General features: G+C 39.2%; 1 pseudogene; it reads left to right on the plus strand.

The window, feature by feature from the left end:
• The first annotated feature begins 50103 nt into the window (after positions 1 to 50103).
• LOC147451638 (uncharacterized) lies at positions 50104 to 120172 on the plus strand (annotated as a pseudogene).
• The last annotated feature ends 7157 nt before the right edge of the window (positions 120173 to 127329 follow it).

Here is a 127329-nt window from a genome sequence, read left to right on the forward strand (position 1 = left end):
ATTTTTTCACTTCATTTTAAGATTATTTTCACTATTGCCCTTTGAGAGAGAGCTTTTGCCACCTAGAGCGAACGGAACTTCCAACAGCTTCTACGACGTGCACGACCACCCGACAGGCTCCAGACATGAGAGGTAGGCTCACCATCTTGAGCGTTTCGTGCATGTTTGTTGTTTTGTCGCGAAAACTAGCGTAGGGTTCACACAGAAAGCAAGCGGTAGAGACCTACAGGTAGAAGTGACCACCTAACGGCTAACCCAAAAGAAATGAGACTTCATCGACAGTTTACCCTAGTATAGGAGACAACTTTTGGATGACCAAAGGAAGTACAAAACAATCGGAAAAAACCCTAATTCCTAGAGCCCCACAAGAGGCCACCAAATGGGAAATCGGCGGAAAGGCGCCCAAATGCTACCAAAACTCATGGGTAGGAGCATCTTGACATGCTCGACAAGTCTATATAGCCCACATGACCATACGGTGACCCGAAGCGGCACTAAACTTCAGAAACGACATCAGACACACAAAGCGTCAAATAGCTCTCGCGGCCAAACCTCATGTCCGTTTGCCACCAAACTTCACGAGCGGCTTTCCTAGACCATCAACAACCAATTCCTATGGTGGGAGACCACCACAAGTCATCGATGACATAAAAACGCAACCACGGGTGCTTCCAAAGCAACCAATTGCCAAACGGAGCTTCGGTGAAGCCAAAGTCGACAAAAACCATATGGCAAGGATCCCCAAGGGATCAGGAAGCTATGGAGACCAACATCAAGAAATTTCATCGCCGAAAAGCACTCCAAAAGTCAGAAAATGGCTCGGAGGCTCTGAAGTCCACAGAGGGAGTTTTCTTCTACCAATTTGACTTTTTTGTTGAAATAATGCTTAAAAGGGACTCAGGGGGGCTTAGGACAGGTGCCAGTAACTCTTCCAATATAATTTTCATCAGGAGACATCCTACGCGTAGGATGTCTCAAGGCCATTTCTGGGCACCAACCCCACCATCTATCATCACACATAACTTCTGAATAGCTTGTACAAGCTCTCCACCAAGTCTCATCACATTTGGGCAAAAATTGACCTCATGTGCACCAAAAACGCAAAGTCGGGGCATAGATGCAATAATTGGCCATAGACCTACCAAAACTTGTCCAAATCACATGAACCTTGCACAATATATTCATGAGCACATTGCCAAGCTATCTGTGTGGTCACATGCAAAAATTTATGAAATAGACATCCTACGCGTAGGATGTCTAAATGATATTTTTGGCCCACGGATGGTGTTTTTCAATTCCAGATCTTTTTATATCACCTTCAAGAGCTCATATATCAAGTTTCAAGCCATTCCCATCTCTTTTGTCCCCCAACACCTCCAAGATGTACTTTTTGAGCCTAAAATCACTACACATGGTCTTACCAACACCAATTCTTGTCCGAATCAAAATCCAAGAGTAGGGCCATGTTCCACATGCCAAGAGCTACCCACAAAACAAATCTCAAGGTGCTAACAAATCTTGTTAGGTGAGTTCTCGCTGTGCCGACGTCCGTCGCAGCGTATCCGGCAACATTGGGGCCCTGCTTAAGAGGGTCCCTTGCTTCCCAAGCTAGCCCCTAGCTTCACAAGGCACCCCCTTTTACTATTTTCACATGTAGAGGTGTCCTAACCTCACTGGCTTGCCAAGAAAGGCCAAAAGTACCCATTCCCTAAGCCTTGCATGCCAACTTTGGGTGCTACACCTCATGTAGCCCCATGTTTAGAGTCATTCTTTCCAAAACAGATAGGTCCATGGCTATGGGTCATCTAAGGGCTTCATGGACATCCATACACATGCACATGCATACACATACATACCTTAGAATCACGAATCAAATCTATTAGCTTTAGAATAAGGACTAATTAACTAGGGTGAGCTTAGCTTATCAAAAATCAATTTTAAAAATTTCTTTTTAAAGATGAGCATGGGGATGACAAGCTAAAACATCAGATGCACACACATGCTATGTTTAGTAGTTTTTTGAGTAGACAATTATTTTTATGGAAATTCAGGGTGGGGTAGATTTACATAACACAATCGCATCTAGATAGATACAAGCACCTCAAAACTTAAAATTTTCATTTTTGAAAAGCCCACATATAGCAATAGCTCATCAGAGGTGAATAATTTGCGAAAACTATAAACTTTTTTTTTAATGAACGAAATGGCTTGATAATTTTATTTTGCATGGAGACTTTCTCTGCTAGGGTGGTGGAGACCTTACAGGTGTACCCCATTTTGATAGCATAAACCATGGTTTATCTCTTTACCTATTTCTACTATTAAAGATAGTTGTTGAAGAGAAAATAATTCGTTCATTTTAATATATTTATGAGTTGGTGAAAGATAGCATTTAGTTACAGTAGTTTTGATATCTTCCAAATATTGATAAGACCCCAAAACACCCAGATCCCTGCAATGTTGCTTCCACCAGATCTTTGCATCTCTGATGAGATGGAACATTGCAAGTATTGTTTGATTTTTGGGTTGAGTCTCTACCGCTTCAAAATAATCTTCCATTGCTTCAGTCCAAACCTTGGCATCACGTTCTTTATTAACCCCTTTGCCCTTGAAGTTGGGAGGTTGGGCTTGTTTAAGAAGAGGCTCTTTCTCATGAACGATAGTGTACAAGGTAGTAGATGGTACCTACATAATAATGTATTTATCAGTGGTCTAATTTAAGACCCACTACAATATTAAATAATTGAACTTCAACAGCTCAAGACAACAACTTCAGACACAATTAAATACACTTAATTGAAGGTGTCACAAATTTATTTATCCAAGATATATACAAAAGCTAGCCTTTCTAAGAATCTAGACAAGCATCTCTTTGTTTTATCATGATATATATAAGGGTTAGCTTTGCTAAAAGCAAGATAATTCTTAGAGCCAAATTCCTACGGTCATAGCGGTACGACCAATAGGTGTTTGTAGTGAAGTTTTTACAATCCACTATTTCATTTGAGTACTATCTCTTGTAAACATCATTGAGAGGGTCATACAATACAAGGCTCTCATTTTTGGGGGGAAATGTCAAGGACAAAAATGGGTTTGATCCTATTACTAGAGACCTTAACCATATGAATAAATAACCATTCATTTAAAGTCATCTTGATGCCATCTTCAGAGATAACAACGTAGTCATCCCTAGTAGTAGGAAGGAAGTAGTAAAACTGGATAACTCATAGCTCTCCTCTCCATTGAAGCTTCTTTAAATCAAACAAAAGACATCCCAGCTTCTTTACATTGATGTGGAAGATGCCACCTTCACAATCCCATGCAAGATCCCACCCCCTTTGGATTCTTGTTGATGGAGGAGAGAAAGCCTTTATCATAATCTTCATATGTTGCAGCAAAAAATAAAATTTGAAGAGTGGCAAGCCTGCACGTACATTATTTCAAAGGTCTTGAGCTTAAGATATTCAGTGCCGGCATCTTCCTGGAACATTGATGCTAGTACGTTCTCCAACTTAAGCTTCAAATTTTTATTTTTATTTTCTTTCAAATTTTCAATAAATATCAATTTTTTTGTTTCTTAACCTAAGCTCTCATACCTCGTGTGAGGTCCCTGCCCCCTCACCATATCCGCTTGGCAGCTAGAGGGTATTTGATAGGTCATTACGCCCTAATCATTACGCCCTAATCATATTCGCTTGGCAACTAGAGGGTATTGATAGGTCATTACGCCCTAATCATTAAACAAAAACATAGTCAAGATAGTATCAATTCCAATGGGCAGGCTCTCGTCACAAGGTTACTTGAGTCTGAGCCATTAGATAGGTTTTCTAGTCCTGTCTCACAGGGGAAGCATGTACTTGCACGAATATTTAAACATTCCTACATCTCATCTTCCAAAAGAGATAAATTCAAATCCCTTTTTTCCCATAGCTTTCAGAGACTCTTGACGCAATGAGGTTCTAATTTTTCTTTTTCTAGACGAATAGAGAGCAAAGATTTTCTTGACTAATCGAGACCACCCAGCCATTGACATGGCAACCTGAGCCAGTCCCCACTTTTGAACCCCACACTCACACTTTAATTTCCTAATTACTGCACATGGTTGTTCATAACACAAAGTTCTTTTATTAGAGTTCCTGTCATAATTTCATTTAAAAAACCCTTTAAATAGTAAAAATCGGCACCAAGACAATATTTTCTAGGAAAAACTCGACATGAAACACTACTTCATAATTATTCCAATATTTAAAAATTGTAGAAACTTATTCTGACAGATGTTCACTCCTCCCGTTGTCATTGACTGCCCATACAACCAATAAGTGCTACACCTCTTGCACTAACCTCTTGGGTGAGTCATGTTATATGTCCATAGAAATGAACTAAGGTGCCTTATAGAAATGGGTCAGCATCATACATAGAAATGCTTAGTTTGTGTGTAGAAATGTGAGCTACCTCCCTGTGATCAAAGGGTAGTTCATACTAAATCAATACTAGAATAAAATGAAGTAAGATAAGAGAGTCCTTCTTAAGAAAACATTGTTTCCTACTTCAGATAGTATATCATCAAACAATCTCTTCCTAATAATTCATTCTTAAGAAAATAATAAGTGCAAATGATGTTGTAGAAGGCGAGGACAGTCCCACCAGGCGGGAACTACTCCTTAGAAGGCCGACCAGTGGGAACAGTTACACTGGCAGTAATTACAGCAGTTACTATAGTAACTCTATAGGCCTATAAATAGGAGCCGCTACATTGTATCCGGGCTTCTTTTGGGATTCTTTTTGGGCTTTTTGTACTTTTGGCTTCATTAAATTTTGTCTTTCACCTCTGTAACCATTACTCCTGTTATCAATCCTCACACTTCATCTGAGCTTAAGCTTGTTGTACATTGTACTGCTTATCTTTGTATTATTGATTTGAATCTATAAATACCCTTCCCAGTCTTCTAGTTTGTGTCTTCCATTTTAGTACATTATTTCAATTCAGTTCTCTGTCTGAGTCCAGTACTTAATTCCATTCCTCACTAATTGAACTGCCTCGATAATCAGTAGCTATGAACTCTAACACTAGAATAGCTCTTGAAGAGACCAACTCTCATTCCATTTTGGCAATCATGCTGGATAGAGCTGGTTGCTCTCTTAGACCAGGGAGCTCTGTCTCCCATATAAAAATTTTCACTACAAACATGCCGCCCAGAGTCATCTGTGGTCGAAAATCTTCAACCCGGTTGAGCACTGATTGCACACGAGTGGCTCCTATTCCAGAAGTGTCAAAAAGGGAGTCTAATACTAAGAGGGACCCTGAGAGTGAGACCAAGGCTCAAGAGGAATAGAGTAATGCCAAAGAGACCAAAGACTCTCATCATTCTAGTCACTCAAGGAGGAGGAGGACTGAGCGTGAGTAACGCAAAACCAGGACTCAAGGTTCTCGGTCCACACACAAGAGAGCTGAGGCCAAGGGTAGCGAAGGCAGTCATCATAGTACAAGCAGGAAGGCCAAGGTAGAGACTGATATTAAAACAGAAATGGAAGGTCAATGGGATACTGACACTGATTATTTCAGGAAGTCATCGAGATGTAGTCAGGCTACTAGGCAGAAGAACCAAAGATGACACAGACAAGCATGATTACAATGCTTCTTTAAAGATCTCTTTTCCAGTTTTCAAAGGAAAAAAGAAGACAATCCCGATGTCCACATTCAAGCCTTTTAGCAATATGCTGAATTAAAGAACATGGATGAAGATGAATGGGGAGAGAATTTTCCTCAAACATTGAAGGATGCAGCAAGGAAATGGTATTACCACTATCTAGCTTTCCATCTTAGGTCTTACAATAAATTGATCAAGGTTTTCAGGCTTGAGTACTCAAAAAATAGAGGAAATGAAGAATTTCTCTATGAGCTAGACAAGATTAAGCAAGAAAATTGTCTGTAAGAAGCTATGTGGAAAAGATCAAAGAGTTGACTAGGTAGCTGCAAGAACCGCCTCCAAAAAAAAGACTGCGTGCATGGTTTCTGAATGGATTTTGTAGCAAGAAGCTGAGAGAGCAAAAGGTACATACACCCACGAAGAGGTTTAATGACTTGGTGCAGAGAGCTCTAAAACTCAAGCAGCAAGCCAAGAAGGAGCAAATCCATAAAAAGCGAAGGTCTAGTAGTAGCAGCTCTCCTACGGAGAATTCCAACTCCAGTGAGACTTCCAGTAGTTCTGATAGTATTTCAGACAAAAAGAGCAAGGACAAAGCTAAGAAAGGGTCTTGGTCCCAAAAAATCGACAGAATGGCCACGCAAATTGCTGAAATCAGTCAGACTAGACTACCAGTCAGGAAGATGGAAACTTGGTGCTCCAAATGCAAATTTAGAGATCATGTTTCCAACAAATGCCCACAGTGCACGTACTGCAAACTTGTGTATGGCCATCTGAGGAATAACTGTGGCATTCGAATCCATCATTTCAAGAAAGGTAAGGATTCGTCTCTTATTGCATTTACAAATGCCAAATCAGCTAAGGTAGAGAGGACCAATGGACCTAAAGAGGAAAATTCAGGTACCAATGGGACTCGTACTGGCCACGACAGATACCAAGGGGTAATGGTCGTGGCCGAGGTTGTGGAAATTTCTATAAATGCAGTCTTAATTGCTATAATTGTGGAAAATATGGGCACTTTGCAGCTCAGTGTCCAGAGGGATCCAGTACTAAGGCTACTGTGGCAAAAGCGCCAAAATCAGTTCTAGTACACGGGCATTCATTCGCAGTAAAGGGGTGATTATTGAAGAACTTCTAGAAGATCCTATGAAACCAGTCATTTTGAAAACCAATAAATGGACTCAGCAAAGAGAAGTCTGGAAGGCTAAGGGCAAGGAGAAGGTAGTTGATAAATAGCCGCGATCAGCAAGAACTAGCAATTAAGCTCACAGAGGATCTAGCTAGGAAGCTACCAAAACAGCCAGAGAGTTCTAATGCTCGTGTTATTCAAAAGATACCATCCCAATCTTTTGAGAAAACGTAGCCAAATTAGTCAGGATCTGGAATCTTTGAGACCATGCTTGTTGCAATGCAAGGACTGGATGATCTATTGTAGGTCAAATCAAATTTGACTACAAACATTGAGCTGGGAAAATCACGGTGTCTTTCTCAGTGTCAGTCAAGGCTTAGTACAGACACCACGACAGAGGATTGGCAATGTGAAGATAGTCCTGATTCCTTGAGTTCTGATGATAATCTTGACCAGGTTAGAGAAGAGATCCATATCAAAATCTGTGAACGAATTCAAAAATAGACGATTGAACTAGAGGATATCAGGAAGACTTTTCTTGAAGCAGCAAATTTTATCAAGCAGCAGAGAAAAGCTGAAGCTGATGCCAGAGTAGTTGATTTGTCAGCTGTTAGAGATGATGAGGTGCTAGTAATCTAGGTGGATTACAAGGTCAGGAAACAATAAAGACCATATTAGGTATTTTGGTAAAAATATCACATTATGGGAATCTCCAAATCGACCGAATTCATGTAATTTGGGAATTTTCCACTTAAAGTGGGAAAAATTGAGGTGTGTGGCTAGTAAATAAAGTGAAAATCTCATAGGATTGTGGTGTTGATAAACACCAAAAGTCAAGAGGATGTACAACACATGGATTTGAATAATAACTATAAATTACATAAAACAAAGGAAGATACAAAAAAGATTTTGTTTACAAATTGACTAGTATAGTCACAATAGAAGCTCCACATAATTCTACTCCACATTTGATACCATATCTGAACTTTGATCCAAGTGTGGCTGATGTGCACGAGTGAGGCCTTCTTTGGCTTTTAGAGCATGTCTTTCTGGAATCTTTATTCTAGAAAATGGTCCTTCTTTGTTGGGTCTCCAGGACCAAACAATTGCATCTATAGTTTCCCACACTTGTGGTTCCTTATAGTTGACAGCCCAATAACCCTTCCAACAATTACTGTAAGCTTGAGTATCTGTCATCCCACTTTTTCTCGCGAAAGGTTCCCAATATTGAATCAAGAGTTTTCTGTAGTTTGGTGATGTAGGCTCATTATCAATGTCAGATAAAGCCATTGCAAGCCACACTGGATAGATTTCTGTGTCACTCGAAACAAGCATAAGAAAGTCACCTTGGTGCACATCAGACATAGGGTCAAACTCTTCCCTTGGCCTATCTCGTTGAGGCACACAAAAATGATCGTTCAACTCTTCAAGGCCTAGGAATCTTTCTGCTCCTTGTTGCAAATTCATTGTAGTGCTTTGTAGGTGAGAATATTCTTGAATTTTTGGCCAAAACATTTCATACAAGACTCCCTCTGATATGATTGCTTTTCCAATCTCTTCAATTACCTTACTCCAATAATCTATCACGGGTCTATAATATCGCGGAATACTTGAACCATTCCCTAAATTTTTCCAAAATTTTATATAGTTCTTTAGCCCCAAAATGACTTCTTCGTGGGCCTTGACATACTCCGCCATTTGTACTAGAGGTGGATCTCCATGTGGTAACATTGGCTTGCCTTCTGTGTCTGTTTTCCAAAGGCGAATACTTCCACTCCAACTTGATACACCTACATGTGCCTTATATTGCATCATTGGTGTCTCATCCTGCATAAAGAACCTGAACTGAAGCGGTTTGGAATGTCCAACAAGTATGTCTTGTCCATCACAAAGATAGCCATCACAATATTGCTTGAAATCGGGGATCTTTGTGAGAAAAAATGGAGCTGGAGATGAAGATGAGCTGTTTCGTAATGTATCCATCAAATGTGGCAAAGTATAGGTTTGTGTAACTCTCAACTTCTCTGAAAACCTACTAAACATGGCGTCTATGTCCTCATGTGTATGCCCAACCATTAAAAATCCCAGCTGGATGGTTTTGAAAACACCCCTTGCAACAAGCATTGACAAATAGGCATATAAGTATCGATTTTTGTTTTCCCCTGCACAATTATCCAATTGTAGCAACAAGTTCTCTGGCAATCTGCGAAATGTTGACCCCAATTCCTCTTCTGCAATTTCTGACTACTGCACAATGGGCTCTTTTCCATCACTCAAGTTATGGTAGTCCAAAGCATCCCTTGAGTTCAAAGCATGTAGTAGTGAAATATTGCTCCTTGGAAGTCCATTTGTTACTAGATCACCAAGAGGATGCTTATCTATCCTCTCGAGGTTATGTAAACAATTAGCAATTGAGCCAATTGTAAGATTTGGATCAGCTGGCCACAAACCATTCAAGACAAAGTGTCCGTAATGACCTTCTCCATGTCCATGAGTGATCATGCCAATCAATGCCACCTGCAGATTATATCCTGAATCCACACCCTTGGGAACAATGCGTAATCTAGGAATGGAAGTCTTCTTTTGATCCATCTTATCATGGATTATGCATACATATTTTTGTGGTTGAGTTTCTGAATACGTGCGCCATGCATAATATAGGCTTCTGCAACTCTTTTGTTGTGCCATGTGAACTTCTCTCTCCCTCAAGAGAAGAGCTCTCTCTTCAAGAGAAGGTTTAGCTTCTAACCTTGCCTTGATTGAGCTACAAATATTGCACTTAGAGAACTCACTCGTCTTTGTTAAAGTGACATGTGGGTACTCTTTGTTCCAAATTCTACCAAAAGAAGATTGGGATAGCTTCTTCTCATAGCCCATTTGGTCAAGTGTCGTGTTGATTTCACATAAAATATCCACTTGTTTGTATGTTGATGGAATCACCAATTGAGTCTCTCTTGAGCCATCTAGCAGTGTTCTACTTCTATGTGGCATCTTCTCAGAGTTGTTTTCCACAAACTCATTTAGTAGTGCTCTTGCTAAACTAGTATGTTGAAGTCCCCTTCTCAATGTACATGTGTTCCCATGTACATATTGGCGCACACCATTTTCAAAGTTCTCCTTGTATCGATAAAATGATGTCTTTGGTATTCCATGTAGCTCATACCATGCTCTACAACAAACAATAGAGCCATTTGGCCTGAATTGGTATCGTGACTTCTCATCTTTCTGATAACATATAGAAAGAACATCATAAACATAATTAGTGCGTGCTTTTTGAGACTCTCCCCAAAATTGTTGTCGTAACCTTGTCACCATATCACGATCTGCAAATTGGCAGCATTTTTGTGCACAACAATCAATGCATGATACCCTTTGAATTGATTTGTTTGAAAGGTAAAAAGTCGAAGCTGGTGCTGCTTTTGATTTTTGAGTCCTGTTCATGAAAGTGTATCGTCTCTTCCTTGACAACTGGACAACATTACTCCCATCAAGTTTTTTTCCAACATTGCCATCGTTGGATACATCCTCATATATAGCATGCATGCCATCAACAGGAACAAAGCGTTGTAATGGGCTCCCATTCAACATTGTTGTCTGCTTGATGGGCCACTTTAGCAAAGTGATGCTACCCACTTCAACCACATCATCAATGCTTGCATTTTCTCTTTCAATACCCACACCCACACAATCAGGACCAAGTTCCTGAAAGTTGACATAATCATGTGGAAATACATATAAGATGGTGCCTTCATTCATGGTTTGCATCATTGTGTCATCTTTTAAAAGGACCCTCTGATTTCTCCAAGACTCTCGAATCATTGCTTCAAATTCTGGGCTTGTCATAGGTATTGCATCTGTAACTAGAGGATCAGAATGATCATGTTCTTCATCACCATTGTAGCTTTCGTGTGGATCAATTAAGTTCCCATTTAATACAAAAGATTGCAAAAGAAGCTTTGACCATCGAACAACACTCCATAATGAGCCTTGGAGAGATGAAGTATCCATTGTAGGAAAAGGTAGGACCACATCCTTCAAGCATTCCTCCACTAGTATGGAGACATTTCCCAGCCCTATCTTTGTACCACCACAAGTGGAATCTGGATCTGTTCTACACACACAACCAATTCCAACGATTTCATTGTCAAGTATCATATGTACTTTCTCCCCAGATTCGAAGTCCATCCTGTAAGTAAAAAGATTACATTGTTAAATCCATAGTTATAGAAAAATACTCTTCAAACAAAAAATCATGCTACAACATGAAAAAGGTTTGCATAGGTTGGACAAGTGGTGAACCTTGAGACCAAATCCTCCTTGCTATATTAATGGAAGCAAGGTTGGACAAGTGGTGGACCTTGAAACCAAAGCCTCTTTGCTATATGAGAGCATAGGTTGGACAAGTGGTGGACCTAGTTGTAATACCCACTGCCACCTATCAACTACTATAGGACTATGCTTTCCAATGTCCAAGTATCCCTTGAGTCTTTCAAGGTTGAACACGTGGTGGACCTTGAAAAAAAAATCCCCTTTCTATATCAGAGCATAGCTTGGACAAGTGGTGGACCTAGTTATAATGCCCAATATCCAAGGTGAAATACCTTAGGACTTTGCTACCTTGCTTGCCAATGTTTACGTAGCCCCTCATTTCTTTAATGGAAGTAAGGTTGGACAAGTGGTGGACCTTGAAACCAAAGCCTCTTTGCTATATTAGAGCATAGGTTGGACCTAGTTTTAATACCCACTGCCACCTATCAACTACTATAGGACTATGCTTTCCAATGTCCAAGTATCCCTTGAGTCTTTCAAGGTTGAACACGTGGTGGACCTTGAAATGAAAATCCCCTTTCTATATTAGAAAGGTTGAACACATGGTGGACCTTGAAACGAAAATCCCCTTTCTTTATCAGAGCATAGCTTGGACAAGTGGTGGACCTAGTTATAATGCCCAATATCCAAGGTGAAACACCTTAGGACCTTGCCACCTTGCTTGCCAATGTTTACGTAGCCCCTCATTTCTTTAATGGAAGCAAGGTTGGACAAGTGGTGGACCTTGAAAGCAAAGCCTCTTTGCTATATGAGAGCATAGGTTGGACCTAGTTGTAATACCCACTGCCACCTATCAACTACTATAGGACTATGCTTTCCAATGTCCAAGTATCCCTTGAGTCTTGCAAGGTTGAACACGTGGTGGACCTTGAAACCAAAATCCCCTTTCTATATCAGAGCATAGCTTGGACAAGTGGTGGACCTAGTTATAATGCCCCTCCTTTCTTTAATGGAAGAAAGGTTGGAAAAGTGGTGAATCTTGAAACCCAAACCCTTTGGCTATATATAGAAGATATCTTGGACAAGTGGTGGGCTTAGTTGTAGTATCCAATGTCCAAGGTCCAAGGTGAACTATGTAAAGACCTTACTTCCAAAAACAAAGTCGTACAAGTGGTTCTCCTTGAAACCAAAACCTCCTTAGTGTATTAGAACATAGCTTGGAGAAGTGGTGGACTTAGTTGTAATGGTGAATGTCCAAAGCAAACTATTATAGGACCTTGCTTCCCAAATCAAGTTTGGACAAGTGGTGGATCTTGAAACCAAAACCCCCTTACTCTATTAGAGCATAGCTTAGATTAGTGGAGGACCTAGCTACCATGGAAAATGTTCAATCTGAACTATTGCAGGACCTTGCTATTAAATGTCTAAGTAGAGCTAGCTTCTTTAATGGAATCAAGGTTGGGAAAGTGGTGCATCTTGAAACCAAAAGCCCTTTATTGTATTAGAGCATAGCTTGGACAAGTGAGGGACCTAGTTTTAATGTGTAATGTCCAAAGAAAAGTATTACAAGACCTTGCTTTCCAATATTTGAATTGGTCAAGTGGTTAAAACTAAGTATAAAACTTTGACCATTTTCTTCTCGAATTGCCAAAAAGCTAGTTTTAAACACCCCTAAATGAAAATGGTTTAGGGTGGCCTTAAACAATGTTTTTTCAAAGACTTGAACAAAAGGGTTGCCGAAGAGTAATGACAATTTATTGTGGCTTGAAGTGCCTGAGTATGTGAAAACAAGCCTAGGTTTTCCACGAGGCAAAAGGTGACATAATAAGAACATTGGAAACTTAGGATTGACCATGTGGCCTAAACTTTGGCAAGTGAAGTGGTGGCCAAGTTTTGTGGCACAGTGTGCACTTGGTCCTATATGTGTTGACCAATTGGCTAAATCTAGGACCATAAGGCCAAACCTTTGGCACCTTAAATATAGTATGGGACATAGTCTAGAACTGCTATAGTAAATTAGTAGTATAGCTAATATGTTAATATTTGTATTATATTTAAGTATATGCTAATATAATTTATGTTCAAAATTTCACTAATGAAGAATGTTCCCATTTAGCACTCCAGATGCGGGGTCTTAGGGCAATACCACAATGGGGTGACAAGGCAGCGCTTCCACGTGAGGTTTGGGGGTAGCGCTCTTGATGGGGATGTGGAATATAGCGCTCTCGATGGCGGGGCTTGGGAGGTTGATTTTGGGATATTGTTCTGGGCGGGGTCCTGGGGCATATTTTCAACCATGATTTCTTTAATTTTGGCCGTGTGAATTGGTTAATTTTTTATATTGCTTTTGTTTTTTTTAATCCTATGATAAAACATGGACTTGTAGCATACGTGGCATTCTAATAAACCCTATCAAGATTAGGCACACAGAGAGCACACTAGAAACGTACACAGAGAAAGCAGGCGAGCAGCAAACACACAGAAAGCGCACACGGATCGCACACAGTTGGAGTATACGCGCGCGTAGAGGAGCAAGCTCGGCATCGTACACAACACATAGGTGGAGTGCACAGGATTGAAAGTTCGCGCACAAGATTGAAAGTTCGCGCACAAGATAAAGAAACAGCATCGTACACAACGCTTTCCAGAAGGGCAGGATCGGGCAGTCTTCTAAGGAGACATTGCACACCTCACGAATAGAGAAAAAACAGGTATTTCTCTCTCTCTCACTCTCTGTCTTTCTCCATATAGAGAAGATGGTTCTCTGTAACTCTTCTTGCACACACACTCTCTCGTCAAAAGACAGAGATACATAGTTTAAAAGTATCCCCGCACACATACACATATTCCCACACATCGTCTTCCTCTCTTCCACATACATAACCACAGTGAAATCTGTTATCTTGCTGTCTCTCTCTTGAAAATACATGCACATATTCCCACACATCGTCTTCCTCACTTCCACATACATAACCACAATGAAATCTGTTATCTTGTTGTCTCTCTCTTGAAAATACGTGCACATATTCCCATACATCGTCTTCCTCTCTTCCACATACATAAACACAGTGAAATCTGTTATCTTTCTCTCTCCTCTCTCTAAAAAACAGGTATTTATCTCTCTCTCTCTCTCTCTCTCTCTATCTATCTATCTCTATATCTTGCTATCTCTCTCTTGAAAATACATGCTCATGTGTGTGTGCGTCTGTGTTATCTATGTGTATGTATGTATATTTGTGTTATTTCATTGTAATACTCATACATAATGCAGATACACAATTACACTTAATTACGATATGCACACATAGTATATATACATACATAAATATCACAAATAACTAACACAGTGTAATACTAGTAAAATTGAATGGAAGACTTACTTGCGTGATCTGTTAAAGTCGATTCTTGTAGCGAGTTCTGGATGTATGCTGAGCTGATTTTCCTCTAATCCATTTGTAGATATGATTGTAACTTCTGTTTCTCAAAAATAGTAGTGTTGTTTAGTGATACACCTAATGGACATAAATGGTTTAAACTAGGACATGTAGACCAAAAATACGTGTATTTCTTTGGATGAATATATACACTTTTTGGTGACCCTTACCACAAGTGGTGGACCTTGAGACCAGTGGACTATAAGGACCTCCAAACAATACCTTGTACACTCAATCCTTCTTGGTATCTAGGTTGGACAAGTGGTGGACCTTGTTCAAATTCTCTAACCACTCTCTCTAACATGGTGACATAATTTAGGTGTGATAAATTCATATCTCAGTTTAGGCTTGTTAATTTGAATTTGTTTGAATTTATGTACAATATAATGATTTGAGGTTTGCATATTTGAATTTAGGTGGTATAATGATATCTTTTTGTGGTAAACTTGAAGTTAAAATCAATTTCGCGTGGAATATTTTAAATTTAAGTAGTAAAATTTAAATTTTTATAAAAAAGTTTGAATTTTAAAATTTGGGCGGGATATTTTAAAATTTAGGCGGGATATTTAAGATTTGGGAAGGATATTTTAAATTTAGGCGGGAAGGTTTTGAATTTATAGCGAGATCTCCCTTACATAAGAGAGTATAGGTTGGACAAGTGGTGGACCTTCAAGCTAGAGCATCCATGCTACTGGACATGATAGGTAGGGAATCTAGTTGAATATTGTATGTATAATATATATGTAATAGATCTTAGCTTGGACAAGTGGTGGACCTTGGAACCAAACCCCCATGTAAAACCTATCATGGTCACTCCAAGTAGTAAGAAAGAATAACCTTTAAGATGTAGCCTTATAGGTTGGACAAGTGGTGGACCTTAACACCCACATATTCTTAATAAAAGTGGTGAATCTTGAGACCAAACCACTCAGGCTACTAGCAATAATAGCTTGGACAAGTGGTGGACCTTGAATGTAAACCCCTCATCTACGAAATATCGTGGGTTTAATGTATTTTCGATGGAGCCTAGCATCTTGGAGACATGGTGCAGCTTGCTTCTCCTCATGTTTCAATGGAGCCTACTTGGACAAATGGTGGAGCATCCTTCTCTCCATGTTTCAATGGACCCTAGCTTGGACAAGTGGTGGACCTTTGCTTCTCTCTATGTTTCAATAGAGTTAGCTTGGACAAGTGGTGGACCTTGGAACCAAACCCCCATGTAAAACCTATCATGGTCACTCCAAGTGGTAAGAAAGAATAACCTTTAAGATGTAGCCTTATAGGTTGGACAAGTGGTGGACCTTAACACCCACATATTCTTAATAAAAGTGGTGAATCTTGAGACCAAACCACTCAGGCTACTAGCAATAATAGCTTGGACAAGTGGTGGACCTTGAATGTAAACCCCTCATCTACGAAATATCGTGGGTTTAATGTATTTCGATGGAGCCTAGCATCTTGGAGACATGGTGCAGCTTGCTTCTCGTCATGTTTCAATGGAGCCTATCTTGGACAAATGGTGGAGCATCCTTCTCTCCATGTTTCAATGGACCCTAGCTTGGACAAGTGGTGGACCTTTGTTTCTCTCTATGTTTCAATAGAGTTAGCTTGGACAAGTGGTGGACCTTGGAACCAAACCCCCATGTAAAACCTATCATGGTCACTCCAAGTGGTAAGAAAGAATAACCTTTAAGATGTAGCCTTATAGGTTGGACAAGTGGTGGACCTTAACACCCATATTCTTAATAAACATAGAGTGGAAAAGTGGTGAATCTTGAGACCAAACCACTCAGGCTACTAGCAATAATAGCTTGGACAAGTGGTGGACCTTGAATGTAAACCCCTCATCTACGAAATATCGTGGGTTTAATGTTTTTCGATGGAGCCTAGCATCTTGGAGACATGGTGCAGCTTGCTTCTCGTCATGTTTCAATGGAGCCTATCTTGGACAAATGGTGGAGCATCCTTCTCTCCATGTTTCAATGGACCCTAGCTTAGACAAGTGGTGGACCTTTGTTCTCTCTATGTTTCAATAGAGTTAGCTTGGACAAGTGGTGGACCTTGGAACCAAACCCCCATGTAAAACCTATCATGGTCACTCCAAGTGGTAAGAAAGAATAACCTTTAAGATGTAGCCTTATAGGTTGGACAAGTGGTGGACCTTAACACCCACATATTCTTAATAAAAGTGGTGAATCTTGAGACCAAACCACTCAGGCTACTAGCAATAATAGCTTGGACAAGTGGTGGACCTTGAATGTAAACCCCTCATCTACGAAATATCGTGGGTTTAATGTATTTCGATGGAGCCTAGCATCTTGGAGACATGGTGCAGCTTGCTTCTCGTCATGTTTCAATGGAGCCTATCTTGGACAAATGGTGGAGCATCCTTCTCTCCATGTTTCAATGGACCCTAGCTTGGACAAGTGGTGGACCTTTGCTTCTCTCTATGTTTCAATAGAGTTAGCTTGGACAAGTGGTGGACCTTGGAACCAAACCCCCATGTAAAACCTATCATGGTCACTCCAAGTGGTAAGAAAGAATAACCTTTAAGATGTAGCCTTATAGGTTGGACAAGTGGTGGACCTTAACACCCATATTCTTAATAAACATAGAGTGGTGGTGAATCTTGAGACCAAACCACTCAGGCTACTAGCAATAATAGCTTGGACAAGTGGTGGACCTTGAATGTAAACCCCTCATCTACGAAATATCGTGGGTTTAATGTTTTTCGATGGAGCCTAGCATCTTGGAGACATGGTGCAGCTTGCTTCTCCTCATGTTTCAATGGAGCCTATCTTGGACAAATGGTGGAGCATCCTTCTCTCCATGTTTCAATGGACCCTAGCTTGGACAAGTGGTGGACCTTTGCTTCTCTCTATGTTTCAATAGAGTTAGCTTGGACAAGTGGTGGACCTTGGAACCAAACCCCCATGTAAAACCTATCATGGTCACTCCAAGTGGTAAGAAAGAATAACCTTTAAGATGTAGCCTTATAGGTTGGACAAGTGGTGGACCTTAACACCCACATATTCTTAATAAAAGTGGTGAATCTTGAGACCAAACCACTCAGGCTACTAGCAATAATAGCTTGGACAAGTGGTGGACCTTGAATGTAAACCCCTCATCTACGACATATCGTGGGTTTAATGTTTTTCGATGGAGCCTAGCATCTTGGAGACATGGTGCACCTTGCTTCTCCTCATGTTTCAATGGAGCCTACCTTGGACAAATGGTGGAGCATCCTTCTCTCCATGTTTCAATGGACCCTAGCTTAGACAAGGGTGGACCTTTGCTTCTCTCTATGTTTCAATAGAGTTAGCTTGGACAAGTGGTGGACCTTGGAACCAAACCCCCATGTAAAACCTATCATGGTCACTCCAAGTAGTAAGAAAGAATAACCTTTAAGATGTAGCCTTATAGGTTGGACAAGTGGTGGACCTTAACACCCACATATTCTTAATAAAAGTGGTGAATCTTGAGACCAAACCACTCAGGCTACTAGCAATAATAGCTTGGACAAGTGGTGGACCTTGAATGTAAACCCCTCATCTACGAAATATCGTGGGTTTAATGTATTTCGATGGAGCCTAGCATCTTGGAGACATGGTGCAGCTTGCTTCTCGTCATGTTTCAATGGAGCCTATCTTGGACAAATGGTGGAGCATCCTTCTCTCCATGTTTCAATGGACCCTAGCTTGGACAAGTGGTGGACCTTTGTTTCTCTCTATGTTTCAATAGAGTTAGCTTGGACAAGTGGTGGACCTTGGAACCAAACCCCCATGTAAAACCTATCATGGTCACTCCAAGTGGTAATAAAGAATAACCTTTAAGATGTAGCCTTATAGGTTGGACAAGTGGTGGACCTTAACACGCGCATATTCTTAATATAATGACATAGTGGAAAAGTGGTGAATCTTGAGACCAAACCACTCAGGCTACTAGCAATAATAGCTTGGACAAGTGGTGGACCTTGAATGTAAACCCCTCATCTACGAAATATCGTGGGTTTAATGTTTTTCGATGGAGCCTAGCATCTTGGAGACATGGTGCACCTTGCTTCTCCTCATGTTTCAATGGAGCCTACCTTGGACAAATGGTGGAGCATCCTTCTCTCCATGTTTCAATGGACCCTAGCTTGGACAAGTGGTGGACCTTTGCTTCTCTCTATGTTTCAATAGAGTTAGCTTGGACAAGTGGTGGACCTTGGAACCAAACCCCCATGTAAAACCTATCATGGTCACTCCAAGTAGTAAGAAAGAATAACCTTTAAGATGTAGCCTTATAGGTTGGACAAGTGGTGGACCTTAACACCCACATATTCTTAATAAAAGTGGTGAATCTTGAGACCAAACCACTCAGGCTACTAGCAATAATAGCTTGGACAAGTGGTGGACCTTGAATGTAAACCCCTCATCTACGAAATATCGTGGGTTTAATGTATTTCGATGGAGCCTAGCATCTTGGAGACATGGTGCAGCTTGCTTCTCGTCATGTTTCAATGGAGCCTATCTTGGACAAATGGTGGAGCATCCTTCTCTCCATGTTTCAATGGACCCTAGCTTGGACAAGTGGTGGACCTTTGTTTCTCTCTATGTTTCAATAGAGTTAGCTTGGACAAGTGGTGGACCTTGGAACCAAACCCCCATGTAAAACCTATCATGGTCACTCCAAGTGGTAAGAAAGAATAACCTTTAAGATGTAGCCTTATAGGTTGGACAAGTGGTGGACCTTAACACCCATATTCTTAATATAATGACATAGAGTGGAAAAGTGGTGAATCTTGAGACCAAACCACTCAGGCTACTAGCAATAATAGCTTGGACAAGTGTGGACCTTGAATGTAAACCCCTCATCTACGACATATCGTGGGTTTAATGTTTTCGATGGAGCCTAGCATCTTGGAGACATGGTGCACCTTGCTTCTCCTCATGTTTCAATGGAGCCTACCTTGGACAAATGGTGGAGCATCCTTCTCTCCATGTTTCAATGGACCCTAGCTTAGACAAGGGGTGGACCTTTGCTTCTCTCTATGTTTCAATAGAGTTAGCTTGGACAAGTGGTGGACCTTGGAACCAAACCCCCATGTAAAACCTATCATGGTCACTCCAAGTGGTAAGAAAGAATAACCTTTAAGATGTAGCCTTATAGGTTGGACAAGTGGTGGACCTTAACACCCACATATTCTTAATAAAAGTGGTGAATCTTGAGACCAAACCACTCAGGCTACTAGCAATAATAGCTTGGACAAGTGGTGGACCTTGAATGTAAACCCCTCATCTACGAAATATCGTGGGTTTAATGTTTTTCGATGGAGCCTAGCATCTTGGAGACATGGTGCACTTGCTTCTCCTCATGTTTCAATGGAGCCTACTTGGACAAATGGTGGAGCATCCTTCTCTCCATGTTTCAATGGACCCTAGCTTGGACAAGTGGTGGACCTTTGTTCTCTCTATGTTTCAATAGAGTTAGCTTGGACAAGTGGTGGACCTTGGAACCAAACCCCCATGTAAAACCTATCATGGTCACTCCAAGTAGTAAGAAAGAATAACCTTTAAGATGTAGCCTTATAGGTTGGACAAGTGGTGGACCTTAACACCCACATATTCTAATAAAAGTGGTGAATCTTGAGACCAAACCACTCAGGCTACTAGCAATAATAGCTTGGACAAGTGGTGGACCTTGAATGTAAACCCCTCATCTACGAAATATCGTGGGTTTAATGTATTTCGATGGAGCCTAGCATCTTGGAGACATGGTGCACTTGCTTCTCGTCATGTTTCAATGGAGCCTATCTTGGACAAATGGTGGAGCATCCTTCTCTCCATGTTTCAATGGACCCTAGCTTGGACAAGTGGTGGACCTTTGTTTCTCTCTATGTTTCAATAGAGTTAGCTTGGACAAGTGGTGGACCTTGGAACCAAACCCCCATGTAAAACCTATCATGGTCACTCCAAGTGGTAAGAAAGAATAACCTTTAAGATGTAGCCTTATAGGTTGGACAAGTGGTGGACCTTAACACGCGCATATTCTTAATATAATGACATAGAGTGGAAAAGTGGTGAATCTTGAGACCAAACCACTCAGGCTACTAGCAATAATAGCTTGGACAAGTGGTGGACCTTGAATGTAAACCCCTCATCTACGAATATCGTGGTTTAATGTTTTTCGATGGAGCCTAGCATCTTGGAGACATGGTGCACCTTGCTTCTCCTCATGTTTCAATGGAGCCTACCTTGGACAAATGGTGGAGCATCCTTCTCTCCATGTTTCAATGGACCCTAGCTTAGACAAGGGTGGACCTTTGCTTCTCTCTATGTTTCAATAGAGTTAGCTTGGACAAGTGGTGGACCTTGGAACCAAACCCCCATGTAAAACCTATCATGGTCACTCCAAGTAGTAAGAAAGAATAACCTTTAAGATGTAGCCTTATAGGTTGGACAAGTGGTGGACCTTAACACCCACATATTCTTAATAAAAGTGGTGAATCTTGAGACCAAACCACTCAGGCTACTAGCAATAATAGCTTGGACAAGTGGTGGACCTTGAATGTAAACCCCTCATCTACGAAATATCGTGGGTTTAATGTATTTCGATGGAGCCTAGCATCTTGGAGACATGGTGCAGCTTGCTTCTCGTCATGTTTCAATGGAGCCTATCTTGGACAAATGGTGGAGCATCCTTCTCTCCATGTTTCAATGGACCCTAGCTTGGACAAGTGGTGGACCTTTGTTTCTCTCTATGTTTCAATAGAGTTAGCTTGGACAAGTGGTGGACCTTGGAACCAAACCCCCATGTAAAACCTATCATGGTCACTCCAAGTGGTAATAAAGAATAACCTTTAAGATGTAGCCTTATAGGTTGGACAAGTGGTGGACCTTAACACCCATATTCTTAATATAATGACATAGAGTGGAAAAGTGGTGAATCTTGAGACCAAACCACTCAGGCTACTAGCAATAATAGCTTGGACAAGTGGTGGACCTTGAATGTAAACCCCTCATCTACGACATATCGTGGGTTTAATGTTTTCGATGGAGCCTAGCATCTTGGAGACATGGTGCACCTTGCTTCTCGTCATGTTTCAATGGAGCCTACCTTGGACAAATGGTGGAGCATCCTTCTCTCCATGTTTCAATGGACCCTAGCTTAGACAAGGGGTGGACCTTTGCTTCTCTCTATGTTTCAATAGAGTTAGCTTGGACAAGTGGTGGACCTTGGAACCAAACCCCCATGTAAAACCTATCATGGTCACTCCAAGTAGTAAGAAAGAATAACCTTTAAGATGTAGCCTTATAGGTTGGACAAGTGGTGGACCTTAACACCCATATTCTTAATAAAAGTGGTGAATCTTGAGACCAAACCACTCAGGCTACTAGCAATAATAGCTTGGACAAGTGGTGGACCTTGAATGTAAACCCCTCATCTACGAAATATCGTGGGTTTAATGTTTTCGATGGAGCCTAGCATCTTGGAGACATGGTGCAGCTTGCTTCTCGTCATGTTTCAATGGAGCCTATCTTGGACAAATGGTGGAGCATCCTTCTCTCCATGTTTCAATGGACCCTAGCTTGGACAAGTGGTGGACCTTTGTTTCTCTCTATGTTTCAATAGAGTTAGCTTGGACAAGTGGTGGACCTTGGAACCAAACCCCCATGTAAAACCTATCATGGTCACTCCAAGTGGTAATAAAGAATAACCTTTAAGATGTAGCCTTATAGGTTGGACAAGTGGTGGACCTTAACACACGCACAATATTCTTAATAAAAGTGGTGAATCTTGAGACCAAACCACTCAGGCTACTAGCAATAATAGCTTGGACAAGTGGTGGACCTTGAATGTAAACCCCTCATCTACGAATATCGTGGGTTTAATGTATTTTCGATGGAGCCTAGCATCTTGGAGACATGGTGCACCTTGCTTCTCCTCATGTTTCAATGGAGCCTACCTTGGACAAATGGTGGAGCATCCTTCTCTCCATGTTTCAATGGACCCTAGCTTAGACAAGGGGTGGACCTTTGCTTCTCTCTATGTTTCAATAGAGTTAGCTTGGACAAGTGGTGGACCTTGGAACCAAACCCCCATGTAAAACCTATCATGGTCACTCCAAGTAGTAAGAAAGAATAACCTTTAAGATGTAGCCTTATAGGTTGGACAAGTGGTGGACCTTAACACCCACATATTCTTAATAAAAGTGGTGAATCTTGAGACCAAACCACTCAGGCTACTAGCAATAATAGCTTGGACAAGTGGTGGACCTTGAATGTAAACCCCTCATCTACGAAATATCGTGGGTTTAATGTATTTCGATGGAGCCTAGCATCTTGGAGACATGGTGCAGCTTGCTTCTCGTCATGTTTCAATGGAGCCTATCTTGGACAAATGGTGGAGCATCCTTCTCTCCATGTTTCAATGGACCCTAGCTTGGACAAGTGGTGGACCTTTGTTTCTCTCTATGTTTCAATAGAGTTAGCTTGGACAAGTGGTGGACCTTGGAACCAAACCCCCATGTAAAACCTATCATGGTCACTCCAAGTGGTAATAAAGAATAACCTTTAAGATGTAGCCTTATAGGTTGGACAAGTGGTGGACCTTAACACGCGCATATTCTTAATAAATGACATAGAGTGGAAAAGTGAATCTTGAGACCAAACCACTCAGGCTACTAGCAATAATAGCTTGGACAAGTGTGGACCTTGAATGTAAACCCCTCATCTACGACATATCGTGGGTTTAATGTTTTTCGATGGAGCCTAGCATCTTGGAGACATGGTGCACCTTGCTTCTCCTCATGTTTCAATGGAGCCTACCTTGGACAAATGGTGGAGCATCCTTCTCTCCATGTTTCAATGGACCCTAGCTTAGACAAGGGGTGGACCTTTGCTTCTCTCTATGTTTCAATAGAGTTAGCTTGGACAAGTGGTGGACCTTGGAACCAAACCCCCATGTAAAACCTATCATGGTCACTCCAAGTAGTAAGAAAGAATAACCTTTAAGATGTAGCCTTATAGGTTGGACAAGTGGTGGACCTTAACACCCACATATTCTTAATAAAAGTGGTGAATCTTGAGACCAAACCACTCAGGCTACTAGCAATAATAGCTTGGACAAGTGGTGGACCTTGAATGTAAACCCCTCATCTACGAAATATCGTGGGTTTAATGTATTTCGATGGAGCCTAGCATCTTGGAGACATGGTGCAGCTTGCTTCTCGTCATGTTTCAATGGAGCCTATCTTGGACAAATGGTGGAGCATCCTTCTCTCCATGTTTCAATGGACCCTAGCTTGGACAAGTGGTGGACCTTTGTTTCTCTCTATGTTTCAATAGAGTTAGCTTGGACAAGTGGTGGACCTTGGAACCAAACCCCCATGTAAAACCTATCATGGTCACTCCAAGTGGTAATAAAGAATAACCTTTAAGATGTAGCCTTATAGGTTGGACAAGTGGTGGACCTTAACACGCGCATATTCTTAATATAATGACATAGAGTGGAAAAGTGGTGAATCTTGAGACCAAACCACTCAGGCTACTACCAATAATAGCTTGGACAAGTGTTGGACCTTGAATGTAAACCCCTCATCTACGACATATCGTGGGTTTAATGTTTTTCGATGGAGCCTAGCATCTTGGAGACATGGTGCACCTTGATTCTCCTCATGTTTCAATGGAGCCTACCTTGGACAAATGGTGGAGCATCCTTCTCTCCATGTTTCAATGGACCCTAGCTTAGACAAGGGGTGGACCTTTGCTTCTCTCTATGTTTCAATAGAGTTAGCTTGGACAAGTGGTGGACCTTGGAACCAAACCCCCATGTAAAACCTATCATGGTCACTCCAAGTAGTAAGAAAGAATAACCTTTAAGATGTAGCCTTATAGGTTGGACAAGTGGTGGACCTTAACACCCACATATTCTTAATAAAAGTGGTGAATCTTGAGACCAAACCACTCAGGCTACTAGCAATAATAGCTAGGGATAACCATTAAGATATAGTCTTTCAAGGGGTGAGAAAGAATAACCATTAAGATATAGTCTTATAGGTTGGACAAGTGGTGGACCTTAACACCCAAATATTCTTAATATAATGATAGAGAGTGGAAAAGTGGTGAATCTTGAGAGCAAACCACTCATGCTACTAGCGATAATAGGTTGGACAAATTGTTGATCTTGAATGTAAACTCCCCATGTACAAAATAACGTGGGTTTAAGGTATTTCGATGGAGGCTAGCATCTTGGAGATATGGTGCAGCTTGCTTCTCTTCATGTTTCAATGGAGTCTATCTTGGACAAATGGTGGAGCATCCTTCTCTCCATGTTTCAATAGACCCTAGCTTAGACAAGTGGTGGACCTTTGCTTCTCTCTATGTTTCAATAGAGTTAGCTTGGACAAGTGGTGGACCTTGGAACCAAACCCCCATGTAAAACCTTTCATGGTCACTCCAAGTGGTCAGAAAGAATAACCATTAAGATATAGTCTTATAGGTTGGACAAGTGGTGGACCTTAATACCCAAATATTCTTAATATAATGACACAGAGTGAAAAAGTGGTGAATCTTGAGACCAAACCCCTCATGCTACTAGCGTTAATAGGTTGGACAACTGGTGGACCTTGAATGTAAACCTTCCATGTTTCAATAGAGTTAGCTTCGACAAATGGTGGAGCATCCTTCTCTCCATGTTTCAATGGAGCCTAGCTTGGACAAGTGGTGGACCTTTTGCTTCTCTCTATGAGAAGAATAAAGTTAGCTTGGATAAGTGGTGGACCTTGGAACCAAACCCCTATGTAAAACATATCATGGACATTTCAAGTGGTGAGAAAGAATACCCTTTAAGATATACCCTTATAGGTTGGACAAGTGGTCGACCTTAACACCTAGATCTTCTTTATATAATGACATAGAGTGGAAAAGTGGTGAATCTTGAGACCAAACCACTCATGCTACTAGGGATAATAGCTTGGAAAAGTGACTGACCTTGACGTTAAACCCCACATGTAAACAATATCGTGGGTTTAAGGTATTTCAATGGATCCTAGAATCTTGGAGACATGGTGCAACTTGCTTCTTTTCATGTTTCAATGAAGCCTATCTTCCACCAATGGGGGATCATCCTTCTCTAAATGTCTCAGTGGAGCCTAGCTTGGACAAGTGGTGGACCTTTGCTTCTCTCTATGTTTCCATAGAGTTAGCTTGGACAAGTGGTGGACCTTGAAACCAAACCCCCATGTAAAACATATCATGGTCATTCCAAGTGGTGAGAAATAATACCCTTTAAGATCTAGCCTTATAGGTTGGACAAGTGGTCGACCTTAAAACCTAGATCTTCATAATATAACGACATAGAGTGGAAAAGTGGTAAATCTTGAGACCAAACCACTCATGCTACTAGGGATAATAGCTTGGAAAAGTGACTGACCTTGACGTTAAACCCCACATGTAAACAATATCGTGGGTTTAAGGTATTTCAATGGATCCTAGAATCTTGGAGACATGGTGCAGATTGCTTCCCTTCATGTTTCAATGGAGCCTATCTTGGACAAATGGTGGAGCATCCTTCTCTCCATGTTTCAATGGAGCCTAGCTTGGACAAGTGGTGGACCTTTGCTTCTCTCTATGTTTCAATAGAGTTAGCTTGGACAAGTGGTGGGCCTTGGAACCAAACTCCCATGTAAAACCTATCTTGGTAACTCCAAGTGGTGAGAAAGAATAAAGTTTAAGATATAGCCTTATAGGTTGGACAAGTGGTGGACCTTAGCACCCAGATATTCTTAATAGAATGACATAGAGTGGAAAAATGGTGAATCTTGAGACCAAACCACTCATGCTACTAGAGATAATAGGTTGGACAAGTGGTGGACCTTGAATGTAAACCCCCCATGTACAAAATATCATGGGTTTGAGGTATTTCAATGGAGCCTAGCATCTTGGAGACATGGTGTAGCTTGCTTCTCTTCATGTTTCAATGGAGCGTATCTTGGACAAATGGTGGAGCATCCTTCTCTCCATGTTTCAATGGACCCTAGCTTGGACAAGTGGTGGACCTTTGATTCTCTCTATGTTTCAATAGAGTTAGCTTGGACAAGTGGTGGACCTTGAAACAAAACCCCCATGTAAAACCTATGCTGGTCACTCCAAGTGGTGAGAAAGAATAACCCTTAAGATATAGCCTTATAGGTTGGACAAGTGGTGGACCTTAACACCCAAATATTCTTAATATAATGACATAGAGTGAAAAAGTGGTGAATCTTGAGACCAAACCACTCATGCTACTAGCGTTAATAGGTTGGACAAGTGGTGGACCTTGAATGTAAACCCCCCATGTTTCAATAGAGTTAGCTAGAGAGGATCCTTCTCTCCATGTTTCAATGGAGCCTAGCTTGGACAAGTGGTGGACCTTTGTTTCTCTCTATGTTTCAATAGAGTTAGCTTGGACAAGTGGTGGACCTTGGAGCCAAACCCCCATGTAAAACATATCATGGACATTTCAAGTGGTGAGAAAGAATACCCTTTAAGATATACCCTTATAGGTTGGACAAGTGGTCGACCTTAACACCCAGATCTTCTTAACGTAATGACATAGAGTGGAAAAGTGGTGAATCTTGAGACCAAACCACTCATGCTACTAGAGATAATAGGTTGGACAAGTGGTGGACCTTGAATGTAAACTCCCCATGTACAAAATATCATGGGTTTAAGGTATTTCAATGGATCTTAGCATCTTGGAGACATGGTGCAGCTTGCTTCTCTTCATGTTTCAATGGAGCCTATCTTGGACAAATGGTGGAGCATCCTTCTCTCCATGTTTCAATGGACCCTAGCTTAGACAAGTGGTGGACCTTTGCTTCTCTCTATGTTTCAATAGAGTTAGCTTGGACAAGTGGTGGAACTTGGAACCAAACCCCCATGTAAAACCTATCATGGTCATTCCAAGTGGTGAGAAAGAATACCCTTTAAGATATAGCCTTATAGGTTGGACAAGTGGTGGACCTTAACACCCAGATCTTCTTAATATAATGACATAGAGTAGAAAAGTGGTGAATCTTGACATCAAACCACTCATGCTACTAGTGATAATAGGTTGGACAAGTGGTGGACCTTGAATGTAAACCCCCCATGTACGAAATATCATGGGTTTAAGATATTTCAATGGAGCCTAGCATTTTGGAGACATGGTGCAGCTTGCTTCTCTTCATGTTTCAATCAAACCTGGCTTGGACAAATGGTGGAGCATCCTTCTCTCCATGTTTCAATGGAGCCTAGCTTGGACAAGTGGTGGACCTTTGATTCTCTCTATGTTTCAATAGAGTTAGCTTGGACAAGTGGTGGACCTTGGAACCATACCCCTATGTAAAACCCATCATGTGCATTCCAAGTGGTGGTAAATAATACCATTTAAGATATAGCCTTATAGGTTGGACAAGTGGTGGACCTTAACACCCAGATCTTCTTAATATAATGACATAGAGTGGAAAAGTGGTGAATCTTGAGACCAAACCACTCATGCTACTAGGGATAATAGGTTGGACAAGTGGTGGACCTTGAATTTAAACCCCACATATACAAAATATCATGGGTTTAAGGTATTTCAATGGAGCCTAGCATCTCAAAGACATGGTGCATCTTGCTTCTCTTCATGTTTCAATGGAGCCTATTTTGGACAAATGGTGGAGCATCCTTCTCTCCATGTTTCAATGGACCCTAGATTGGACAAGTGGTGGACCTTTGCTTCTCTCTATGTTTCAATATAGTTAGCCTATATTAGACAATTAGTAGACCTCGAATCTCTCCATGTTGTCTAGAGCTGAGCTTGGACAAGTGGTGGACCTTACTTCTCCCTTCCCTTAGTTTACTAGCTTAAATGATCACTATGTATACTTGCTTAGATCTAGCTTGAACAAGTGGTGGAACTTGTATTCACACAAACTTAATCCATTACAAAAAAGTATATGTTAAAATAACATTTGGTTTTTTTTGTTTCAGGAAAGATGGCTCCAAAAAAACAGGTTGCAAGGGTTGCTGTCTCAGTTGACTATACTTGCAATGATCTTAGGAAATGGTATTTGGACATACATGGTATAGAGGGTGCACAATTTCATAAGGTGCATCTATTTATTGCCAAAAAGGAGAATGACAGCTTGTTTGAAGATGTTGGACAAGTTGTGGAAGCATCTGTCTCTGTAGTTGATAGTCATCCAGAGGTGGAATGCATTGACATTCTAGTTCCAATGAATCTAGAATTTCAACTATCTCCAGGAGCATATGCATTGGAGCGCATGTCTAGAAACAAAGAAGAGACAATGTTTTCTCGAGGATGGAAGTTTGCAGAATCAAATCCAAATATCACAGCAGATCAACTTCAAAGCTCCATCATTGCCACACTACAACGAAAAAAGGTGAAAGCTTCACGACCACCATCCACAAAGAAGCAAGCAAAAGTGCAGAAAGTAGAAGCTAAGCGAACTAGTTCCATTTTGGATGTAGACAAGGCATCTTTGGCATCCTCATCAACAGAGGGTTCAATGTCAAAGATGAGAATTGTGGATCCAGATGTTTTAGAAGCTGAGGCCATGAAAGGACAAGAAAAAGATACAGGTGGAATGAATAAGTACATAAATTATTTTCCTTTCCAATATAGGGAATTTGATATCCCTATTCAAAATTGTTGGCTTGCTCCTGATCACTATAATGCACGTATTATGGATAAAAAACACGCTGAAAGTGTGTTATTTGGATTTTCACGGAGTACGACCAAGCCTGCAGCATGTGCATATTTGATGCCTGTTCGAAATGCAAAATCAAAGAAGGGGACTCCTTTGGCAGTAGAAGAGGTAGAGGAGCAAAAAATTAAAGATTATCATTATTGGATTCTTGATGGGCAGCATTCAATCTATGCTGCAAAAGTTTTGCTTCACAATGAACAAAACAACAAAGAGATCTTTGAAAGACTGATTAGCGTGTATAAATTTAGAAAGGCTCGCATTGTTGTGAATGCTCCTCCATTTGTTGCAACTGCTATATCTGCCATTGCAAATGAGGAGGCTCAGGCATTGTATGTCAAGCAACCTTACAGCCAAATATTGAGACATTTACGGAGTCAATGGATCTTCTCAGGACGACCACCAAAGGCAGCAAGTGGAATTGCAGAGGGACATGCATCTCGTGCCGGATGGGATGTAAGTTATTTTCTTTGTCTTTTTGATAGTGTTTAATTAACAAATCTTGCTCAATAGTTTAATTATTTCTCTATTTCTTTTTAGGCTTTTCTTCGATTGGCAAGAATGAGTGCAGCAGCAAGTTGGATTGCTAAACAGGCACACATGGTCACGTACTCTGATTTAGTTTATGATTGCTGGATAGAAATCATTGAAAATCTAGAAGAGGAGAATAAGAAACCCCCAACAACTGTATTTAGATACCTTTGTGGCCTTGAGGAATCAGAGGTAAAGACTATTCAAGAAGAGATTAGAGATGAGAAGATTTTACTGTCAAAGAGTGCAAAGGATGGTGATGCAACTGACATGTATGATCGAATCAAGCAGTTGAAGCAAGACAAATTGATTCAAGATGCACTTCTTGAAGGCTTCAACAATTTGAATGAGTCTTCACCATGTAAAGACTGGGAGGAGGTGGTCAAAATGTATAACATCAATGATGTTGTTTATAAAACAATTTTAATGCTATGCGAGGAATGGATCAGATCTAGTTTGACGCGTGGAACAAAGAAAATGGCTTTTCCAGATGGAGCAATAAAATACATGCAATGGGCAATTCACCTTCAAAAGGAGAAAACTGAGCCTAGAGATTTGCCATGGTCAATCTATGTGGTGAGCCTACAAATGGAAGGCAATCTCTACTTGATGCGCCACTTCAATAATAAAGTGCCTATTGGCTTATGTGTTTTAGATATGACAAAAAACGTTGGAGGCAATTTGAAGTGGAGTGAGGAGACATTTAACAATGCTTTGGATGGGATCTTGGCTATTGCTGGAGGGTCAACAGATCCTGGATTTGTCTTTCTTGCATTTGTGGATTTCACTAACTTCACAAAATTGCAATGTGCCTTTCACGCCATGGGAGATAATCTGAGCTACCATTGTTGTGGTGCATTGCATCACTTTCCATCAGCTCCTTGCAAAGGAGCAATTCAATTCCTAACAGTTATTGCCTTCTTGGGACAAGGCAATGCATTTGAAGACCTGAGAAGAAGATCAGAGGAACATCCCATGCCAATTGATTGTTCTCTTCTTCAAGTAGCAGATAACGATATGTCAGATTTGCAATATTTGGAGGCCAAAAAAAGAGCTTTGGTCAAGCACTACATTCGTACATATTGTTTTGAAGACCGCAAGCTTGTTGATGTTTTTGGTGATGGCTCCTTGGTTGCACAAGAAGGAATACAACAGAAAAAAGAAGTTATCTGCTTAATTGATAGTGTGGAGGAGGCAAAAAGCATGGAGACCATGCTGCTAGACTTTGTTAAGTCTCATGAAGATATAGAAAAATGGGCTGGACTTCAACAATCCACTTCGCAATCAGGCGACATTGTGCCTGTTACAGAGGAGTGCTCTCCACAAAGAGAAGAAGAACAACAACAACACCATCCTCTGTCAATGGAGGACTTTTTGGAAATGGAGACACGTATGTTTTGAGTTTCTTGTGCATGTTAGTGTTTCTTGTTACTGATTTGATACTCTTAATGTTAGATTTTGCTTTATATAGTATTGATTGAGTTTGTATTTTTTATCTCAAGCATTCAAGGTTTGAATGTAAATAGTAAATTACTTGAGTTTTTGAATGGTGGATCTGTAGACTAAAACTATAACATTTAATACTCACAAAGACTTAATTACTTAAGAGCTTGAACTCAATAAGTTTTGGACCTTTTATCAATACCCCCTTGATATGATACATTAGATCGTAGCATGGTTAAATGGTGATGCTTCATAAATTGAACCTAGCTTAGACAGGTGCTGGAGCCTAAATTTAAACTAACCTTGCTAGAAGGGAGCTTATGTTTGGACTTTGAGAACTAGCATAAGTAATCAATTAGAGCATAGATTAGACATGTGGTGGTGGCCGGCCTTAGAGACCAAAATCTTAATGAGCTTGGAAAGGTATTTAAGTACTGCAATTTACTTAGTTTTAGTACTCATTAAATGCATAGCTTGACAAAAGGTGGACCTTACATGGATCCTAATTTCAAGAGGTGTGGTAGACCTTCAAAACAAGCTCATATAGCTTGGACATGTGGTAGACCTTGCATGAAGACTAGTTTAGACAAGTGTGGTACACCTTGTAACCAACACCCATTTGTTATATTAGCTTGGACAAGTGGTGGACCTTGCTTTTATGTTTCAATGGAGCATATTTTGGACAGGTGGTAGACCTTGTTTCTCTCCATGCTTCAATGGAGAGAAACTTTAGCTTGGACAAGTGGTGGACCTTGTTTTTATGTTTTAAAGGAGCATATTTCGGACAAGTGGTAGACATAGTTTCTCTCCATGGTTCAATGGAACCCACCTTAGACAAGTGAAGTACCTTGAAACCAAACCCCCATAATACAACCTACTAAATAGGTTGGAAAATTGGTGGGATATGAAACCATCCATGATAGAGCATAGTATAGGTGAAAACGTAGTGGTCCTTATATCAATTACCCATGCATAGCTTGGACAAGTGGTGGACCTTGATTCTCTCTATGTTTCAATGGATCCTATCTTGGACTAGAGATATATCTTACTTAGTTCCATGCTTCAATGGATTGTAGCTTGGATAAGGAGTGGAACTTCAAACAAAACTCCACAGCATAGCATATATTAACAATTCATGGGTTTTATAGAGATTGTCTTGCCTATTTTGGAGAGTTGGTACACCTTTATTCTCCATTCTTCAATGGATCTGAGGTTGGACAAGCGGAGCTGGAGAAGTGGTCAACCTTAAAATGAAACCTCCCATGCTACAACCCATCATAGATCGTATATGTAGTGGACCTTGAAACTCTTTTATGTCCCTAGCTTAGAGAAGCATTGCACTCTTGATTATCTCCATACATGAAGGCAAGGTTGGACAAGTGGTGGACCTTCAAACCAGAATCTCTATGCAATAATAGGCAAGTGGTGGAGCTTGTTTTCTCCATGTTCCAATGGAGCCTAGCTTAGACAAACAATGGAGCTTGCTTCTCTCCATGTTTCAATGGATCCTAGCTTAGAAAAGTGGTGGAGCTTTGCTTCTCTCCATGTTCCAATGGACCATAGCTTAGACAAGTGGTAGACCTTGAAAAACACCCCCGTATACAACATATTATGGGGTTTTCATGTTTCAATGGCTCCTAGCTTGGACAAATGGTAGAGCTTGCTTCTCTTTATGTTTCAATGGATCCAATCTTAGCCAAGGGGTGGACCTTGAAACAAGAATCCCCCCCCCCCCATGTACAACGTATTATGGGTTTTGAAAGCACTGGGAGAAAATAATAGCTTTGATAAGTGGTGGACCTTGCTTCTCTCCATGCTTCAATGGAGCCGAGGTTGGACACATGTTGGAGAGAAGATGGTTGCCCATGAAATAAGACCATGCATGCTATAATCAATCATATGTTGTACACATGGTGGACCTTGCAATTGTTTTATATGCCTAACTTGGACAAGTGGAGGACCCTTGATTACCTCCAGATATCAACAACAAGCCAAGTTTGGACAAGTGTAGTACCACCAAACCAGAATCTATATGCTACAATAGAGTATAGGTAGGACACGCGATGAACCTTGATATCAAACCATCCATGCTACTAGAGATGATAGGTTTCACATGTGGTGGAACCTTGTATCAATGTTCTATGTGTAGTTTTTGACTAGTGATAGACCTTGAAACTAATCCCTCTAGGCTACAAGAAAAAAGAGATGGATGAGGAGGCTAGACTACTTTTGTTGCATCAATGCATCCCATGTTACCACATATACTATAGGGTTCTTGGATAAGTGTTGGATCTTGTGTCAATGCTCCATGTCTAGCTTGGACAAGTGGTGGACCTTGGTTCTCTCTATGCTTCAAATGGGCAATAGATTGGAGACACAGTGGCCTTTTTTTTCCAATGATTTTATTTTTTGGAAACCTTGGAGGCACCATGTAAGAGGCACTCTAAGTCTTCCATACAATGGACCTATTGGACTATAAAATAATGATATCTTTCTTTGATATTGTCATTATTTTATGCATAATATTTTCTTCTTTTTGCAGACACAAAGGAGTTAAGTGATATAAAAACTAGATGTATTTCACACTATGATTGGCATGAAGATCCTTTTGGGACACCAACTTTTCCTATTCCCAAAGATGTAATTTTCCATATTAACGGTGTGGATTTTGAAGTGCGACTTTCATGTATTGAAGGAGCTGGTTATGGGCTATTTGTGCATACTACCCTGGAAAGTGGTTTGACTATTCTAAACTATGGAGGGCATAAGTATAGATTTCAAGACTGGAAAAAGATATGCAAAATATTTCCAAGAGCTTATAAATATTCTCTTCTAGAGGATCCAAACATAGAAGAAGAGGAAGATCAATCATACATTATTGGTTGTGTAGAAGAAGGAAACGTGTCGGGCTATATAAATAGTTCTCACAGTACAAATGTCTGTCCCAACGTACGCTATACATTTGATCCAAATTTTCCACCTTGGCATAAATGCACCTCTTCACACATCAAGTCAGAAGAATATGGCCATGTATGCATTGAGACTATTTGTCAAGTTGAAGCAGGAGAAGAGTTGTTTGCTGACTATAACTTTACTTGACATTGTAAAGTATTGTACATGGATGGAAATCTCAAGTACATGCATCATTTTCATTTTTCATGGATGAAATCTCAAGTGAATATAACATTTGATTATTGTTTAGTTTATGCTCAACGAGAATCTAGAGTGCTCTTATGCTTTGTGTGTTGTCTAACATATTTGACTACCTTGGCCATAGAATCTTGATTCTACTCTAGATTTGTGATAAATCTTACCAAAATTTAATCAATGTCTAGGTTGGACAAGTGGTGGGGCTTCAAACATTACTGTCTTAAACAAGTGGAGTTATCTTACTTGAATAAGTGGTGGCCTTTGAATCCAAATCTAAGCCAAATCTCTAATTATTTTCTTGTAGTCTAGGTTGGACATTTGGTGGACCTTGTATCCATGTTTCCTCAACAAGGGTGGCTTTTAGTTTTCACTTTAAGTACTCATCTTTAATAAAGTGTAGGATGGAAAATGTTGAGTTAGTAGATTGTATTTTAGACAAGTGGTGTTTGGTGTACGAATGCTGAAAATGGTTGCAAGGATTCTAACAACGACTTTACCTTAAATAAATTTCTTACTAGGAGTTCTACATATAAATATGGTGAATAAAATTCTAGTGGTTTTGAGATACCATTTGTGTGTGTGTTTTCTTAGATTCACAAACTGGGATGGATAATGCTCCTATGGTTCAGTCAACAACTATAGAATCCATAGATTCTATGGTTTCTAAAGTGCCCAAGATGGATGATATTTCTATACTAGAGTCTAGTGTTGTGCAACTTGAGCAAGCTTCCAATAATGAGAACCAAGAAATCGATGCTTCAAAAATGCAACATACATCAAAAGAGACTGAAAAGTCCACTCACGAGCTATTGCCAATTGGTACTACGTCATGTAGCGTAGATGTTGAGAAATCCATGCTTACAATTATATTGGATTTAAATGGTCTATTGTTGAAACGTTCCCCTCAACCATCCTCACACCACAACTCAGTGCAAATGGATTCAAAAAGATATATTATACTCAGGCCAGGTTGCATCCAATTCTTGAAGACTATTTTACAAAGGTTTAATGTTGCAATTTGGTCGACAGCTACTAGGAATAATGTGTATCAAATCCTTGCAGCACTAAACAACTTAGCTGAGGATACATTGCCTTTCTTTGCAATTTGGTCGCAAGATGTTTGCTACACCGCTCAAACTCAAAAATTGTTTAGACCCGACAATCCAAACGTTGAGGCAATGTTCAAGCCTCTAGCCAAAATTGCCATGGGGTTTGAATGTGATCCACAAAGAACAGTGCTTATTGATGACTCTCCTTACAAGGGATGTATTTCACCAGCAAACAATTGCATTTTTCCACCACAATTTGATGCTGAGAAGATGGTTGACAATATGCTCTTGGAGGAGCTACTGCCATACTTGATTCAGCTTGATGAGAGAAGGGATGTGCGTGATTTAATTGCTTCTAATCGTTATGGACAACCTATAGTGACAAATGATAGTGAATACAAACAAATCATGGAGTATTGGAAGCAGAAAAATGATGTTTGGTCAGCTAAGGTGTTCTTTACAAGAAGAATACCACCTGCAAAAGGTGACAGAGATGAAACTATCATTGAAGATGCAAGTGACACAAGCCACCGCAATGAAATGAGAAGAGCCCAAATACAAGAGATCTTGGCAAAGGAGCGTACACCCATTGAAAGCATGAAGGCGTCACAATTGACCACTTTAGCTAGGCAATTGGGTTGTAACACAAAAGGAGTTTTGAAGGCAACCACAGCAAAGGCTTATATAAATAAGGTGAAAGCTGAGAACAATCTTCTAAGGCTGGATAGAAAGCAACCCTAAGGTACTAGTGACATGTCATATATTCTTGATACACATGCTTGAACACTCATGTGCATGGTATCTAACAAATCTTTCTTTTTATTCCTTCTTGCAGGATCTTACAAAGGATACTACTAGATGGAGCTCAATCAATAGAGATTTTGATATTTTTGCTCAAAATAATGAAGCAGTCACCTACATTTTTTGTTTATCAATTTCTTGAGAGACTTTATTTTAGTTTGTAATCATCAAATGAAATGAAAAGTATCCTTCTTATTAAGATTGTTGATCTTTTTCTTGTTCAAACCTTTCAATTGTGATTTATAGTTTTGTTAGCATGAGATTGTGCTTTTTTAGTTTGAAAAAAACTGTCAAAGATCCAAGTCTTTTTGGCTTTACTTAAGTTATTAATTGTGAAAGATCCAAGTCTTTTTGCTTTACTTAAGTTATTGATTGCCTATGTAATAGTCCTTAAAACAATATCGGATGGCTTTCTTGCTCCCATGTCTCACATTGGTCTTTAGGTAAGACAAGTGGTGACCTTGAAAGTATGGTCTCATATCTCGATCAAGTGAAGAGACATGAAGCTTAAATATCACTACTATGTATCTAGTGTTAAACTCCATCGAGACAAAGACTAGATAGCCAAATTGCAGTCGAGTTTAAGTGAAAAATCCATTTGAGCTAAGGTAAAACTTATAGTGCCTCATTTTTCTAGGATTCTACCCCATCAAGGAAGTTATAATCTAGCACAAACCAATTAAGACTCTTTTGGAGCCTAGATAGGACAATTCGTGGAACTTATGAAACTTATTATTGAGTTAGAGTCTAGTTTAGATAAGCAAAAGATCTTCAAACCAGCACTTGACTTTCTTACTATTCAATATTCAAAGTCCCTTGAGGCTAACAAATTACATACCCACTTGTAACCTAACTAATGAGTAATTATATAGATCTAAGCAAGTATATATAATGAGTCTTCAAACTAATAATCCAAGGGAAGAGAGTAGCAAGGTCCACTACTTGTCCAAGCTCAGCTCTAGACAACATAGAAAGATGCTAGTTCTACTAATTGTCTAATTATAGGCATGGAGAAATGATAGAAGGTTGACCACTTGTCCAACCTATCATCTCTAGTAAGATGGGAGGTTTGGCCTTAAGATTCACCATGTAACCAACCTATACATCATTGTATTATGAAGAGTAAAAAAGCAAAGCTCCACCACTTGTCCAAGCTAGTTCTAAAATCCACATGGAGATAAGCAAGCTCCACCATTTGTCGAATCTCTCTTCCATTAAAACATGAAAAAACTCATCTATGTTGTACAGGGGGACTTTTTTCCAAGGTCCACCACTTGTCCAAGCTAGGATCCCTAGTAGCACGATTGGTTTGGTCTCAAGATACACCACTTGTACACTCTATGTCATTATATTAAGAAGAACTATGTATTAAGGTCCACCACTTGTCCAACCTATAAGGTTATATCTTAAATGGTATCCTTTCTCACCACTTGAAATGCCCATGATATGTTTTACACGGGGGTTTCATTCCAAGGTCCACCACTTGTCCAAGCTAACTCTATTCAAACATAGAGAGAAGCAAAGGTCCACCACTTGTCCAAGCTAACTCTATTCAAACATAGAGAGAAGCAAAGGTTCACCACTTGTCAAAGCTAGGCTCCGTTGAAGTATGGAGAGAAGTAACCTCCATCATTTTTCCGAGATAGGTGCCATTCAAACATGGAAAGAATCAAGATATACCATGTCTCCGAGATTCTAGGCTCCATTGAAACACCCTAAAACCATGATATTTTGTACATGGGGTGTTTACATTCAAGGTCTACCACTTCTCTAACGTATTATACCTAGTAGCATGAGTGATTTGGTCTTAAGATTCACTACTTATCCACTCTATGTCATTATATTAAGAATAACTGGGTGTTAAGGTCCACCACTTGTCCAACCTATAAGGGTATATCTTAAATGGTATCCTTCACCACTTGTCAAGGTCCATCACCACTTTTCCAACCTATAAGGTTATATCTTGAATGATATTTTTCCTCATCACTTGTAATGTCCATGCTATGTTTTACAAAGGGGTTTTGTTCCAAGACCCACCACTTGTCCAAGCTAACTCCATTAAAACATAGAGAGAAGCAAAGGTCCACCACTTGTCCAAGATAGGCTCCATTGAAACATGGAGAGAAGGATGATCCACCATTTCTCCAAGATAGGTTCCATTGAAACATTGAGAGAAGCAATCTCCACCATGTCTCCAAGCTAGGCTCCATTGAAATACCCTAAACCCATAATTTTGTACATGAGGGGTTTACATTCAAGGTCCACCACTTGTCCAACCTATTATCCCTAGTAGCAAGAGTGGTTTGGTCTCAAGATTCACCACTTGTACACTCTATGTCATTATATTAAGAAGAAATATGTGTTAAAGTCCACCACTTGTCCAGCCTATAAGGTTATATTTACATGGGGTTTTTGTTCCAAGGTCCACCACTTTTCCAAGATAACTCTATTCAAACATAGAGAGAAACAAAGGTCCACCACTTGTCCAAGCTAGGCTCCATCGAAACATGGAGAGAATGATGCTGCACCATTTATCCAAGATAGGCTGCATTGAAACATGGAGAGAAGCAAGCTTTACCATGTTTCCAAGCTAGGCTCCATTGAAACACTCTAGGGGGTTTTATTTCAAGGCCCACCACTTGTTTAACCTATTATCCCTAGTAGCATGTGAAGTCGCGGAGCGGAGCGTGGGTCGACTCTCTCTCTCACACACACACAGCTTACACAGTACACAGTACACAGAGATATGTTAGAAGGGTTATCTCCCAAATCCTTAGTATTCACAAAGAATATGTTAGTATATACAAAGAGTTAGAGGTAAGTGAGTTAGGCGAGCGGCCGGCCATATCCGCATAAGAGGCCACTTGGGCTTTAATCCCAACAACCTCCCACTTAAAGTCCAATGTGGCACTTTAAGTAACTGTAAATCTATGAACATAAATGTACAAAGATTTACATGGCTGCCATCTATCCAATGCCCAATAACTCACGACAATGCACAAAGCCCTCTCCTGGAAGTCCCTTTGTGAGTAGATCAGCAGGATTGTCCTTGGTGTGGATCTTCAGCAGTTGTATCTGCTTGTCTTCAAGTACTTCCCTAATGAAGTGATACTTCACATCAATATGCTTAGTCTTCGAATGGAACACTGGATTCTTTGCCAATTGTATAGCACTTTGACTATCACAATATAACTCTGGCATATCTGCATTGATTCCCAAGTCTGCAACCAATCTACCAAGCCAAATAGCTTCTTTGCATGCCTCATTTGCTGCAACATACTCAGCTTCTGTAGTAGACTGCGTAACACAATCTTGTACTCGAGATCGCCATGATATGGCACCTCCAGCCAATGTAAAGACATAGCCTGATGTAGATCTCCTCTTATCCAAGTCTCCTGCATAATCTGAGTCAGTGTATCCTCTGACACTCAAATCCTGACTACCATAGCATATGCGCATACTCTTTGTATGTTTTAAGTATCTCATGATACCTTTCACTGCCTCCCAATGTTTCTTGCCGGGATTTGATATATATCTGCTAACCACTCCCACTGCAAATGCAATATCCGGACGTGTAGCAATCATTGCATACATCAAACTACCCACTGCAGACGCATATGGAATCTTATCCATTTCAGCCTTTTCTTCCTCAGACACAGGACAATCTTGTTTGCTAAGTTTCACATATGGTGGCAATGGAACACTCAATGCCTTTCCCTTCTCCATATTGAAACGTTGCAAAACCTTGTCAATATACTCTGTTTGAGATAACCAAATCAACTTCTTTGATCTGTCTCTCTCAATGCGCATACCAAGTATATGACTTGCCTCACCCATGTCTTTCATGTCAAACGATTTTGCCATCTTTGACTTCAAAGCTGAAATTTCTTCCAAGTGTTTGCCAGCAATCAACATGTCATCCACATACAAAATAAGGATCAGCCAACTGCCATCCTTAGCCTTCTTTGTATATAGACAGTGATCGAACTCACTACGTTTGTAGCCTTGAGAAAGCATAAACTGGTGGAACTTATGGTACCATGCCCTCGGTGATTGTTTTAAGCCATAAAGACTCTTTAACAACTGGCATACCAAATGTTCCATGCCTTTCTCAACAAACCCTTCTGGCTGCTGCATGTAAATTTCCACATCTAAATCACCATGCAAGAACGCTGTCTTGACATCCATTTGGTGCAACACCAAATCCAATATAGCAACCAATGCAAGAAAGCATCTCAATGTAGTCATCTTGACCACTGGAGAGAAGACTTCATCAAAGTCAATGCCTTGTTCTTGCTTAAAGCCCTTGGCAACAAGCCTTGCTTTGTACTTTGGCTGACTATCATGAGCGGTGATCTTATACCTGTAAACCCATTTACAAGGTAGAGTCTTTTTGCCCTGTGGTAATTTAACCAACTTCCATGTCTGGTTTTTATGCAGAGCTGTCATCTCTGACTGCATGGCCAACTGCCATTTTTTCGAGTCAACCACTTGTAATGCTTCCTTGTAACAAGATGGTTCTCCGCAATCTGTGAGCATGACATAATTTAGAGATGGCACATAACGATCAGGTGGTTTGGAGACACGCTCAGAACGTCTCACCACAACTGATTCTGCCTCTCTAGCCACTATAGGCTGTTCCTGAGCCTGACCATGCTGTCTTGATGTGCTAGCACTAGGTCCATCTTCCCTGAAGACAACTCTTCTGATCTCCTCTGTCTTCTCTGGCTTAGCGTGAAACTTGGCTTCATTGAAATGCACATCATTGCTACGAATAAGCTTTCTGGACTCAGGATCCCAAAGCCGGTAACCCATCTCGCCCGATTCTCCGTAGCCAAGAAATATACACTTCTTGCTCTTTGGTTCTAACTTATTTCTGAACTCCTTAGGAATATGGCTATAAGCTTCACAACCAAAGACTCTGAGATGCTTATACGAAGGTGCCTTGCCTGTCCATAGCATCTCGGCCACTGCACTCTTATCCAGAACCCTACTAGGAGACCTGTTGATCAAATGGACTGCTGTAGCCACTGCTTCCGCCCAAAATCCATCAGGCAACTCAGCATTTGACAACATGCTTCTGACCTTCTCTTGTATGGTCCTATTCATACGTTCTGCAACCCCATTCTGTGAAGGATTATATGGTGCAGTAAGTTCCCGCTTAATCCCTTTTGCTTCACAAAAGTCTTGAAAAGCTTTGGAAATGTACTCTCCACCATTGTCAGTTCTCAAGCACTTCAGCTTCTGACCACTCTGATTCTCCACCAGCTGCAAGAATGTCTTAAAGACCTTGAGCACCTCATCCTTGTGCTTCAAGAAGTAAACCCATACTTTGCGAGAATAGTCATCTATGAATGTACAAAAGTACGCTGCTCCCCCTAGTGACAAACTAGGCATTGGTCCGCATAGGTCACTGTGTACAAGAGCTAACCGTTCGTCCCTACGATTCCTCTTTGATCTGTGCGGTTCCTGTGTTTGCTTACCATAAACACAATGCTCACAAAACTCGAAATCTTGAAATGAAAAGCCAGGCAAATAACCATAATGAGAAAGTATTTCCATTCCTCTTTTTGACATATGTCCCAACCTACGATGCCACAGTGACACACTTGGCTGCTCAATCACATTAATTACATGGTTTTTAACCTCTGAAACATGTAAAGTGTACAGAGTTCCTGACTTGCTGCCATGGGCTACAGTCATCGAACCTTTGGAGATCTTCCAAGCGCTGTTCCCAAAAACTGTCACATAACCCGCATCATCCAACTTCCCTGTACTAATCAAGCTCTTTCGGATTGCTGGAACATGTCTGACATTCTTGAGCCATAAAGAAGAGCCATTCTGAAACTTCAACTGCACATCTCCCACTCCAAGTATGTCACAAACCTGCTCATTGCCAAGTCTGACATAATCTTTAGTATCCACATATGATGTAAACCACTCTTTGTGCGGAGAAACATGTAAAGATGCCCCTGAGTCGATAATCCAATCACTCATAGCATGTCCATCCTCTGCAGTCAAGAAAACAGAATCAAGATTGCTTGTAAGGAAGATGTCACCAGCTGCTATACCAGAATCACTGTCTGAACCAGATCCTGTGACATTCACCTCTTCAATCTTCATTGAACTCTTCTTTTCATCTTGCTCAGAACTCTTTGTTTTGCCTTTTTCTTGTTTCCACTTCGTACAGTCTCGCTTCATGTGACCCTTCTTGCCACAATGGTAGCATTCTATGTCATCCTTTGACTTCGAATCACGAGACTTACTTCGGTTTTGTGCCTTCTTACCCTTCTTCTCTTTAAACTGTTGTCTCCCTCGAACGACCAAAGCACTATTGCCTTTGCCTTTGTCAATGTTCTTCTTGTTCACTTCCTCTGTGAGCAAGCTGCCTTCTACATTGGCACTTGTAAGACCTTCTGGCGCGACAGAATTACTTAACGCTGTACGAAAAGTATCCCAACTGTCTGGCAAAGTGATTAAGAGAAACATAGCCTTCACTGAATCTGGAAAGACTATCTCCTGTGCTGTTAACTGGCTGAAAATTGAGTGAAATTCATTCAGATGATTTGACATGGCTGTCCCTTCCTTCATCTTCAAATCCACCAATTTCTTGAGCCAGTAAATCTGAGAAGCAGCACTTTGTTTCTCGTACATATCACATAGTTTTTGCCATACGCCATACGCTGTAGTCTCTTCTGCTACGTTGAAGTAAACATTTTCTGCCAGTGTCAGCATGATTGTGGAACAAGCTAACTCGTCAAGCTCTTCCCACTCATCTTCAGCCATAAATTCTGGTCTCTCCCCTTTGAGCTTCAGTGGCTTCACTTGTTTTTTCTGCACCAAAACCTGCCAAATCTGCTTCTTCCAGAATGGAAAGTTTGTGCCATCCAGCTTCTTTATGTTGTAAAGAGTCTCACTGTGAGAAGATGCCATATCTGCCAAACTGTTTACTTCCTCTGAAAAAATCCGGCAGAGTTTCCCCTGTAAACTGGCCTCTGTACACAGTAAACAAGCTGTAATCAACAAGCTGAACACCTCTCCTCAGGAACTGTCAGTATTTTTGAAAATTTTTGACAGAGTCTCCCCTGTAAACTGAGCTCTGGGAACCAAAAGATAGCTCAAGAAACAATCATAAATAGCTGACCAGTGACAAATCCTGTAAGCATACACTGTCTCCTCTCTGGGCGATGACAGAACCTGTATCTGTCTCAAGACTGAACTCTGAACAATGCCTCAACGGCCTGACGCATAAGATGCAATCCAGTGTCTACACAAAGTCATACATCCTAAGGGATAAAAGTCGCCGAAGAGGATGCGTGTAGAGGGGAACTCCAGCAACCTAATCCACCTCACACTGGGTAACCCAGCCCCCAGTGCTTGGCTTCAAAAAACCTCACACACGACCCTCTCAGAAGGCTCAGCAAACTGCCCAGAACTAGCATACATCCTATAATAGACCAATCACTGTCCTATGACCGCTGCGGCGGTCTGTCTGCCAGCGTGACTCACAACTAGCAGACCCACAATCACAGTACATCAATCTGCAATACATGCCAGTGGTGTCAAGCCGTCGTATGGCCACACCTCCCCTGGAACCTGGCAAGCACAAGAAGTAGCAATGCAGACTGCAATATATATATCTGATGATATATATGTGTACCTGGTCTATAGATGATGCTCTGAAGACGAATAAGTGATGTATGTCGATGTCGATATTGATGTCGACCACCTCCTGCTTGCCAATCTACACAAGACGGATTTCTTTGCGGCTGAAATCTATCTTCTGCTGTAGTGCTCAGAACGAAATTCTGAGGGCATAAACGGCTTCGAAAGGGGGGTAAAACCCCAGGTCGCCTATTGGAAACGCTCCCGGAACGCCGAGTGTGAATTTTCGAACTCCGGATCCAGAATCTGCCGAAAAAGTGCGTGCGCGCGCGATTGCGCAAATCCGCACTGAACCAAGGCTCTGATACCAATTGAAGTCGCGGAGCGGAGCGTGGGTCGACTCTCTCTCTCACACACACACAGCTTACACAGTACACAGTACACAGAGATCTGTTAGAAGGGTTATCTCCCAAATCCTTAGTATTCACAAAGAATATGTTAGTATATACAAAGAGTTAGAGGTAAGTGAGTTAGGCGAGCGGCCGGCCATATCCGCATAAGAGGCCACTTGGGCTTTAATCCCAACAGCATGAGTGGTTTGGTTTCAAGATTCACCACTTGTACACTCTATGTCATTATATTGTGTTAAGGTCCACCACTTGTCCAACCTATAAGGTTATATCTTAAATGGTATCCTTTCTCGCCACTTGAAATGCCCATGATATGTTTTACATGGGAGTTTCATTCCAAGATCCACCACTTGTCCAAGCTAACCATATTCAAACATAGAGAGAAACAAAGGTCCACGACTTGTCCAAGCTAGGCTCCATTGAAACATGGAGAGAAGGAACCTCCACCATTTCTCCTAGATAGGCTCCATTAAAACATGGAGAGAAGTAAGTTCCACCATGTCTCCAAGATGCTAGGCTCCATTGAAATACGCAAAACCCATGATATTTTGTACATGGGTGATTTACATTCAAGGTCAACCATTTCTCCAACCTATTATCCCTAGTAGGTTTGGTCTCACAATTCACCACTTTTCCACTATATGTCATTATAATAAGAGGAATTGGGTGCTAAGGTCCACCACTTGTCCAGCCTATAAGGTTATACCTTGAATGGTATTTCTTCTCACCACTTGTAATGCCCATGACATGCTTTACATGGGGGTTTTGTTCCAAGGTTCACCACTTGTCCAAGCAAATTCTATTGAAACATAGAGAGAAACAAAGGTCCACCACTTTTCCAAGCTAGGCTCCATTGAAACATGGACCTTAATACCAAATTATTCCTAGTAGCATGAGTAATATTTTGTACATGGGGGGTTTGCATTCAAGGTCCACCACTTGTCCAACGTACTTTTCCTAGTAGGTTTGGTCGCAAGATTCACCACTTGTCCACTCTATGTCATTATATTAATAATAATTGGGTGTTAAGGTCCACCACTTTTCCAACCTATAAGGTTGTATATTGAATGGTATTTTTTCTCACCACTTGTGATGTCCATGATATGTTTTACATGGGGATTTTGTTCCAAGGTCCACCACTTGTCCAAGCTAAATCTGTTCAAACATAGAGAGAAACAAACGTGCACCACTTGTCCAAGGTAGGCTCCATTGAAACATGGAGAGAGGTAAGCTCCACCATGTTTCCAAGATGCTAGAGTCCATTGAAATACCCAAAACCCCTGATACTTTGTACATGGGGGGTTTACATTCAAGGTCCACCACTTGTCCAACCTATTATCCCTAGTAGCATGAGTGGCTTGGTCTCAGGATTCACCACTTGTCCACTCTATATCATTATATTAAGAAAAATTGGGTTTCCATATCTAAATGGATCTTTGCTTGGATAAGTGGTAGACCTTGAGACCTAAATACCCATTCTACACTAGAGCATTGGTTAAGCCTTATACACTTCTAGCATACCTTTAACAACAAGTAGTAGTTATTAGTTGACTTAAGTCTAGTTGAACTCCATGGTATTGAAACTAAGAGAGAGTGTAGAATAAAAAAGAGTCAGGATTTTAATTTGACTTTCTTTCTATTAATGAGTAGATCATAGATGGATTTTGGTATCTGATAAAACCTTAGGGTAGACAATGTAAAACTCATGTCTATTGTTGTGTTTGCATTAAGTGTTCTTGTTCTTTAATTTCAGAACCATTACAGAAAAATGGATTGGCTATATGCTGGCATAAATTGAAGAAAACTATTGAATTACCCATCCAACCTCCTCCAAGACCTTGTCCAAGGAATGAATCACCTCCTTATCACCTACCACTTGCTTTCAAGGACATCAAAAGAGTACTTATCTTGGATCTAGAGGGGTTACTTCTCAAGACAGTTGAAATGAAACATGGAGATTCTATGCCATCTTGGGCTCAACACATGCGACTTGTGGAGGACAAAGATGAAGTTTATCATGTGGTGCGACCAGACGCACAAAGTTTTTTGGATTTTTGTGCTGAATACTTTGAGCTATGGATATGGAGTTGCTATAACTTAACAAGGGTGCAACGCATCACACAAAAGTGTTTTCCTGAGCAGTATACCAAGTTCAAGGTGTTTATGAGTAACAAAAATTGCCAAAATCCAAATATCATGTTAGGATTTACAAGGGTTTATCACAAAAATCTGAGTGATATTTGGAAGATATTTGAGGATTTGGATGCAAACAATACCTTAATTTTTGATGACACTCCATATAGGGTGATGTGGAACATGCCAAGGACATATTTTATATTTCCAAAGATGTGGAGGCAAACTTCCGAGCAACTTCAAAACTTCTTGCAGAGAACCATAATTCCATGGTTGGTAGGATGGTTGTATGCAAGAGATAAGAGAGTCTATACATACAACACAATTGTAAATCAGTATAGTGATTCTGAGACAAATTATGTCCTTGGTGTGTACTTGTCAACACGAAAGCATTGAATAAATATGGCTATAAGATGCTTTTTTTATTCTAGTGTGTATCTTTCAACATTTGTATAATTTGATATAGTCTTTTTTTTTTTTTAAAGGTGTGTCAATTTTATGAACACTTGAATGGAGTGCACCCTACTCTAAGGGGACTTCAATGTACTATTGGAGTGCATCCTATTGTAAGGGGACTCTGATGTATTGCTAGAGTGCACCCAAATTTTTGGGGACTCATTTTTTATTTGATTGGGGCCTATGTTGGGTCATATAGTAAAAGAAATTCATTTTTTGTCAATTCATATCGAGGTTGCATTTATTTGGAACTATGAAAGAATTGATGTTTGATGTCAAAATAAAACTTGTAAGTGTGGATCAGAGAATTCATGGACTTTAAATATGTGAGAGGGATCTTTTTCTTGGGCACAAATTTTTGCTTCAAGAATTTTTTCATTACATACTTTATGTGAAAGAGTTTTAGAACCTAAAAGACTTTGAAAACAAAACTATGGAATCTAAGTGCATGTATTCTTGAATGGCTTGAAAGTTGATGTATACATGCATGTCGCCTTGATGAAGATTTAGATCTGACAAGATGGAAAGATATAATTCTTGGACGTTACCTTTGTCAATTTGGTAATAACATATTTAACTTTCTTTTAATATGGGTGGAAAATATATTATTATGTGCATTTGGAACCTAATTGCTTGACCTTCAAACCAAGATTCCTATGTTATTTTTTCATATACTTTTTTGTACTGAATTAAGATTGTGGATGCAAGGTCCACCACTTGTTCAAGCTAGATCTAAGAAAGTATATATACTGAGTCTTCAAACTAGTAAACCAAGGGAAGAGAGAAGCAGGGTCCATCACTTGTCCAAGCTCATCTCTAGACAACATAGAGAGATGTTATGTCTACTAATTGTCCAATATAGTCATGGAGAAATGATAGAAGGTTGATCCACTTGTCCAACCTATCATCTCTAGTAAAATGGGAGGTTTGGCCTTAAGATTCACCATGTGACCAACATATACTTCATTGTATTATGAAGAGTAGAAAAGAAAAGCTCCACCACTTGTCTAAGGTAGTTCCAAAATCAACATGGAGAGAAGAAAGCTTCACCATTTGTCCAAGATAGGTTCCATTAAAACATGGAAAACCTCATATATGTTATTCATGGAAGCTTTTTTCCAAGGTCCACCACTTGTCCAAGCTAGGATCCATTAAAACATGGATAGAAACAAGGCTCCACAACTCGTCCAACCTTTATAGCTGCGAAGTGTACCGGTTGTCTAAACTAGGCATGGGAAAATAATAGAAGGTCCACAACTTATCCAATATATTATCTCTAATAGCATGGGAGGTTTGGTCTCAAGATTTAGGAATTGGCTGACCTGTATTTCATTGTATAATGATGAATTTGGTTTTAAAGTCAACTACTTATCCAAGCTATAAGTTTATATCTTGAATGGTATTCCTTCCCATCACTTAGAAAACCAATGATATGTTGTACATGGGAGGGTTTGTTACAAGGTCCACCACTTGTCCAAGCTAGTTTCATTGAAACATGGATGAAGACAAGCTCCACCATTTGTTAAAGCTAGACTCCATTGAAATCTAGAAAATCCATTCTATGTTGTACATGGGGTTTTTGTTTTAAGGTCCAACACTTGTCCAAGCTAAGATCCATTGAAACATGGAGTAGAGAAACACTCCACCACTTGTCCAAGCTAGGCAACATTGATAGTAGTTGGTTTATTTTGAAGATCCACCACGTGTCTAAGCTAACTCTATTGAAACATAGAGAGAAGCAAAGGTCCACCAACTGTTCAAGCTAGGCTCCATTGAAACATGGACAGAAGCAAGCTCCACCATTTCTCCAAGATAGACTCCATTGAAACATGGAGAGAATCAAAGGTCCACCATTTCGCCAAGCCAAGATCTAGTTGTCCAACCTATAAGGTTATATCTTAAATGGTAATCTTTCTAATCACTTGGAATACCCATGATATGTTTTACATGGGGGTTTTGTTCCAAGATCACCACTTGTCCAAGCTAACTCTATTGAAACATAGAGAGAAGCAAAGGTCCACCACTTGTCCAAGCTAGTCTCCATTGAAACAAGGAGAGAAGCAAGCTCCATCATTTCTCCAAGATAGTCTAGCATGGATAAGTGCACCTTGAAACCAACCTTCCTATGAGGAAATAGAGCATATGCTACATATTTTATGTATGCCCCATGCCTCAAATTAAGAAGTTATAGATTAGAAGTGGACCTTGCTTAAATGTCACATGCAATAAATTAAGGAAAAATAGCCAAGTGGATTGTATTCCTCAATGGATCCTTGCTTTCACAAGTTGTGAACCTTGAGTCACTTTTACATTAACTTGGACAAGTGGTGGACCTAGAGACCAAGCTCTCTATGTTGAGATAAGTTGTAGGTAGGACAGTAGAACATAGACAACGATAATGGATGCAATATACTCCTCTCCTAATAATCCAATTGATTGAAACCATGATATTTTAGTTGTTTTCATTGTGTATTGTATGTGCATAAAGTGGAATGAGACCTTAAGAAAACTCAAATTTTTGACAAAATCTCTATATTTTATACATGATATATTGAAAGTTGTCCAACCTGGGAATTGGGATTTTCCCACTTTACCTAATATGGTCTTAATAAGAGACACTATCCAATGTTATACTGGATGGAGGAGCAAGCGTGAATATTCTAGAGACACATCTTTAGCAAAGGCTTGGTATCATTGATTTAAAACCAGCACCCTTTAAGGTTAGAATGGTTGATCATAGAGTTGGTTAGGAAACTGGTTTTGATGGCTGCTCGATGATCATCCAAGCATCATGGAACACTATTGTCCATTCCTTAGGAAAAATGATGGATTTATCTATTTCCAGTGAAGAAGTGGCTAGGCTGAAAGAAGAACTGGGAAGCAACCAACATAAGGTTCACAAACTTCAACAAAAAATGGTTGATCAGTCTCTCAGGTATGCTATTGTTGAGGATCAATCAACCAGAACAATTAAGGAGCTACAAGTAGAGATGTTGAAGCTAGAAACCAAAAATTGGTGACTGAATGAAGAGAAGGAAGTTGCCTCTAGAGATGCTGGCATATTTCAAACTTTGAAGAGTGAAAATTTTCAAAGAACTGCTAGCCACCTACACTGTCTTAAAGGATTCCATTGTAGAGAGATACATGTACAATAACCTTGTTGATATCCTGAATCCACAAGGAAAAGTAACCTTGAATATGGCTAATTTGAAGGCACTTATGGAGACTATTCAGAGTCATCCTACACTGTCTTAAAGGATTCCATTGTAGAGAGATACATGTACAATAACCTTGTTGATATCCTGAATCCACAAGGAAAAGTAACCTTGAATATGGCTAATTTGAAGGCACTTATGGAGACTATTCAGAGTCATCTGCATGATAAGATCACTAAATATAATACGGCCTTGGTAAATCAGACCATTATGGATCATATGAGTAAGCAAGGTGAAGAGGAGTCTGAGCAGGAAGAAGAGCATGAGGAGGAAGGGGACAAGCCGGATGACAAGATTGATGATGATGATTCTCCCCCTTCCCCACCTTTAGGCTCTGGAGCTGGAGGATCAGTTGTAGTGGACCCAACAAAGACAATTCTGGTACCACTTAGGACCATCCAGACCAACAGTCGATCGATGATCAACACCAAGGCAGTGACTAGCATACTAAGGGCAACACTGGAGAACCTCCAGTACACCAGTCACAACATAGTTCAGATAGCGATTCATTCCTTTCTTGTAAGTGGAATAACTGACTACATTCATTCGAGCTCCCGTATCTACCAATGCATTTGTGCTATGATTGTTCAATTGTACTTTGATGCGAAGGTCCATTCCATCCAACCATTCGTCATCCATTGACATTGCATCATTCTTCAATTCCCATAGTCTCTCAATTGGTTCCAAAGTATTGATGGGAATAGGTGTTTGTCAGTTAGCCATTGGTTCACCATCTAGAGTGGACAACTTAACTGCTCCACTTGAGGATATGTCTTTAATGATAAACTGTCCATTTATCTTTTTCTTGAACTTTGAAATGTGTTGCTTAAGGGAATACACTAAAACCAGGTCCCCTTTTTTGGAGATATTTGTGACTAGATGAGAATAAAAAAAAAACAATTGTTTCTTTTTTTGTGCATATATGTGAGCTACAGCTATTAGCCTTTGCTCATCAAGCTTTCCTAAATATTCAAGCCTCTTTGACAATTCATGTCCGGTCCACTCAAGATCTTTAGCTACCCTTAGTTTCGATAATAGAAATTCTACCAAGAGTATGGCATCAAGACCATAAACAAGATTAAAGGGTGTAGCATTTAAAGATGTCTTGAATGAAACTCTATAAGCCCATAGAGCGGCATGTAGAATCATTTTCCAATCAGTTCGTCCTGCACTAACCACTTTAGTCAATAGTGAGCTAAGAGTTTTATTTGTGTGCTCAATTTGTCCATTTGCTTGTGGATGATATGGAGCAGATTTGTTATGGATGACCATAATTCATTCAGCAGATACTCAATTACCTGATTGAGGAAATGAGTTTCCCTATCACTGAAAATTTCTATTAGAAGTCCATATCTTGTGAATACATTCTCATACAAGAATGTGGCTATAGTTCTGGCATCATTCTTTTTTGTTGCTTTAGCCTCTACCCACTTGGTCAAATAGTCTGTAGCTACAATGATATATCGAGCTTGAGTTCTATAAGCAGGTGATTGTATTGGCCCGACAAATCTATGCCCCATTTTGCAAAATCTCTAGTCCCCATCATTGGTATTAAAGACATGCTATCTACCCTAGTTGGCATTTTTTCTCTTTGGCATGCATCACACCTTCGAACATATTCTTTGGCATCTGCAAAAAGTGTTGGCCACCGTATGCCTACCATTAAAATAGCTCTAGCGGTGGTTTCACTAGAAACAATCCAGAATGTGCTTGTTCTAGAGTGGGGATATATTCATCTTCATTTGCACAAAGAAGCAAAGAGTGATCCTTTCCTCTTCAATACAATTGGTTTCCAATAACAGCATAGTCTCTTGCTTTTGTTTCAATAGCTCTTTGGTAATGGCTACTCATGTCCGCCAGATATGTTCTGCTTGATAAGTAAGTAACTAGATAGTTAATCCACTTAGGAACAAGTGAAACTTGAAATAATGTCACGTGAGGTATTGATGCTTGTTTCTGGAATTGAAGATACTTTCTTACAAATGAGTGAACATCACTTCTCATGGTTGGCCAAAATACTCCAAGTCTCAAGATCCATTTCATAGTTTGGTTTTTTGCAAAATGAAGTCCTAGTATGGTAATGTGTGTTTGACTTAGGTATTGGGTTTTTTCATCAGGACTAATACACAAAAGCAATATTCCATCTCGATTTCTTTTGTATAGCCTTCCAGTTAGTAATTGATACATAGACGATTGCCTAGTTAATCATGGTGTAATAGGAAGTGGTATAAATGACAATCCACTTGAGCTATGGTCATCAATGAAAACGGGGTATCATTTCTACAAAGAACAAATATGCAGATCATTGTCTACCCCTTTTGGTGGTTCTCTTGAAATAATCCTTGACAAATGATCTGCTCTTTGGTGTGTGGTGCCCTTTTTTAAAACTACAGTGAAATCAAATTCCAAAAGAATCATGAACCATCTCACTATTCTTCCTGTGTTGCATGGCTAGTACAATAAAGCTTAGTAGTCCACAAAGAACAAAAATTTATTGACTAACAGGTAATGTCTATACTTTTTTATAGCATAGATCATCCCTAATGCTTCTCTTTTGGTGGTTATATAGTTTTTCTCTGCCACATTCAACTGTCTACTAGCATAAGAAATAGAAAAATCAATTTTTTTGTCTCCTGAGCTAATATACATCCAATGGAAAAATTGGAAGCATCAACATGTATATGGAATATCTTATTCAAATCTGGTGCTTTCAATATTGGAGCTAAAGTGAGATCTTGTTTAAGCTTCATGAAGGATTCTTCACACTTATTAGTCCATACAAAGAGTGTAATCAAGCCATACATGGGTTTTGCAATTATAGCATACATGTAAATGAATCATTTGTAATATCCACAAAGTCCCATAAAATTTTGAACCCCTTTGACTATTGTCGGTCTCGAAAATTCAGCAATAACATGAATTTTATCCATGTCGGTCGCTATACCGTTTTTAGACACTATATGTCCAATAATTTTTCATTTTTGTTGTCTATAAATGTGCACTTTTCAGGATTTTAGCAAATCCTATAAAGTCTACATTTTTTGAATACCTATTTGAGATGTTCAAAATGATTAGACATGATTGATGACTCTACATATAAATCATCTATATATACTTCCAAGAAATTCCTAAGATATTCTTTGAAAGCATGGCTCATCAATATTTGAAAGGTGGCAGGAGCATTAGTAACCCAAAAGGCATAACCCTATAGGCAAAAATACCCCATTCAGTTGCAAAGGCAGTTTTATGAAGATCTTTGGGATCAACCAAAAGTTGATTGTACCCTAAAAAGTCATCTAAGAAGCTGTAAGATTCTTTTCTTGCAACTCGTTCTAAAATATGCTCGTGGATCGGAAGAGGGTTCTAATGGTGGCCGCATTCACTTTTTTGAGATTGACGCACACTTAATTTTCCATTTTTCTTGGGTATCACTACAATCAGAGACACCCAATCTGTGTGTTCAGTTTCATAAATGAATTTGGCTTCCTTGAGCTTCTCTATCTCTTCTCTGATTTTTTTAGCCAATGTTTCATTATAAGTATATGGCCTTTGTCTACTTGGTTTTCAATCATCTCTCACGGGTATAGTATGTTGACAAATTTCTGGATCAACACCCTTGAGATCCTTATAAGACGGAGCAAAGATATCCTGATATTCTTTCAACAAGCTTAGCAAAATCTCTTCTTCTTCTTCTGTCAAGTCAGTTGCAATGTAGGCAAGTCTAGGTGGTTTAGTTAGATCTATTTTCTTTGCATTTTCAGGTCTTCATAGGGCTCACCCTATTTTCTTGGTCCCTTTACAGGTTGTTCCACTATGATCTTTTTGTGTTGGAGAGTATATTTCTTGTAGTGGAATGGAACACTCATTACATCTTTACTCTCTTTCTCAGTTGTTTCCATTTCAGTGGTATACATCTCCCTTAGAGCTTTCTTCAACTCTTGATATTTCTCCTTTTGTTCAACTCGTGTCTAGATGAATCATCATTCCGGTGTTTAGGCTTTGATTGAATTTTCTTTCTCATTTTTCTTGATGTTTTGATGTCTGTTGTTTGTTGTTTGAAGGATATCTACCCGTGATTTTGTCCTTGACACAGTCATGTGCATCTATCCGCATCAAAAATTGGGTTTTGCTAGAAACTGATGGCATAGGTCTAGATTTCAAGTTTGCTCTATACCATTTCTGCCTTCTTGTTTTCTGGTTTGGAAAGTCAAAAAACTTTTCCTCCCCTCTTTTTAGGAGTAGTTATGCTCTAATATGTTCTTTTTCTGACCTAGACTCATTGGATGTAGCTCAATGTTCTTCAAACTCATCAGTAGCATCATAATAGAGGTTTGAAAAGACTTGTTGAGCTTTCAGTAATTCGTTGGGTTCCTGAACTTCATCTTCAATGTGAAGGGTTGAGATCATTTGTATGAGAATTAAGTCATAGCCATCCTAATTGCAAAATTGAGTAGGCATAGACGTATTCACACACACATCCATTGTTGCCAAAATTTGAGTCCATTCAAATGGATCAAACAAACATTCTAGAAAGGGTTTAGGTACATATGCTTCTTCTATGCAATCCCTTTCTAAGATACATTCTTCTCGTTTTAAACTCCCGTTTTCTGAGGCTCCACACATTCAAATAGGTGTGTCTTTGTTTAACCACAATGGAAGCTTTGATTTAGCTGAAGAGACTGAGTCAAGTTCTTGAATGGGTGTTCTCATTACATCTTGATAAGTGTGATCTTTCAAATTGACCCTTGTAATTGATCCCACTTGCTTCAAATAAAGGTAATTCTTTCCCCAATCTTGAATAAGCTGTACTTGCCACATGAATGGTCTTCCCAAGATGATTTCATAGTTAAGTTTATTTTTGAAGTCTACTATCGCAAAAGTATGCTTATAAACAATTCCACAGGAACTAACTATCACTTTTTCAAGCAGTCCTTGTCCATCTGCCAATTGCAATTTCATCGGAGTTGTCTAATGGCCTGTTTTCCCCATGATTCCTATACTTCTTTTGTGGCTATGTCTATGCCACCTCCACCGTCTAGTATTGCCATGGTTTCTACATCATTATATCCCACCGGAAGGGTTGTGTTCCCTCCTTTCCCTTCGTAGTATTCTCCGACTTTGTTCATAGAACGGATCTAATATCCTTGTTATCCATTTCATGTTTCAATTTTCCCAAAAATTTTGTGATTAGCCTTGTCATTAGGAAGAGAATGGGGTCTAGGAGGGCCTCTTTATTTGGTAGTTTAAGGAAGTCAAACATTTAGTATTAAGAAAGTAACCAAAGGACAGCTTTTGAATTCAAACAGAAAAACGGCTAGTTTATTTGAATTCAAAGTTCCCCCTCAAAATGAAATTTATAATCTAGCGAGTAAAACCATATTATGTAGCATATCAATGGAAAGAGCTCGATGCATAGATTGCAGATCTTTTATCTCTGCTCAATTCGGAGATCATACGTGGGAGTTATGAAAGACCGAAAATCATAAATTGTCCACCCCCTTTTTGGGGGTAAAGTGCATCCTTTGACCAGTCTTACACATTTCTTACACACCCACCATTCTTGCACACATGGTGTGCATCTATTTGTCAAATTGTTAACTAGCTTCATAAGCTCATGGCAAATAAAGAGGCTCTCCTAGACCCCATCCTCTTCCTAGTGTATACCCACCTTCTCTAGAGTTTTTTGTAAATAATTCCATAAATATGGTCCGATTTTCAATAGTTCTCCCAAGGTAAGAGTACATTGAATGGGTGTAGATAGGATTGAATGGATGTTTTCTACCTCTAGGGTCTATTCTGCTCTTTTTACCTGAGTTCTTTTACACACTATGGACTCATCTTTGTTGTCTCCTAAGTAAGAGGGTAGTTTCTTTAGAGTCAATGGTTTAGACATTTCTGATGCTTCAAATTCGCAATCCTCATACAAGGATTGGATATCATTGTCTATATCAGGAGGTAAATTGTCTAGCCAAACTTTCTCTATAGGAGTTGACTTCAAAGTTATTCTCCCATAATTTATCTCTCTCACTTTTTCCCATAAATGTCCTGGCCAATCTTCCTCCACAAATGGAATTCCGTCTAAATCATGCATCTCTATGCGGACAACAAAAACTTTTGCTTTCACTTGTTGAGGTTTATTAAAGGTTCACAAAACGGGACTACAGGATAGAGGATAAGGATGATCTTATAGATTTGGGCATGTGGTGCATAGGTACACAGTTCATTTCTTGGGACACGGTTATGGCCTTACTTGTGCTTGAGGGCATGGATAAAGGAAAATCAAAGGAAAAGGTCAACCAAAGACCACCAGTGACCATTGTGGAGGAATCAAATGAAGTTATCAAATAGATTGATGAGCAGACTGAAGCATCTAAGGCACTCGTCCTCTTGCAAGAGCCCAGCTCCACTGAGGAGGAAGATCGGAAGATAGAGGGAGATGAGGTGTTGGAGGAAGTCCCAGACCTCCAAATTATCACTTTGCATGCAGTGGTGGTGAATGATCACCACTTTCTGTTCCTTGATGACATTGCAAAACATTAAGACTCCGAGGAGATGAATCGTTCACAGTGCGCTTACTATCTATGCGGGCATGAAGGATCCCAGTGGAAAGGAAGAGAAAGAAAATTTCAAATTTCAAAAAGAACAGAAGTTGGTGCAAACAGTAACAACACTTTTGGAAATCAAATCATGTGCCTCATTTTATGAAAGCGTCTGAAAAAGTGCCTATGATCCACACAAACCACTGATCGCGATGGGTAGAGATGATCGATCTAGCATCGATCTTACAAAGAAAAATCTTGAAGAGAAGGATGAGTAAACTGAGGTAAACATATCTTAACCTGGTCGATTGTATATTGTTCCTTACAACAAGTGTTAAAGTTGTTTAAAATGCTTTGCAGATGGCATACCATGTTGATAATTTTGCAATGAGTGTTGGATGTTCACGTAACACGCCCATGGGTAGGGATAGCTCGCTTTGGCACTATCGGAGCCAATTGGGACCATCGATTTTTTGAGTTGCTCACATAGAGGTCACAAAGAATGGTTCAGTGGAGCTGCTCAAGTGCAAAGCATTAAGTGACATACTCGCTGAAGATTCCATAACCCTAAATGGTCACATATGTATATTAGTGGATAAAGAGGCAACATTGTACGCCTTTACAATCAAGGACCCAGGCTCAATCCTCTCCTACTACGCCTTGAGCCTAGGTCAAGGGTTGAAAAACCCAGAGGAAACTGTAAAATTGCTTGGCATCAAGTCAGCCATTCGCCCCATACCCACAGATGTAATTTGTAGTCAAACTAATTGACCATGATGTAATATCCAAATCAATACAGAACAATTTTTTTTGTTAATAATTTCTGTCAATATTTTGTACTTGTTTTTCTTTATTCGCAATAGATTTCATTTCCGCAACACATGCACAGAACCTTAAACATGCAGCAACGGGGGGGGGGGGGGGGGGGGGGGGGGGGATACAAGGTCAACGGGACCACCACGGAGCACGGTGGCGCACAGGGCTTTTAGGGCCACCGGGCACTACAGTGCTCCTTGGTGGTCCCGTTGACCCCGTATGCCCCCCCCCCGTTGCCCAGTTTTGTAAAAACAATCACCGAGATGTGTCCCCAGGTTTAGGATTGCTGCATGGATTTTTTTGCACCTTTTGACCCCGCCGAGCGAGCCATGCGCCATGGCGGTCAATTTAAATTTAACAGCTTGAATAATTCAAATACTTTAAAAAAACAATGTACAAAATCAAGTCCAAAAATTGCACGGAATGTAGACATTTGACATTTGATATTATATGAGAATATTACAAATCTCATCAAGAGAGAGTACATGGAATAAACTATTTCTTATGAAGGCATCCTTCATTTTGCAAATTGATTGCTAGAGCTAAATCCATATTTTTTAGTGCTACACGCTTAGCATACACCATACAAGAAACACCATCCTGAAGGAGCTGCACCAAAATGTCTTTGAGCGATGGCATCCTGTTGGGCCAGTAAGGCTGCGTGTTGTATGCATGTAACGGAATCACTATATTCATTCATTATCTCTCTCACCACTTAAGAGAAGTCCGCTTTGGGTATGATGGACTCAATGATCTTTTGATATTTTTGAATATCCCGCAAAGCAATTGTGCCTGGCTTCCATCTTTGCTTTTTTTTTGTTGGTGGTGGTGGAGGACCCGCCTGCCTGGCCCATTGAGGAGGATCAATTTTTTACTTTTTCCTCCTCTCCTCCTGGGCCTGTTGTTCTTCAGGCATCACCTTGTCATTTTTCCTCTTTGCACATTGCTTGGCTCTTTGAGGTATTTTTGAAGGCCTAGAGCTCCCAACCTTTGCTTGTTGGGTGGTTTGAGCTCTATCTACCGCCTTCCTCTCTGCATCTGCTCGTGCTTGTAAGTTTTCCAAGTGAGATCTATCGGCCTTGGCTCTCTGCCCTTCCTCTTGCTCCCTCTGTCTTCTTTGTTCTTCTTGCATTCTTTTTGTTTCCTTCTCAGCTGCCTCTTTCTTTTCCATCTCCTTCATTATTTTCCTCCTCTTGGCCTCTCGTGCTTTAGAAACCGGGTCGCCTGATATTACCTTGATTACTCTTTGTTTGACTCACTGTCCAAATCTTCATGGCGTGGTTTTTGTGGTGGCGTGATCAATAGGTGATGTGACAATAGGCGAGGGCTCCGGATTTTGAAGCGGACCCTGTTGTACTTGTTTGGTTGCTCTTGTTTCTTACGTGGCTCTATGTAGAGATGACATTGGTGGGGGATCTGGCGATAGAGGTGTGCCGTTGGCATGGTTTAGTGGTCCAAGATCACCAAAAATATGTCGCATGGTTGATCATCTGGATTTGATGGTTGGGGAGGCTGTTGGGCGTCTGGAGCGGGTTGGGACGTTGGGTTATCCACTTGTGGCTAGGGATGTGGATTTGAAGTCGTAGATTCTTCATGGGGTGCTGGCTGCGGATTTTCTATGGTGTGAGTGGATGTGGTGGTATTGATGTGCGTAGTGCCAGTCTGCTCATGTGAATCGTCCATGTGGTGCAAGATATGAGTTCATGCAACTCCCCCAATTGCAGAAGAACCTAGGAGTAGGGTAAGTAGAATCCGAGGTGGGAACTCAAATCCTTACTCACTCCAAAAGAATCATCTGTGAGTTATTTATGTGAAGTTGCAGAATTTCAAGTCTGCAGCTTGAAACAACACCAAAAGACTATCAACCACTAAATCCGATTGGAGAATATGCTCATAAAAGTTGTATGAACCAGTGGATAAGCATAAGGATGCACTTGAGGTAAATTTTTAAAAGTTTGCAAAAACTCAGATTATTTACATTTTTTTGAGAATTTAGGACAAATTAAGTTTTGACTCATATGCTCAAAACATGTCACAAAAATACTGACCAGTGGAAAATTTGTAAAAATTGTTCATTTTAGGCTAAAAGTAAATAATCATGATTATTTACTTTTAAATCAAAATTGATCAAGATTGTTACCAGAGACTCTATGCATGATTACAAACATCTTTTGTGAAGGCTCATAGAGTTTGGATCACAAAACATACCAAAAACTTGATAAAAACTAAAATCTGTAGTACTGATTATTGAGAAATTGATTTTGACTTTATAAATCTTGTTCAAATTTGGTGAAACTTGACTCAGGGGCCAAGTTTAAAGTGTAGAACATGTGTGTATGCTCACATGATCAAACATATGCTAGAATTTGGCAGATGTAAATAATCGCAATTATTTACTTTTTTCCAATTTTCAGATATTTATAGCCAACTAAGCGTACCACAAGTTCTATCATGTTGTATTAAGCACTCACATCAAATTTGGTAAGATTTGGAACTATAAAGTGAAAATTGTGGCTAGTTTTGTAAAGTGAGTCTGTAGACACAAAATTGTAGACAAATTGAGGAGAGTTTATCCAAAACTGGTGAAACTTTGTTAGGGAGCTTAAGTTAAGCTGCATTACCTATTTATATCAACATTTTGGCAAAAAGCTGCTAAAAAATCTCAGAAGTAAATAATCGTGATTATTTACATCTACTCTAGATTTGAGATATTTTGCACAATTGAGTATACCACACAAGGTCAAGCACATCAAGTAGACTAATCATATCAAATTTGGATCATAAAAGTGAGACTTAAGCCAGATTCTTGAACAGTGAATCTACGGACACTAAACAGTTGTTTGATAACTTGGATAAATCTTGTCCAAACCTAGTGGAACTTGTCTAGAGACTCCAACAAGGTGTCTATATGGAAAAACAATTCTGAAAAGTAAGAAAATTTGAGAAAAGTAAATAATTAAATTATTTACTTTTGAGCCCCAGAGACAAGAGTTTGGACTTTTGAGCTTGTACAGTGTTACAACAACATAATACAAGGCCACTGGTCAAGTTTCGGTTTCATTAGGTCCAAATTAGTATATTTTAACTCAGTTTCCAAGTTGCAAATTAGTCCTTTAGCTCTTCGCAAGGGTAGAATCTGGAAGTCTCATTTGTTGACTCATTTAGCTCAGATTGAAGTGATATACATAGACTAATCACAATCGTTAGAAAAAATTATACAATCTTTGAGAGAAAATTGCTAACTTGGTTAAAATTGACACAAGAACTAGGTTGCAGGCAAAGAATTGGGAGCTTGCTAGGAGTTGAATTCAAGTCAAGTGAAAAAACGGATAACAATTCAATATGTCGGTAAGTACTCTATCGAGGGTCTAACAAGTCTATGAACCTTGTATACTAGCAAATCAAGGCATATTTGGAGAGACCACTAGTAGAATATCCACCAAAGAGTGTGAATCAAGGTGATCAATTGGGCACTATCTTTGAAGAAGTCCCAGACACCTATTCAACTCTGTTAGGAGCCGGAACGACAATGCGATATAAGCATATACTCACCTTTAATAAGACTAATGTCCATGGAGCTCAGGTTTACCTCAATCCTAATGAATAGTATGCCATTTGCATTGATGACCATGACATAGAGTTTGAAGAGGAAATCATAGCAAACAAACAAGGAAAGATGTATATGGATAAAAACGGGACTCAGTATGAAAATCTTGATGTGATAGACAAATGGGGGTTAGAAGTGAATACAATATTCCGGATATGGCAGCAAAAGAAGATCCACCAACTTTAGAATTTGAGGGATATGATCAAGTTGATCTGAAACCTTTGAAACAGCTTAACACGAATAATCCTAGGATTGGACTCTATTATTGGGAGGATAGCAATGTCAAGGATCTTTTATGGACCATGAAGATCATTTATATCTTCAAGAACAAAGAAAAGGGTTCAGTAGATCTACCATCTTACCTATTTAGGGATCCTTATAACAATAACTTTGTTATGTTGAGTCCTGAGGAGGTAGAACATACCAGATACCAAGGGTACTCTATAAGAGTTTGTGTTAGGTTTCCAAGCCCGTGGAAGAACTACTTATAGCATGCAGTGCAGGTTCAGTTGGAGTTTGAGTTTGCATTGTAAGCATTTCTTTATATGTAAGGTTAGTTTTACACAAACAATCAATCAACAATAGCGTGTCCTTGTTTTTTTTTTTTTGTTGTATCGAGTCTCTCTCTCTCTCTCTCTCTCTCTCTCTCTCTCTCTCTCTCTCTCTCTCTCTCTCTCTCTCTCTCTCTCTCTCTCTCTCTCTCTCTCTCTCTCTCATTCTACACTTCTGCAGCTCTCCTCCACACCATTGTAGTTCCACGGTACCACCCACCATAGCTCTCATCATCGGGTACCAAAGCCTCAAGGGCCGTGCTCGTAGCATCACATGGGACAGGCTGCTTGTAGTGGGGGAAGCAAGCATGTTGACCTGCTCCTGCCAATTTGGCCTCTTGAGCCCGTTGTGAGCAAAACCATCTTCAGCGTTGTCAACTACAGAGCTCATCATCAACAGTTTGGTTTTTTCTTTAGTTTCATTTTCATCTGATTTCACATTTTAATAAAGTGGCCACACCTTTACTCTGTCAAGCGGGTATTCACACCCTCGGGTACCCTCGACCCTGCAGTACAATGCTCTTCGATGCTCAATAGTTGATTAGTAAATCAAGAAATTATGGATTTCTAGATTGCAGGATATTGGCAATGCAGCATGTCAAAAGTTGCCGATTCTCAACTAGGCAAAGATCCTCACAACACTACAATAGAGCTTGCTACTCGACAAAGGTGATACTTCTCGAGCATTCCAAAATGCTCTCAAAGCATATTGAAGGTGCAACACATCCAACTAAGCAAGCAAAGTGTTTTCCATGAGGTGATACGAGCACAATTTGGAGAGTACAATACTTGGCAACGGTATAGAAGAAACAGTCACAAAAAGATGGTCAATCCACATTGCAGATTGAATTAAGGTATTTTTCACCAATGAATCCAGTAAAGACTCTTTCAACTATTTGCTTCAAGCACTCAAATACATCAACAAATGCTACACATCTCACAAGAAGATCTCCTTCGAGATTGCAGTATAAGTTTTCACAACTTATTTTACCAGTTTAGTGTTATAGTCTTGTTTTGTCATATACTTTCCAGTCAAAGCCTCCTTTTACATTATCTGTTGTCAGTTGTTGCCATGTAGTCAAAAATTTGTACGGGTTATAGACACTACCACACATAAGTAGTAAGACCTCCCAAAACTATTTGTTCTTAGCCCATTTTTTTCCCACTTCTCGTGAGGTTACTGGGTACACCTTAAACCCAAGGTTTGGCAGTGAACCAACAACTCCATCTATTGGTAGCTAATTTTTTGACCTACACCCTATCTATTCAAGGGGGGGTTCTGCTATCATAGCAACAGGTTATGGATACACCAGAATCCTTGGTTGTGAGAGAACCTAAAACTCACGGTTGACGAGTACACCAAAATACGAGGTATCATGAGTTGCATGTCTAGTTCGGGCTTGAGGGGGGGATTGATAGGTTTCCAAGCCCATGGGAGCACTGCTTATAGCATGCGGTGCAGGTTCAGTTGGAGTTTGAGTTTGCATGGAAAGCATTGCTTTATATGTAAGGTTAGTTTTACACAAACAATCCATCAACAATAGTGTGTCCTTGTTTTCCTTTTTGGTTGTATCAAGTCTCTCTCTCTCTCTCTCTCTCTCTCTCTCTCTCTCTCTCTCTCTCTCTCTCTCTCTCTCTCTCTCTCTCTCTTGTTCTGCACTTCTGCTGCTCTCCTCCACACCATGGTAGTTCCATGGTACCACCCACCATAGCTCCCATGAGATTGCATATTGGGGCAAGGACCTGATTCCATTCCAAGAGAGAAATTCCGCAAGAGATCTTTTGGGATCAATGTTAAAAAAACATGAACCTACGTCATCACGGAGAAAACTGAGTGACATTAGAGCCAGTTCACGGCTACATGAATCACTATTTCCAACACATTGGTTTGAAGGACTCAAGACAGGACCAACTGCTAAAAGAGTTGGAGCTGAGCCAAATAGACGTGTCAGACCAACTTAGGAGTCAGAAAATACTGTGGATCTGGGGATCCATATGACCACTTAGCTAGCTTCAAGTAAGTGCTAAGAGCAGAGTGCACATTTGATTTCCACACTCAATTTGAGGGATTTGGAATCACTTTAAAAGGAAAATATTTGGCATGGTTCCAAAACATTCCACCAACGTCAATCATGGATTTAAATACATTAGCTCAGGGATTTGTAGCTTCATGTTTCAAAACTTGGATCAAGCATAATAAGATAGCTCAAATCTATAGCTTCAAACAAAAACAAGGTGAGCCTAATAGGGATTGTGCAATAGGATGAAGCAATACATTGCAAGATGCTCAGAATTAGAAATACCAGCAGAGGAAAGAATAGTGTCGATCACTATTTCTAAAAGGATTGCTCAACAAAGAACTTCATGCTATAATGTATAGCAAGAAGCATATGACCTTAGAAGAGTGTGTATCAGATGCTATTGACTTGGGAGACAATTGCAAAATTTTCAATGAAGAAGATGTCCCTAAGGATACTCAGAGTGACTTCTTGATTCCTACCATTTGCATTTGATGAAACATTAGGATCTTTTAGAGACTCTTTGACCAAAATTATGTACGCAAAAATAGAGCTCTTCATTGATTTATCAAAAGTTGGAGGATTTACAAGTGGTATAGTACGACCACACTCACTAGCATCTATATACATGTTCTTTCCCCTGTAGGTGAGATAGATTCTCCTTTCAGGGAACTTCAAGTTGGCAGCCATGCGATCAAACCATGGTGCCCCTAGGGTAGCATCCTCATGTTGGAGAGGAGAGATGAAGAAGTCTTCTTTGTCAACATAGCTTTGGACATGGAGCCTCAACTTCCCAATCAAGGGAGTAACGAAGGCTCACTGTCCCTTGAAAGTAGTGTCGACCGTTACAATATCTCCCATCTCAAAAGCTTGAATGCACAACTTGGTGGCCAACTCCTTTGATATGAAGTTGTGAGTAGAGAAAGGTTCAAACAAGATGAAGGCATCATGATCTCTTACCTTTCCCCAAGCATAGGAGAGATGTGCACCTTTCCAATGAGCATCCTTTTTTGGAGCCTCAACGGTGGCAGCTCTAGGAGTCTCATTGAAAACATTCTTCTTGTGGCAAGAACGATAACCATGTCCTTGCTCCCCACACTTAAAACACTTATGGTCCTTGCGAAAAGCTTCAAGCTCTTTAGGAGAGATTTTGTTTTTACCTTAATTCTCTTCTCCTTGGAACGATTGTTGTTGTTGGAAGTGCGTTGGGAAAAATTTTGGGCATTGGTTTTTCCCTTGGCATCACCTTTGCCTTTATTTTCCATGGGCTTGACATGCCATCTAGCCCCTTGTTGGGAGTTGATGCGCAAAGCAACCATGGTATGATGGATTACTTCAGTGATAGAACCAAACCATTGAGAGTTGACATACTCGGCCATCTCTTCAGGTAATCCTGCACGAAACTGTTGCCATTAATGCCTTGAGATGTAAATCTCAACTTTATCCTTTGCATCACTTGCAAGAAATTGCTTCATGATGGAAACTCGTAGAGTTTTCCATGTCTTTGGGGCTTCGCCATTTCCACGAAGGTTAGCCCACCATTGATGAGGCAATTTTTGGAAGTGCATAGCTACATGGTGTAGCTTGGAGGACTCTATGAAGCCCTCGTCTCCAAAGGCCGCATCAAATTGTTGGATGAAGGCCAACACTATGTCAGTAGCACCAAAGGTGCCATCATAGGTGATACTCTTTCCTCCCTCTTTGAACTTATTTATCTTTTGTGACCTTTGCCATGCAGGGTATGATTTGCGATGTCCTCCCCTCTTGTATTCTGTAGGAGAATAGCCATAGCTTTCATCAAAAGAAAAGGAAGATGAAGAAGAAGTAGAAGAGGGGGACCTCTTTCTAGCCCTTTTCTTCCTTTGTTTCCTCTCTTCCCTTTTGGAATAACGAGGAGAAGGACTCTGTGTTGATATTTTCCTCTTGAGAGGAGCTGTTGATCGTCTAGACCGCCGTCTTCATGGAGTCACATCTTTAGAGGAACTTAAAGATTCATTTCTTTCTTGCTCTTTGGATTCCTCCTTATCGTATGGGAGAGAGTCTTCGTTTGGGGGCCTCTTCAAGAGACCTCCTAAGATCTCTCTCCTCTTGGAGAGGAAGGGAAATCCCATAAGTGCGAAGTTGTTGAGTAACTTTGGCTTGCAAAGCAGGGTTGCCCATAGCTTGTTGCAACCTAGTAACGAGATAATTGACAAACATGGGGGCATCATCATTAGCACCTTCTTGTGCAAAAACAAAGCTATCAATGTTCATTCTACTCTCTTGGTTATTGTCAGCCATATTAAAAAAATTGTATCCATACTTAGTGTATGATTTGGCAATTCAAAACCTTAGTTGGCACTCCTCTTAGCCTTTGAAAATTGGCTCTTAAGCATCTACACCCACGGCTCAAAGTGGTTAATTATAGAGAGTAGTGGAGTGGGTCTAATATTGCATAGTAGACAAGGGCTAGCTCCTTTCAGAATTCTTATGGCTCAATAGTGGTAAAGCCATAGGAAAGTCTAAAAAGTCTCCATTGTTAAGTCCAGATCTCCTTATTTTTGCAGCATATCCCACATAGTGGGCTCAACAAAACCGATAATAGATCCTAGTCCCACTTACCCTAACATAATCAACAAAATCAACCATTTATAGGCTACTTAAGGACCTCTCTTCTTAAACAAGAAAAGAGAAACCAAATGCTCTGATACCAATGTAATGGAATTGGCCTATTGACTTGAGAGTGGCAGAACTTAGAGAGATTATTTTTGAGATATTACTTTGTGAGCATAACGGGTGAAAATAATTGAAGTTAGCAACATAAGCATAACATTTAGTTAACTTGGCATGAACAATACTTTTGCAAGAGAGAGAATTTAGAGAACATGACAACAATTGAGGATTGGATTTATGTGGAGCCTGTCCCCCCTCCAATAGGAATTTGTATTATGGTTTCTCTGATTAAGAGAGACTTCTTACAATACAATCTTTGTGTTCCTTGTGACCTAGGTGATGCAATGAATATGGAAAGCTTCATGCATCACAAGCATAACATAAGATTTGTGGGAAGCATTAACTATCCCAAGCCTCAGTCCCAAGACCTCAAACACCTTCGAAGGTGGAGAGAGCTAGCAGGGAATGAGGGTAGTGAAGAGGAAGAAGAAACATTTCATAGGAGAAAGAACTAGTTCCTCACTTATCATCACTCTTCTTGCTAGCATACATAATAGCATAGTAATGAAGATGAAAAAGATGGCAAGCTTAAGCATTGATGCATGGCTCTTGGTTGGATTTGCATTCCATAGCCAAGAGTGTTGGTGTAGGCTCTCAACCTCTCTACTTGCTTGGAGAAGGAGAGGGAGCTCTTGCACTTTGCACAACACACAATGAGAGTATGTGTGTGTGTGAGAGAGAGAGAGTATACCCCCTAATCAGGCCCCCTAATTGCTTTGGTCGACCCCCCCTTGTAGCTCATGCTTGAAGCTCATTAGACCCCTCCAGGCTTAGCCAATCACAAGCAAGAGTCATACCAAGAAACAAGGGTAGCCTTGGGACAAGTGTCCCCCTTTCCCCTTTGCGAGAGAGGACTTGATAATGCTAAAACAATTAGTTAAATTAACTAATTTATCATTGGACCCCTTGGGAGGCCAACCAATAGATCTTAGGCACACCATGAGGGCAACATGAGGAGAAACTTGACAATCATCCCTTTTTCTTTCTTTGTACCAAGTAGGCCTTGTGTGAGTGTGTGTGTGTGTGTTATCTCTCACCCCCCCTCTTGTAGGGATTGATGTTGACTTTTTGGCACACCTTATCTCAAGCACCTTAGTCAGCAAGCATGAAAAAGCACCTCAAGCTTGGGTGGTGTTCCCACAAGCACGACAAGCACCTCAAGCACCTTAGTTAGCAAGCACTTCAAGCACCTTCGTCATCAAGCACGACCATCACCTCAAGCAGCTTAGTCATCAAACATGACAAGCACCTTAAGCTTGGGTCGGGTTCCCACCTCAGGCACAACCCTAGCTTACCTAAGGTCAAAGGACTTTTAACACTAACCTTTGGAGGTCTTTAATGAAGCTAACAGTAAGGTCTTATGCTCCATTTGTTAGCCTTTCTCTTTGATGGACCATCTCTTATTTGGGTGCCTCTACCATTGGCCCCGTGTTGAGATAGATCTACAAGCACATTTCTATATCCTAACCCTTGTTCCCGTTTATTCTCCCACATTAAATGATCAGTTTATTATGATAAAATCGTTTGGGTTAGTTAGATATTGGATTTTATGACAAGCTAATGCTCTTGCCACCTTTCAAAGGTTGATGAGCCATGCTTTCAAAGAATATCTTAGGAATTTCTTGAAAGTATATATGGATGATTTATTTGTACATTCATCAATCGGGCTGATCATTTTGAACATCTCAAAAAAGTATTCAAAAAATATGGATTTTATAGGATTTTCTTAAATCATGAAACATGCACCTTTATGGGGAGACAAGGAAAATTTATTGGACATATAGTGTCTAAAAACGGCATAGCGATTGATATGGATAAAATTAATGTTATTGTTGAATTGCCTAGACAAACAACAATCAAAGGGGTTCAAGCTTTCATATGACATTGTGGATATTATTGGTGATTCATTTATATATATGCTATAATTGCAAAACCCATGTATGGCCTGATTACACTCTTTGTATGGACTAATGAGTGTGAAGGATCCTTCATGAAGCTTAAACAAGATCTCACTTGAGTCCCAATATTGAAAGCAACAGATTGGAATAAGATATTCCATATACATGTTGATGCTTCCAATTTTTCCATTGGGTGTATATAGCTCAACCAGGAGATGAAAAATTTGATTTTCCCATTTCTTATGCTAGTAGCCAGTTGAATGTGGTAGAGAAAAACTATACAACCACCACCAAACGAGAAGGATTAGGGATAATCTATGTCGTAAAAACATGTAGACATTACCTATTAGCCAACAAATTTGTGTCTTGGTGGACCACTAAGCTTTATTGTACTTGGTTAACAAGCCATCCAACATAGGGAGCATAGTGAGATGGTTCATCATTTTTTTGGATTTTGATTTCACTATAGTTGTAAAAAAGGGCACCACACACCAAAGAATAGATCATTTATCAAGGATTATTTCAAGAGAACCACCAAAAGGGGTAGACGATGATCTACCAGACGCATATCTATTCTCTGTGGAAATGATACCCCATTGGGAAAAAAATATGGTGTCATTGATGATCATAGCTCAAGTGGGTTCTCAAATACCACTTCCTATTACACCGGGATTAATTGGGCAATTGGCTATGTATCAATTACTAGCTGAAGGCTATACAAAATAAATTGAAATGGAGTATTTTTTTGTGTATTAATCCTGAGCAGAAAACCCAATACCTAAGTCAAACACACATTGCCATAGTAGGACTTCACTTTGCGGAAGACCAAACTATGCAATGGATCTTGAGACTTGGAGTAGTTTGGCCAACCGTGAGGAGTGATGTTCACTCATTTGTAAAAACCTGTCTTCAATGCCAAAATTGAACACCCATACCTCATGTGATATTATTTCAAATTTCACTCGTTCTTAAGTGGAGTAACTATATAGTTACCTACCTATCAAGTAGAACATTTCCAGAGGATATGAGTAAACGCCACCAAAGAGCTATTGAAACTGAAACAAGAGACTATGATCTTACTGGAAACCAATTGTATCATAGAGGAAAGGATCAACATTTGTGTCTCTATGCAAATGAAAATGAATATATACCCACTCTAGAACACATGCTAGATTAAATGGAGGTCACTTTTCTAGTGGAACCATTGATAGAACAATTTTAATGCAGGCATATGGCTACCAACACTTTTTGTAGATGCCAAAGAATATCTTTGAATATGTGATGCATGCCAACGAGAAAAAAATTCATCAAAGGTAGATAGCATGCCTTTAAGACCAATGATGGGGGCAAGAGCTTTTGAAAAATGGGGCATAGATTTTGTCAGACCCATACAACCACCTGTTTATAGAACTCAAGCTCAATATATCATTGTAGCTATGGACTATTTGACCAAGTGGACAGAGGCTAAGGAAACCATGAAGAATGATGCTAGAACCACAGCCGCATTCTTGTATGAGAATGTATTCACAAGATATGGACTTCCAATAGAAATTGTCAGTGATAGGGGAACTCATTTCCTCAATGAGGTAATTGAGTATCTGTGCTGAATGAATTTATGGTCATCCGTAACAAATCCACTCCATATCGTGGTTGGATGGAATTGACCTTCGCATCGTGGTACAATTAAACAATCATAGCACAAATGCATTAATAGATACCGTTATTCCACTTACAAGAAAGCTACGAATTAGTCTTTAGCATCATGAATATATGAAAGGATGCAAAAAAAACCCAACATCGGCATTGTGAGTGGCTAACTTGAATGTGATAGTAAATGGATTTTCATGCCCTCATCAATTTATATGCATACCAGACGAACATATGAATGAAACATGATTCTTGGAATCTCATGGATGCAGAGATACAAGGGAGTACCATATTGTGACACCAATCAACTCAAGCTATCACTAAAAGGAGGACAAACCTTAGTTCCAATTGCACCGAGCAAAGAGGAATGGAAAAGAGGTTCCCCACAAAAGAAACTACGGAATAATCAATCTATGTCAACCTCTAGACCAGCGCGAATGCTACAAGCAGTGTCATAAAATCTTATATCTAGCTAACCCAAATGATTTTCTCATATTAAAATGATAATTTAGTGTGGGAAAATAAACAGGAACAAGAGTTATAATAGATGTTGAGATGTCGAGCTCTACATCTTGAGCTGGCATCCACTACGGGTCTTGGCCGCTTACGACATTTACTCACTGGCGCGTTAGGTGACCGACACGGAGGATCTCTGCCAGTGATTCTACAGCTGGACTACACTTATAGTGCCAGCCTAGTACGCTTCTAGCGAGTTCACACTTAGTGACTGCATGTACATATGTGCTACTTTTCAGCTTTAGCACTTAGTCATTTTGTACTCTCTTTTCTGTGAAGAAGAAGAAGAAGCTTTTCATCTCTGTGTGCTTTGTGCTTGTCTTGTGTATCTCTCTTGCATCCTCATTCTTTACAATAGAGACATGTGCTTCTAGACTTGTCTCAACAAGGGACCAAGAGGAGAGATGGTTACATCTCAATAGGGATCCAAAAGAAAAAAGAGAAATGTGTAATAAGTGCTTCTAGATTTATCTCAGTAGGGGACCAAGAGGAGAGATGGTTACATCTCAATAGGGGTCCAAAAGGAGATAGTCTATCAAAGAGCAATGTTCATCTAATGGAGCTTAAAAGACCTTAGGGTTAGCTTCATTAAAGACCTTTAATGGTTAGTGTTAAAAGCTTGAGATAGGAACTCAACCTAAGCTTGAGGTGCTTGTCGTGCTTGTTGACTAAGGTGCTTGAGGTTCTTGTCGTGCTTGATAATTAAGGTGCTTGAGGTTCTTGTCATGCTTGATGACTAAGGTGGTTGAGGTGCTTGTCATGCTTGATAAGGAAGGTTCTTGAGAAGCTTCCCATGCATGGGGGGTAAGGTGCTTGAGTCAAAAAGAGAACCTACAAAGGAGGGGGAAAGCCCCAAAGTTAGGGGAATCTTTGACTTAACCTCCCATTCACCCAAAGGGCACCCCCTTTTCTCAAGGGGCACATGGACACATGTCAGACTCTCCCTATGCTTAGCCACACGGTGTGCTTGAATGCTATTGGCTATGCTAAAGTGGGATCCAATGAGCTTCTAGTACAATGCAATAAATATCTAGATATTTTCAATCTCTCTCTCTCAAAGGGGTAAAGAGGACACTTGTCCAAAGACTACCCATGTGCTTGAAATGCATTGTGCATGTGATTGGATAGGGGGGAGAGGGGTCCAATGAGCTTCAGACATGAGCAAAAAGGAGGGCTCGCCCAAAGCAAGCAAGGCATATGTTTGGGGGGTATACACCTCTCACACACTCGTTTTTTCATTCATTCTCACTTGGTGAAAGTAGAGGAACTCACCTCCTTCTCCAAGCTTGTTGAGAAGTTGAGAGCCTACACCAACACTCTTGGCTAGGGAATGCAAATCAACCAAGAGCCATGCTTCAATGCTTAAGCTTTCCTTCTTCTCCATCTTCATTACTATGCTATTATATAAGCTAGAAAGAAGAGTGATCAAAGGTGAGGAACTATTTCTTTCTTCTATGGAATGTTTCTTCTTCCTCCTCCCTACCCTCATTCCCCGCCATCTCTCTCCACCTTTGAAGGTGTTTGAGGCCTTGGGACTGAGTCTTGGGATAGTTAATTCTTTCTACAAAGTTTATGTTATGCTCATGATGCATGAAGCTTTCCATCTTCATAGCATCACCAAGGTCGCAAGGAACACAAAGATTGGATTATGCCAAGTCTCTCTTTATGGGAGAATCCATAATATAAATGCCCATTGGAGGGGGGACGGCTCCGCATAAATCCGTTCCTCAATTGTTGTCATGTTCTCTAAACTCTCTCTCTTGAAAAAAGTATTGTTCATTCCAAGTTAACTAAGTACCATGTTTATGTTGCTACCATCAATTACATTCACCCGCTATGCTCACAACGTAATCTCAGAAAAGTGCTTTATCTAATTTCCTAATTCTGATACTCTCAAAGTTCATAGATCATTTCCATTACATTGGTATCAAAGCATTTGGTTTCTCTTTTCTTGCTTAAGAAGAGAGGTCCTTAAGTAGCATATTAATGGTTGATTTTGTTGTTTATATTAGGGTAAGTGGGATTGGTATCTATATTGGTTTTGTTGAGCTCACTATGTGGGATATGGTGCACACCTCGGGAGCTTTGGTCTTAATAATGGAGTCTTTTTAGACTTGCCTACATCTTTACTATTATTGACCCATAAGAAGTCCGAAAGGAGCTATCCCTTGGCAAATTTGTTATATTTGAACCACTCCACTACTCTCTATAATTAGCCAATTAGAGCCGTGGGTGTAAATGCCTAAGTATTGATTTTCAAACGCTAAGAGGAGTAGCAACTAAGGTTTTGAATTGCCAAAGCATAAACAAAAAAAACACACAAATTTTGTTAACATGGCTGACAATAAACAAGAGAGTAGAAAGAACATTAATAACTTTGATTTTGCACATGAAGGTGCTAATGATGATGCCCCATGTTTGTTAATTACCTTGTTACTAGGTCGCAACAAGCTATGGGAAACCCCTCTTTGCAAGCCGAAGTTACTCAACAACTTCGTGCTTATGGGATTTCCTTTTCCTTTCCAAGAGGAGAGAGAGCTTGGGAGGCCTCTTGATGAGACCCCCAAAAGAAGACTCTCTCCCATACGAGAGGAGGAATCCAAAGAACAAGAAAGTAATGAATCCCTAAGTTCCTCCGAAGATGTGGCTCCACGAAGACGGCGGACTAAACAATTTCCAACTCCTCCCAAGAGGAAATGGTTAACCCATAGTCCTTCTCCTCATCATTTCAAAATGGAAGAGAGGAAACAAATGAAGAAAAGGGCAAAAAAGAGGTCCCCCTCTTCTCCCTCTTCTTCACCTTTCTCCTCTTCCAACAAAATCTATGGCTATTCTCATAGAGAATACAAGAGGGGAGGACATCACAAATATTCCCCTGCATGGAAAAGGTCCCAAAAGCTCAATAAGTTCAAAGAGGGAGGAAAGAGTATATCTTTTCTTACCTATGATGGCACCTTTAGTGCTACCGACAAAGTATTGGCCTTCATCCAACAATTTGATGCGGCTTTGGAGATGAGGGCTTCATAGAGTCCTCTAAAATCACCTCATTTCCACTAGTCACTCTTGGAGGAGAGAGCTCTCTACCTTCTTTGCGTGTGATTTTCGGAGTCCACAATTGCCCATTTTCAGCGCCAGTTCACACGAGACATGAGCGGTAAGTTCTAAACTCATCAAAAAATGTTTCTAAATAGTCGGGTAGCAGGTCTAGGCCCAGGAAAAATCCCTAGAATGTCAGCTGTGTACAAATTCCTACGACACAAAAATGACCATATCAACCTGTGAGCTCAACCAAATTGGACAAGACTTGAACTGTAGCATCCCCCTAGATAGTAGAACACTTCCATATCATTAGATGACCATTTGGCAGGGGTTGAGGGTATCCCCATGTAAATAAGCTAGGTTTTTGCCACATGCCAAAATTGAATTCTGACTCCATGGGCAATAAGGTCTATACACAATGTACCTAGATGGTTTCAAGCAAACAGCCAATGCAAGCAATCTAATAGCAGGAATAGCTCAAAGACTACAAAGCGTCAATTTTGACATATGGAGTCAAACTGACTCCGAATAAGCCCAAACTAGATGAGTAGCATCAAGACTATGTACCAGACAAGTCCATGGCCACTCAAAATTTAATGAAAATATTAATAATCACAATTATTTACATTTTTGTCAGTCCATGGCCACTCAAAATTTAAGCCCAAACTCTTCATCAAGACTATGTATCACGATTATTTACATTTTTGTCAGAATGAGTTCAAATTTCACCTTTGACCTTATGGGACCAAATGGATGCATTTGAGATAAATTTTCAAGAGTTTGCAAAAACTCAGATTATATACATTTTCTTGAGAATTTAGGCCAAATTAAGTTTGACTTGACTCACAGGCTTAAAACAAGTCATTAAAAAATTGTCCATTGAAAAAATTACAAAAAGTGTTCATTTTAAGCCAAAAGTAAATAATCATTATTTACTTTCAGCTCGAAATTTGACCAAGTTTGATACCAGAGATTCTATGCATGATTACCAACATCTTTTGTAAAGGATTATAGAACTTGGATCACAAAGAAAACCAAAAAGTAGGAGAATTGTCAAATCTGTGTCTCTTGAAAAAGGATTTGATGTTTGTTTTTGTCAAAGTTAGTAGAGAATGGAGCTCTCTTGTTACGGTTAGTGTTAGCAGGTTGATCACTGTGAGAGGGTTCTCCACCTTTGTTCTTTTCTGCATTGAGAGCCAAATTAATAGCCTTTGACAACAAATCTAGTTTGAACATGCCTACCTCAGCACCAATTTGTAGTGCCAATCCTAATATGTATTTACGCTTCAATTTCCTACGTCTAACATGTTCAATAGCTTGCAATTGAATTAAACAATTCCAAAAATGATCAATGTAATCCTGGACATCTTCATTTTGACGCTGGCGAATTAAATCCCATTGACGTCGTGCTTTAGCTTTGTACTGTGTGGGCAAAAATTGGGGTAATAACACTTTTTAAAATGCATGCCAGGTACCTGGTATTTTCCCGTGCTGTTTGGTGGCGTTCCACCACAGTGCAATGCTGCTAGTGAGATGATTTGATGCACATTTTACCATTTCATGCTTGGGAAAGTCTTCATCATGAAAATAGTCATCTAGCTGACTAACCCATGCTAGCATCTTTAGTACCATCAAAATCCTTGAAAGTGAAGGCTTTTCTGCTAATTTTGTTTTTTTGGGATGCCGGCGCAGATTCGATGCGTGCTAAATGCAATAATTTATCTTCAAGCTCTTGCCTTTGCATGCATTCATATGTGAGGGATTGTTGCAGGTTTAGGAGTTGTTCAGCAGTCGTGGGTGCTTGAGGAAGGTGTGCCAAGATTGCGTGCCTTTTATTTTTCCCAAAAACCAGTACCATATATCTGTCTTTAAACTTGCTAGTCAAAAAAATTGCTCACACCAATCGATTTCCAAAAAAATATACCCAACCACTGTGGATTTGTTCCTTTTATGATGAAAAAACAAAAATCGGACAGATAAACAATTTCTTTTTTAGTGCAGTCCAACCATGCCATTCTCATTATACATGCACAATAGGGTAGGTCTTAATAACAGGCTAATACTAGCCGAGCCAGTACCAGCCAGAAAAACCAAAGACCAGCCGCCAGTTTCTCCCAAAGTAACCTACATCCCATGTTTTAAGTTCCTAGTATGATCCACTCAAAGTAAGACACGCCAGGAAGGTCTACTTCCTAGGGATAGGCAATCAACCAAAACCAAAAAAAGGGGCAGAGAGCATCATAGGCTTAGTGAAATAACCATCATATACTAGCGAGTACAAAATATATCATCAGCACTTCTTCAAAGTCTACACACTTAGCTCGAGATATTATTTTTATATTCTTCCACACATCCTCATGTAGGTATGCAATCATTCCCCTATGCACTGACACAATGAGAGTAAGTTAATGTAAGTTTAGAAATAGCCATGCTTAAGATTTTATAAAGTTGGTGACCCAACCCATTAAAGGCAAGATGCATCAGTATCCATAGGTTACAAACTGTGAGAGGTGATCAACCAGGCAAATAATATCTGTAGGCAAAAATGCATTCTAGTTTTAAACATCTTAACAAAAACATCCCATTATTCGGATAAGAGATGCTAAAAAAACCTCAGCCAATTTTCCCATATCTGGTTGTACCACATTAACCAACTGGTGAAACCACAATAATAGTCTCGAGATCTGGCAACCCTGAGCAACAAAAAAAGTTCCTTAATTTCTTCAAGTAAAACAGCTAAAACCAACTTCCCCGAACCATAGAGTTATTTTAAAGATTTTGTCCAATTAACCAGTGCTTAAACCGTTACAATTTATATAATTTAAGCACCTTCATTCTAGCCAAACAATCTAGCTTACAATGCTTTTAAGGCTTCAAGAGAGCCGAATAGATAGTTAACTTGTAGACTTGGAGATGAAGCCGACCTGTACAGTAGGGCAGGTCATAATACCAGGCTTAATATTAGCTCAGCCAGTACAAGCCAGAAAGATCAAAGACCAGCTGACACCTTTTCCCAGAGTAACCCACATATTAAGTTCCTAGGATGTTCTGATTCAATCATAGTAAGACCAACCGGGAAGGTCTACCTCCCATGGATAGGCAATCCGCCAAAAAAAAAAAAGGCCAAGACATTCACCGGCTTAGTAAAAAGGACGGCACACATAATAGCAAGTACAAAAATACCATCAGCATTTCATTCGAAGTCTACACATTAAGCTGGAGAAAACATTTATATATTTTACCACACATCATCATGTAGGTATGCAATCATTCTCCTATGAACTGATACAATGAGAGTACGTAAAGGGCAGATTAGAAATAGCCATGCTTGAGACCTTAATGGGTTGGTTACCACCAACCCATTAAAGGCAAGATGCATCCAGCATCCATAAGTTACACACTATAAGTGGTAATCAACCGGGCAAAAAATGTTTTGCAAGCAAAAAGCTTTCAAGTTTTAAGCATCTTAATAGAAACTTCACATTATTCGGATATGAGATGCTCAAAAAACGTCAGCCAATTTTCCCATAATTGGTTGTACCACAGTAACCAACAAATGACATCACATAATAGTCTCGAGATCTGACATCCCTTAGCAATAGAAAGAGTTCGTCAATTTCTTCAAGTAAACCAGTTAAATCATTTTCCCAAAACCATGGAGTTATTTGAAAAAACTGTCTAATCAGCCAGCGCTTAAACCATTACAATTTATCTATTTGAAGAACCTTCATTTTAGCAAAGCAGTCCAGCTCACAATTTTTTTAAGGCTTCAAGAGAATCGAATAAATAGTTAACCTATAGACTTGGAGATGAAGGCGATTCCACCAACACTTTCTCAGCTTTTTTTGGCATGTGAAGTCACAATAGAAAACCACATTTGAACGCACAACAGTGGTCATAGAACACGATGCCAAGTGAGTAAACTACTCACATTATGAGGTTTTATAGATGATGATTCCACTCCGTAACATAAGGGACCCGAATTCGGCGAGGTATTCCTGTCATCCAGGTCGGCCTTAAAGACCCTATTTCTAGGGATTTCACTCAGCACAAGATCCGGATGAGAAAAGCTAGCATCAAGACCATTTGCTACAACACTCGCCAGCAAACCCACTCTCCGTATGCAGAAGCTAACGTGCAATGGGCATTGACAAGAAAAGCATTGCAGAGGAGTACTCATACACCACCTAATAAAAGTGTCATGCGTTATTAGGGTGAAAAATAGGTTAAGACCCATTTGAGCCCAATGCAAAAAGAGGATTTAAAAATAGTATCAAAAACATATCAAAAAAACCTTTTTATGAGCCACACTTATCAATATGGTAGAAAATAGCAAGGTTTTTTTTGCATACTTTCGCAAGGTCGATACGTGGTCCATATAATTACTTAAGAACTATTGCCCCTAGCACTCGATGGACATAAACAATCAGTTACCCATAAGACCGATATCTCAAATGAGACTATAGTAAGTAAGCTATCCAATTGGGCAAATTACGAGAGTAGACATATGCCAATCACTAAGAGGTGAGATAATGTAATAGAGATGTCAATTAGTTTGGGTAATTAGTACCCATACCCATTTGGTTTAGGTATCAATGTAGGTCTATAAAAGATGGGCGTTTTAATAAAAAACCGAGTGCACAATATCTGTCTTGGGTATCTTTCCAAGGGTTTACAGCCAACAACCTACCTTGTCATAAGGTGTGTCATACATATTATATGTTATGACTTATAATCAAGATCAGGTTTTAGCCATAACCATTGCACATCTTCAGCAGCAGCCAAGTGAGTCTACTAGCAGAACCACACTACTCTGTTATGAGTGTCATTTATTTCTGCAATTAGAAACACCTATTACTCAAACAAAGTGGTGGACATATCAAGACAGAGTGACGTGGATGACCCTTTAGGGTCGAGAGCATTTTAGGAACACTATTCATCTGGCGATGGTAACTGAAGCCATCGGAATAGGACCACAATATTATTATGTAGAACATTCAATGAAGCAAGGGTTTTCAAAATGGTTATATCTGCTAGCGGAGTTTCTTCCACACCATAAGATTTTTTTGGATCGCAGTTATGGGAAGCCACTCAGAGGATACTATAGCAACACACCTTGCACCAGGGAGTATGGTGTAGTCTTGGCTACCTGTATCTTACCTTTGGCCAAGCATCCAAACACATGTTATTATTGGGACAGCTGCTTGTGTGATCATGTAATGGATGGTATAATAGAGATGTAGAGGTGAAGAAAGGGAGGGGTTTTTTAATAAAAAGCCAGCCAGGCTTTTTCTATCCAATTTAAGTGGTGAAGCATGAGAAAGGAATCAAGTAATTTTGTGTGTCTGTGTGTGTGTGTGTGCACCCACCCATTCCTAGGCACCATATTCTAAGAGGTAGTAGACCCATAGAATATGGGCCTACTATCTCAAGAAACATTTTTATTAATTTGAGACATTCAATACTCCAGTTTTACTTATTCTGGTTTAAGGAGATTAATCAAATTCTGTAGGTTAAACTTAAGGCCGGACCAATTGGTCTTTTTTAATGAATTTCAGATACAAGCAACAAGGTCTTTTCTAGAAAACCCATTATTAATGAATTTGGTAATAAGAGTATTGATTTCTTCATATCGTACAAAGTTGTATGACGAGGCATACATTAAAAGAAAAAGAATTCCTAGACAGGTGTGTAATGAGTTTTTGAAGGGTCTATTGCTTTTTTTTTTGTAAATTCTGAGGATACGAGTTTGAGATTTTCTCTTTTCCAAAAGAAACGAGTATAAAAATTACCCAAGCATGGGGGGGTCAAAGTAATCTCAATAATCAAGAAGTGAGTCCTAGAAGTGACCCATTTATCATGCCATATTACTCTATCAAAGAACGTAGGTTCGATGTTAAGACAAGGTGGATATATATCTTTAAGTGTATCCTTGAACATGGGATTGTTAAGGCTACACAAGTCATCCATAAACTTAAACGAATGACAAAAGTGTGTGAGTAACAAAGTACTAGCTGGGTTACTTAACATTTTTAAGAGGCATTGGTATTTGAAGTGACAAAGATAAAGATTACACATAATTGGAGAGCACGAAAATCCCATTGGAATCCCTAAAATTTGTTTGTAGCAGGTAGCACCTACTTGGATACAACAATTATTAAGGAGCCAAAAGGTATATTTATATAAATCATCTTCTTTAAAGATGAAAGGTGCAGACTTATTAGACCTTTTTACCCAACCTTTAAGCATTTTTGTTGAGATACTTGTATATCCTAGTTTTGTTCTGTGAGAAAAGGCTAACTTTATAAGAGTAGATAAAGTATTAAAAAGACCATAAGGTCCTTTTAGAGTAATATTCTCATAACATTGTGTTATGTCTGCCGTAAAGATAAAGAAAATGTTTTTTGGGAGGTTAATAGAAACCTCATCAGTGTCTTTTATGATCCAAAATGGGCAACAATCTATATTTCTGAATTGTTTGAGATCATTATGCTTGATGGCACAAATTGCTTCAATTTCTAGCAGAATAAAATGTAAGTAGTAGGCGATGTCATTTGTAATCCCGGAAAAAAGACTATTGGATGCGTCAAAAATCCATCTAAATTTATGCTTATGATTTTTATAAGTTGGGAAGAGTACAGGAATTTTGAGAGAGTTAGGAGAATAACCCAGTCCTGATAACTCAGTATTTAAAAGTGTAGCAGTACTAAGCAGAGAGGTATCAAGTTTAAAAAATTCCAAACAGTTTAGTCTGGAATAGGCAGACTCAAATGCTAATCTTTTACATATAAAGGAAGCAGTATTCGAGGCTTTATCAAGGCCAATAATGAACCATTTCTCCTTAACATAAAAAATCAAAGTCTTAATTTTAGGAGTAAGCCAGGTAGTATCAGTATTTAGCCATACTTGTGGCATAAGACTGATCTTTTTCCTGAAAATTTCTTTGAGTGTGGAGGTAAGTAGAATGTGAACATCCACCTCCAGTTGGAGTTTTAAGGCCAAGTCGGCCAGGCATTCAAGTAGAGCCAATAAGGCAAGCTGAAGATTTAGTGGTGGAAAAGGAGAAATATGATTCAACCCTTTACTCAAGAGGTTCTTTACAAGAGAATTAGATATGATTTCTATGTTAGACGTACAAACATGTAAGCCAAAGTTAATGAAAGTCTTACAAAACTTCGGAAATAGGTGACAAGAGTAGATAGGAACCTCATCATTATGGAGGAAATCATTTGAATAAAAAATATTTTTGATAGGCGGTAAGTATTTCCATCCAAACATCACATCCTTTAGTAACAGATTTGATCCAAAAACATGTCTAAAACATTCTGTAAAAATAGATTGGGGAGTAAAGAAATCCAAAATCTTGCTAGTAAACAAGCAATGTGAAAATACTCTATTAGAAGCTTCTTCCTTCGGAGGTAGGTAAAGTCTGCCACACAGGCATTCCTTTGTACCTGCACATTACATATCCAAAATATTTTTGATTGGTAGGTTTCTGCCCCAGACTCTAACATAACTTCTACCTCTCCCTCTCCCAAAAACAGAATCACTCGAGGAGGGAGTCATGAAAGAGGTGTAAGAAGCAGACAGAGAGACAAGAGTGTTGGGGCGTTTGGAGACTTGAGTTTCATCATCATCAATACTAGGCTTGATTTGCCCAACCATGCTTTTGACTCCTTTATAACCTCCATAAGTGGTTAGTAGTGTGCCACACCCATCAGAACCAAGCTCTTGGAGGGTGTCACACATAATCGATATGTACAGAATAAAGGCTATTTAAGCTAAGACCAGATCCTTAGCTTGTCCACCAAGCCATGGGCAAAAGTGGAAAAGATGAAACTCTTCTGCTTTGTCAGGAAAGATACTTGGCAGATTCTTGAGGGCGTAGCAAATAGCATGGTCAAACCGCAAGCAGCTTTAGGATCTAAAAAATATGCATGCACACTTAAGGTAAAGTCTAAACACATTCCATACTGTTTAGTGTAGTAATCAACATTATTTTTACTAAAGGTCATCACACCTTTGGTTCTTGCATATAAACCTGTATTTGAACTGCAGTTTTTATCATCAAGGAAATTCATATTAAATGGAGATTTAATCAGATCTCCTTTATCCAAGAGCTGAATTCCTTTAAGAACTTTAAGTTTGCATTCTTCAATAGTGACTTGGCAAGGAAGACCCAAGTTTCCATAGAAATGGGTGCAAGAAACCCTTTATTTGGGAACAACCAAAGCTTGTGCTCTACACCCAAGGATTCTACTTCAATAAGTCATGATGGTAAAAAAGGAAAGTCCCTAGATACTTTTGACACCATATCCAAAAGGGAAGCTTCACTGAGTGAACAAAGGTCCTTCTGAATTTCTTTTACAGCTTCCAATGCAGCAGCATCTCTACAAAAGAGGCTATTAGGTGGAGGGACTATAGGAGTAGAGGGAGCAGTAATAAAGATGGGACTAAGCCCGCAAAATTTTTTGAGGAGATTGGATAGTTCAGAGCCTTTACACGAGAAGGAAGCTAAATCTTGAACATGGGCTTTGGAAATACCAGCCAAATTCGAGGTTTATTCTTAACGAGGAGAGTGAGAAACTTCATCCATTGGTCAAAAGAAATAAGTTGGACAAGAGACAGACTACAATCCTTCGAGCCATCAAAACTTAAGGCCGAAGCTTTGCTATCTTGTATACATTTCAGCACAACTAGAGAAGCAAAGCAAAGGGGGTTCCATAGGAAGATTGAGCCCTTGGGAAATTGAAACAATCTAAATAGATTTCAATAACAATAGCAGTAGTTAGATTACAGCATTTTGGAAGAGCTAAGTAGACCTGAAGATCTTATATAGAGCATAATTTCTTTTTGAATTTTACAACCCTATGCAAATAAAGCCTAATCGTAAGAGAGATATTAGGAAAGATTATTTCTATTTCTTTAGCAAGTCGTAATTTCTTTAAAATCAGAGCTCTTTTCTCAGAGTCAGAACAAACCTTTATTCTTGCAATGAGCTTTCTAGTAACCTGGTAGACAGAAGTAATAAACTAGTGAAATGACAAGGAAAAAAGGAATTTCTAGAAACTGAGAACGAGAATCTTTAGTATAGAGTGGAATGGTCGTGCTAGCAACCTTTCACCAGTCACGTGAAAGGGGACCACTAAGACTGTGTGATAGCATCCCTGCCTATTAGCATGTAATACTTTATACAGCAATAGGCGTTTAGAACTAGAACTATGGTCTGAGAGAGAAAAACCGACAAGTCACTCTCTCTTATGCATTTATTATGTGTGTAGCAATTTATATATATATATATATATATATATATATATATATATATATATATATATATATATATATATATATATATATACACACACACGTAAATGAACACTACCAGTTCACAAACCAACAATTCTAGGAAAATACAATGGATTTGTACAATAATCTATTTGCAATTGAAAATAAATTTTGTACAAGGTAATGAAAATAACAAAGTATAACATGGGAAACAGTAATCCCAAATTCTGGGGTGATGTTGCTTCAAGGTAAGAGATCTTCCACAAGTCATCTACCAATAGAATGTTTTTATCAAAGAAGGTAGCCCTTACCTGCATCCATGTCAAAATGAAAAAACAAATAGTTCTTCTATAAGTAATTTGGTTTTTTTAAAACAAAATCATAATAAGAATCCTTTTTTAGCCAATCTAACCAGGAGAGTGAGAATCCCCTCATAGCTACCATATATTAAGTTCGTTCCAGATTTATTTGATGCCTAACCATAGTTTCAAGAGCTTTTAAAAGAATATCAAACCTATATAGGTTTTTGAAGTACCGATAACATATTCTTTAACTAAGTTGGGGAGAATTTACCCCATAGGCACAAGTCCAAGTTAGCATGAGTCAAATATATCTATACTAGCCATTAGATTTTAGAGGGCAAAAAACCCTCTTGAGGAGATAAATTAGCAACTGGTTTATGTTTGCACAAGGTTCGGGCTTGAATTGTACCCCACTTAAAACTCCTAAAAAGGACCTCTGTAGTATATCAACAAAAGCAAAACCAATAAACATCAGATCGGCATAGTAATGAATATGATTAGTAAACCAGCCAGAGGAAAACGTTTGGATTTTACAAACTACACTATTATCACAATTACAAAATACTTTTAGCCATATTAACAACTGAATCGCTTCCAATGTCATAGTCGACACATTCTCCCAAAAACCAGTACCAAATATATGTCTTTAAACTTGCTAGGTCAAAAAAATTACTCACACCAGCCAATTTTCAAAACAATATACACAGCCATTGCGGATTTGATCCCTTTATGATGAAAAAACAAAAATCAAACAGATAAAAAATTGCTTTTTTAGTGCAGTCCAACCATGCCATTCTCAGAATACATGCACAACAGGGTAGGTATTAATAAGAGACTAATACTAGCCCAACCAGTACCAGCCAGAAAAACCAGAAGACCAGCCGCCACTTTTTCCCATAGTAACCCACATCCCATGTTTTAATTCCTAGTATGATCCAATCACAATAAGACACGCCGGGAAGGTCTACTTCCTAGGGATAAGCAATCAGCCAAAACCAAAAAATGGGCAAAGACAATCATAGGTTTAGTAAAATGACCATCATATACTAGCGAGTACAAAATAAACCATCAGCACTTCTTCAAAGTCTACACATTTAGCTAGAGATATTATTTTTATATTCTTCCACACATCCTCATGCAGGTATGCAATTATTCCCCTACGCACTGATACAATGAGAGTAAGTAAAGGTAAGTTTAGAAATAGCCATGCATACGATTTTATAAAGTTGGTGACCCAACCCATTAAAGGCAAGATGCATCAGTATCCATACGTTACAAACTGTGACAGGTGATCAATCGGGCAAATAATATCTGCAGGCAAAAAGGCATTCTAGTTTTAAACATCTTAGCAAAAACATCCCATTATTCCGATAAGAGATGCTTTAAAAACCTCAACCAATTTTCCATATCTGGTTGTACCACAATAATAGTCTCGAGAACTGGCAACCCTTAGCAAAAGAAAATTTCCTTAATTTCTTCAAGTAAACCAGCTAAAACCAACTTCCATGAACCATAGAGTTATTTTAAAGATTCTGTCCAATTAACCAATGCTTAAACCATTACAATTTATCTAATTTAAACACCTTCATTTTAGCCAAACAGTCCAGCTTACAATGTTTTCAAGGCTTCAAGAGAGCCGAATAGATAATTAACCTGTAGACTTGGAGATGAAGCCGACCTATATAGTAGGGCAGGCCATAATACCAGGCTTAATAATAGCTCAGCCAGTACAAGGCAGAAAGACTAGAGACCAGCCGACACTTTTTCCCAGAGTGACCCACATATGAAGTTCCTAGAATGTTCCGATTCAATCATAGTAAGACCAACCGGGAAGGTCTACCTCCTAGAGATAGACAGTCAGCCAAAAAAAAAAAAAAAAGAGTAGAGGCATTCACTGTCTTAGTAAAAAGGACCGTCACACATAATAGCGAGTACAAAATATACCATCAGCATTTCATTCGAAGTCTACACATTAAGCTCGAGAAACCATTTCTATATTTTATCACACATCATCATGCAGGTATGCAATCATTCTCCTACGCATTGATACAATGAGAGTATGTAAAGGCAAAATTAGAAAAAACCATGCTTTGGACTTTATAAAGTTGGCGACTCAACCCATTAAAGGCAAGATACATCCAACATCCATAAGTTACACGTTGTCGTGTTGTGACACGTACATAGTGTGAACGCATGCTACAAGATCTATCTTGTAATTTTTTAGATAAATAATTATCTTTCCTATAATGTACATATGCATATTTAAGTATAATAATAAGCCTTCTATTTCATCCTATTATTTTTATCAAGGGTAACCTATTCTTACTTTACCATCAGAAAATACTATGGGAAAAGCATCAATAGCTCCGCCTCTTTAACTTGGGGCAAAAAGCATTGATTCTTTATTTCTACTATCTCATTATCATCTCACACCCTAGCTAGATCCTATATCTAGGGTAAATTCCAATATATATATATTCTATGTATTTTTTATATTTTTCTTATATTTCTTTTTAAATAGCTACTAGGAGGGAATCAAATCATAGTGGGACACTAGGTGGCATGATTTCAAAGATACACTTATTTTAATGCATTATTGCAAGCATGATTACAAAACTTTGTCAAGGAGCAATGTCATGCTTTCATATGGCATGATGTGTCCTTTGCAATCAAATGAAAGTCTAAGCTAAGGGGACCACATGAAGACTTTTGATGCCAGAAATGGACCCTATTTTGATGAATTTTTTACACAAGGTTCCAATCCGAATTGGAAAACGATTTTAAATTTAAAATCGTAGATAATGAGATGAATTTTCGGCCCATATTTTTACTTTTTTATTTGGAGCCACGGTTGAGGAGATATGATCAAAATACTAGACCCTAGTCTGTCCACATCATGCAGGGACAACTCATTTCCAACTTTTCCAATTTTTGTTCACACTGGCTCCTCTCTTCTTGTGTAAACCCTTGGGGGTTCCCTTCATCTATAAAAGGGGACCTTTTCTTCCTTGAAAACAACTCAAGCATTCAAGCCATTGATGAAAGGAATTCTTGAGGGAGTGAGTAGTAATGCCTAATTGTACTTAGCCATTAACATAAGCCTAAGCCTACACTTTCTCCTAGAAGAAGACTAGCCATTCTTACAACAAGCTAACCTTGGAAGATCAACTCTAATCAAAGAAGTTCTTGCACTTGATGTATCAGTCAAAGTGGAATTATCCACTCTTCTTCTCTCTCCATCAATAATGGTGCCGAAGGGTTTGTCAAGTAAGATGTGTTCTACATTGATGTTTTCTTGAATTCTTGTTTTCATTTTCATCTCTAATCCAAAAAATATATATATGTATCTAATCTCATCTCCTTAACCAAACATATCTCTCTCACTCTTAGTAATTCATCCTCTCTACAAATTTTAGGTTCTCCTTGCTACAGGTACATCTCTCCCCGTAGTATCCTTATTGCCTACGGGCAAGAATAGGGCTTGGGAGGGAAACTTCTCATCTCTTCACTTCTCTCATATCTACATTTCTCTCATATCTATATTTCTCACATACCATCCTAGATGAATAACCCACATGATGATCATTTCTATCGCTTTCACTCTGTACGATCTATTAGAATTAACGTATGGATTAGACGTAAAATACACTTTCAACAACGTATAGTGTTTCTTTTCGGCCCTGAAAGGCTCAATGAAATACTTCTATCACCGGATCCCATCATACTACCTCTCATAGACTATAATTTTTCTTTTGATGTAAGTGTAGTTATCTTGCTATGAACCAAGAGGATTTGTACACACAATTAATCCCAATCACTATACAAAATATATATATTATGGTAAGCACAAAACTACAATTCCAAAGAACAATTCATAGCCTATTTGGTCAGCCAAGATTAAATGCCATTAACTCATCTATTAACCCTTTCATACTCCCCATGATACGATATGACCATAGCCTTGATGTTTTCATCTTTGTGTTGTTTTGACACTCTCTTTTGTGTTCTTTCTTTGTGTGTGTGAGTGCAAGAGAGAAAGAGTGTGTCTTCTTTGATTGCACTTCTTTCCAAACCCTATTCTTCATGGCATCTATGGTTTAACTCCTTCATATAGTTTTTGTTGAGTTCTCTCACAAACTCTCACAGCCATAAGCCCGGTGCTTTCCTAGCAAGACTGCAAATTTCTCGACAACGCTGTAAGTGGTAATCAACCGGGCAAAAAATGTCTGCAGGCAAAAAGCTTTCAAGTTTTAAGCATCTTAACAGAAACTTCACATTATTCGTATATGAGATGCTCAAAAAAACCTCAGCCAATTTTTCCATAACTGGCTATACCACAGTAACCAACCAATGACACCACATAATAGTCTCGAGATTTGGCAACCCTTAGCAACAGAAAAAGTTCCTCAATTTCTTCAAGTAAACCAGTTGAACCAACTTCCTCGAACCATAGAGTTATTTGAAAAAATTGTCTAATTAACCAGTGCTTCAAACATTACAATTTATCTATTTGAAGCACCTTCATTTTAGCAAAACAGCCTAGCTCACAATTTTTTAAAGGCTTCAAGAGAACTGAATAAATAGTGAACCTATAGACTTGGAGATGAAGACGATTCCACCAACACTTTCTCAGTATTTTCAGCATGTTGAAGTCACAACAACAAACCAAATTTGAACGCACAACAGTAGTCACAGAACACAATGCCAAGTGAGTAAAGTACTCACCTTATGAGGGTTTTATAGATGATGATGCCACTCCATAGCAGAAGGGACCCAAATTCGGCCAGGTATTCTCGTCATTGAGGCCAACCTTAAAGACCCTATTTTCTAGGGATTTCACTCAACAAAAGATCCGAATGAGAAAAGCCAGTGTCAAGACATTCGCTACAGCACTCGCCTGCAAACCCACTCACCGTATGCAAAAGCTAACGTGTGACAGGCATTTACAGGAAAAGCGTTGCAGAGGAGTATAACTCAGACGCCACCTAATAAAAGTGTCATGCATTCTTAGGGTGAAAAATAGGTAAAGACCCATTTGAGCCAATGCAAAAAGAGGATTAAAAAAGAGTATTAAAAACATATTAAAAAAAACTTTTTATGAGCCACACTTATCAATATGGCAGTAGATAGCAAGGTTTTTTCTGCATGCTTTCTCAAGGTCGAGACACGGTCCATATTATTACTTAAGAACTATTGACCCTAGCACTGGATGGACATAAACAATCAGTTACCCATAAGACCGATATCTCAAATGATACTATAGTCAGTAAGCTATCCAATTGGGCAAACTGCAAGAGTAGACATATGCCAATCACTAAGAGGTGAGATAATGTAATAGAGATTCAATTAGTCTGGGTAATTAGTACCCATACCCATTTGGTTTAGGTATCAATGTAGGTCTATAAACGACGGGCGTTTAACACTAGTTTGGTACCAAAAAGGACACTTTAGTGTCCTTTTTTTGCGAATTTAAATAATATGGTACATGAAATCTAAAACACATCTCAAGAAATAGTTTTGCAAACTTATAAAATGTTATTCAAAGTTCTCATAGAATTTATAATCCCTCACTTTTGATCATAACCTCAATAGTAACTACACTCATGAAAAGAGCCTACGCAAAACAGCATTCAATGTTTCATTAAAAGTCGTACTCTAGCCTAAGAAAAAAATGAGCAGGGTGCATGCAATAATCCGTGGTAACTACTTATATATGTGTTAATATTTCTTGCAATTATCATGTGAGAAAAAAATTCTTTGTGACTAGAATTAACTATAGAAAGTCATGTGGGTCAAATATGCAATGTTCACAAATTCAATTAACAATCACAAAAAACATTTAGTTCATCTAAATTCACAATGCCTTATGATGCATATATACTAGATATATGACTCCATTACATAAGGTGATATTTTTTAATGGTTATACAAGCCGCATTTGGTGATTTATGGCATATCTTAAAAACTGTGCATGTTGTAATTATGATTTTTTGCTTATCAAAGATAAGCCTTAAAATAAAGTCCACTTTCAGATTTTTTTGTTCATCTCACTTATTTGTATACAAATACCTCATATGGACACAATTGGGAGATTTATATACACACTTTCATTAGTTTTTCATACGAAAGTTGTTTTTGCAAGAAATTACGCACTACAAATTTTTAAAAATGAGCTTAAATTACAAGATGCCTATGAGTTTGAACCCTCTAAAAATTCTTAGTTGATGGGTATTTAACTATAGATACATTATACACCTTAGTTTTTGTCCCATAACCTCATCATATTAATGAAAGAGGCCTTGAAAGACCAAAATTTTCCTCTTTGTCAGCATTTTCAAGATTTTGGTCTTTTGATTATAACAAAATTTAGTCCCATAACTAGGTTATGAAGCTCAATTTCTTGCTAAAATAATTTTTTTCCTATCCATACACCTTGAAATCTATGCAAAATCTTATTTTGATGAGAAGTTATATTCAATTTATGAAAATTTTGTTAAACTGCACTAAATTTCTATGATTTTTTCATCTTAAAACTTATCATTATAATCTAAATTTGGTATAAATTTTGGCAAAAGTAAAATTTGGCTATGTTTCAATAACTGACCTAAGATATGAACATGACCTATGAGTTTTTTTCCTAGATTCACCAAATAATTATGACAAGTTGCAAGAAAAACAGGACACTTTAGTGTTTCAGGACATTTGAGTGTCCGATTACAGAACTAGTGTACCTACTTTGTCATAAGGTGTGTCATACATATTATATGTTCTGACTTCTAATCAAGATCAGGTTTTAGCCATAACCATTGCACATCTTCAGCAGCCAAGTGAGTCTACTAGGAGAACCACAATACTCCATTATGAGTGTCATTTATTTCCCCAAGTAGGAACATATGTTACTCAGACAAAGTGATGGACATATCAAGACAGACTAACATGGATGACCCTTTGTGGTCAAGAGCATTTTAGGAACAATATTCATTTGGTGATGGTGACTGAAGCCATGGGAATAGGTCCACAATATTATTATGGAGAACATTCAATGAAGCGAGGGTTTTCAGAATGGTTATATCTGCTAGCGGAGTTTCTTCCACACCATAAGATCTTTTTGTATCGCAGTTATGGAAAGCCACTCAGAGGATACTGTAACAGCACACCTCGCACCACGGAGTATGGTGTAGTCTTGGCTAATCGTATCTTACCTTTGGCCGAGCATCCAAACACATGTTATGACTGTGACAGCTACTTGTGTGATCATGTAATGGATGGTTTAATAGAGAAGTAGAGGTGAAGAAAGGGAGGGGTTTTTTAATAAAAAGCCAGCCAGGCTTTTTCTATCTAATTTAAGTGGTGAAGCATGAGAAAGGAATCAAGTAATTTTGTGTGTCTGTGTGTGTGTGTGTGCACCCACCCATTCCTAGGCACCATATTCTAAGAGGTAGTAGACCCATAGAATATGAGCCTACTATCTCAAGAAACATTTTTATTAATTTGAGACATTCAATACTCCAGTTTTACTTATTCTGGTTTAAGGAGATTAATCAAATTCTGTAGGTTAAACTTAAGGCCGGACCAATTGTGCTTTTTTAATGAATTTCAGATACAAGCAACAAGGTCTTTTCTGAAAACCCATTATTAATGAATTTGGTAATAAGAGTATTGATTTCTTCATATCTTACAAAACTGTCTGCTGACGAGGCATACATTAAAAGAAAAAGCATTCCTAGACAGGTGTGTAATGAGTTTTTGAAGGGTCTATTTCTTTTGTTTTTTGTAAATTCAGAGGATACGAGTTTGAGATTTTCTCTTTTCCAAAAGAAACGAGTATAAAAATTACCCAAGAATGGGGGGGTCATAGTAGTCTTAATATTCAGGAAGTGAGTCCTAGAAATGACCCATTTATCATGCTATATTACTCTATCAAAGAAAGTAGGTTCAATGTTAAGACAAGGTGGATATATATCTTTAAGTGTATCCTTGAACATGGGATTGTTAAGGCTACACAAGTCATTCATAAACCTAAAAGAATGACAAAAGTGGTTGAGTAACAAAGTACAAAGGTGTGTCATACATATTATATGTTATGACTTATAATCAAGATCAGGTTTTAGCCATAACCATTGCACATCTTCAGCAAGCAGCCAAGTGAGTCTACTAGGAGAACCACACTATTCTATTATGAGCGTCATTTATTTCCGCAATTAGGAAGATCTGTTACTCAGACAAAGTGGTGGACATATCAGGACAGAGTGATGCGGGTGACCCTTTGGGGTCAAGAGCATTTTAGGAACAATATCCGTCTGGCGATGATAATTGAAGCCATGGGCATAGGGCCACAATATTATTATGTAGAACATTCAATGAAGCGAGGGTTTTCAGAACGGTTATATCTGCTAGCGCAGTTTCTTTCACACCCATAAGGTTTTTTTGTATCGCAGTTATGGATAGCCACTAAGAGGATACTTTAACAACACACCTCGCACCACGGAGTATGGTGTGTCTTGGCTAACCATATCTTACCTTTGGCCAAGCATCCAAACACATGTTATTACTGTGATAGCTACTTGTGTGATCATGTAATGGATGGTTTAATAGAGATGTAGAGGTGAAGGGAGGGTTTTTTAATAAAAAAACATCCAGGCTTTTTCTGTCCAATTTAAGTGGTGAAGCATGAGAAAGGACTTATGTCATTTTGTGTGTGTGTGTGTGTGTGTGTGTGTGTGTGTGTGTGTGAGAGAGAGAGAGAGAGAGAGAGAGTCCATGCACTTCCATGTAAAAATCTTGTAAGGTCTCCACACTGCCCTATTCTCCTCCTTTTGTGAAGAACCTAAAGCTCTGATACCAGTATAAGAGCCCGGGAATGGCACATGCTCTGCTCCACCCAAACATGCCATATATAAGCCCTTGGCCGTGCTATATATAGGCCCTTCTACCGCATGTGCCTCCTGGCCCGTGGTCTGCCTAGTCCTACATTAGGCCTGACATGCTTGATGACTTGCTGCTTGCTTGAATCTTGTTTGCTTTGCATGGAGAAACTCCTCACCTATAGCCACTACTAGGATGCTTTCTCACTAGGGACACTTTTTTGCGTCGCCTCAGTAGAAAAAATAGCATCGCTCCCAACGTTGTTATAGAACCCTCGGTCATTGATGGGGATGATGATGATCATTTTAGTTTTTCACTTTACTTCATTTCTACTCTTTATACCCATACATTGTATTTTTATTTTTATACCTAGACATTGTATTGGATCCACCAAGGTTGTATTAGTTTGGTCTCATAGGTCATTTTGGGCTTTTATAGATGTTTAATACAACAGTTTATTTGTGTGTGTGTGTCTGTGTGAGTAATTACTAACGATGTTGTCTATGTTGTAATAGCTTGGCCATTCGTTTCCCAAATTGTTTTGGTCCCATCCCTCTCCAAACTTGTGCTATAGCTGAGAAATCATGAACTTTTTGTCAATATCTAGCTGACCTTTGTATTACATGAAGATAAATTAGAACAAGTGAATAGTTATAAAACATTTAAACAACACACAGATACGTACAACCAAAGTATGTGGAGTCAAGGCATGTAGAGCTCTCGCAGTTTCCCTATGCACTAGCAAAAAAGAAAGCCGCCTCCAATGGGCACAACCCGCCCATCCACGTCAATGTTGCAGATGACACTGTAAGAGCTGACACGCGTCTGAAACGGTTCTTGGTGGTCAAAATCGGGTCCTAGCGAGGATGTGGCAGACATGTGGGAACCCTATCGAGAGGGTTTCGGTGTCAATGTCAAGATCGAAGGACTCCAGGTCATAGAGGTACGCCGTTGGACTCGTTGAGAAGGGACACTACATGCATAAATTAGCAAAAAGATAATTAGATCAATGTTTATGGAAATATTATACTTCTATAATTAAATACCAAACTAATACTGTATGTTTTGGTCCTACGTCTGTACTGGGCTGAGTAGTGATAGCTAGCTCTAGAAGAGGGGTCCTGATATTATCACAAGTGTATCATGTTTTGGTGAGACAAAATGATATACTTATATGCACAATACATATATACATACATGCATACTTTATATAAAAATAGATTCATCAGCCTATGTGATGCTCATACTAAAGGTTCTTGAGAAGATCCCTCATCTAGGCATACAAGTCTCAAGGCCTCTTGTAGCCAGCATATGGTAGCCTCCAACGCCTTGTCGGGGAGCTGCTTGTACTTTGTGATTTACTCTGCTATATTCTACTCCATCAAAATATTGGTAGCTTAGAACATGCACTTCAACGCATGTAGTAGCGCCACTTGACCTGAGATGGGAGCCATCAAAATGATATGTTTGAAAATTTAGATTTTAATCAAAGGTAAAACAATCCACAAAGCTTCTCTAAAGACGCTTTTTCTCTTATGAAAGAAAATTTACTCTTACACATTGTTCAGTATGGAGCCTAATTTACCCCTTGTAATTTTTTGTATTAAAAACGAACATTTGTAAGGCCCCCATTATGAGGAGAAGCCATAGTGCATGAAGAAAAATCACTCACCAGAAACCAAAAATGTCCGAATATTCCTTTTTGCCAGAATATTATGGCCGAACGTAGCCTTGCAGTGGTTGGAAACGGCCGATCGTTTGGCTGCTGGGGCCGGTGGTGGCCGGAAGTCAATGACCGATAACCGGTGGCCAAATTCAATGGCCGGTGGCCAGTTTCAAAGACCGACTTGTCTTCTCAAGGGCGGCCACACATGGGCGGATTGGAGGGTCCTAATTTGGACTTGTCTACACAAGGGCGGCTACATACGGCTGCCTCTCATGAGAGAGGGAAGCCCTTTTGGCATATAAAAGGAGGCCTCTTCTACACACAAAAATGGATTGTGAAGCATTTTGGTGCATTGTGAAGTTGATGTGAGGTGATGAGAGTGAAGCAAGGTGGGAGCTCTAAAAGGGTATAATCCCTTTGTAACCTACTTCTTGTTTTGAAGTACTAAATCCATTGAGTGGCGGCTTTCCCGTGGACGTAGCCCACATTGGGTGAACCAAGTATACTGTGTGTACTCTCTCTCTCTCTCTATCTCTCTCTACTCTATAATCTCTCGTGTGTGAAAATTATCTCTCTCATGTGTGCCCACATGAAAATTATCTACTCTAAACTACCCAATTATCTTTCTCATGTGTGCCCACATGAAAATTATCTACTCTAAACTACTCAATTATCTACTTAGCTACGCTCTATTTCCTAACACACAAACCTTTACTTTTGTCCTTGCTTCAATGATTTGTTTTAGCATGAATGATGGTTCCTTTTACTTTTAGTGAAGAGAGGAGATAAGAGAGAGTAGTAGAGATGTGTAGCCTGGGAGAAAGAGAGAGAGAAGAGGAGAATGATACCCAATGGTGTCTTGACCAACCCTCTCAAGGACCCCCCACACCGTTTTATCGATATGGTATTAGCTTTTGATTGCATAAATGGAATGCCACCATGGTAACTCCTCACGAAGAGGTACCTATGGTCTGTTTTGATGGACCATTGGATCCATCTCAATGTGGGATTGTTGATGGTCAACAAAGGATAGATCTAGGTTTGCATGCTTTCCATGAGGTCTCGCCCAGACTAGAACTCAAGCAAACTAGGATATTTTTGGGTTATGGCCTCACACTAAAACATGTAGCACACATGCAAGAGCTAATGCAAGAGATCAAGGCGGCAAGGGAGAAAGAAAAATTTGCTTTCTACAGGGGAGGGAGAGTAGTGGTGCTGGAAAAATGCACCGCATGATGGTGCAAGACCTATGGGACCAACCTCAAAATGGCAGCATTGAATTGTAATGGATTAATGAAGCTAGATGTAGACACTTATGTAAAGAGGATCCGGGAGACCTCTAGAGAAACATAAAGTCGCCGATGAATGCAACGCATGATGGTGCAAGACCTATGGGACCAACCTCAAAATGGCAGCATGGAATTGCAATGGATTAATGAAGCTAGATGTAGACACTTATGTAAAGAGGATCCGGGAGACCTCTAGAGAAACATAAAGTCACCGATGAATGCTCCCCCCCGCAAATAACCATCCAGGTTCAGGCCATGAGCCGTTCAATGACTCCCTCATCACTCCTTCTACATAACTTAGAAAGGTCAAGGCTGGGAGATATAGAGTCCTTTTACAACCAAATGCCCCGCTAGTAGACCGCAACTTGCATCATTTGGAGGTTCAAGCATAGAATCAAGCACTCCCCAGACATCTTGTGTGCATTGTTTGGAGGTTTTCTAGCATACAACAAAAAGCTCCCCAGACATCCCGTCTGCATCATTTTGAGGTTTTCAAGCATACAATGAAACAATCCCCAGACATCCCGTCTGCGTCGTTCCGAGGTTCAGATAATACCAAAACAGCATTTCTCACTACTCCACTCGAGAGTAAATCACCAAGCATTGAAACCAATAATAAAAGCAGAGTCAAACAATTCAAATCAGCACCAAGACATGTTTAAAATAGATACCATCCATTTCAAACAAATTACAAATAGGATTTAGAAAAGCATACGCCGAAAGCTCTGACACCACTATCACCACGGGGACGGGCACCATGTGCCAACTAAAATAAATAAATCGAATAACTTTAAGCAATTTAAATAACAACAAAACTAAGAGACACATGAGACAAGGACTGGTGGAGTTCCACCCCAAGAGAGCATTGAACCCAAGCACTAGTGCCCCTTTTGGTATTTCTTTATATTTCTTGAACTCAGTACATCACCAGTACTCCTTCCTCTGCACCTCCACATGGGAGCGTGCGAGAGAATGAGCCCTTGGATCATATTTAAATGCCCTTGGCCTCTCATAAGAAACAGTTACATGGAAATCTTTAAGTTCTAAAAGCATATGGTCCCAAAACAACCAATGCAAAGCATGGAAATCCATACACCATGCCACATCATCAATGCAAAATGCAAAAGTCCGTACATGCTACCACATCCTCACCGCAAATTGTGGGCATTTGTACATTTGCCACATCATCATGTTTTTACACAGGGTTGTGTGTGTGTAGTCCTGCTTTAGTTTATTGTCTTTAGATTCCTTAGGCCCCATTGGATAGGGTCCCATAATTTGGTGGGAACTCCTCTTTAACAATAGGCCATTCGATAAGACTTTGTAAGTTGGTAAAACTTCTTTTGCCGCTTTGACTTCCTCTACTTCTCCTTATTAGGGTTTAGGCCCTTCAATTGGGATTTGCATGTTGGCTTCATTCTTGTGGCTTGACACATCAGAAATTTGTGAGACAAACAGATATGGACACTTATTTATCCTATGGGATGATACAATGTGCTATTGGTCAGATGTGCACATCATCACATAAGCTAGAGATTGGGATTGGCAAATTTAGGAGAGTACCAGTAGAGGCCAGGATATGCTAGTTGAGTCATATAGAGCTAGAGATAGAGTTACATCACATCTCAGTGGAGGAGATCACCACTTTACTGACTGAGACATTGCATGATGCAACATCAAAGGCTTACCCACACACTCGGCCTAATCACAGATGCAATTCTAGAACCATGCTACATGACAATTGGTATGACAAGGAGTGTAGACAGATGAGAGCACAGCTTCAAAGGGATCATCTCATAGGGGTATTCAATCATAGATAATCTCATATAGCCTTTAGGCGCCTTGTGCAATGGAAGACGCGAACATTCCTAGCTCAAGTGGAAACAGACTTATACCAATTGTTCTTTAGTAGAGACTAAGGAGAGGCATGGCATTTCTTTTATGAGCACTCTCCTCCCCAGTGATTACTTCTTGGGGTCAGTATGCACCATCCTTATATATGGTCCCTGAACAGACACCCCTTCCACATCCTCCTAAACCATGCCCATCTACGAGTACCTTCTTTACCACTTAGATGGTAAAAACAGCCATTGGCAGGATGAGAACCAGGAGGGCATATGATCATGATGGTCTAGTAGCATAGAACTTTTTACATGCTAGAGATATGCTACCATAGGTTCTCGCAATTCTATTCAATCGTGTCATGTGTGAGGCTCTACCGAAAATTGGAGACTATCTACTATTGTGCCTTGATCATATGGAGCCAAGAAACTATTGTAATATTATGATTGGACACGCATTGGCATGGTTGTGTTCATCTATCCTTGAGTAGCAGTTGAGAGGATGGGCAGAGAGTGATGGCATGTGGGAAGTAGAGCATGCCGGTTTTCGGAGAGGCTTCTCCACTCTTGACCATATTCTGACACTCAGAGCCATTATTGAGGAGGGTAGGGAACATGGGGGATGGATTTATTCTAGCTTTGTGGATTTTTGCAAAGCATTTGACATGGTGTCCTGAGCACCAGATTGATGCACAGACTACAGGAGATAGGAATGCCCATTGAGTTGATTTGGGGGATCATGGATCTATACAGATTAATGGTGGGATATGTACGCACTCTAGAGGAGATTAATGGTGGGATATGTACGCACTCTAGAGGAGATATCTAATCTAGTTCACTCCACTATTGGAGTGAAACAAGGTTTTAAATTTTCTCCTACTCTTTTTGGTATGTATATAGATGAGGTTTCTGATTACATTGACATAGAGGGTGACAGAGGTGCCTAGCTGGCAAGGACATGAAGTCCATTATTGTTATATGCTGATGATATTGTGCTGATGTCTAACTCATTAGAGGATATTCAATGACATTTGGATGCATAGCATAGCTTTGCGGAATAGTGGATTGTATGTAGACCTTGGTAAAACCAAGGTTATGGTGTTTAACACCACACTGCAGTGAATCACGAGATCAATATCTACATTCACTTATGGTCAAGAGATTGTGGAGTAGACAAATGCATACACTTATCTTGGGGTAGTCTTCACTGGGCCAAAGTTTTCTTTGAAGACAGCAGCAGAGACTAGAGTTACTAGAGCGTATGCAGCCTTGGGAGGATTGGAGAGGATGTGTTTATAGGTTCAGTTCCAAGAACCTCCAACAAAGCTTTGGCTCCTTGATACATTGGTAGCTTCAGCTATGATCTATGGGGTGGGACCTTCTGTGTTACCATATACATGTGATAGTGATGTGTGTGAACACACTTAGGACCGCCGGGGAATTTTTTTCTCTCACTACGAGGTTTTCCTCCCCCTGTGCTATATATACACCCACTCTAGGGCTATCTATATTTCCATTGCACACTAAGTAATACACTCTCTGTTGTGTGCCTTGAGCTTCCTTCTTCTTCTCCAAGTTGTGTGCATTTCCTTGCAACCCTATTTCCAAAAAATGGTATCGCGTCCTCTCAAGCTTAGTCGCCAGCCTCTAGCACACTCCTACTCACTTTCTCGAAATTTCATGAGATTTGGTGCGTATCAGTAGGTCAATTTTGTTTTTGGGGAAACTTCATAGAGCTTGGTCTACTTAGGTTTTTGATTTGGGATCATTTTGGCCTCTGTTTCCACTACATGTTGTGCATCTATTTTGTCATTTTGTGCAAAGATTTTTTCAGTGCCATTTTTTGAATAACAAGACCCTTACAGTCTTCTATGGTGTGTGCTATGTAGCACGTATTGTTCTCGCTTTTTGTTTCTCCTCTTTGCGGGCAGTTTTCACATCAAGTGCAACATTTTCCATGGCTAACAACAACACAGATGTGTTCAAGATGTTTTCTGTTGCTAAGGATAGATTGGATGGGGACAATTACCCTATGTGGGCTTATATGATGCAGCATGTTCTTGTGTCAAAAGGAATTTGGAATATTGTGCAGGACATTGATGTACATCCCAGTTCTGAGGATGTAGGCAATGTCGGGGATGTTGCACGTTTTCGTGGCAGGATTGTTGCTGCAAGAGCTCTTTTGCCTATGGCTGAGCAAGCTCATTTGGATGTAAAAGATGAGCACGCTCATGTTTTGATTGTGTTTTCTATGAATCACACTATTACTCCTCATATTCATTTCATAAAATTTGCAAAACATGCTTAGGATATTCTGACCGGTCTTTATCACGTTGCAATGAGGCAAAATTTGCACTGCTGTGCAAAAAGCTGGAGTCAAAGATTATGCATGAGGAAGATAAAATGGACACTTTCCTTGCTAGTGTCAAGGATATAATCGAGAAACTTATTTCTTTAGGCGAAGTCATTTCTAACAGTTTCCTTGTGTAGACTTTTCTTGATGCTTTGTCGGATTCTTACCAGACTTTTGCTAGTACTTGGAGACTTATGAACCAAGGAAATTCAAATTTTTCAAGTGACGCATTATGCACATTGTTGGTGCAGGATTTACTTTCCAAAAAAAACAGGCTTAAACAGCGTGTTTCAACCCAAAAACGTAGCATAAACTTGCTGTTGTTGCACCTGCTGTAATTTAGAGCATAATTTTAGGAAATGGACATCACCATCACATCTGAAATGTGCCAAAACCCCAACCTAGACTCCTGGATCATATCCATCCGACTCCATGTGACGAAGATATGTAAAACTCAAGAGCCAAAATAGCAGAACGAGCTGCAACACTTCTTGTTCCTGCTCTTTTTGTGCATAAATTCAGCATTGGCTTGCTACACAAGCTCTACACAAGCTGAATATACATGCCTAAGCTGAGATTTGACACCATCAAGCCGTATCCACCACCACTGAGCTCAAGCCGCCATAGCCGAGCTCTGCTGCTTCCGTCTGGCCGGGAAGCCGTTGCACGTGTCATCGCCAAAGCTGTGATACTAATTGTGAGTGTGCGAATGTGGATCATGTGTGGAGATTGAGAAGGGGAGAGAGAGAGAGAGAGAGAGAGAGAGAGAGAGAGAGAGAGAGAGAGAGAGAGAGAGAGAGAGAGAGAGAGAGAGAGAGAGAGTACACAGGATGTGCTGTGGAGATCCCAAATTTCATTGTATGAGCACAATGTGAGAATCAAGTGAGAGCTCCTTATTCTTTGTATGTATAAAGAATAAGGAGATAAATGTGGGCGGTCGAACACTGGCCATCAACAGACATGGGCAAAGCACGGTGAGGCACACCACCTTTACCTAACAATGTATGTAATCTAGCTTTTGCAAGAAGCAATCAAATGAAATGTATTTGGCAGGGACTCCTTGCACAATGTTGTTTTCTCCTTACTTCTTGGAATTTGAGAAAAAAAAGACAATAGTACCTATATCTTATGCCATTAAAGACAAATGAAATTTCTCCATCTAATAAGTACCTTTCTATTGTTGAGATTGAATACATACACTTTTGGCAGAAGAGGAATGTCTTCATATGTAAGATCTACCCTGAGTTGCACAAGAGATATACTTGACATTGTCTCCATCACAGTAAGAAAGCACTCTTGAAAGTAGATCTCCATTGCTAAAGGTTTTCTCTCAGAGTTAGACTCTATATCTTGGTCGACTGGAATAAGTTGTCCACTAAGAAGATGAAATCTAAAATAGTAAAATGACACTATGAAATATTATAATGTACTCGCACATTATAGACTTCTTTTGCAAAATAGAGATTATGCACTATGACTATTTCTTATTCCAACTATCATATAAAAAGTCCAAAAAACTCTCAGATTTGCAAACAAACATTGGTTGTGGTAGTTCTTATTAACTTATCAAAGAAAAGATCTACAAACACTTCAACATGCATAAATACTAGAGTGAGCCTAACAATCTTTGTAGCAATTGAATACTTAAGGGACTTTTGTATATCGTGAAACAACCTATTCTTGAACCTTTCACTACTTTAAGACACTTGCAAAGACCAATCCTCAAAGGATGGAAGTGGAAAGAGAGTTACACGACCCTAGCCAAGAGACATTTTGGGTTCCAAATATGAAATATCATAAAATAATATTCCATTGTATGCAAGCTCCTTGTGCAATCTTCCTCGGTACATTTGCTCACCAAGAAATTCATGGAAAGCATAAAAAAATCCCAACTATGTTCTCAACTAGTTGCCAATCCATCCTGTTCAATGGATAAATGTCTACAACATACCAAACATGATATCAACCATAAACCTACCAAAATAATCATGCACTAAATGAGATATATGCTCAGAATAACTTATAGATGGATTGATTCTTTGGAAAACTAGGAGGAGATGTTTGCAACCTTAAGTCTGCATTTTGGAAAGGATGTTGTATCACAACCTCTTCCACCAGCTTGCTTTGTGTACACACTTTAAACTCTTTAACTTGTCCCTTGAAAGCCTTCATGAAATCATTGTGGTGCCTCCTCTTCCTCCTCCTTGTCTGCAATAATACTCAACTTTTGATATCTATTCTAGATGGTATCCATGCCTGATCATTTGTACTATAACTGTAAACAATGCTGACAGAGTCAATGGTAGTGCTAGGCCTTCAAGAGGTATTCATGGTGTGCACTACAACACATAGTAGAGTTAGAACAAACATGAAAACGGAAAGACAAAGTTTTGAGAGATAAATAGAGTTACTCAAAGCAAGATTTGGGCAGGAGCATAGATATGTTACCATACATATGTGGTAGTATGTGTGTGCACACTTAGGACCGCCGAGGCATTTTTACTTCACTAGGAGGTTTTTTCCCCATGCATTGTATATACGTCCATTATTCTAGGGCTAACTTATCTTTCCATTGCACACTAAGGAATACTACTCTCTATTGTGTGCCTTGAGCTTCTTTGTCTTCTCCAAGTTATGTGTTTCCCTGAAACCCTATTTCCAGCAATTGGTATCTGACCAGGTTGCATCCTCCCCAGCTTAGTTGCCAGCATCACTAGCACACGTCTACTCACTTCTCAAATTTTGGTGAGCTTTGGTGAGCGTCGGAAACTCAAAAAATACTTCTCAAAAAAAAGGGCTCATTTTGGCCTCTATTTCCACTATAGGTAGTACTGGGCATTCAATTTTGTCCTTTTGTGTAGAATTTTTGTAAGTACCATTTTTTGCATAACAAATCCCTTATAGTCTTCTTTGGGTTGTGCTATATAGCACGTGTTGATCTAGATTTGTTTGTCCTCGTTTAGAGCGGTTTTCACATCAAGTGTAGGCACTCACCATGGCTAAAAACAACACATATGTGTTCAAGATGTTTTCTATTGAGGATAAATTGGATTGGGACAATTACCCAATGTGGGCTTACATGCTGCAACATGTTCTTGTGTCAAAGGGTGTTTGGAATGTTGTGTAGGGCATTGATGTATGTCCTGGTTCTATGGATACAGGTGATGTTGAGGATGTTGCAAGTTTTGGTGGCAGGATTACTACTACCTGCAGATGGTGCTTTCAAGAAGCAAGAAGCTGTAGACACTCCCTTAATCGAGAAATTGAGGCTCCATGTCCAAAGCTATGTGGACAAAGAGGACTTCTTTATCTCTCCTCTCAAGCACAAGGATGTAATCCTAGGGGCACCATGGTTTGATTGCATGGCTACCAATGTTAAATTTCTTGAAAGAAAAATCTACTTTATATGTACATAGATGCCAAAGAGATGGGTAACACCATACCCATCGTACATACGCAAGCTTTCAATAAGTCAATAAAGAGCTCTATTTTTGTGTACATGATTTTTGTTAACGATTCTCAAAATGAACCTAATGATTTAGCAAGCGAAAATATAAACAACCACAAGGAATTAGAGTATTTCAATTTTCTCAAGGGTTTTCAAGATGTCTTTATTGACGACATCCCTTGTGAACTATCTCCTAAACGAGGCAGTGCTAACCATGCAATTGAACTTCTCCCAGGAAGTTCACCGCCTAATAAACCTCCTTATAGAGTTTCTCAAGCTCAACAAGAGGAGATTATGTGGCAAGTGCATGAGTTACTTGAAAAGGGAATGGTTAGGCCTAGCTCATCTCCATTTTGCTCACCCGTGGTATTATTGCAAAAGAAAGATGGCACATATCGTATGTGTGTCGACTATAAAGCACTAAATGGGATCACCATCAAGAATAGGTTTCCCATTCCACGGGTAGGAGACCTATTTGATAAGCTACAAGGCTCCACCTACTTCGGTAGGATTGACCTGAAAAGTGGCTACCATCAAATAAGGATAGTTGATCAATATATTGTAAAGACCATATTTCGCACTACGTTTGGTCTTTACAAATACATTGTCATGCCCTTTGGCTTGAAAAATGCACCAGTCACATTTAACCGCTTGATGGAGAAGCTATTCAGGCCTCACCAAACCTTTACTTGAGTGTTCTTTGATGATATTATCATCTACTCAAAGTTACTAGACGAACACAAACAACACCTCCAGGTAATATTTCAAGTATTAAGAGAGAATAGACTTTATGTTAACAGAAAGAAAAGTGAGTTTTTCTTAGAAGAGATTCAATATTTAGGTCACATTATTACTCAAGATGACATCCAAATGGATCCATCAAAGTTAGAGGTATAAAAGGATGGCCTAAACCAAGGAATCTTCATGAACTAAGAAGCTTTATAGTTATATGTGCATACTATAGATGCTTCATAGAAAAGTTCTCACAAATCACGGGACCATTACATGACCTAACAAAGAAAAATGTTAGGTATACATGGTCTGCCAAGGAGAACAATGCTTATGAAAAGCTCAAAGAAAATCTTATCTCTCAACCTATGCTTACACTGTCGGATCTCTCAAAGCCATTTGAGGTCCAATGTGACGCTTGTGGTGATTGCCTTGGAGCTGTTTTTCTCCAAGAAGGGCACGCCATAGCCTATGAAAGTCGAAGGCTTGAACCTGTTGAGCAAGCTCTAGGCATATATGAAAAGGAGCTCCTCGCAGTTGTACATGCCTTAGACTCATGGAAGCACTATCTATTGGGGACTCCTTTCATTCTGCGGGGACGAATCACCGAAGTCTTAAGTACTTCATGACGTAGACCAAGCTCTCCGACAAACAAATGAGGTGGGAAAATTTTCTTTTGCAATTTCATTTTCATATTGCTCACATTGCTGGCAAGCATAATCAGGTAGCCAATGCACTCTCAAGACAACCGAGAGCGAATGCGGTTTCCATAGCAACTCACAATGATCTATCTTCTATAATAGATGAGTATGCTATTGATCCCGATTTTAGAGATGTGATTTCAGCCCTTGCACTAGGGAAGAAAGAGGAACCATTTACTTTACAAGATGGTTATCTTCTCTATGGCAATAGACTATGCATTACTAACTCACTACGTGAGAAAGTAATGTCTGAATCTCATGCTCCTCCTTATGCGGGGCATAGAGGGATTTGGTCTATGCTAAAAGGGATTGAAACATATTTCTATTGGCCTATCATGAAAGCAAACATACAAGAGTATTTTTCTAAATGTGTGGTATGCCAAAAGACAAGGTTTGATAGAGGGAAGCAACCTGGATTGCTTCAACCTTTGCCAATCCCTAATTCACCATGGGAGAGCATATCCATGGATTTTATCTTTGGATTGCCTAAGTCTATCCATGGGAATACATGAATATGGACGATAGTAGACAGGTTCAGCAAACGAGCTCATTTTATACCTGTCAAAAAGACTAACAAAGCCCATCAAACGGCAACCCTCTTCATTTCACAAATCTTCAAGTACCATGGCTTGCCAATGTCCATGGTGTCGGGTAGAGATCCTAGAATGACCAGTAATTTCAAGAAGGGACTCTTTGAGGATTTACGGACAAAGGCTAAACTTCTCTTCAGCCTATCACCCACAAACGAATGGGGCCAAAGTGAAATACTAACCTAACAATTCTTGATCTAACCCATAGTCAAGGACGGCTATGATTTCAAGAGAGAGGTAATGTCATAATAGCTAATATCTAATTCATCTAAATCATTTTTTCTCATGTTAAACTGATCATTTAATATGGGAAAGTGTCAGGGGAGGAAAAGCTATAATATTGATTAAGTTCGCAGACCGGCCACACTAGGGATCCAAAGAAGGGAAAATAGGGATCCAAAGGGGGGGGCATCTGCAAAAGACCAATGTGCAGAAATGGGCTTTAAAGACCCTAAGGTTCAGCCCATTAAGACTTCCAAAATCCTAAGGTTCCAAAATCAAAGGTTTTGTCCAATGCTCAAGCTTAGAAAAATTGGATGCTTTGTGTGTGTACAAAAAAGTCTTCATGATTCCTACATAGGAGGGGGAGGGCCCTGTAAGTAGGGGATGAGAGAGAAACACACACACACACACACACACACACACACACACACACACACACACACAAGCTTCCTTTACACAAAGGGAATGAGGGACTCATGTCAGCTCCCTAGCCCAGATGCCCACAAGGTGCATTCAAATCCCAATGGATGGACATGGAGGTGGACCAATGAGAATTAGGCTAGATTAAATCTAGTTTAACTCATTTTAAAAAACTTAATAAAAGAACCAATAAGAATTAAGCTCTCTAGAAGACTATTGGACAGTCTCCCAAGAGGTCCAATGAGAATTCAGCAGCCCAATGGCTTGCCTGATTCCTATTGGCCAAGAGACAAAGGGGTCCAATCAGAGTTTAGTTGCACTAATTAATTACCTAAAGCTCTCACAAAAGGGGAAAGGGGGACACATGCTAGAAGGCTATCACTTATGCTTCCTAAATCCTAATGGCTAAGCCTGGAGAGGTCCAATGAGGTGCCAGCAAGAGTATTTAGCAAGAGGGGTCCACCAAGAGAGAGGGGGCTGATTTTTCAAAGGCATTATTCCACACACACTCACACTAGCTCATGTGTAAATCAAAAAGACTATCTCTCTGCTTCTCAAGCTTTAATGGAAAGCTTATCACCTACTCCAAGCTTGTGAGAAAGGCGGCCTACACCAACAACTCTTGGTGTTGATGCAAATCCAACCAGGAGCCAAGTTTCAATGCATGCTCATCTCCTCTATTATGCTAATTACTAAGCTATGCTATGAGTGATTATGTGAGGAGATGTATTTCTTTCTCGTAAGACTATTCCTTCTTCCTCTCAATCTACTCTCATACCGCACTAGCTTTCACCATGTTCAAAGGTGTGTGAGGTCTTGGGTCTGAGACCATGAGGGAATTGATGTTGTTTTTTATAAGTGTTTACTTAGTGCTTGAACCTTCCATCTTCACTGCACTAGCTAGTTATTGAAAGAACACAAAGAGCTGTATTATAAAATGTCTCTCTTGATGGGGGAAACCTATAATACAAAGCCCTTTGGAGGGGAGGACCAGCTCCATGTAAATCCGGTCCTCAATTGTTGTCAATAGCTTAATTTCTCTCTATTTTGAAGTATTGTTCATGCCTATCTAACTAGGTGTTATGATTTTCAAGTTGCTCTCTCCACCCAAGCACTCTTGCTATGCTCATAGGAATCTATTCTAATAAAATGCTCACTTTTTTCATGCTATTTTCCTCTACACACAAGTTACTAGGCCATTAAATGTTACAGGGAAAGTAGATATTAGGCTTTTATGACAAATTTATGCATAGCCCAAGGTCTAAGCATTGGTAGGCTGCCAAGAGGATTTTTTGCTACTTGAGTCGTGGTTTACATCTTGGGGTTGTTTGATCCCAATTGAGGATCATTACTGCCAGATTTACATGCTTTTTTGACTCAAATTGGTCTTGTTGTTTTGACACGTGAGTGTCCACAAGTGGTTTTTGTTGCATGCTTGTCTATTCATGCATATCATGGTTGAGCAAGAAGCAACCTACTATGGCCCCACTTTCAGTTATGAGGGTGAGTACAATGCAGTCTTCATACCTATGGTTGAGTGTGTATGGCTTAGATGCCTTATGGTTGATCTAGGTGTTGGAGAGGACACTGCCAAAATCATTACACTCACTGTCACAGCACTGGTAGTTGCAAGGAGCCCAGTTTTTTATGCTCGCACAAAGCAAATTGAGGGGCATTACCACTATGTTAGAGAGAGATTCTCAGTAGGAGAGATGAACTTGGCTTATGTGCCAACATAGGATAACCTTGCAGATCTTTTCACAAAGGCAATGTCTCATGAGAAGTTTAAAGCTTTTTGCAAAGCTTTGGGCTTACTCCCCTTTTTGGACTAGTCATGTCCTTAGGGCTTGGCACTTCCCTATACTGTATGTGCCAACTCTCGTTCACTGTATCACGCCCATGGGAGATTTTTTACCATACATATGTGGTAGTGATGTGTGTGAATACACTTGGGACCGTCGGAGCATTTTTTCCCTCACTAGGAGGTTGTTTCCCCTGTGCATTGTGTATACGCCCATCATTCTAGGCTAACTTATCTTTCCATTGCACACTAAGAAATACTACTCTTTGTTGTGTGCCTTGAGCTTCTTTGTCTTCTCAAAACTGTGTGTGTTTCCCTGCAACCCTATTATTAACAAGATATTGGAGTCTTCAATGCAAAATCTGAAATTTGTCGGTACAAAGTTAGTACAACTTATGTCATTTATCCTTTGGAAGTATGAAATTGTATAATTTAAAATTATTTTATTTTATTTTTCTCAACGAGTTTGGCTCTACAATGAATTTTCTACGTAATGAAAGCCTCTTCCTCATTGGTTGAGTGCCACTCTCTCTCTAATACTAAAAGGCCTGAAAGTGAGCCCAAATTTCTCCTAATGGGGGCCTAAAGCTAGAGAGCTTCGGACATGACCAGTACAGTAGTGGTAGTCCGCGACCAATAGGTGTCATGAAACTAGTCAAAGTCAAGTGGCAAGCTCTCTTTGTATCTCTCCCCCCCCCCCTCTTCCTCTCTCTCTCTCTCTCTCTCTCTCTCTCTCTCTCTCTCTCTCTCTCTCTCTCTCTCTCTCTCTCTCTCTCTCTCTCTATCAAGACCTACCATTTTCATCCGTTCTCACTCCCCTCTCTTTGACGTAACACAAATGGTGATAGTTGTTCAATGAATGCATGGCTTAGAGAGGGAGGGCAGTCAAAGGAGGATGAAAGTGGAGCAATGGATAGGGTTGGCACATGCACTCCTCTTTTGCCTCTACTTGACTAAAAAATAGGGGTCCAGTAACTCTTCTATCTGCATGCTAATTGATTCCCCATCCACCTTGAGGTGGTCCTTCCCCTCCCTTCTTCTATCCTATTCACCTAGAAATTGAGCCGTTGGCTATGGTGCCAATGTAGGAGAAGGCCTCTATGCAAATTTTGCTACAATTTTGCAGACCTGCAATGAGATTTTGGAAGCCTTTTTCTTTGCTAGCTCAAAAAATTTACGTAGCAAGTAGTGTCAATGAAGGCACATGTGCGACGTAGATTGTTTAGAATAGTAAGCCAATTTGTAGAAAAATTTGGCTGAAGGCTTGCCCCAGGAGTCAAAATGCCACCAACGAGCATGAACAAAAATGGAGAGGAATTGGGTATCCACTAAGGTTAAGATCTTAGCTGAGAGGGAGTTAGTACCGTGCAAAAACTAGAAGTGGAACCAAATTGGGTATCCACTAAGGTTAAGATGTTAGCTGAGAGGGAGTTAGTACCGTGCAAAACTAGAAGTGGAACCAAATGGGAAGCCTTTGTGGTTGCCACAAGAGAAGATATAGTTGTTGATCATGACATTGTTGAGGATGATGAGAATGCAACCACTAGAAAAGGGAAAGTAAAAGTACGGATGTCCAGTGAAGGAAAGGGGAGTGGCTCTAAATTCAAATATCAGCATTTAGGTTTGCATTTGAGAGATTTCATATTAACGTTATAAATACCACTAATATGTGATCCGCGCGTTGATGCAGCTAGTAAATGCATGTCTTCTATTCTTACCGCTACAAAGGTGGAAAATTATATACATTTTATTCTTCTACATGTATACACTCTCTTGCATTTCCAAAAAATGAATTACAACATCTCTCTCTCTCTCTCTCTCTCTCTCTCTCTCTCTCTCTCTCTCTCTCTCTCTCTCTCTCTCTCTCTCTCTCTCGATATTAAAGGAGTATTTGTTTCCTCTTGCATGTATAAGTTTTTTTTAGAATCCATAGAGAGATGGATATTCTCCATCTCTCTATGGATATTTTAGAATCCATAGAGAGATGGATATTCTCCCCCTCCTCCTGCTCTGTTTAATTGGATAGCTCTCTAGGTTGCTTGTAGTTGTTTTATTCTCTCTCTTTCATATTCTCCTGCTCCTCCTCCTCTATTTAACTGGATTCTAGAAAACCTAGGTTTGGTGTATCCCACCTACAAATTTTGAGATTTACCTCTAAATTCTAATTTGAAGGTGAGAATGCCTACAGAGTTCATAGGGAAAAACCTAGGTCTAGTGTAATCCCACGCACAAATTTTGAGATTTACCTTTAAGTTCTAATTTGAAGTTGAGAACACCTACAAAGTACAAAGAAATTTAACGCAAAAACCTTTAAACATAGTCAACAGTTTACTCCACCTTTCCGTTGTCGTCAACTTGCAATCAACTTTCCATTGACCCTAGATTTTCTCCCTGTCTTAGATTTGTCAACTTGGACTCTAGCCTTTGTTCATTTTTACTATGGGACCAGTTACTCTCTCTCTCTCTCTCTCTCTCTCTCTCTCTCTCTCTCTCTCTCTCTCTCTCTCTCTCTCTCTCTCTCTCTCTCTCTGTGACACACACACACACACACACCAAAGTACTCATTGTCTTTCTCTCTTGCTACTAAATCAACAGATATTCTATCATTCTCTCTCACACTAATGAGTAAGAGTCTCTCTCTCTCTCTCTCTCTCTCTCTCTCTCTCTCTCTCTCTCTCTCTCTCTCTCTCTCTCACACACACACACACACACACACACACACCGTTGGGTGTGTGCACGAGCTTGCTCAACTAGATTGGGCTCTCTCTCGCACACACCACAGATGCCCAATCACAGTGTAGGTTGAGATCCAAGTCTCATGCACACACATAGCCAGCGACCAATTGTGATTCTTATTTCTCTCTCTCTCTCTCTCTCTCTCTCTCTCTCTCTCTCTCACACACACACACACACACACACACAAACACACCACACACACATAGCATGGAAGAGAACGCATGTAAGAGCAGCTATTGAAGTTCGAGATTGGATTGAGACCTTCAAGAACCAAGGTCGTCGAGCTACAACTATTTCATGAAGCTTTGAACGTGGATGTTTGTTCAAGCTATGGATGACATTTGGAAGGCCTCTCCTTGCTTAGAAAATTAAAAATCCAAAAATATATTTATAGATTTACTTTAAAATTATTTTGATCAAGATTTTGTTTTTCACTCTATTCGAACCCTCTCTCTCTCTCTCACTCACTCCCCCTCTCTCTCTCTCTCTCACACACACACACACACAAATACACACACACATGTGTCCCTTCATTTTAGGGCTATTCAAGACTAGTGTTTGATGGAAATTGGGTTCAATAAAAAATCATTTCTAGATTCCAAGGTAAACAGAAAAATTTCGCTGGTGTACACAAGAATAAATTCTAAAATTTTATGGCCATTGGCTTTCCAAAAGAAAAGTTGAGCCACCCTTCAATTAAGGAAAAGTAAAGTTGAAAAGGTATTGTCAAAATTTTGTGTGATACTTTGAAATGCTAAAAATTGAATGTTGAAAAGGTTCACAAGTTTCCCATGATGCGACGTATTGATAAAGGGTCTTTTCTTTAAAGGACTTGAAAAAAACTCATTTTATAAAGTTATTTTATTATTTTTTATGTTTATTAAGTCTAGAATTTTCTATAAGAAAGCATTATAATATTTGTTATTGAATTTTTTAATGTGTTTTTATTTTATTGTTTTTAATACATATAGATTTTTCACAAAATATGAGAATTTTTTTAAAATATATTATATCCTATGCTTATTAGAGTTACCTTTTCCTATGGAAACATTCAATTTTCTTTGGTTTTAATTCGGCAATGGGTCCCTTTATTTCTTTTACTTTCTTTCTATTTTATTTTGTTTCAGGCAAACTACGGGCAGCCACCGTTGCTGTTAGAAAATCTTTTGTACGTGGATTTGGACATCGCTACTCATTACACACAGTCATTTGTGAAGGCTATGCCATGTCCTAGCCATATTTGGACATGTGTTGTATACAAACACACGTCCAAATCTGTTAGGCATTTGGATGGCACCCAAGGGCTGTCCAAATATGGTGGGTGGGTATTCCACCAATCGGAGCACCTGCTTTAGACCTGTTCCATATGTCTGTCACTATAGCTAAACTAGTGTCCACCTTGGTGAAGTGTAAACTGGAGTGTCAAACCAGTGTCCACAACGCCCGCGTCGACGATGTGTTGGGCAAGCCAGGTTTTCTTGCTATGGTGATGTATAACCTCCCTTAGAATGCCAATGTCAGCCTTTCAACTTGTTGTTTAAGTGGGCTCTTTGTAACATATAGGCCATTTGTGATTATGTGTAGATAATGGATAATAAAATTTTATATTAAAATACAAAACATGAAAGTGTGATTGTAAGTACTCATTCATACCGGCTCCCCATAACGTTTATCCTCCATGATGATGGGTCTTATCTTTAGTAGGCCTTCGTGACTCTTCACCTTGTCTCAATTTGCTACAATGCTTCCAAGTGGTTTATGGCCTGCAGAAGGACATAGTGGGGTAGGTTGAGAAATGGTGCAAATTTTGGACCCTTGATGCAGAGTTAGCCGATGTTGCATATGTGTCCACTTTGCTTGAAAGTGAGTTCCTTGCTATAAATGTGAGGTCTTTTTCAAGGGCCGTTGATTTTGATTAAAGGCAAATGGCTCTCTGCAGCTCAAACCGTTCTCCTCTGCACATGCTTGCGGAGAATTGAAAGCATGCATGTTTCCAAGTTGATGTGTTATTGCAAGACCTTGTGGGTAGGTGCTTTCAAGAGCTCCCAAAGCAAATGGGGGGTAGAGGAGAGTGATTGAGGACAAGCCTACTGAAGAGAAAGCTAGCTTTGATCTCAACACTATTTCCACCTAGATGCAGGACCTATTCGTGCTTGGTTGGCAATGGAGCTCCTGACACCCCGAGACTACCGAGTCCCTTCAATCCATCAACCTTTTTGTCCTTGAGATACACAAAACCAGACTCCCAACCTGTTCTCTTTCATCCTCATCATACATCTCATGATCTCACCCTTTTCTTTAATGACATAAGTGCAACCTATTGACACCGACATTGGATCACTTCTCAACCTTTACTTTGGCCTCTATGGCAGCTCTAGTCTCGCATCATGCAACAAAAAATTCAATGGGAATTACATGTGCCATGGACTCTCAATTGAGCTTAGTTCATAATAACATTCACATGAATGGCATACAGGCAAGCCATGAGCTACATTCACATGAAGATCAACAACAACAGGGGCAGCGGATCGTCCACACACTAGGGGGGATTTTCTCAAGAAAGTTTGGAGATGAGCATGACAAAGAGCAAGGGCAAGTCTCTAATTTCTTCAATGTTCGATTGGGCAGTGGATACATAGAAACAATCGACAATGAATAGCAATGACATGCTCTATAATGTCCCACCTCAAACTAATGATAAAAGCTTATGGAATGTAAGTTGGTTGGAGATGCATGTTGCACTAGCTAGATCGATCACAGCAGTAGGAGACATGCTCTATTAATTTTAGATTAAATACCCATTGATCTAAGGTTTAATCACTATATTCTAGGCTCACATTAGGAAGAGGATGGGATGTAGAAGGGCCTCTTTATTTTCCATGAGCTTATGGGGGTGATTAATATTTTGACGAATAGGTGTACACCACGTGTGCAAGAATGGTAGGTGTGTAAGAGTGGTCAAAGGATGCACTTTTTTCCCAAAAAGGAGGTGGATAATTTTATGATTTTTGGTCTTCCATAACTCCCACATATGACCTCCAATTTGAGTGGAGATCATAGATCTGCAATCTACACATTGAGCTCTTTCCATAGATATGCTACATATGGTTTTACCCCGCTAGATTTTTAATTCAATTTTGGGGGGGAACTTTGAATTCAAATAAACTTGTCGTTTTCCTGTTTGAATTCAAAAGTTGTCCTTTGATTACTTTCTCAATACTAAAGGTTTGACTTCCTTAAACTGCCAAATCAAGAGGCACTCCTAGACCCCATCCTTTTCCTAATGAGTGTTGATGTGCCCTCAAAGCATTCTAATGTTAGCTAGAGCCCTAATTTTATCCACTAAACTAACACATAGTCAATCTAGGGTTAGCTGCACAATATTGTATAGATTATAAGATAAAGGCACAATCTTGTGATTAGTAGCCACACAGGTACTAGTTTGCAAGGGTGAACATATAGATGAGGAGTTTCAAACCCACACAAAATATGTGGCACCCTTGCAGTTTGTCCATATATTGTTTTCCTTCCCCTCCCCCCCCCCCTTTCTTTCATGTCGGCTAGCCCAAAGGGAAGCTCCTTTTTTTCCACCAACAACCCTTTGTAGCCCTCACAATCACCCATCTACAGCTACTTAATCACCCTTCTTTTTTATATTTTTTTCCTCTGTAAGATCCCCAACCGACCTATACCGAGATCGGGATGGGATCCTTGACAGGTCTCTAGGTCTGATAAAAAATCAGAGTCTCTAAACAAGAAAAATCCAAGGAATAGACCCTTACCATTGAAAATGGCTTGGATCTATAGCCTTAGAAGAAGACCTAGTCCTGTCTCGCAACGAAAACGGGACAACCTTTTAAAAGTCCAAAAAAAACTATTTCAGCCCTATAACTACCACAATTGGGCTAAGGTATCCTCAACCAACGCTTTTTTCCCCCTAACAGATGTGAGGGCACAGCCGCTGGTGGACTCCTCTTCCAAGTGAAGAAGTTTTATAAACGTTCTAGTGCGCAGGGATGGATAGTTACCTGACTAATCAGGTCCACCCATCCATGATTGACAACCTTAGTCAATCCCCACTTACCACCCCGCACTCACACAAGATTCGTTTAACTTATTATCACATTGTTTTAACATTTAAAATAATGGTTTCTTTTAACGTTCCATCACGGTAATTCCTTGAAGACAGCATTGAAAGCATTCTTTTAGCAAACAGACATCTTTAAACTTAAGACAGGGTACTGTCAATCAAAACATTATCCATAATAACCATGACCAGTATTCGTCTTGTCTCAAGACCACCTAAGGGTGAAAAACGGCACCCATTCCTTATTCAAATCCGGAGTGGAATAAACCCCCACCCAAGGTTCCGGGTGCCCATACACCAAACGAGTTGCCCATACAACCGGGCAGCTCCCCTAGGATAAACAACGGTATCCTAACTTATGTAGAAACATCAAGACATGACACGTAGAAACTCAATGTTCATGGGGGTAACCGACTTATCCGTGGCTAGAAAGCCAATCATTATCATCAATTTATACTAAGGAGTCGGAGGTGTCTTGAGACAAGCTGTCTTAAGGATCGTCAAACATTTCTTTCCTATTTCAACCAGTTTTAACTCAAACAATTCTTTCCTACATTATAAACAAATGCACGTTGGAAGTTACCTTCCGTTTTCAACCAGTTTATCCTTCTTACGTATGTAATGCTAACTTATAAAAGAACTTAAACTAATTAAATACTTAATTGAATAATGGGAAACCCACCTGGGATTGATTGGCCATCTATTGTTGCGTTGGCGCCTGAAGACTCTCCTCCGTAGGCCTACTACTAGGCCCGGCTTCGTCGTCGTGCGACGCTCTAGTTCGTTTTGGAGCTACGTCCTCATCATCAGATGTACGATTTGCTCGGGTCCTTTTTGGTATCATAACTTATTATCCTTATAAGAATGACGTCTAATCATTAGGTAAATAGTTCAAAATCTAGGCTTAACCTTTGTATTCAACCGTAACCCATCCAAGGTTCAATTTATAGTCTTAATTGGTAAATTCTTGAACTAGTAATTTCTTATTTGTTTATATAGGCATGATAACTTTTTCCACCACTTCCCTAAGGGTTTTTTAAGCTCTCCTAACTTTCTTATAATTTTCTATATCTTTTTCTTAATTTTTCCATCAACTTTTAAGCTAATAATCTACTTATTTTGGGCTTAATATTTGTTGTATTTAATTTCTCTTGAAGATTTCATTTCCTTAACTTGATATCATAGGTTTACACTTACTATAATTTTTCTAAAAACTTTTAACCACAAACTCTATTTATTTTAATTAATCATTTGCTAAAAATATGACTTTTTTCAATTATAATTTACTAACATCACTAATTAACTATGGTATAATTACCACAAGTAGATAAGGATATTTTTGACCTCTGGTAATTATCTTATTATTTTCCAGCTTAATTATATAATTTCCATCTTCAATTTTCAGCTAAAATTAGGATAATTTGACTTAGATAAATATCTATACTACTTTTCTAACCTTGGCATAATTATCATGGTCTTTTTATCATGTAATCTAGCTCTAATAAATAGCATGTAATCATATAGCATGATTTATTAATTTCCCTCTTTAGCTTTTAGCTAGAAATAGTCCAATTTGACTTAGATAAATATCTATATTACTTTTCTAACCTTAGAATAATTATCACGGACTTTCCATCATGTAATCTAGCTCTGATAAATAACATGTAATCATAGAGCATGATTTACTAATTTCCCAGTTTAGTTTTTAGCTAGAAATAGTATAATTTGACTTAGATAAATATCTATACTACTTTTCTAACCTTGTCATAATTATCACGGACTTTTAATCATGTAATCTAGCTCTATAAATAGCATGTAATCATATAGCATGATTTACTAATTTTCCTTTTTAGTTTTTAGCTAAAAATAGTATAATTTGACTTAGATAAATATCTATACTACTTTTCTAACCTTGGCATAATTATCATAGCCTCTTTACCCTATAAATACAACTCTGATAAATAGCATGTAGTTATAGAACACGATTTACTAAATTCCCCCTTTAATTTACCCCTAAAAACAACGTAATTACACTAAGATAATTAGTTAAACTAATTATCTGATATTGGCATAATTATCACGGGATCCTTAACACTGAGTTAATCACTGATAAATAACTCAATTCAATTTGAATCTATTTTCTAATTTCCCCTATTTAGATTGTCCAAAAAATAGAGTATTTCTGCTAAATTAATTATCTAGACTAATTATCTTAGCTTCTCTTAGTTAAAATAGGTTTTTTAACACCTAATTAACAGTTGATAAATATCTCATAGCATTTGAAATCAGTTTACTTATTTTATCTATTTAATTTTCTCACAAAACAGAGTATTTCTTCTAAATTAATTAGCTAGATTGAATATCTGAGCTTCTCCTAATTATCACAAGTTTTTTAACACCTAATTAACCATTGATAAATATATCACAGCATTTGGAATCAATTTACTAGTTTCCCCTATTTAAATTTCTCACAAAACAGAGTATTTCTAATAAAGTAATTAGCTAGATTAATTATCTGAGATTCTCCTAATTATCACAGGTTCTTTAACAACTAATTAACCACTGATAAATATATCACAATATTTTAAATCAATTTACTAATTTCTCCTATTTAAATTACTCAAAAAGCAAAGTATTTTTGCTAAAGTAATTAGCTAAATTGATTTTCTAAGCTTCTCATAATTATCACGGGTTTCCTAACACCCAAATAACCACTGATAAATATATTGTGTCATTTGAAATCAATTTACTAATTTCTCCTATTTAAATTTCTCAAAAAACAGAGTATTTTTGCTAAAGTAATTAGCTAGATTAGTTATCTGAGCTTCTCCTAATTATCACAGGTTCCTTACCACCTAATTAACCACTAATAAATATATCATGGCATTTGAAATCAATTTACTAATTTTATTTATTTAAATTTCTTTAAAAAAAAGAGTATTTCTGCTAAAGTAGCTAGCTAGAATAATTTTTTGAGCTTATCCTAATTATCACGGGTTCCTTAACACCTAATTAACCACTGATAAATATATCACAGCATTTGAAATCAATTTACTAATTTTTCCTATTTAATTTGCTCAAAAAACAGAGTAGTTCTACCTAATTAATTAGGAAAATTACTCAGAAAATTATCCTATAATTTTTTAGCTTAATGACTGTGTAATGAAACTCTGATAATTACCTTAACTTAATCTAAGCTTAATTAATATATTTACCATTAATTCATGGTTAATTTGGCTAATATCAGCCCTAATATGATAGGATAATTAATTAGCTTAATATTACTAAGATTAATTACAATAATCAGCATAGATTAATTAATTAAGAGAGGTTTTATGAGTATACATAGGCCTAATCTTTGATTTATTAACAAAATAGCTTAATCTAACCTTGCTAATTAAGAAGGATTAGGCTAATTACCGTTTAGGTTAATCAATTAGAGATTAATCTCTAATGATTTTTGCATAGTGTTCTCTCTAGATGAGAGAGAGAGTATCAAGGCTCCGATTCTGTGTAAAATGTGAAGCTAGGGGTCCTATTTATAGTTTTCTGGCACTCATAAGCTCTCACTGACTGAAAAAGGCAGTTGCTTGCAGTTCAAGCAGTCCCCTACAGGTCAAAAAACGCCCCCTGCTGCTAAATGAGTCCCTGGCAGGTCAGTGATGACCCTCCCATTACCTGTCAGCTTTTAAAATATCAATTCTACTATATTTTGACCTATTTTTGCTTAATTGGTAAATATCTTATAAATATCTAGGAGGCCTTTAATCAAGTCTATGCTTAAATGATTACTACAACCCTTCAATTTTACCTATTTTACTCAATTCACAATGTAAACTTCCAAGGGTCATAACTATGCCAGTTTTTATCGGAATTTAATTCTGAAAATTTCTAGCCTAATGTTTGTTGTGCTTAAGATTCCGAAAATACCAATATTTTCTATGGTCGGACAATTCTACATTGGTTTTTCAATAATCATATCAGTTTGATTAAGCTTTATACAACCTTTAAGGTTTCAGAAACTGGAAACCTTACATCCTCAGCTCTTGTAATCTAGTGATAAGAAGCCCATATTTTAGTTATCTGAGAAGAAGGGCATAACCAACACAACGTCAACCTGGCGTCTATGTTTAAGGCGGAGGGATCAATCACATATTATTCTTGTCATGGCTCTTCTAACGGCAAAGTAGTACAATGAAATTAAGTAGAGAATGTGGGTGATTAAGGGTGTTGAAGCCTGCCCTAGTCAGCCCATTAATGGAGATTTTAGTGGGTTAAGCATCGATTGAACATCATTTAGATGTTTTGCAAAATTGGATTCAAGGGGGTGATGCTCTCTTTGTGCTAATCAAGATTAGCAAGTTACTTAATCATGATTTGCACGCATGAGAAGAGGGGCTTAAAAATATTTTCTAATTAGCATAAGGCAGTGCAAAGAGATATTATGGAGAGAGGAGGTTTGAGAGTGTATAGTGATGGGTGGTTGCATGTCCATGTGCAGTTGTTGGTGCACCTTGATGTGCTTGCACAATAATGTTTTGCAACATTTCCCTTATTGGCCTACAAAAGACCATAGTGAGGTGGGTGGAGAAGTGGTGCAAATTCTGGATCGTGGATGCAGTTCAATCAATTCAGCACACGCGTACAATTTTCTTGAAAGTGAGGGGGTTCCTTAATGTCCCGGGGAGGTCACCTAATAAAAATGTAACCTATCAAGTGAGTTCAACAGAAGGGTATTTAAAGTTCTTGAAACTTACAGAAATATATATAAAGAAGGGCATTATTTTTTCAAATTTGAAAAAAACTTACAGATTTTAAAAGAAAAGGGTACATTATATTCTTAACAAAATTCACAGATAAGGGGTTTTACAAACATGTCTTGAACGCACATGATATAGTAGTTTTACACATAGTGAACCCCCCGGGCTTAATGTGAAGTCTTTTCTTTTTGTGGCCTGAAGGCGGGTGGGTCCTTGGAGGTTGACTGTGGAGTCTATGCATGCCATGTGGTGCATTGAAGGCCCGTATACATGACATCATGGGATTAGCACATAGGAGGCACAGGAGGATGTGGCTTTTCTTGACAACATGTTCATAAGTCTTTTTGTACTACCTCCTGAAGGCGAGCATGTCTCTGTAGCCCTACTCTATGCGTGCGGTGCATTGAAGGCCTATTTGTGTGACGTGATGGGTTTTATTATATGCAAAATGTTGTTTTGCTTGGTCTAGTTGAAGGCGGTCTCATTACTCCAAGCTGCGGGACAGGAGCCACTGAGGTAGGCACCATAATTGCTGGACCCCATCTCTCACATGCTCCTATGGCTATGGTTTAGGACATGTGCTTAGCCAATCTAAGCCATACCTATGTTTTCTTTGGCCTCAAAGAAATTATCTTGCACGTGTTGACAGATTGCATGAGGTTGTTTCTACTAGCTATGGAGTCCACCGGAGATTTGGCAATTTATCCTCTTCAGGTTATGTGAGCCCTCTCAACTAGGGACAATCAAGAAATGACTTAAATAATTCTCCTTTCAAGAATGCAACAGTATTCGTGTTATGGGACCTTGACAACAAGCCCCCAACATCATCTCTATACGATGCAGGTCTCTACCTTTGACTTCCTGCTTTGTAGTTTGGATCTGTTGTTGAGATGGTGGCGTATGCAAACCACCATGCTTTCATGCATATTCCAAATTGGGTGCCTAAATAGAGTTGCATCAAAAAAGAGGTAAACATTTTTGAGAAGAAAGGCCTTGTGCAACCAAAGCAACCCTATGTGTGCAATCATGTGGCCAAAAATTCAAAACTAACATTCTTCTCAAGAAGCATTTCAAGCAGCTTCACGAAAGAGAGCATAAATTCTCTTAAGGGAAAGAAGAAAGAGAAATGCAGAGCAGTGGTGCTTCCAAAGACACAGAGGTATAAAGAAGTGGCAAGCCCAATACTGGCTCCAAAGGTTGGCTAGATTTGCATCAAGCGGGTATCTTTGTAAAGACCGTGCAATATGAAATTGAGCTAAAGAAGCAGATGGAAGACTCCATACACAAGGGCATCAAATTAATTTGTCTTGTATCCTTCGATGACACGGATTTTTCACGGATGCTTGCAAATGCCAGAGCTTTGGATCTTTAGACTGTTGTTTTTGGAGAGTCTATGTCATTGAAAAGATATGTTGATTTCTGGTTTTCTTGGGAGGATCTTTTCCAAGGTGTATCAGCACAAGATTTCCAAGAATCTAATCAGGCATGGGTTGTTTATTAGATTCTGCTTGGAAAAGAGAAATTGAAATATTGGCAAGAGTCCGCAATAATGATTTGGGCATGGAACTCAAGGTTTTGGTTGTGATGTGCCCATGAAAAAAGCTAGCTTTTCAGCTTTCTCAGAGGAGGAGGAGCAGGATGCATGTGGGTCTGCATCAAATGATGACATGGAGTGGTCTTTTGGTGAGGAAGATGAAGAATTTGATGATGAGTTGGACTTTGATCTTGGCGATGATGAGGTGGTTTGACTGCCTTGTACTTATGTTTACAAAGCACAAGGGTAGAGAAAGGTTATGATTGTTTAGCTATATTTGGAGACAAGAGGCAAGTTGGTAGCACAATCTTGCAATCCCCTACTGATTGGAAATGGGTTGTAAAAGGTGTTGTTGATGTAGAAATCAGTGCAAATGTGTGTTGGAAGACGTCATGGCTCGACATGAGCATGACTAGTAATTGTAATTCTTTTGGGCTCCTAATATAATCTACTCACAATTGTGAGTTTCACCAAAAACAAAAACCGAAAAAAAAGTTCTCAATGAGTTGTTTATGTGTTTTTTCCTAAGGCCAATGTGGCAAGTTATGGGGAATGAGTGCAAGTTTAAGGAGTTGTTCGTGGGTTTCAACAAAGACACACACAAAAGGATGGGGGGGGGGGGGGGGGGGGGGGGGGGGGGGGGGGGGGGGGATGGGGGTGATCAATGGAACTATCCCTAAAAGATGAAAGATTTATGCATGGTAGGAACAATCCCAAGATATGCCCAATGAGTCTTGAACTCAACACCTGATAGTGCAAAGGGAACTAGGATAACCAATCTACCACACTTGGGTGATACAAAGGTTATTCTAGAGACCTTAACGATCTTTGATGAGGCATAAACTCCAGGCTTGATTACACACACACACACACACACACACACACACACACACACACACACACACACACACACACACACACACACACACACACAGAGAGAGAGAGAGAGAGAGAGAGAACATATATTTCCGTAAACGTAGGAGATACATTAACTCTAGACAAAAGCACTTGACTTTCTTCAAGGAGTGGGCAAAGTAGAGGAAAGTGGAATCAGTTGCCCCATCCTTGTAGTATGCAAATACAATAGAAGCATCGTCCTTCATACTTTCACCTACAAAGCTGGCAACATGCTAAACAAATTTAGATAACATGTGCAGCCACAAAAATATGAAATATGAGAGGTAGAAGAGTTTTGTGAGAGGTTATATACTCACAATTGCAAGTCTTTCAGCATGCTCAAGACCCATTTCACACTAGCATTAACATTCTTCTTGAACTCCTCTTTATGATCATTGGGTATCACCTCATTCAAGTTCTTGAAGTCCTTCTTAATGAATGCTAGGAAAGTTTTTTTGCCAAAGGATCATTGCTCTTGTTTACCCAGAGCATTGAATCAGTTATTAACTTCACACAACCATTATTCATATTATTCGCCTCAAAGAAGCACCATAAGTTAACCTCAAAGGAAACACTAGTTGTAGACTTACTTGAAGCCTAATGGTATCAACAATATCCACGACTTTGATGGCTTCATTGTTCACAACCTCATTATATTCACCCCCTTCAGCATACATCGACTAATAGGGAGGCCACTCCATGGCAAGGGTGAAATACTAGGCTGCTAATAATCAGACCCTTACCCAGACAGTTTTGACATTGCTGCAGTCACAACCTGGTCCCACTCTTCACATTTTCTCAGTTTTCCCATGGCACTAATTGCTACCTTGCTTTCTTGAATGATCTCCGTGAACCTTTTTGTTTTAGTGAGGTTCTTTTGTGCACTCCATTTTGTGTATCACAATCAAAGATACTATCCTTCCGTTTTAATAGATTATAGTCCACATCAAGTGTACAATGCTTCGTGTTGATAATCAAGGAATCCATGAGAACCTTTGATAAACAAGCAACATCTCTCTTGTAAAATATCTCTTTCTTCATTCAAGTCAAAGAAAATATACCCAGATCATTTAATTCTCTTGAAGAGTCCATTTTCCCTCTTTGTACTTGACACTAGGGTCCATCATTTGCAAAACTTATACCAATTACAATCAAGATTACAATGACTAGGGCCCATCATTTGCAAGACGTATACCCATTAAAATCAAATGATCAAGTAAAGTAAAATTTGGATAGCTTTCATGACATTCCAACATTTCTTGCAAAAAAACAACCTAAACTTCCAAGTTTGGTAAAATTTGATCAACAAGTAACTTCTCCATGTTTACCAACTATCTATATCTATGTATTTATACTATATATGAAGCAAGCAGCTTAAATTTTCAAGGAAGGAGAGACCCTCCATGTGTCACTCACTGCTTCACTTAAGAGAAAACCTTATACAATCTCTCATTTCTTTGAAGTTTGAAATGCTGGAGTCAGTGAACCTTTTCAAGCTTTCAACTTTTAACCTTTCAAGTAATAAAAAAGAATTGACTCTACTTTCCAGACTTTCATTTTTATTTTAAAAGCCAATTGAAGGGTGGCTCAACTTTGTTTTTGGAAAGCCAATGGCCATAAAAGTTTAGAACTTACGAAATTGTTTGTATGTACGCTACCAAAATTTTACCGATTCACTTAAAGACGATCTTAAAATCTGGCTAAGATTTTGCAATTAATACATTAAACCCTAATGTTAATAGAATAGTGGTCTCGAATAGCCCCAAAATGGAAAGGCATGAGTGTGTGTGTGTGTGTGTGTGTGTGTGTGTGTGTGTGTGTGTGTGAGAGAGAGAGAGAGAGAGAGAGAGAGAGGCCTCAAAGAGAGTGCCAAAAAAAAAATCTTGATCGAAATAATTTTAAAGTAACTCTATACATATATACTTAAGCTTAAGTTTTTCAAGTAAGGAGAGGCCTCCCACGTGTCATCCACTGTAACTTGAGAGAGAGAGAGAGAGAGAGAGAGAGAGAGAGAGAGAGAGGGGCCTCAAAGAGAGTGGCCAAAAAAAAATATTGATCGAAATAATTTTAAAGTAAATCTATACATATATACTTGAGCTTAAATTTTCCAAGTAAAGAGAGGCCTCCCATGTGTCATCCACAGTAACTTGCACAACCGTCCATGTTTGAAACTCCATGAAATAATTATACCTCAATGACCTCCACCCTTGAAGGTCTCAGACCAATCCTGATCTGCAACAACTACTTGTGTGTGTGTTCATGTCCATGTTGTGTGTGTGTGTGTGTGTGTGTGTGTTGTGTGTGTGTGTGTGTGTGTGTGTGTGTGAGAGAGAGAGAGAGAGAGAGAGAGAGAGAGAAAATCAACATGGTTGGCCACTGGCTATGTGTGTGTGTGAGACTCAAGTCTCAACCTACAATGCAATTGTGAGAGAGTCCAATCTAGCTGAGCGAGTCCATGTGTGCACCCAAGGCTCCACGCCCGCGCACGCACGCGCGTGTGTGTGTGTGTGCGTGCGTGCGTGCGTGGTGTGTGTGTGTGTGTGTGTGTGTGTGTGTGTGTGTGTGTGTGTGTGTGTGTGTGAGAGAGAGAGAGAGAGAGAGAGAGAGAGAGAGAGAGAGAGAAGTTGGTCTCAAGGCCAATCATGAACAAAGGTGCGTACGCCCAAGTTGACGAATCCAGAAGAGGGAGAAAATCTAGGACGGGTGGGGAGCAATTGCAAGTTAACAACGACGGAAGGCGGAGTAAACTGTTGACTTTGTTTAAAGGGTTTCACGATATATTTCTCTGAACTTTTTAGTAGGTGTTCTCAACCTCAAATTTGAATTTAAAGGTAAATTCAAAGTTTATGGGTGACCTAGGTTTTTTCCTATTAACTTCATAGGCATGCTCACCTTCAAATTAGAATTTAGAGTTAAATCTCAAAATTTGTAGGTGGGATTACACAAAACCTAAGGTTTTTTTAGCACTTCGATACATAGTGCTTTTTCTATAAACTTCATGTGTTTGCTCACCTTCCAATCTAGAATTTAATATTTGTAGGTGGGATTACACTAAATCTAGCCTTTTTTCTAGCGCCAGCACTCGGATATATTGTATACCTCCCCTTTGATTTATAGTTCATCCTGCTAATGTCTATGCACTTTGTCGGTTTTCTCACCTTTAAATCTAGAATTTAGAGGTAACCCTCAAAATTTGTAGGTGGGATTACACTTAACGTAGGTTTTTTTTTGAGCACTTGAGATAGCACTTTTTCCCAAATACTTGAAAAACCTCCATATGTGACATTTTAGAGGAAAATGTACTATATTTGAAGATACACGATTGGAGATTTGCATCTAAAATTTGAAGATTTTTACTAAAATTAGAGGTTTCCATCAAGGGATAATCCTACAAAAAATGATTTTGTATGATAAATTTTAGAAGAAAATTTACTAAATTTGAAGGTTTTCAAGTTTGACTTTCTCAATTTGCATGCATGATGATGATTGAATGTTTGCTCTCTGATTTTTAACTCATCCCTACTAATTGGTCCCAAAGTTAGCAAAACTTGCAACTCCTCAAGTCTCTACCTTGTGGATCCCTCTAGAGTGTGTTTTGACGGTGTCAATATTCAGACTTTCACTAAGAAACTTGAGAAGTCATCACTCATAGTTTCCCTTCCTATAAACTTACATCCAAGTCACTTGCTTCGCATGCCAGCGCAACTAACTTTTTTCTGCTTATTAAACGGCATAAATGATGTCAACATTGGCTTGCACCTTGAAGGTATGTCAGTATTATCCAATGCCAGCATTTAAGAAGTTGACATGAATGAAAGAATTCATGATGAGATTCCTATCAAAGGGCTTATGGAGAAGCCCAAAAGATAGATTATGGTTGAAAATGCTTTACTCAACATGTACACTAAGTGTGATCATGTACTAAAAAATGCACAACAAGCTCTCAATGGTATTAATGTTTGTAGTTTAGGATGTCGCATATGTCTAGAAGGAGAAGGGTGAGGGTAAGGAAGCTCTGAGTAGTTTTCACATGAGGCAAGGTGAGGGCTCGTGTCCGGATATAATTTTGTATCCTTCTATCTCAAAGGCACGTGGAATCATGCAAGTATTTGGCATAAGCAAACTAAAATGGCTATTGAGGGGCTCTTTAAAAAAACCATCCTAGTTCAAAATTTTTTGGCCAACATGTACACCATATTTAAATGAGCCTCTTGGAATGCACTTATGTGGCCCCTTAGCACCCCCATTTTTAGGGGTTCTTACTCTTTAGGGTCACTTTTAGGCAAATTTACTATATTTACATTAAACTTAGATTTTCTTCAAGCACTCGGGTACACATTGCTTTTTCAAAAATTTTAAAAAACCTACCTATGAAAAATTTTAGAGGCAAATTTATTGTATTTGATGGTTTTTACACTAAATTTGTCTAAATTTTGTAGGAGTTCTTACCTTCAAATCTAAAATTTAATGGTAAATCTCAAAATTTGTAGGTCAAATTATAGTAAACATAGGTTTTTTGAAGCATTCAGATACACAATACTTTCTCCCAAAAACTTGGAAAACATATGTATGAGAAATTTTAAAGGCAAATTTATTATATTTGCAGGTGGGATCACATTAAACCTAGGTTTATTTTTTAACACTCAAATACACAATATCTTTTTCAAAAAACTTAGAAAATCTACATATGATTATAGTATGCGTACACTCAAATACATTTCTAGGTGTGATTGCACTAAACCTATCCCTTTTTGCAGCATTTATTGAAGGTGCCATTGATCTAGCATCTAATGATGATGGTGAAGATGTAAATTCTCCCTCATCTAGATTTTGCATGATGGCTAACACATTAATTATTTCTTGAACTATTGGTTTGCTTGAATGTGGGATGGGTATGGAGCTAATACTTTGATGGCTAGCGGCCCAACAACATGCTTCAATGTCTGTAAACCATTCTTCATCTCTTCCTACATCAAGTTAGGGGCCAATCCCATGGACTCGAGAGTGTCGAGTCTTATGTATAAGTCATCCAATGAGAAAACATGAGCTATGCTTATTTTCACATCTTCTAAATGCTTGAAATCATCCATTTTTACCATACGAGTTCAATGTGAGTGCAACCAAGTGACAATGGTACTCCTCACAAGATGGCTCATTGGGAGGCGATGGCACTACACATCTTCTGCACGTCCATGGCCAATTTCATCTCGTAGATGTGGTACACATAGACATGATCATCTTCCATGCTGGCCAAATATGTGCACTAGCTCCTTGGAGAAGCTAGAGAGGAGGAGGAGGAGGAGAATCTCTCTCTCTCTCTCTCTCTCTCTCTCTCTCTCTCTCTCTCTCTTCAATAGCTCTAAAGCACTCCTACATCCATTGAATAAGGGCAAGAAAATCCCTTTTCTTTTTTCAAAACTCACAATTGTGAGTGATTGTATTATATAGTCACCAACAAATATACAAATCAGCATCAAGCTCAGGTCAAGCCTTGAGGGATAGAGGTCTACAACCAAACCTACGTAACATGTGAGAACTTGCCAAGCTTGGTATTAAAAGAATATTTGTTGCCTCTCGCATGTATAATTTTTTTTTGAGAATCCATAGAGAGATGTTGTGGATGATTTTTTTGAAACGCAAAAGAATGTATACATTTAGAACAAGGTGAGATTTCACGATGACTTTTCAAAAATAAGATCAAGATATGAGGGAAATAAAAATACTATATATATATATATATATATATATATAGAGAGAGAAGAGAGAGAGAGAGAGAGAGAGAGAGAGAGAGTCACAATCGCTTGTTCTTGTGAGAAAAGCTCTTAACTCTTTAAAAGATTTAAAAATAGAAAGGTACACAAAATAAAAGCAATGTAGTCCCATCCTAAGAAAAAAGATCAAGTATAAATTGTGTCTTCATGTTGAAAATAATATAAGATGAGCAAGGACAAAAACAATAAACAAGGCAAAGTCTTAAAAACCCATGTAAGACTATGAAATGAAAGGACCTATTTGACAAACTCCATCAACATTTAAGATGAGTCTCCATCGTTGGCACTGAAAACATTGGAAGGATGCTAACGAGACCCAACACTAAGGCTTCTTTTAGAAAGCCAAAAATAGAGGCTATATGATTTTCCACCTTTGTAGTTGTAAGAATAGAAAACATGCATTTTCTTGCCTCGGCAACGTGCGGGTTACATACTAGTCTATACTATATATACTGCAGCTTAAATTTTTAAGGAAGGAAAGGCCATCCATGTGTCAAGAATTAGTTAACTTAAAGGAAAACCTTACACAACTTTTTGATTTAAAATACAAAAGTGATTGATAATATGACAAGAAATGAAAAGACTTGGCACAAGAAAGTCAAAAGACTTTCTACTTTATAATTTACATAAAGAAAATATACAATCTTAAGTGCACATAAAAAAAAATGATCAATTTTTATAAAGATTTTATCATTTAATGAAA

Source organism: Adiantum capillus-veneris, chromosome 8, assembly GCF_014529385.1.
Source record: "Adiantum capillus-veneris isolate H3 chromosome 8, ASM1452938v2, whole genome shotgun sequence".
Taxonomy (NCBI): Eukaryota; Viridiplantae; Streptophyta; class Polypodiopsida; order Polypodiales; family Pteridaceae; genus Adiantum; species Adiantum capillus-veneris.